The sequence below is a fragment of the Copadichromis virginalis genome, linkage group LG6 (genome assembly GCF_057382275.1).
Source record: "Copadichromis virginalis isolate Kocher_CV1m ecotype Utaka linkage group LG6, C_Virginalis_male_GT1.1, whole genome shotgun sequence".
Taxonomy (NCBI): domain Eukaryota; kingdom Metazoa; phylum Chordata; class Actinopteri; order Cichliformes; family Cichlidae; genus Copadichromis; species Copadichromis virginalis.
Window position 1 is genome coordinate 5,623,056 of NC_140623.1, and position 139,309 is coordinate 5,762,364.

Here is a 139,309-nt window from a genome sequence, read left to right on the forward strand (position 1 = left end):
AGCACCTCCAGCGACTTAGCTGAAAACATCGGAAGATCCATTTTGTCGGCCATCCAAAGGTTCAGCAGTAGTGGACTCTCGGCAGCTGCAGTCTCGACTTCACAATCGCTGCAGCACATGTCCAGCCAAATCGCTGGACATGCTCGTAGGCAAGAAGTGAAGCAGCTCATGGCGGTGAGAAGTGACGATCATTGGAGAGCAGACACAATGTGACCACTACTGGCACACTTTTGCACAGGAGGTTTTCGTAAAGCTTTTATTTTGGTATTTCTGTTGAGCCGTACAATAAATTTGCATATTAGCTAAATATATAATTTCCTGTAACATTTAGATTTAACATTTAGATTTGTAGCACCCTCAAGGATTGACGTAGGCACAATGTAGAGTTATAAAACAGGGTTTATTCTGGTCTTGACAACCCGTGAGAACTGCTCATGGACAAAACAATAAAAGAAAAACATCACATCAAAATGCGCTCTTGTACTTAGTATCAATCAATCAAAAGTCCTTAAATACAGAAAATAAAACATTTAAAATACACAAACCTCGTGAGCTGTCATCCAGGAGGGGCTAAATAGTCCTTTATGGCCTTCTTTCTCACTTATCTCTTCTCTTTGAACAATATTTTCTCCATGTGTGGAGCAGCATGCAGACACCATGTGCACTACCATAAAGTGACAGGGTGGAGACCCAAACTGCAAACAACTGGACCCTCTATACTTCACCACCAGAGGGTGGAAAAGAGCAAACTCTGGACATACAGCTCAACAAACATAAAATGCAAAACACCGTTACACTCCCACCAATCACTTGTGATTTTGAAAAATAAAGTATTGCCTATGAACTAATGAACTGCTTTTGAATGAACTATTATGACTTATCTTTTAAGCAGAGTGCGGTGGAGAATCTTCTTCGGCTTCAATCAGAATGACTGTCTTTTTGAATGGGTCTTTCCAGGTGCACAGGTTTGGACGTACGTTTCCCTGCTCTATCCAGGGTTGGATCACTCAGCAGCAATTTCACCTTCCTTACTCTTCCATCCTTTCCAGGGTACACTTCAATGATCCTTGCCAACTTCCACTGGTTGCGAAGAGTTATCTCATCCTTCAGGAGGACAACATCATTGATCTTAGCATTTCTGTGCTCTTTGGTCCACTTCTGTCTGCCTTGAAGATTTAACAAATACTCCTTTTTCCACCTCGTCCAGAAAGTGTTGGCAAGTAGGTGAACACGACGCCACCTCTTACGAGATAAAGATCTTCTTTCACAAACATTCCTGGAGGTGGAGAGATGATTGTGGACTTCATGGTTAGTATGTGATTCGGTGTTAAAGGTTCTGGGTTTGATGGATCACATACAGGGAGTGCAGAATTATCAGGCAAATGAGTATTTTGTCCACATCATCCTCTTCATGCATGTTGTCTTACTCCAAGCTGTATAGGCTTGAAAGCCTACTACCAATTAAGCATATTAGGTGATGTGCATCTCTGTAATGAGAAGGGGTGTGGTCTAATGACATCAACACCCTATATCAGGTGTGCATAATTATTAGGCAACATCCTTTCCTTTGGCAAAACGGGTCAAAAGAAGGACTTGACAGGCTCAGAAAAGTCAAAAATAGTGAGATATCTTGCAGAGGGATGCAGCAGTCTCAAAATTGTAGTGATGGGCAGATGAAGCCCCATGAAGCACTGAAGCTTTTCATCCAATTGGTTCACCCCAACGCGAAGCTTCTTGAAGCTTCATTTGCTCTAGTAGGACACCTACTGGACGTAAAAATATTAGTTGGCATGAATTTGAAGAGTGTGGCATTTTGCACACCGCCTGTAAATGTCAACAATAAAAGGAGTGTGTAAAACATGTATATTGTAGTCATGGCAGTATGGAAAATGATCATTTGGAAATGCCTAAGATGGAAATGATCATTTACTGGGAGGTGAGGTGTGGACAGTGGTTGTGCTTTTGTAACATTGAGGCAAGGACAGTGATTAGTGTTTAGGGGACACATCATTGGTTTTTATTTAAAAACAACAGTTTCTCCACTGTGGCAGGTCGTAGGCGATTTCTTTTTTTGGACAATATTTCCCCTGCCTTTGAAAACACTCGCTCACAGGGCACAGATGAGGCAGGGGTACACAGGTATGTCAGTGCTAACTTATATAAGTGAGGGTAGACATATTTCTGTCTCTCCCAGTATTTAAGAGGGGTCCTCCAGCCTTCCAATATTTGGCTCCATCATGTACCGTTGGACCTCAATATTTGCGTCTGCTGTCACATTTTGTGTCTGTGTCTGCCTGACACTCTCATCCAGGCGACGCCACAGGTTGTTACCTAAACAAAAAGGAGAGTCTTATGAGATACTACCAATTCAATTTCCAATTCAATGTTATTTCTATAGCGCCAAATAACAACAACAGTCGCCTCAAGGCGCTTTATATTGTACAGTAGATCATACAATAATAGATACAGTGGAAAACCCAACATTCAGTTTATATAAATGCAACTAAAATGCAATAACAATGGTACCGTGGGAAACAGCCTCAACAGATTGTGACGTTGATGGCTGTGGTGGTGGTGGTGCGGAGGAAGAGGTGGTGGAGGCCCTCATTACGGAAGCACATTCTGCTTTCAGTCTTTTTTCTGCTTCGCTAGCTCTTGCAGGGCTGAGAAACCCGAGTTTTCTGAACCTTGGGTCCAGCAGTGTCGCAAGGAACATAATGCTCATGGTCTGTATTTTATCTAGCTTCTCTCTCAATAGCATCCTCAGCTTCTGAGCCAGAGAAGATCCAATGGATGGTGGTTCTACCATTTGTTCATTGAGGCAATGATTCAGCATAGTGAGCAAAGGTATGACCTTTGACCCAGACACCCTTTTTTCCTGAGAGAGCTCAGTGGTTGCATCGTTAAATGGTGCTAGGACAACCAGACACTCTGAAATTATACCAAATTCCTCAGATGACATAGGTGGGATGTCTGTTGTGAGACTTGCCAAAGCAGCACCCAATGGCTCCCTTTGCTCGAAAAGTCTTTCCAGCATATTGTAAGTGCTGTTCCAGCGGGTTTCCACCTCCTGTAGTAGTTTGTGTTGAGGCTTCCTTAGTTGTTCCTGCACGACTGAAAGCCTCTCCTTACAAAATACAATTTGAAAAAGCATACATTAGATTGTCAAGGGAGCAGAACTATACACATAAGTAGAATTAAAGAAACTGTAATTAAGCCACTTAAGAACTTACCTTTGCAGAGGTACTGCTCCTGAAATATCCCACGATCTTCCTGGACTTGGCTCGGATGTCAGAGAGCTCAGGGGTCTGGTCAAGGGCCTTCTTCACCACTAAGTTCAGGGTGTGAGCTATGCATATGGCATGTTTAAGTCTTAGCTCCCTTGCACAAGCCCCCATATTGGCAGCCCCATCTGTTACTAGGCATGTGACTTTGTCAGTAATTGCCCATTCTGCCATGAGTGTGCCTTTCACTTGTGCAATGTTTTCTGCAGTGTGTGCATTAGGAAAATATTGCACTCCTAAAACAACGGTGTTTAATGTGCTGGACTCATCAACAAAATGGCAGGTGACTGCAAGATAGGCCTCTGTGTTGATGGAGGTCCACATATCTGATGTCAGACTCACAGCTGCTGCCTTCTCAATGCTGGCCTTAGCTTTCTCCTTCATCTCCTGGTACCTGGCCTCCACCATGACTTTCAGGGCCTAAAGGAAAGTAAAAACATTTTGTTCACAAGTACGACGTGGCTGTGAAGCAGTGTGTAGTGTAGCTACACACTGAGGCTTTGAGCCTCAGTCCTGCCTGTTCACATTTTACTCTGTAGAAACTAAATGTTCACTGCTTTTATGACCTTTTTAGTGGGGAGAACATAACTAGGATTTAATGATTTAACAAATCTTTTAAATCCGCTGTCCTCCACAATGCTAAATGGCTGGGAGTCCTCAATCACCATGCTAACCAGGTCTTCATCTATTTGAGATTGCTCTGCTGAGGAAAGACAATAAAAACAAAGCACAAATATAAATATCACACACGTCACTTATTGCATTGTATGATATTGTTATATCATTTAGTAACATTACAGCATGTTGGCTCACCTGGTCTTGCTCCACAATCGGTGTTCCCCTTATTCTCATGCAAAGCTCTGTAGTGCCTAAGCATGGATGAGGTGTTGTTGTTATATCCCAGCTCCCTGGCACATAGCAAACACCTCACCTTGTACAAAAGTACAGACAGCTTAACATAGGTTTTATTGCACCATCAGTATTATGAAAATACATCTTCTGTGGAAATTTACATACCTTGTTGGGAGATATGAGCTCAAAATGTTCCCACACAGGGGAGGACATCCTTCTCTTCGTAGCTGGCTCCATTCTCTCCTGTCTTTTTCTCCTCACTCTCCTAAACCTCCAAACTCTCTCCAAACTGTCTCCAACTCTCTCCAAACTGTCTCTAACTCTCTCCAAACTGTCTCTCGCTCTCTCCAAACTGTCTCCAACTCTCTCCAAACTGTCTCTCGCTCTCTCCAAACTGTCTCTATCTCTCTCCAAACTGTCTCTCGCTCTCTCCAAACTGTCTCTATCTCTCTCCAAACTGTCTCTCACTCTCTCCAAACTGTCTCTAACTCTCTCCAAACTGTCTCTCGCTCTCTCCAAACTGTCTCCAACTCTCTCCAAACTGTCTCCAACTCTCTCCAAACTGTCTCTCGCTCTCTCCAAACTGTCTCTCGCTCTCTCCAAACTGTCTCCAACTCTCTCCAAACTGTCTCTAACTCTCTCCAAACTGTCTCTCGCTCTCTCCAAACTGTCTCCAACTCTCTCCAAACTGTCTCCAACTCTCTCCAAACTGTCTCTAACTCTCTCCAAACTGTCTCCAACTCTCTCCAAACTGTCTCCAACTCTCTCCAAACTGTCTCTAACTCTCTCCAAACTGTCTCTCGCTCTCTCCAAACTGTCTCCAACTCTCTCCAAACTGTCTCCAACTCTCTCCAAACTGTCTCTCGCTCTCTCCAAACTGTCTCCAACTCTCTCCAAACTGTCTCTAACTCTCTCCAAACTGTCTCCAACTCTCTCCAAACTGTCTCTAACTCTCTCCAAACTGTCTCTAACTCTCTCCAAACTGTCTCTCGCTCTCTCCAAACTGTCTCCAACTCTCTCCAAACTGTCTCCAGCTCTCTCCAAACTGTCTCTAACTCTCTCCAAACTGTCTCTAACTCTCTCCAAACTGTCTCCAACTCTGTCCAAACTGTCTCTAACTCTCTCCAAACTGTCTCTCGCTCTCTCCAAACTGTCTCCAACTCTCTCAAAACTGTCTCTAACTCTCTCCAAACTGTCTCTCGCTCTCTCCAAACTGTCTCCAACTCTCTCCAAACTGTCTCTAACTCTCTCCAAACTGTCTCCAACTCTCTCCAAACTGTCTCTAACTCTCTCCAAACTGTCTCTAACTCTCTCCAAACTGTCTCTCGCTCTCTCCAAACTGTCTCCAACTCTCTCCAAACTGTCTCTAACTCTCTCCAAACTGTCTCTCGCTCTCTCCAAACTGTCTCTAACTGTCTCCAAACTGTCTCTCGCTCTCTCCAAACTGTCTCCAACTCTCTCCAAACTGTCTCCAACTCTCTCCAAACTGTCTCCAACTCTCTCCAAACTGTCTCTCGCTCTCTCCAAACTGTCTCCAACTCTCTCCAAACTGTCTCCAACTCTCTCCAAACTGTCTCTAACTCTCTCCAAACTGTCTCTAACTCTCTCCAAACTGTCTCTCGCTCTCTCCAAACTGTCTCCAACTCTCTCCAAACTGTCTCCAGCTCTCTCCAAACTGTCTCCAACTCTCTCCAAACTGTCTCTAACTCTCTCCAAACTGTCTATAACTCTCTCCAAACTGTCTCTCGCTCTCTCCAAACTGTCTCCAACTCTCTCCAAACTGTCTCTAACTCTCTCCAAACTGTCTCTCGCTCTCTCCAAACTGTCTCTAACTGTCTCCAAACTGTCTCTCGCTCTCTCCAAACTGTCTCCAACTCTCTCCAAACTGTCTCCAACTCTCTCCAAACTGTCTCTAACTCTCTCCAAACTGTCTCTCGCTCTCTCCAAACTGTCTCCAACTCTCTCCAAACTGTCTCCAACTCTCTCCAAACTGTCTCCAGCTCTCTCCAAACTGTCTCTAACTCTCTCCAAACTGTCTCTAACTCTCTCCAAACTGTCTCTCGCTCTCTCCAAACTGTCTCCAACTCTCTCCAAACTGTCTCTAACTCTCTCCAAACTGTCTCTCGCTCTCTCCAAACTGTCTCTCACTCTCTCCAAACTGTCTCCAACTCTCTCCAAACTGTCTCCAACTCTCTCCAAACTGTCTCCAGCTCTCTCCAAACTGTCTCTAACTCTCTCCAAACTGTCTCCAACTCTCTCCAAACTGTCTCTAACTCTCTCCAAACTGTCTCTCGCTCTCTCCAAACTGTCTCCAACTCTCTCCAAACTGTCTCTAACTCTCTCCAAACTGTCTCTCGCTCTCTCCAAACTGTCTCCAACTCTCTCCAAACTGTCTCCAGCTCTCTCCAAACTGTCTCTAACTCTCTCCAAACTGTCTCTCGCTCTCTCCAAACTGTCTCCAACTCTCTCCAAACTGTCTCTAACTCTCTCCAAACTGTCTCTCGCTCTCTCCAAACTGTCTCTAACTGTCTCCAAACTGTCTCTAACTCTCTCCAAACTGTCTCCAACTCTCTCCAAACTGTCTCTAACTCTCTCCAAACTGTCTCCAACTCTCTCCAAACTGTCTCTAACTCTCTCCAAACTGTCTCCAACTCTCTACAAACTGTCTCCAACTCTCACTAACCGCAACTCTCCATCAAACACCCACATTTTGAATGAAGTCTGAGGGGTTTATATCGCTGTCATAGCTCGCGGCAAAGTTCGAACCGCTTCCTGAACCAGTCACGTGGTACAGCCGGGCAGCGAGGCTTCGGACGTCATCATTTTCAGCTCCTCCCATAAATGAAGCAAGCCTCGATACGCGCTTCGCGGAAACGCCCCCTCCATTACTCGACACACGTTTCGAAGCCTCGATACAGAACGTCACATCACTACAAAATTGCAAAGCTTCTGAAGCGTGATCATCGAACAATCAAGCGTTTCATTCAAAATAGTCAACAGGGCCGCAAGAAGCGTGTGGAAAAACCAAGGTGCAAAATAACTGCCCATGAACTGAGAAAAGTCAAGCGTGCAGCTGCCAAGATGCCACTTGCCACCAGTTTGGCCATATTTCAGAGCTGCAACATCACTGGAGTGCCCAAAAGCACAAGGTGTGCAATACTCAGAGACATGGCCAAGGTAAGAAAGGCTGAAAGACGACCACCACTGAACAAGACGCACAAGCTGAAACGTCAAGACTGGGCCAAGAAATATCTCAAGACTGGTTTTTCTAAGGTTTTATGGACTGATGAAATGAGAGTGAGTCTTGATGGGCCCGTGGCTGGATTGGTAAAGGGCAGAGAGCTCCAGTCCGACTCAGACGCCAGCAAGGTGGAGGTGGAGTACTGGTTTGGGCTGGTATCATCAAAGATGAGCTTGTGGGGCCTTTTCAGGTTGAGGATGGAGTCAAGCTCAACTCCCAGTCCTACTGCCAGTTTCTGGAAGACACCTTCTTCAAGCAGTGGTACAGGAAGAAGTCTGCATCCTTCAAGAAAAACATGATTTTCATGCAGGACAATGCTCCATCACACGCATCCAGTGTTGAGAAGGTTACTTTTAAAATGTATTCCATTACAGAATACAGAATACATGCCCCAAAATGTATTCTGTAACGTATTCCGTTCCGTTACTCAATGACAGTAACGTATTCTGAATACTTTGGATTACTTAATATATTACCATGCTTTTTACAACAACATGAATGTGCTATTGCTGTGTGATTTATTACTATTACTGAAGGTCCGCGACTCTGAACTGTAGTAAAGGGACCTCTGACTAATACGGCGGGGTCCCTGTCGGCTCGTAGCCGAAAAATAGCTTTACTTTGTTGTGTGGGTCAACTTTTCTTGCGAGAGACAGAGAGAGGCGTTGAAAGGCTGCTCCAACGGAACTTATTGTTTTTGGAGGAAAACACGAATACGGTGTACAGTCGAGTCTAAATAGCTTACTTACAACTGGGCTCGTCAGGCTCTCTTCTTGGCTGCAGTGGTTATTATTATATTTACATGCTTCCAGCTCCCGTTTTTCCTCGATGACAACTCGTACCTTTCCACTCCCCTTTTTCTCCCTCCTCGCGCTCACAGACACATAACGTGTATGGCAGTCCATTCTCCCTGCAGCACGGACTACACTGCCCATGATGCTACATTCTTTAGAGCTATGCTTGTAGCAGTCTGCCTGTTAGCTTAGCACAACAACAACAACAAGAGAAAGGCGCTCTCTCACCCAGGAAACACACAGTCGCAGAGAGAGAGAGCGTCGCCCTGTAACCATGGCAACCGTAACGCTGCCGCCTGGAACAACAGAACGTAGCTGTCAAACAAAACCAAACAGTCCTGACCCGCGACAAAATGAAACAGGAAAGTACCGCAGTGTAATCCATTTATTTCAACAAAGTAACTGTATTCTGAATACCACCTTTTTAAACGGTAACTGTAACGGAATACAGTTACTTATATTTTGTATTTTAAATACGTAACGGCGGTACATGTATTCCGTTACTCCCCAACACTGCACGCATCCAAGTACTCCACAGCGTGGCTGGCAAGAAAGGGTATAAAAGAAGAAAAACTAATGACATGGCCTCCTTGTTCACCTGATCTGAACCCCATTGAGAACCTGTGGTCCATCATCAAATGTGAGATTTACAAGGAGGGAAAACAGTACACCTCTCTGAACAGTGTCTGGGAGGCTGTGGTTGCTGCTGCACGCAATGTTGATGGTGAACAGATCAAAACACTGACAGAATCCATGGATGGCAGGCTTTTGAGTGTCCTTGCAAAGAAAGGTGGCTATATTGGTCGCTGATTTGTTTTTGTTTTGTTTTTGAATGTCAGAAATGTATATTTGTGAATGTGGAGATGTTATATTGGTTTCACTGGTAAAAATAAATAATTGAAATGGGTATATATTTGTCTTTTGTTAAGTTGCCTAATAATTATGCACAGTAATAGTCACCTGCACACACAGATATCCCCCTAAAATAGCTAAAACTAAAAACTACTTCCAAAAACATTGTTATGACCCAGTGATGTGTTTGTTGGTGTTGTGCCTCCCACCGGAGGATGGTGGCAGTATTTTCCCTTTTTTCTCTCCTAGGAGGTGGACACCTGGGCGTGGCTGCTAGGTATCTGGGTGGAGTCTCTACACACCTTCCGACTGGATAATTGATGGACCACCTCCAGTACTTAACGTCCGGATGACAGTCACCTGGGAGTGCTGTTTGGAACCCCGTTGACTCGGTCACAGAGTTGTGTGTTGTGTCATTGTAGTGCAGGCTGGAGTATTCACGTGTACCTCTAGCCTTGCCATGTAAATAATTGTAAATAAGTTAACCAGTGGCGGTCACTTTTTTGTTCCTTTGCTGTATAACTTTCACTGTCGCAGCCTAGTAGGCGTGAGAAGCCGTTTTCTTTTGTTGAACAAGTTTTCTCCTGTTTTTCGTTAGATAGGTAGGTAAGTGACTTGTCTTTTGTTTTGGCTTCTTTTTATTTTGGTGTAGGGAAGACTAGGGATTGTTTTATAGGGAGTTTTGTTTATTGTTTTGGCATTGCTCACTGCTGATGAAAATAAATGGCTGCTTAAATATTTAAAAAAGGTGTCGTTGTTGGGGTTTGTGCGTGGGTGGGAAGTGAGTGGGGCAAACTATTTGTTACGTTTATTTACTTGCCGGGACCAGAACGTAACATATTGGGGGCTCGTCTCTTTTGTGTTCTTTTTGTGGCTTGTTTTCTTGGTTGGCGGTTTTTTCTTGTGTGGGGGGGTGTGTGTGTTAGGATGGAGTTTAAGTTGGAGGACTTCACTCTGAGCCCGTCTGCAGAGACGTTGGGTAGGTGTAAAAAGGCTGACCTCTTGCTTATTGCTGATTTCTTTGATGTGACTGTGCCGTTGACTGCAAAGAAGAAAGAGCTTAGGGAGCTCCTATGTGTCCAGTTGACGGACAGGGGGTTGTTTGGTGAGCCGGGTCCTGCAGGGGGAGTTGAGCTGGGGGCTGTTGCTGGTGTTTCTGCCCCACTGAAAAATCTCCCTTTTCCACCTAGCCCTTCTGTGGAGGAGCTGCGGTTAACGCTGCGCATTAAGGAGGTGGAGCTAAAGAAACAGCAGTTGGAGGTGGACGCTATGCACCTGAGGATCAGGGCTCTGGAGGTAGAGAGGGGAGCCTCTGTGTCTGCCAGCCCTCCTGAACCTCGGTTAGCCCCGCAGTCACCATCCCCGCAGGTACCCTCCCCGGAGTCATCATCCCCGCAGTCGCCATCTCCGCAGCCACCGGCCCCGATGCCAGGTGGTGGCTTTGATGTGAGTAAACACATCAAAATGGTGCCGGCGTTTCGGGAAACTGAGGTGGATTCGTATTTCACAGTGTTTGAACGTATCGCAGGTGCGCTGCACTGGCCAAAGGATGTGTGGTCTCTTTTACTCCAATGTAGATTGGTGGGGAAAGCTCAAGAGGTATGCACCGCTCTTTCTCTGGAGGACAGTTTTGACTATGATACGGTGAAGGCTGCTGTCCTGCGCGCTTACGAGCTTGTGCCAGAGGCTTACAGGCAGAGATTTAGGGATGGGAAAAAATCCGCCAACCAGACCTATGTGGAGTTTGCCAGAGAAAAGAAAACTCTGTTTGATAAGTGGTGTCATGCTACAGAAGTAAAAACCTTGGAAGACCTGCGTGAGTTGGTGACGTTAGAAGAGTTTAAAAATCAACTACCAGACACTGTGGTAATCTACTTAAACGAACAGAAGGTTACGACTCTCACCGCTGCTGCTATACGGGCTGATGAGTTTGTGTTGACACACAAAGTGGTGTTTTCGGTTCCTGCTCACAGTTTTCCGTCTTCCAGTAGCCCGCCCAGATGGTCTCCAAGGGGCACCCGCCGTGCCATCCCCTCATCCATTGAGAACCGCGTGTGTTTTTTTTGCCATGAGCAGGGACACCTTATTGCGGTTTGCCCTGCTCTGAAGAGAAAAGAAATGACCAGGGAGGGTACATCTCCTTCCCCAATAAACCTTCTACAGACAAACTCTCCTACTTGGGGGGAGGTGATGGCACCCGAAAATGATAAAGTAGATAAGGAGTTTAAGCCGTTTGTGTCAAACGGCTTTGTTTCCTTGATAGGAGAAGATCGGCGGACTCCTGTCAGTATTTTGCGAGACACTGGTGCGAAACAGTCGCTCATTCGTGAGGGGGTCTTACCGTTTTCAGCTCAATCCTGTTGTGGGGCGGATGTGTTAGCCTGGGGAGTTAGGATGTGTGTAATACGGGTTCCTTTACACTTGGTGCAGCTTTCGTCTCAGTTTTTGTCTGGTGAGGTTAAGCTTGGGGTGCGACCCCAGTTACCGGTTGCAGGTATTGACATCATCTTGGGAAACGATCTAGCTGGCGGCACAGTTTTTCCGTCGCCAGAAGTAGTCGCTATGCCACTTACAGATAACAATGGTTTCGATCGTGCCACATCAAAGGCTGTTCAAACCGTCAGTGTAAAGACATTTAGGCAGAGGAGAGGTGCGAGTGGATCCCAGCAACAGCAGCAGCAGAATCGGAGGCAGCCCAAGGGGACGAGAAGAACAAATATTCAAACCACAAGGGTCGCTGAAGCCACCATGCAATCGGACCCAAGTAGATTCACTTTTCAGGACAGTCAGCAGCAAAATGCTGAAACCAGGCCACCTGCTAGAAAAAGACAAGGACCTCGACGGCATAGGGACCGCAGAAGAGGCCAGCTGATGGTGGCTAATGCTCCATCTCCCACCCTTAAATTTGACACAGACTTTGATTTTGATTCCTCCAACGCGCAATTCATTAAGGAGGCGCTTAAGAAGAAGTTACAGGAGGGGCTGAATCTAAAAGATGGGAATTCTGAGGGAAGGGAAAAAGAGGGGTTGCAGCTGAGTTCAGGGGAGGATCATTTTGGTCCAAAGTGCTACTATGACAAAGCAAAGTTTTTCTTTGACAACATCTCATCTGATAATGGGCTCAGATTGACGTGGGCAGAGGAGCGAAAGCGCAGTCTGGAGACTTTTGGTGTCCCTGGGCGGTTCCTGAGGGGCCAAGGATTCAGAGGTGGACGCCAGTGTTTTGGGGGCGGGTGCAGTGCTCGTGCAGGAGGATGAAAATGGCATTGACCACCCAGCCTGTTTCTTTTCTAGAACATTTCTAAAACAGCAACCAGCGCCTCATGCGTTGGTCCTTACTCCTACAGGATTTCAACATTGAGATCCGATATATAAGAGCTTAGAGAATGTTATGGCTGATGCCCTCTCTAGGTCGTAAATCAAACATCTTTGTGTGGGGTTGGATGTTTGATTTTTTTTGGGTGGGGGAAACTGTTATGACCCAGTGATGTGTTTGTTGGTGTTGTGCCTCCCACCGGAGGATGGTGGCAGTATTTTCCCTTTTTTCTCTCCTAGGAGGTGGACACCTGGGCGTGGCTGCTAGGTATCTGGGTGGAGTCTCTACACACCTTCCGACTGGATAATTGATGGACCACCTCCAGTACTTAACGTCCGGATGACAGTCACCTGGGAGTGCTGTTTGGAACCCCGTTGACTCGGTCACAGGGTTGTGTGTTGTGTCATTGTAGTGCAGGCTGGAGTATTCACGTGTACCTCTAGCCTTGCCATGTAAATAATTGTAAATAAGTTAACCAGTGGCGGTCACTTTTTTGTTCCTTTGCTGTATAACTTTCACTGTCGCAGCCTAGTAGGCGTGAGAAGCCGTTTTCTTTTGTTGAACAAGTTTTCTCCTGTTTTTCGTTAGATAGGTAGGTAAGTAACTTGTCTTTTGTTTTGGCTTCTTTTTATTTTGGTGTAGGGAAGACTAGGGATTGTTTTATAGGGAGTTTTGTTTATTGTTTTGGCATTGCTCACTGCTGATGAAAATAAATGGCTGCTTAAATATTTAAAAAAGGTGTCGTTGTTGGGGTTTGTGCGTGGGTGGGAAGTGAGTGGGGCAAACTATTTGTTACGTTTATTTACTTGCCGGGACCAGAACGTAACAACATTCAGCTTTGATATTAATGAGTTTTTTGGGTTCATTGAGAACATGGTTGTTGTTCAATAATAGAATTATTCCTCAAAAATACAACTTGCCTAATAATTCTGCACTCCCTGTAGATGGTCAGTAGTCAATGGTCTGCTATTAATCACTGCCATGACTTCATACAGGAATGTCCTCAGAGAGGAGCTGTCGAGTTGTTTGGCTGATTGTTCCAGAATGGACGTGAGAACACTTCTTATGGTGCGAATATGTCTTTCCCAGACACCACTCATATGACTAGATGCTGGGGTGTTCATGAGAAACTCGCAGTCCAGTTTCCCTAGCTTGGTTTGATCCATTTCCTTAAATGCTTCAATAAACTCATTTCTAGTGCCGACAGAATTCATGCCTTGATCGCATCTTATCTGGCGAACTGTACCTCTGATAGCTATGAATGCACGCAAGGAGTTGATGAGGGAATCCGTAGAGAGATCGTCAAGCATTTCAAGATGCACTGCTCTAGAGCACATGCAAGTGATTAGCAAGTCATAACGCTTTAGCTCCTTGCGGCCTTCTTTGACATAAAAAGGACCAAAGCAGTCCATCCCACAGTAGGTGTATGGCGGTGTGGTCTCTATCCGATCCTCCGGGAGGTCTGCAATCTTCTGCTGCTCTGTGCGCCTTCTGAACCTTCTGCATTTTACACATTTATAGATGTAAGATGACACAATCTTGCTGCATCCAAGAATCCAGAATCCATTAGCTCGAAGTTCATTCATGGTGATCCCTCATCCTTTATGGTATGTCTTCTCGTGATAATGTTCGGCCAGTAGTGCCGACACGTGACTGTCTCTTGGCAGGATTGCTGGATGCTTGACATTGGGATGCAAAGCTGCATGTGTTAAGCGTCCGCCTACCCGAAGAATGCCTTGGTCATCAAGAAGTGGACATAAGAAGTGGACATAACTTGTGTAACTTGTTAATCTTGTCTTCAATCTGCATCACATTGTGGTGTTGCAAGGTTTTTATTTCCTGAACAAAGGCTGTTTCTTGAACCATCTTTATGATTGTTAACTCTGCTTCCTTTCTCTCTTGTAGACTACTGATGTCGTGTGATCTACTCTTGTGATCCATTGCTTCTTTCACATAGCGCTTGAGTCTAGCAACTGCCTTAATCATTCTCGACCAGGAAGATGGCCTCAACTGACCGAGTGCTCAGTGAATACCTCAGGCAGCAGAAACCCAAGAAAGAGGAGGAAGAGGAAGAACCATCATGGAAGGACAGGCCCCTGCACGGTATGTACCACCGGCAGATAGAGGAGGTGGCTGATATCCAGAAATCCTACCAGTGGCTGGACAAAGCTGGACTGAAAGACAGCACAGAGGCACTAATCATGGCAGCACAAGAACAAGCTCTGAGTACAAGATCCATAGAGGCTGGGGTCTATCACACCAGGCAAGACCCCAGGTGCAGGCTGTGTAAAGATGCCCCAGAGACAATCCAGCACATAACAGCAGGGTGCAAGATGCTAGCAGGCAAGGCATACATGGAACGCCATAACCAAGTGGCCGGCATAGTGTACAGGAACATCTGTGCCGAGTATAACCTGGAAGTCCCGAGGTCAAAATGGGAGATGCCCCCAAGGGTGGTGGAGAATGACCGAGCTAAGATCCTGTGGGACTTCCAGATACAGACGGACAAAATGGTGGTGGCTAACCAACCGGACATAGTGGTGGTAGACAAACAGAAGAAGACGGCCGTAGTGATCGATGTAGCGGTTCCGAATGACAGCAATATCAGGAAGAAGGAACACGAGAAGCTGGAGAAATACCAAGGGCTCAGAGAAGAGCTCGAGAGGATGTGGAGGGTGAAGGTAATGGTGGTCCCCGTGGTAATCGGAGCACTAGGTGCGGTGACTCCCAAGCTAGGCGAGTGGCTCCAGCAGATCCCGGGAACAACAGCGGAGATCTCTGTCCAGAAGAGCGCAGTCCTGGGAACAGCTAAGATACTGCGCAGGACCCTCAAGCTCCCAGGCCTCTGGTAGAGGACCTGAGCTTGAAGGATAAACCGCCCGCAGGGGCGTGCTGGGTGTTTTTTTTTTTTATATCAAATCAAAGCTAAATGTATCACCTCATCAGGAAATGTGGGGACACAGTGGGCAATGATAAGAATGCTGGCTGTTGCTGGGCCACGTGCACCCAATAAACTAACTGTGCTCCCTCAGATGAATTCTGAGTTACACTAATTCATATAATTTTGGTGCTGAAAAAACTCAAACACACTTGTTGCTGAGACATTATTCCAGTGCAAGTTCGGATAATTTTTTGAGTGAGTAGTTTTGTGTTTCTGTAGCACAGTTAGCTGTTCTAGTTAGAAAAGACCACTTCTACATTTGATGAAAGCAGTCAGTTGGAGATAGTTGTCTCACTGGCCCTGGAGTTGGTTGTCACACAACTAAGTCCCTGAGTATAAGAAATGTTTTGCAGTTAGTCATGTAAAGGCTGTGATATTTTTTTTGTTTTGTTTTTGCCAGATTGGTTTGTGCTGAGCCATATAACGATAGCTGGCCCAAGGAACTATGGCATTCCTTGTGTTGTCAAAACTGATGTCACCAAGTACCCTTGGCAATCCATGGGTATACGTTTGTAATGACTGACTTGAGTGGCTGAGTAAGTTTCAGGGTTGCTAGATTAAGACTAAAAACTTTAAAATGGAAATCCCAAAAAGTTTTCATATTTAGATGATCAAGACTTAAAATGGAGAGGAGTTCAGTCACTTTGATATTGATGTGGTTCTTCTTTGTTCTCACATGTTTACACTGAATTGCTTATCATTGCTCGGGTTACCTCTTGGAAAATCTTGGACAAAATGAATTTTGGTAAATGCTAAATGAACTAATTTTGTTATGGCGCTTTTCTACTCTCCTGGAGCACTCATTCACACTCATCCATACAAGCCCTTTTTTATGCTTAAATGCTTTCATTTTAGCATCAGATATAAAAAACATCTGGCATATTTTTATGATATCAGTGATGCATCAATTCAAATTAGAGTCATCGAATGTGGATTCTGTTCTCAGTTGTTTTTATGGATCTAATAAAGCCTGATAAAGCTAACTGCAAAAATGTAAAGGATTCCCACTTTGAGCAAGTACATTAGGTTTTGACTATTGAACGATGAATCAATGATTAACAGTTCATGGAAGAATATGTGTCATAACCAACCTGCTCTACCCTAATTATGGTATCAAGTAAGACTGGGAGGTATGTTATTTGTACTTCACCACCCTTCTCTGTCATTTGTAAAAAAAAAAAAAATGCTTGTTAACATTTTGACAATGTTTTTCAGCAAATGCCATAAAAAAGTTATAAAAATCAGTCCCTCAGCTTCTGATAAAAAAATCAGTGGCACAGCATTTCAAATTATGTGAAGCAAGCCAAATAAAAATTGGTGCTCAAAAGATAAATGAGAGAAGAGAGCAGACTTCAGCAAGGCCTCAAAGAGATGTTCTCATTGATGTCCAAAGGATGATGTTCTCATGGATGAGTAACTTGTCTTTGTGCTTTTGTAAAGGGCTCAAATACTGTTATGTTGAAAATACAGTGGGGCAAAAAAGTATTTAGTCAGCCACCGATTGTGCAAGTTCCCCCACCTAAAATGATGACAGAGGTCAGTAATTTGCACCAGAGGTACACTTCAACTGTGAGAGACAGAATGTGAAAAAAAAATCCATGAATCCACATGGTAGGATTTATAAAGAATTTATTCGTAAATCAGGGTGGAAAATAAGTATTTGGTCAATAACAAAAATACAACTCAATACTTTGTAACATAACCTTTGTTGGCAATAACAGAGGTCAAACGTTTACTATAGGTCTTTACCAGGTTTGCACACACAGTAGCTGGTATTTTGGCCCATTCCTCCATGCAGATCTTCTCGAGAGCAGTGATGTTTTGGGGCTGTCGCCGAGCAACACGGACTTTCAACTCCCGCCACAGATTTTCTATGGGGTTGAGGTCTGGAGACTGGCTAGGCCACTCCAGGACTTTCAAATGCTTCTTACGGAGCCACTCCTTTGTTGCCCGGGCGGTGTGTTTTGGATCATTGTCATGTTGGAAGACCCAGCCTCGTTTCATCTTCAAAGTTCTCACTGATGGAAGGAGGTTTTGGCTCAAAATCTCACGATACATGGCCCCATTCATTCTGTCCTTAACACGGATCAGTCGTCCTGTCCCCTTGGCAGAAAAACAGCCCCATAGCATGATGTTTCCACCCCCATGCTTCACAGTAGGTATGGTGTTCTTGGGATGCAACTCAGTATTCTTCTTCCTCCAAACACGACAAGTTGAGTTTATACCAAAAAGTTCTACTTTGGTTTCATCTGACCACATGACATTCTCCCAATCCTCTGCTGTATCATCCATGTGCTCTCTGGCAAACTTCAGACGGGCCTGGACATGCACTGGCTTCAGCAGCGGAACACGTCTGGCACTGCGGGATTTGATTCCCTGCCGTTGTAGTGTGTTACTGATGGTGACCTTTGTTACTTTGGTCCCAGCTCTCTGCAGGTCATTCACCAGGTCCCCCCGTGTGGTTCTGGGATCTTTGCTCACCGTTCTCATGATCATTTTGACCCCACGGGATGAGATCTTGCGTGGAGCCCCAGATCGAGGGAGATTATCAGTGGTCTTGTATGTCTTCCATTTTCTGATGATTGCTCCCACAGTTGATTTTTTCACACCAAGCTGCTTGCCTATTGTAGATTCACTCTTCCCAGTCTGGTGCAGGTCTACAATACTTTTCCTGGTGTCCTTCGAAAGCTCTTTGGTCTTGGCCATGGCGGAGTTTGGAGTCTGACTGTTTGAGGCTGTGGACAGGTGTCTTTTATACAAATGATGAGTTCAAACAGGTGCCATTCATACAGGTAACGAGTGGGGGACAGAAAAGCTTCTTACAGAAGACGTTACAGGTCTGTGAGAGCCAGAGATTTTCCTTGTTTGAGGTGACCAAATACTTATTTTCCACCCTAATTTACGAATAAATTCTTTACAAATCCTACCATGTGGATTCATGGATTTTTTTTTTCACATTCTGTCTCTCACAGTTGAAGTGTACCTCTGGTGCAAATTACTGACCTCTGTCATCATTTTAGGTGGGGGAACTTGCACAATCGGTGGCTGACTAAATACTTTTTTGCCCCACTGTATGCTCTCATGCTGTAAAATGTGTGTGATATAGAAGCTGGGAATTGTATAAATGAGTGTGCTTCTCTGGTGACTCTGTCTATTCAGTGGACTATACCTGTCTGTCTATACCTGTGGTTCACAGGCTTCTCTCTTGCTTTCCATGTTTACAGACATTTCAGTTTACTTTAAATTACTTTCCCAAAGCTCAATTGCTAAAGGGCTTATGGTAGCCTAATTGAAGAAAAAAGTGTAAGTTTATAGTATAAGTTAATAAACGTACCTTGTCCCCGATCACTGACTGGGGCTGATCAAAAGGTAGAATGATGTTATGTATATCACTGATTACTGCTGTAAGGTTTGGGGTGTTTTTGCACTTCCACAGTGAGCGAGTGAGTTTGCTTCAGTATGACGTTGCAGTAAGGGCCAATATAAAGCTTCAGGCAAAGAAACAAAGAGAGAAGCAATATTCCACCTAACTAAACCAAGGATTTCACATAGGGCAAACAGAGCTTTTGTTCCAACATGTAAAAAAAAAACTTGCCAGCTTTTGTTTGGTTCCCCTCTAAAATTTTATTTTGGACAGCTTATATTTTACAGCTTATATTTAGTGATAGCAGTGAGAACAGGCACTGCAGACATTGGTTTTCTTTTGTTCCACAGCAGGGTCAGTCCTGCTTCACGAAAATCTTGATGTGAAAAGTAGATAAGAGGATTCAGACCACAGTCTAGATATGACAAAATTGTGGACAATGTCCTTAAAAAATCTGGTGCCGGTGACAGGTCCATCTTAGCCAGCAGGATCAACTGAAGCAGAAGAAATATTCTGTCAGTGTTGATTTCAAGAACAACTGCTGTGAAAAAAATGTTTTCCACAAAGAAAATGAAAATAAAGTCACTTAAAGTTGTTTTGTAAGAACTGGAATTAGATAAGACAGTCTTAACCTGGGAATACACCAGGTGCATATAATTGAGCTGGTATCTCTGATACGATTTTGTATAGTCTTTCTCATGGCTTGAAACCACATTCGGAAAGACTACACAAAATCGGGCATTTAGTCTACACTTGTCTTTTAATTTAAAATTTACTGGATTCCCCGTGCTGCTGCAGCCGTTCACAATGTATGGTTAGTTAGGATTCTGTGATTCAGATGATGCAGCAGAACACGTGTACATGAATGCTTACTCCGTTAATTAAACCCCATCATAAATCTCTTTTTTTCAGTAGATATTTCCAGACCCTATTTTATTCCTAAAGTGTTATACTTTAGGAATACTAAAACTATGTAATCTGTATGTGAACAGCTATAGGTCCCAAATTTCAAAATTCGTATGGCCTGGATCTGGCCCACACAGTGTGCTTTCACACAGTGTGAATGACGGCCCTTTGGTGGCCCAGACCTGGTTTCCCTGAGGTAGCCCGCACATGGGCCAGCACAAGGCCAGTTGCAGACACACTGGAGGTCCTTTGCTGGCCCATGTGTTACCTCTGGCAAACCTGACATGTATGACAGCAAAATAATTTCACATCCTTCTGCATGCTAGGCCAATAAAGATGGCGGCTGCATGTCTCCGAAGTACATCCTCACAGGTTTTACTCCTATCAACAGATTGCACATCACTTTTATTTAATAGCGGATCGCAGAGGTCACTTAGAAAGTGGTTCACTTTTCCTTCTGGTTCCACAACTTTTTTGGCCCTAAGTAATCACACATGTCAGGAAAGCTTTAGGAAACTTTTTTATCTCAGGGAAGTCCACTGGGTAATCACTGGCTGACAGAGCAACTTTAAATCCACAAATTTTATTATGGACAATGATGTACCCATGTACACATTATCAAGGTAAAGCTTGTGTACCAGCAGAATCTCATCATCATATTTAAAAAAAAAAACAAAGAATTGCCACTGTACCTCAGACACAAAGAAGGGAGTGTAGCAGATCATACAACAGGACCCCAACAGAGGAGTAACTTTAGACAGATCTTCTGCTTCATTACTGACACGAAGAGAAAAATAAAATGGAGAGTGAAAAATGGTTAACCCATACCATGGGTATACCCCCCAAAAACCATAACAAAAACCAAATGTGTACCAAGGCCTAATCTTAGCTGAGAAGCAACAACATAAAGAAATAGTAGCACTTGTTTTGTTAATGTGCTAAACAATCTGTGGAAAAATTCAGTAAGTAAAATGTAAATTTTATCCTTGGATTTTAAGCTTTGTAATTTTGTAGCAAAAAAACCCCCCCTTCAATATACATTAACAAGTTTCATGCTTAAATGCAAAACGGAATAGATTATGACAAGTACATGAATATCAAATAAAATAAGCTATATTTACAATTTAAAGTATAAAGTATAAAATTAAATAAAAGCATTTTTATATTAGTCAGAGGCCAAAAATGGGTTCTGTCAGTACTGTACTTCCTGTATGAGATAGATTTGATGTTTGTTCATGTGTATCTGACAGGTGTGTTTCTGACTGAGTGAGCATGTGTGTCTGTAAGCCTTTAAAGGACCATGCAGTGGCTGCAGTGAGAAATAGTCAGCATATCAGCACTGTGAAGTTTTCCTTGTCTTTTGATGCAGCAATGGCAGTAATGAGTGGGCAATACTGTGGCCTCACAGCAGGACGGTCTTGGGTTCAAAGCCACCATTTGGGCCAGGCCTTTCTGTGTGCCTGTGTGGAGTTTTCTTGTTCTTCCCATGTCTGGGTGTGTTCTCTCTGGATATCCGGGCTTCCCTCTACAGTCCAAAGACATGCAGTTAGTGGGCCTAGGTCTGAATGTGAGAGTGAATGATTGTATGTCTGTCTGTGTTAGCCGTGCGACAGACCTGTCCAGGGTATATTGCCCTATGGTAGCCGGGATACACCCCCGTCCACACTAGCGTTTTCAGTCGTTTTCACAGAGTTGTGCGTCCAGATTGAAACGGCCGAAAACGCTTACGTTTCAGTACTGCGCATGCGTGAAGCGCAAGAAGATTCGCCCTGCCTCATTTCTGTCAGCCATTTATTTACTTTCCGGGTCGTTGAAATGTTGCGGCAAAATGTTGAAGAAAAGCATTTTTTAAATGGACTAACAATGAGGTGGGGTTGTTGCTGCGAGTAACACAAAAGTACAAAGTTGCCAAAGCAAGTGAGAATTAAATAATTTGAAGAAAAGCTATCTGGAGCATGTACAGACTGATATTAACCTTTAATAGGGCTGTCAGAATTGAGAGCAAACAAAACAACTGCTGCATAATGCCCTCCGCTATCTCTGTTTAATTGGTCACATGACTAAAATGCGTCATCGTTTTCAAGTGTCCACACTGCGACGGGACAGCTCCGTTTTGAAATGTCTGTGTTTTCGAGAGCGTTTTCAAAACGCTGCATTTTTCCTTGGGGAAAACGCCGTCTCAGTGTGGACGGGAGGCCGAAACGGAGAGAAAACGATGCGTTTTCAAATGAATGGTAAATGGCCTGTATTCGTATAGCGCTTTTACTAGTCCCGCCTAGGGACCCCAACGCACTTTACGCACCCAGTCATCCACCTATTCACACACTGGTGGAGGCAGCTACAGTTGTAACCACAGCTGGGGCAGACTGACAGAAGCGAGACTGCCATATCGCGCCATCGGCCCTTCTGGCCAACACCAGTAGGCGGTAGGTGAAGTGTCTTGCCCAAGGACACAACGACCGAGACTGCCCGAGCCGGGGCTCGAACCGGCAACCTTCCGATTACAAGGCGAACTCCCAACTCTTGAGCCACGGTCAATGATGAAAACACATTAGTGTGGACGTAGCCTCAGTCTGTTTTCTCCAGTCTCACATGCCTGCCTCCCTGCCTTCACGGTCTGAAATCAAGGATCATTACTCCACTAGACTCACCCAGGCCTTGTTTCCTCGCTTCCCCCTTCCTGCATTACTCCACCTGCACTCAGTAAAAGGACCAGATGTTACAGTCCCTGATAGTGCATTGCTTTAAAAGGAGATAATCTTGGGGGATGGTTGTTATGTGAAAAGGCAGCCCAGAAACTTTACCAGCAGCACACATTGTTGTGTGGATTTTCTTTTGCACTCAACTTTCTCAGCTAGACACCTGAGGACCTGGCTGTGTCTCCATGTGTATCTGCCCTGAGTAAGGCTAGTCCTACAACCAACCAAGATGTGTTTGAGTGTGGCTGGGACTGTACACAGGGGGCAGGATGGGTCCTTTCAAAACCACAGCTGCAGATTTATTGGGGTAGGTAGCACATTGTATGTCACTCGGATTATGAAACTTAGTCTATTAGACTCCATTCCCCAGATTTCTCTCCATGAGGTTTCTGAGGTTTCCTCTTTTCCACACTCTCCCAATTCATCCAGCGACCCTGCTTGGCCAGCGCTACAGCTCTCAAACAAGTGAGACTGTTCAGACTGCCACTGTGGATTTCCTCTGTCATTACTCACCATCATCCAGTCTTGCACCACTGCCAAGCTCTGCCAGCCACGGTTCATGTTCCATCCCCTCTAGTGTGAAATACCATAGTCCATGTTCATAGCATTTTGCTACCGTAGTTTATGTTCATAGCTTTAAGCTCCTAGTCAGAGGACTCTTAGTTCATATCCATGCATTCCAGCCTTGTTCTTAGTTTTAGCTTTTGCCTCCTCTGTATTTACCTTGTGCATGTAAATAAAGTTCTGTTCACTTCACTTTGAGCCTCCGCTTGAATCTGCTCCTGGGTCCACTTCTTGTTTCTGGGTCATAAGCCGTAACAGTTATTTGAAAAAGCCATGCCACTGCTTCCCTCCTCTCTCACACAGCTCAATCCACATGTACTGTCCATGGCACGTATGGGTCTTTCTGGAATGTGTAAGCAAACCTTGGAGCAGCTGGAGAACACTTCAGCTTACGTGGTTTATTTTTGGCATGGCTGTAAATCTTATACTTGCTACACTGAGGTCTGTAGTCATCAAGTGTTTTGAGTGCCTCAGCATATCAGAGACTGTCTACCCCCCTCCCAGAGCAAATTGGTCCATGAAGGATCACCATCGCCCTCAGAGCGCTGAGCCAAACAAACAAGCCAAACAAAGGCTTAGCACTGTAGGGCTTCGTTAGCATGTAGGACTCCAGAGGCAGCTGATGCACACTGGCAAGCAGAACATGACTCATGCAGTAGCTGAAACAAAGCCTCAAGTGTGGGAGGACTTTGGTGTGACCATGACTGGCAAACCATCATGCAGCTCTATATATCATAGAGATGTATGCCTATATTGCATGCCTTCAATATCATTTGAAGACATATGTAAGGCATTGACTGGAATAAATCACAGGGTGTCGCTGTTGAGCTGCATATACATTGTAGATTTAAGCTATTTTGACCATTTGTCCTCTACAGGGGAAAGCTGCTGTCACGGCCAGGCGGATCAGCTGCACGCTGATCAGCTCTTTCTCTCGCCGGGGTGGAACTCATTGTGGGTTCATGCCCTCGACAGATGAGACACCTGGGTCTCATTAAGACGATCAGCATTTAAACCAGGAGGCGACTGCTGTTCATCACTGGATCGTTGTCTACCGCGCGTTAGTGAAGCTACAGCAAGTCTAGTTAAGAGTATTTTCCTTTGTGCGTCGTACTTAACCCTGTCTACAGAGCTTCCTGGATTTTCCCCCGTGTGATTCCCGTGTGGCAGTGTCCCCATGGACTTCCCTGGAGACCCCTTCTTCCCTCACTCAGCTGTATATAGCACCCCCCCCCCCCCCCGCACCTTCTTGTATATACACCTGGTGAATTGTAAATAAATCCTTCTTGTGAGCATCAGAACCGGAGTCCTGTGCTTGAGTCCTCCTCCAAACCGTAACAGCTGCATCCCGCTGAGATGCCTTCTGCACAAGAAGCAGTCTGGGGGACGAGGAATAACTGGCCCATCACTAGGGTAATGCCACTGAGGTAGCTAAACAGCTTCTTGTTGGCTGGAGCCCTGGGGTAAGCGAAGTTTTCCCTGAGTTCCTAAAGGCTTTAGATGTTGTAGGGCTATCTTGAATGACACATCTCTGCAACATTGCATGGAGATCTGGGGCAGTGCCTCTGGACCGGCAGACTGAGGTGGTGGTTCCCATCTTTAAGAAGGGAGAGAGGTGGATGTACACAAGAGGATCACACTCCTCAGTCTACCTGGGTAGGTAGGTCTATTCCACAGTACTGGTTGTTAAACTTCGGACACAGAGGAGCAATGGGGTTTCTGTCCTGGTCGTGGAACACTGGATCTGATCTTTATCCTCTCAAATATATTTGAGGGAGTGTGGGAGTTTGACCGACCAATCTACATCTGTTTTGCATTAAACAGCATCCCTCGGAGTGCCCTATGGAGGGGTGCTTCAGAAGTGTAGAGTGTCTGGTGTCCCATTTTCGTTGGGTTTTGGATTTCACCAGGACTGCCCTTTCTCACTGATTATGTTCATCATTTTTGTGGACAGAATTACTGGGATTAGCCAGGTGGCAGCAAGCTCCTACTTTGCTGGCCTCAGAATTTTATCTGTGCTTTTTTGCAGATGATGTGATTTTCTTGGCTTCATCACGTGGTGGCCTCCAGCTCGCATTAGAGCAGTTAACAGCAGAGTGTGAAGTGGCAGGAATGAAAATCAGCACCTCCAAATCTGTGGCCATGATTGTCAACCAGCAAAGGGTGGAGTGCCACCCTCGGTCAGAGAAGAGTTGTTACCACAAGTGGAGAAGTGGAGGTATCTCAGATTCTTGTTCACGAGTTAGGGGAGAGATTAAATAAAACCTTGATAGATGAAATGGTGGCCACAGCTGCAGTTATGCGGATAGTGTACCAGTCCATTGGGGTGACGAGAGAGCTAAGTGTAAAAGTGAAGCTCTCAATTTACCATTCAATCCATGTCCCTACCTTCATCTATGGTCTTAAGCTATGGGTTGTGACTCAAAGAGTAAGCTGGAGGATGTGGCTAGGGAAAAGGGGGGTCTGGGTTTCTCGGCTTAGGCTGCTGCCCCCGCAACCCAGCCGTGAATAAGTGGAAGACAATGGATGGGTGGATGGACAATTGTATTATTATTTATATCCGTACAATATTTTTTGGTAATGATGTAATAATGCAGCTTGATTTTTATCTTAAGGTGTGAAGAAAACGTTTTAAGAAGAGCAAATAGAAGAAGAACCAGGACAGTTGTGTCCTCCATCACAGATCGTGTGCCGACTGTGGTGAGTTAAGGGGTTTACCTGCAGGTTCAAGGTCACTGCATTCATAGAAGACTGTTCAAAGAAGTCCTACAATTAGTTAATGCTTCAATATTAAATATCTATCTATCTTAAAGATCAATCTGTCTCTATTAATTAGCTATATAACTCAGGCTTTTAAGGTGGCAGTAATTAGACTATTACTTAAAAAGTCATCCCCTGACCCAGCTGTCAGTCCATCTTAATTTCCCATCCCATTCCTATTTTATTGTCTATAATAAATGCGTAAGTCCATTTGGGTCCTCTCTCCATTTTTCCACAGACCTGATGTGACAGAAAGACCGGACCTGTGCCGCTATAATGGACCCAGTGGACCTCAAACTATACAAGCAGGAGCAAGCAGCGGTTTCCCTTCTGGAGGGGAAGCTGAGGTAGAAACCGTTGCTCAAACCCGAGTAGAAGCACATTTTCAACAGGACTTGTCTGGCTCTGGGGTCCCTCAAAAGCTGCACTCCACCCCTGCCGCCCCACCTGCACCTGAGCCTCAGTAGTGGAAAGTGGGTGTCGCTCGCCAATCTTTGGCTGCCCCACTGCCTCCTCATCAACAAGGTCTTTCACCTTGACATGGCTCAGCAACTCTGCCTCCTGTCTTGGCATAACGGATGCTCCATAACTCAGCATCTCTTCTCTCTCCACGAGGCTCCTGCTGTCACTGCTGCTCTTCTCGTGCGGAGCAGTACCCGGTGGTGAGTGAGACAGACTTTTTTCCTCTCTATCACCATAGGTCAACGGCTCCTGTTCGCGCTGCTAAATAGCTAACGACTGTTTATGAACAACCTAAAGAACTGTTTTGCCCTCTGAGTGTATCACCAAGGACATTTACATCTTCAATCACTTCTCTCTTCCTGTGAACATGCCAGAACCTTTCTCTCCACCTCAGCTCCTGCATGACTACTGGGCATGCTGCCGCCATCCAGAACTGTTTCGTCTCTATATATCATAGAGATGTATGCCTATATTGTATGCCTTCAATATCACTTGAAGACATATGTAAGGCAGTGACTGGAATAAGTCACAGGGTGTCGCTGTTGAGCTGCATCCTCTGCAGGACACCGTAGTTCAGGTTTCTCATTTCCGCCGGTGCCATCTTGGTTCAGTGTTCACTGTGGTTTGCAAAGGTAAGCACTGCCAGTGGCATACCACATTGGTTTTGTAGTGTTCTACTGTATGACATAGCATTTTTTAATTAAACTAAGCATATAATGTGTTTATTAAGAGGTTCATGCACTTTCCGATTAGAGTGTGAGGAGTTTGTGTTTATGTTTCGTTTGGAAATATCTGCCACAATTTTGGGCTACATTTCTGCTTGTTAGCAGTGCACCTGCAAAGTAATGCAAGAAGGAGCACAGCTACTATTTGCTAGTTGTCCCGCTATGTTAATTTACCTGAACCCAAGGAAAGTTGTAAAGGTGCCTTCATCACATGAATACTTTTATGTAATGTGTTTTTTGTTGTTGTTGTTAGCTTTTGCTATGTGTTAATACTCACTGAGTGTTTACTGTGGTTTGCAAAGGGCCAGCAGCAGAGTTGGACTGGTTGAATGAATTTATTAATCTAGGCTGGACTACTGTAATTCATTATTATCTGGCTGTCCAAAGAACTCCCTGAAAAGCCTTCAGTTAATCCAAAACGCAGCCGTGAGAGTACTGACAGGGACTAAAAAAAGACAGCATTTTTCCACATTGGTAAATCTAGAATCAAATGGGTAAATCCTTCCATTCACATAAAAGGTCTTGATTTCACTATTTATGTGCTTATAGATACACCACTCTTTAGTTCTCAGAATCAGAATCAGAGAGACTTTATTTATCTCCAAGGGGCAATTAAGATAACACACAGCCGCATGATGTTAAAGATAAGGACAACAAGAACAGGCAATAAGAGTGAGATAATAAATACACAGATAATCCAGTATATACAGTTTTAAAATTAAAGTGACTGAATAAGTGAATAAGTAACTGTAAGTGAATAAAGTGAATAAAGCGTCAGCAGTTTAAAAAAAGAGTATAGAGTAGTTTATGTTTATGGATGTGGGAAATGGTCTGGAGTTAAAAAGCAGAGTGGCTTTGGCGATAAAGGTGGCTCTTCTCCTCTCGGTCCTGCATTTCCTGCAGGACTGAGCATTGACCAATGATTTTAGAGCACACTGATGCAGTGCGCTGCAGTCTGTTCCTGTATGAAGGCTGAGGGAGTGGAACCAGCAGGTGATGGAGGTCATGATGCTTTCCAGGAAGGCATAGTAAAAAGTCATCATGATGGGGGTGCTGACTCCAAAGCAGTTGAGTTATAAGGAGGTGTAGCCGTTGGTGGCACCTCCTGAGAATCTCCTCTGTGTTGGCAGAGAATTTCAGGTTGTCAAAGATGGTTCCCAGGTATTTGTACTCCTCAGCTACCTCCACTGGCTTCCCGTGGATGGTGGTGGTGACTGAAGCAGCCAGATCCCTCTGCCTACTGGAGAAGGTCACCACCATCTCTTTGGTTTTCCTCATGTTCAGTTCAAGTTTGGAGCTGTCACACCACTCTACAAACTCCTGCAGAGCGGGCCCGTGGTGCTGTGAGGGGCCTGACAGCAGTGACAGGAGAACTGTGTCGTCAGCATATTTCACCAGGTGACAGTCAGGCTGTGTGGATTTGCAGTCATCGGTGTAGAGGATGAAGAGCAGGGGGGAGAGCATACAGCCCTGGGGGGAGCCAGTGGAGGTGGATCGGAGACCGGAAAGAGAGCTGTTGACCCGCAGTCCTGTTGGTCAAAAAGTCCAATATCCACAGGATTAGCTGATCATCCAGGAAAAATCGGGAGGAAAGTTTAGTGGCCAGGATGTGAGGCTGCAGAGTGATGCACGCTGATGAGAAATCAGCAAACAGAAGTCTGGCAGAGTCAGGGAGCTCCAGATGTTTGTGGATGGAGTCCAAGATGAAGATTTTTGCATCATCGACACCTCTGCGTGCACGGTAAGCAAACTGGAGTGGGTCCATCAGGGGGTCAGTTGCTCTTACGATGTGCTGTTTTATGATCTTCTCCATGGCCTTCATCACCAGGGAGGTGAGGGCCACGGGACGAAGATCATTCAGAGACTTTGGGTTGTTTCTTTTGGGGATGAGGATGACTGTGGAGTGTTTCCACAGCTGGGGGACGGTGTGACTGTCGACTGAGGGTTGAAATAGAGTCCAGAACACACTTCCTAGGTGCCCTGCACAGTGGCTCAGAGCTCGACTGCTGATGTTGTCAGGGCCGGGTGAGCTCCTCTCCCTGGTCCTTCTGAGGGCTCTCACCACGTCCTCAGTGCTGAAGGTGAGTGCAGAGCTGCCAGGTTTGACTGAGGATCTGGACTCCTCAAGCTGGGTGATATTGTCCATCTCAAACCTGGTGTAGAAAGCGTTGAGGTCATCAGGGAGGGAGGAGGGGTTGCTGCCCTCCACCTGGATGGTTCTGGGGGTGGTGACCACAGTATCCACAGAGGCCATGGTTTTGAGGCCCTGCCAGGCTGAGCAGAGGTCCCATGTGGGGAATTTGTTTTTCAACAGTGTTTTTGTACTCCATGACTTGTTCGTTGATGTCATCAGAGGGAGAAAGAAGGCTGTCCCAGTCAGTGGCTTCGAAACATCCTTGTAGGATGAGGATACTTTCCGCTGTCCACTGCTTGATGTTTTTGGTGACCTTTTTAATCCTCTTGATGACTGGGGTGTAAGCAGGGGCCAGCAGCACGGTGTGGTGGTCTGCTGAGCCGAGAGGGCGGAGGAGTGGGGCTTTAAATGCATCTGGTACAGAGCCGTAGCATTTATCCAGAGTCTTCCCCTGATGTGTGCTGCATGTAACATACTGTTGGTATCCTTTAAGCGACTTGTCAGGGGAACAGTGGTTGAAATCACCCAGGATGAACTTGGGAGAGTCCGGTGATAGTTGTTCCAGTTTGTACATATCCATGTGTTAGAACGGCCCAGTCAAAGTCCAGATCTAAATCCAATCGAGAATCTGTGGCAAGATCTGACAACTGCTGTTCACAAACGCTGCCCATCTGATCTGACTGAGCTGGAGCTGTTTTTCAAAGAAGAATGGGCAAAGATTTCAGGCTGTAGATGTGCAAAGCTGGTAGAGACAGACCCTAAAAGACTGGCAGCCGGAACTGCAGCAAAAGCTGGTTCTACAAAGTATTGACTCAGGGGGCTGAATAATTACGCACACCCCACTTTGCAGTTATTTATTTGTAAAAAATGTTTGGAATCATGTCTGATTTTCGTTTCACTTCTCACGTGTGCACCACTTTGTGTTGGTCTTTCATGTGGAAGTCCAATAAAATTTATTCATGTTCGTGGCTGTAATGTGACAAAATGTAGAAAAGTTCAAGGGGGACGAATACTTTTGTAAGCCACTGTATATAGTCAGTCTCAGCTGACTGTCAGTTCACCTTAACTTAGTCTAGCCCAGGGGTCGGCAACCTGTGGCTCTGGAGCCGCATGTGGCTCTTTTGTCCTTATACTGCGGCTCTGGGTGGTTTGGGAAAATAAATTAGAAGTATTTAGCTGAAGTGTATTTTATTTGTGTTTAGTTCTGTTTTTTAACTTGTAGTTCTAAATTGGAAGATTATTGTGATTTTGAAATATAAAAATAAAATTATATCTTATTATTTTTTCATCGTCAAAATAAGCGTCACACTCGCAGAAGCCGGTGTACCCGTCGAAACGCCATGCATTTATCGAGACTTTCGACCCCAGGTAGGCCAATCGTGGATCTTCGGATCCACATTATGTCGGCAGCTGTTCTCCACCGTGAACTATGTTAAAAATAAACACCGCTCACGCCTCACAGACGACAGCTTACAGTCCTGCGTAAAGATGAAAGCCCCAATTTGCAGACGCTGTGCGCAGAGGTTCGGGACCACAAGTCTCATTGTAAACATATCACGGCAGACCCGACGATGTTTCCACGAACACGCTTTTCAACATCTCTTTATTGACCACTTTTCACACACGGTTGCTGTACGCACACAGCCGGCTGTAGCTTTGCAGCTCACAGCCCGACACACACCAACACAACCAAGGTGCGTCCGCCTCCCCTTCAGCGGCGCCACACACATTAACCAGGCAAAATACATATTTAGGCAGAATTTTGCAAATATCTATTTTTTTTCAGCAGCATAGTGCTTTTTTTCCAATTATTTTTTAAAAGTCAGGTCAAGGCTCCAAAAGCCCAAAGGCGATATGAGGAGGGCTCACAACAGTTTTTGTTTGCTGGATCATTTTAGTTCAGCTGGGTGTCTTTCCTTTTGTTATATTTCTTTAAGAGTTCAAAATGTGTTAATTACATAAATAAAATGTAATTTTCTCTGCAACTTCATGGATTTAAGCAACACACCTTAGTTGCTCTGTGGATTCTTTTAAAAAGCAGTTAAAAACGTTTCTGTTCAAACAAGCCTTTTGTTGATCCACGTATTTTATATTCTTTACATTCTTTACATTTGATCTTTTACATTCTGTATAATGTCTATTGATTGTATTGTTTATTTTAATATTTGTGTACAGCGCTTTGTGACTGCCTGTCTGTGAAAAGCACTTAATAAATAAACTTTACTTACTTTAGTTGTTCACACAAAGTATAAAGGTAAAAAACAATATGTACAGTGTTATCTTCATTTTAGATTTCAAAAAGTATTTGCGGCTCCCAGTGTTTTCTCTTGCATGGAAACCGGGTCCAAGTGGCTCTTTGGGTGTTAAAGGTTGCTGACCCCTGGTCTAGCCAGTACCACTAGCTTAAGATGAAATCTTAAACTCAACACAGATAGCTAAGAATCACATAAACCTCAGAACCCTCCTGATTAACTCATTTACACAGCTAAATGTCTCTACATAAGAAAGATATTCTCAACAAATCATTACATAGTCCTGAAACAAACAAAAGAAAACATTCCTATTGAAAAAACCCTTCTCTTAGTTTAGCCTGGTGATGTCAGACATGACATCATCAGCACTTTAAAAGTCAGGAAATGCTGGGCAGGCCCTTTCCAACACCTGAGCTACATGGAGACTCAGAACAAAGAAACAATGGTAAGAATGAACAAATAAGTTAAATGTGCAACATAATGAAAAAATAAAATAACTTGTGGCTATTTGAGGATTTCACAGCATGAAACCCAGAGGATTTATTGTTCCCAACTCACTGTAGATCACAAATAAAATTTCCTAGTTTTGCTCACTGCCATTGGATCGGAACTTAGATGAATTTTTGGGAACTTTGTAAGGAGGTTTGCCTCCTCAAAATGGATTATATCCTGCATGGGAGAAGAATTAAGCTATGACCAGGGTGTTCTCCACGTCCACAAAAATAAGCAAGCAAAACTGGTAGTAGATAAATAGCAACAGTTTAGATTTGATTATCTTAAGCTTTTAGTTTTTTCCTAAATTTTTTAAGAATTTGATTCTGTGATTATTTATTACTGACTGAGCTGTTTGTATGGGTATTAACATCCCCTCTTTTGAATTTCTTATAGGTTACATTAACCTTTAAAATAAACAGATTCCTACTTTCCAGGCCACTAAAGTAAATCCTAGCAAATTTCCAAGTGCTATAGATCATTAAGGAATTAATGAATGTGGCTGTTGACTGTAAGCAAGCTTATTTATTTATTTATTTATTTATTTATTTAGCACTTTTCACAGATAAAAATGACAAAGTGCTTCACAATAAAACCAGAAATAAAAATAAAATAATAACATCCATCCATCCATTCGCTTCCGCTTATCCTTTTCAGGGTCGCGGGGGGCGCTGGAGCCTATCCCAGCTGTCATAGGGCGAGAGGCGGGGTACACCCTGGACAGGTCGCCAGTCTGTCGCAGGGCCAACACACAGAGACAGACAACCATTCGCACTCACATTCACACCTAGTGACAATTTGTATTATCCAATTAACCTATCCCCTCAAGCTGCATGTCTTTGGATGGTGGGAGGAAGCCGGAGTACCCGGAGAGAACCCACGCAAACACGGGGAGAACATGCAAACTCCACACAGAAAGACCCCGGCCTGATGTTGGAATTGAACTCAGGATCTTCTTGCTGTGCGGCAACAGTGCTAACCACCGTGCCACCGTGCTGCCTAGAATAATAATATAAAACAATAAATTGAAAACATAAAACAACAAATGGATTAAAAACGTGTCTGTGTAGAAATATCTTCAGCTGCTTTTCAAAAGAGTCAGTGGAGAATGTACAGCGTAAAGACAATGGAAGAGAATCCCCACATGTTTGGATCCTAGTACATGGGGCCAACAGCAATCCCTGACCTGAAGACCCAAGAGCTGTAGAAGAAGCATGAGGTTATATCTGAGGTAATATCTTAGAAATTACCACATATCATGTTTCTATTTTCTGCCTTTTTACCCTACTGTTACCTTTTTATTACCAAGTTGTAATAGAAAGTGTTACCAAAGACTGTTACAGTAAACCACAAAAGAAGCAGTAAAAGCACGAATAATCATCTGAAGTTCCACCTGTGACACCAGTAGTCTGAGTTTAGAAATTTCTTAGGTCATCAAAACTATTCAGAACAAGTTGTTTGTGGTGGTTCGCAAAACGACCTTACCTGTCAAATATGACGCCCAAATTTCTGAGACTTTATTGAACAGAAGAGTCTAAGAAGCTGATTAATTCCTGAGATTATATGGCCAGGAGCAATAATCAAACGTTCTGTTTTATTTGTATCTAACTGGAGGAGGATGTCATTTAACCCTTGCTTGATTTCTGTCAGACAATTAATAAACTAGGCTTTGAAAGAATAGTATAACAGTATAACTGACAGTCATCAACGTCTGATAAGCAGTTGCTACTATTCAACATTGCCTCAAACTGTTTTTGCACTTCTTTCAGCTGGTTTACCTGTCACTGAAGTGGCAGCCAGTAGCCATTATTACAGAGCAGCCAAAGATGAGCAGTAAGGGGAAGAAGATGCAAATGGAGAAAGCACAGAGATTGTAGACCAGCATGTCTGAGGAGCTGCTCTCCCAGAACACAGTACAGAGAGTCTCAGCAGGATCGTACCTGGAAATCAAAGACGGTAAGACTGACATGGATATAAGAACAGAGAACTGCAAAGCACATGTGAAGGCTTTCAGTTAGCTACATACCTGATCCAAGCATAGACAACAGGGATGCTCCCAAAAACTACCCCTGTAACCCAAGAAGCCAAACATGCTGTCACCATGACAACAAAGATGGCGCCATCTATCGAATTGATGCCAATTGATCTCTGCACACATAGGACTGCTGTAAGATAAATAAAGTATATCTTAATTTACCTTAAAATGTTGTTACAATGGCCCAAACATGAAAAACAACCTAGATTCATGAAATAAAACAATACAAAGTCATTCTTATTGTGTTTTAAATGTTTTGCTAGCTCTGGTTTATTTGTATTAAAGCTTGTGTAAATTCAGAACTGTTTTAGCTTCACGAGTTTCAGAATATTCTGCCAGATTATGTTTCCCAAACCAAAAGATTGACTAATTGACCTAATTAAGTATCCTGACAAAAGGCTGTATAGGGCCAACTGGCCGTCATGGTGTGGTGTGGTGTGTGGCAGGAGCTTCAACTAGCAAGGCCTGTACGAAACGTGCAGGGTGTGTCAGAGATTGAAAGGGCAGGAGGGCGCTGGAGAGGAAGGTCTGGGAGCAGAGTCAGTGAGACTTGAGTGTGGGCTGGTAAAGTCTGGAGCTTGAGCTAAAAGCTGGAGCAATGCACCACAGCCTGTTGGATCCCTGTGTTGTGTCAAGTCAATATACACTGTGAGATCGGCATACGTGTAGCACAAACACAGCTGACGCTGTTAGTGATGCTGTTCCTTTCTCTTCAAAATCACAAGGGTCCAATGAGTAGTGTAAGTCAACTACTGGTAAGGACATAATAGAATGGGGGGCACATAGACCAATCACTGTATTGGACCGGGACTATAAAATGTATACTACCATTTGGCAAAAAGACTGGAAGTGATGTATTTTTTAATCAATGACCAGTCTGGAATCACCCAGTATAGGAAGACTCATGATAATATAGGAAGAGCTTTTCATCCCACTGAATGTGTAAACAGAGAAGAAGTGGGGGCTATGTTTGAGTCTGGCTGTAGAAAAGCAGCATTTGATTCAGTTGGATGGGAATTTCTTTATAAAGTTATGGAAAAGTTTGGTTTTCACAAGACGTTCACACACAATACAGCAAGCTTGCATGTTCGTTTGTGTATGTTTTGTTTTGTTTTTTTGTTTGTTTGCTTTTCATGTGTGTGTGGTTACAGGTTGTTGACCTGTTTTATTTTACTTCTGCTCTGTCATTTTAGTTTTTACCTTTTCTTCTTGTTTCTCTTTAAAAAACCTCATTTAGATTTATTTATTATTATTACTACCTACAAATAGGTACTGTGTATTGATTTCAAAGGACAAACGTTATTTTTTATTAAATTAAAATTATTTTTTTTACTGGTTTAGTCTTAAAAGGGTAGACATTTGTACACAGCACTGAATGAAATAAAGCATGAAATAAAACTCAGTAAAAGTTTTCAGTTAAGTAGTTGTCTGGTTCAGTTATTTACCTCATAACATTTGAATGGAACATCTACCTTACATTAAACTCAGTGCCCATTATGTTTAGCCAAGCTCCATTTTCAAGGGTTTAAACACAGAACAGAGCCCTGTTGTCCTATGTGTATGAAGCTGTGTAGTACCTGTACTCCCTATAGATGAGCTGACAAGCACAAACTTTAGCAGGGTGACCACCTCACACCACGGGGACGTTTGACCTCCTGTGAGTATGGTCAGCATGGAGGACGAGATGAGGAGGAGGCAGGAGCCTTGACAACACAGTTCATTATCAGAAATGAGTTAGTTATCATGACACTGAGAAACCAACAAACAAAGAAAAGTATAAAAATGATTATAAATATTATTATTATTATTATTATTAATTAATCAGTAGTATTATTTATATTTATTTAGAACACCCTTTAAAAACGGCCAAAGCCAGCATACAATAAATGAACAAATGAAATAATGGATAGCCATTGGTGTTGGTGCATTTTTACCCAAGTCTGAGAGGGTTAGACTCATAAAAGGAAACCAGCAACGACAGCAGAACTTTCCTCGGCACTTAGAATCAATGACACAAGAGGAGGAGTGAACATACAGTCATCTTTAAAAAAGTGCTTACCAAATTAGAAGCTTATTAAAGAAAAACACACTGGTTGACATGTAAGTTAAACCAGTTGTTTTGATGCATAAACCACCTTGATTTTATATCAATATTTTTAAACAAGCTGTGGACATGGACATTTATTCAGCTGACAAACACCCTGATTATGCAACAGCACCACCTACAACTGCAAAGCTCTCCAGCGAGTAGTGCGGTGCTCTGAACGGATAATTGGAGGTGAGCTTCCCTCCCTCCAAGACATCTACAGGAAGCGCTGCCTGAGGAAAGCGGGGAGGATCATCAAGGACTCCAGTCACCCCAGCCATAAACTGTTCAGACTGCTTCCATCAGGAAGGAGGTTCTGCAGCATCCGGTCCTGTACCAGCAGACTGAGAGACAGCTTCTTCCACCAGGCCATCAGACTGCTGAACACGTCATAGACACCTCAGCTTCACTACTGGAACTTTAACATTATGCACTCCACACTGTACAGTAATGCCACTGTTTTGCACATGTCTCACTCTGTATATTTTATATATTTTATTTATTGTTTACTCTATTTAATTTGTAAAATATGTGTACACACACACACACACGTAGAAAAATATTTAGTATACACATCCAGAAATGCATACACTATTATATATTGTACATATATTTATTAGTTTCAGATGTAGCCATTCTTGTATTTGCTTGTTTACATTATTGTATTTTGCACAACTCTGTTGCTTGTGAAGCTCGCACACAAGAATTTCACTCACATGTGCTGTACCAATGTACCTGCACATGTGATGTGACAATAAAAGTGATTTGATTTGATTTAAAAGGATTATGCTGCCTCTTCATTTGTACATTGAAATGTTTTTTAGTCCCATTGCCACAGGTGCATAAAAGTAAGGGCCTAGCTCACTGAATTGAACTGAAGAGTTACAACTCTACAGACCTTAGTTAGCATGTTAAATGTAAAAGTTAATGACAGTGTCAGGATGAGGTCGTGGACGAAAGAAGGAGGACCCAAACGCTGGACTCACAGGTAGGTGAAGATTGGTGTTTTATTGTCAACGGAGTGAACAAACAGAACAGAAGTAGGAAACGGCTGGACGACTGACTGAATGGATGAATGAAAGACTGACTGACAACTGACCGGCTGACCTGACGGAACTGAACAGAGGACAACCTAACAGCGGCGAGAACAACATCACAATAACATCAATGACACGACATTGGACTGGTTGAACTGAGGGACATAAATACACAGGCTGAGTGATGAGAGATTAGAACCTGGTGAGTACACAGCTGAACATAATGACCTAATGATAAACGGGAAGAGGACGGAACATAATGCACATGGACCAAGGCTAACACAATAAAACAGGAGGTGAAGCAGACAGAATATAAACAGTGAACATGAACTAAGAATACTGGGTCAAAGACCCAGAAACCCTGACAGTACCCCCCCCCCCCCGCAAAGGCCGGCACCCGACGGCCAAAAGAACGAAAAACCAGAACAGGGCGGGCGGAGGGGGCCCAGGACGGAGGGACGGAGTCCACACAGAGACAGTTCAGGAGGGCGGCCACGTGGAAGGCAGCAGTGACCACTGAGCCGGTCCGGTGGGCGGCTGCGGCGGTCGAGACGAGACAGTTCAGGGGGCCGACCGCGCGGACGGCAACGGCGGCGACGTGGACACAGTTCGGGAGGCCGACCGTGCGGACGGCGACGGCGACGATGACAGCAGTTCGGGGGGCCGGCCGTGCGGAAGGCGACGGCGGCGACGTGGACGCAGTTCGGGGGGCCGGCCGTGCGGAAGGCGACGGCGGCCACTCAGGCGAAGAGGGTCCGGGGGCCGGCCGTGCGGAAGGCGACGGCGGCCACCCAGGCGAAGGCGGTCCGGGGGCCGGCCGTGCGGAAGGCGACGGCGGCCACTCAGGCGAAGAGGGTCTGTGGGCCGCCCACGACGGCGATGGCGCCCGGCCAGTGGCCTAGCCAGCGGTCTAGAAAATGGCCGTTTAGCTCCAGACCCAAACGAGGCTGGGCCAGGTGAGGCTGAAGGCTCTGAGGCTGAAGGCTCTGAGGCTGGAGCTGGACCAGGCGGAGCAGAAGCAGAGGCCGACGCCAGACCGGGCGTGGGTGCAGCTGAGGCAGAGGCCGGGCCGGGCGTGGGTGCAGCTGAGGCAGAGGCCGGGCCGGGCATGGCTGAAGCGGAGGCAGAGGCCGGGCCGGGCATGGCTGAAGCGGAGGCCTCTGGCTGGAGACAGGCAGGGCCAGTAGGCGCGGACGCCTCTGGCTGAGGAGCGGCCGGGCCAGCGGGTGCGGAAACCCCTGGCTGAGGAGCAGGAGAGCTCACAGCTGGCTCTGGGTGCTGTGGCTGCAGGTCCGGGAACTGGACGGGATGGTGGACAGGCGACTGGGAAACAGGAGGCAACTGGACTACAGGGCACTGGGCGGCAGACTGGACTACAGAAGAGTGGAGGACAGGTGGAGACTGGACTACAGGTGACTGGAGGACAGGTGGAGACTGAGCTACAGGTGACTGAACTGACTGGACTGGAAGCTGAACAGCAGGTGAGTGAACTGATTGGACTAAGGAGACTGATGGATAAACAGAGGCCGGTGAGGCTAATGGCTGAGCTAAAGAGTGAGCTAGTGAAGGGGACAAAAGTGCAGCCTGGGCTAATAAAGCTGGGGCCTGAGCAGGGGACACCTCAGCTAGCCTAACCAGTGATAGTGCGAGGGCATGAAAAGCTGGATCAGGAGGTGGATGAAGAGGTGAAGTGGCAGGTGGACCGGTTAGCTCTTCCAAGCCTCCAGGGGGGTCAAGCTGGGTTCTGGTTGCCCTCAACCTGGGCGCTGGGACGGGCACGGAAGGTGGCTGGACACCAGTCACCCCCACCTGAGAAACAGAAGCAGGTGTGGAGGCAGACCGGGTCACAGCTGCCCTCCTCCTGGGGGCTGGCACTGGTGTGGGCGTAGGCTGGGCCCCCATGCTGGTGGGAAATGGCTGAATAATGGGTGTGGAAATAACGACTGGGTGAGTGATACTGACGGGTTTATTGGGGAGTGTTCTGGTCTTCCTGCCACCGCTATTTACAGTCTTTAACTGAGCTGTCTTTGGGGAAACAGAGCAGAAAAAGTCTACCCAGTCCACATTGTCGTCCAAGAGGGACGTTCCCCATGAATCGGAGAGGCGTCTATTATTTATCTTATGTGAAGAGTCAACTGGCAAACAGTCACTGGGACTCACCGCCGGGAGTGGCTGGAAATAGTCCATGTTACGGTGGCGTGTGTGCCGCTTTCTCCGGGTAGAGGAAGCGGGCGGGGTAAACAGATGAGCCTCTGGCACGGGAGCCTCCATTGAGCCGAGGTGGTAGGCGGAGCCGCTGTGCCATGGCGAGGTTGAAGGTCCGGTGAGTAGAACAGCTGGCGGGCGAGCGAGGAGCGGAGCAGCGGGAGAGCGAGCGGCCGAAGCTTGGCCTGTGACGCCCACTCTCCGCGGCGAATGCTCCGCTGCAGGTGAGGCAGCAGGTGGAGGACCGCCCGTCTCCGAGGCCCGCCCAGAGCCAGACGAGTCCCCTCGAAGACGTGCTCCCTCTCTGAGAAGAGCCGCTGTTTCCACCTGAGCTTCTCCGCCCAAATGGAGAGCGCTGCGTCCTGCCGCTCGAAGAGGTCCGAGTCCGCTGGGTCCACATCGTGTCTTCGTGGCACGGGTCGTGTCATTCTGTCAGGATGAGGTCGTGGACGAAAGAAGGAGGACCCAAACGCTGGACTCACAGGTAGGTGAAGATTGGTGTTTTATTGTCAACGGAGTGAACAAACAGAACAGAAGTAGGAAACGGCTGGCCGGCTGGACGACTGACTGAATGGATGAATGAAAGACTGACTGACAACTGACCGGCTGACCTGACGGAACTGAACAGAGGACAACCTAACGGCGGCGAGAACAATAACATCAATGACACGACATTGGACTGGTTGAACTGAGGGACATAAATACACAGGCTGAGTGATGAGAGATTAGAACCTGGTGAGTACACAGCTGAACATAATGACCTAATGATAAACGGGAAGAGGACGGAACATAATGCACATGGACCAAGGCTAACACAATAAAACAGGAGGTGAAGCAGACAGAATATAAACAGTGAACATGAACTAAGAATACTGGGTCAAAGACCCAGAAACCCTGACAGACAGTTCTATTAGAAAAAGACAGAACTGGTATGACTTGTTTGTCAGAAGAAAGCCTCTCCTCTTTAAAAGAGCATGGCAGCAGGTATTAGCTTTGCAAAGTTTCATCTTAACAAACCTCAAGATTTCTGGAACAGGAAAACATTTCTTGTTGATTAAGAACTTAATTTAAAATATTTAAATTAAAATCTGCTAATAATAGACAAGGTTTTACTAGCAGAAGGGTGTTTTCATAATGAGGCATTGCTTTTGATATAATAACACAAGTGAATAACAATTAAACCACTGGTAATTGTCAGTTAATGGTAAATATTGATTTCTATAAGAATAACATTGATAAAACTTCCTCTAGTGGTTTGGTTTTCTACACACAAAGATATCTAAGATGAAACATCAGTGTGAGGAACAATCAAACCTCCTTACCAGAACTTTGACAAGCAGAGCTAAACTGTTTCCCATAACACCCATGGTCATCTCCAAGCCCAACACAGTCACCAGAACCCACTTTTCTGGATTTGACCATGGAGAGTCAATGAATGCAGTCCCATTAAGCAACCCAGTCACTGTCACACAAGAAATACACAATACAGCAGAGTTTGTTATAACATTCGTGCTTTTGCAGGAAAAAGTCAAGTTTACCTTTTGTTTTCTTTTGTTTTCTTTTGTGGTTGTTTTGTCTCAAGCAAGCAACTGGTTACCTTTATGGCACTAATGGACCAATTATTATAGTTATATATTGATAATTATAATAATTGAATTAATTATAATTGTTATAGTTACATTTACTATTATTACTTTGAAAAGGAAGGTTTAGATTTAACTTAGAAAGTAAATGTTTTGAAAGTATATTTTTCTAATATACAACGTTTATATTTAAGGGTTTATATCAAAACTCTTTCAAATTTTGACAGCAAATAGGCTGCACTTACTTGTATGATGAGTCCTGTGTCCACAGCCTTCAACACTGGTTACTGGGTAGTTTGTAATAAGTCAGCACTAGCGCTCAGATAAAAGTGTCATCAAAACCATTTTCAATTAAAATTCACATGCTTCATTAAGCTCATAGAGAATGGCTCTGATGCACTTTCTGTGTGTGCTTTAAATGATCTTCTACGAACACTAATATTACTACTAGTTAACACCATCATCACATAAGTGAAAACAACACAGTGGTAAAATGTTATGCCATAAAATAAATGTGGAATTTTTCCAAATGAACAGGGAATAAACATCACTGTAATAGCAAATGCAGACACTATATTCCCAAAAGTATTCACTCACCATCCAAATCATTTATTTCAGGTGTTCCAGTCACTTCCATGTTGTTTAAAATCAAGCATTAGACTGCTTCTGCACAAACATTGTGTAGAAGTGAATTCCAGCATGGCACTGTGATAGGAGGACACTTTTGAAACAAGTCCAGTCATAACATTTTCCCACTACTAAATATTCCACAGTCAAATGTTAGTGGTATGAAAACAACGTAGAAACAAATGGGAAGAGCAACTCAACGATGACGTTTTCAGCCATGTAAAATCAAAGAGTTCGGTCAGCAGGTGCTAAGATGCATAGTGTGCAGAGGTCTTTCTTTCTGCAGAGTCAAACGGTACAGACCCCAAACTTCATGTGGCCTTCACATTAACTCAAGAATAGTGCGTAGAGACATTCATGGAATGAGTTTCTAAGGCCGAGCAGCTGCATCCAATTCTCACATCACCAAGCACAATGCAAAGCATTGCCAATGGATTTGATAACCGTGGAGACGTGCTCTCTGGAGTGCTGGCTCACATGTGTCTGTCTGGGTATGATGGTTGCCAAGAGAATGGCACTTATTGTGCCAAGTATAACGTCTGGTGAATTATGGTGTGAGGTTGTTTCAAGAGTTGGGCTCTGTCCCTTGGTTCCATGAAAAGAACATTTCATGATTTAACATGCAAAGACATGCTTCTGACTTTGTGGCAAGATTTTGGTCACCACCCTCACAGTGACATGTGACGACTCTGTGCCAGGGTCTTTGTGTAGCCCAATTATCTGCAGATGTTTCATCTGTGGTGAAATGACTATAGCCAACTAAGCTTGTAGAAGATGAAGATGTTTGTGGGGATGGCCCCTAACTGTGCATATTCCTGATCCTAACCCGGTAGAACGGCTTTGGGATGAACTTCTGTGAGCAGACCTCATCCAATACCAGTATGTGATCTCACAAACGCTGATCTGGAAGAATGGTAAAAAAAAAAAATCCCATAAACATACTCCTCAACTCAAACCTTCCCAAAAGAGTTGAAGCTGTTATAGGGAATGTCGACATCATATTAAACCCTATCAATTATTAATGGGATTGCACTAAAGTTCATGTGCTTGTGGAGGCAGATGAGAAAATACTTTATGGAATACGTAACAATGATCCTTGAAAATAAATCTTATATCACTGCAAAGCCTGTTTATTTTCCCTTAAATGGTGCAGCATTTGTAAACTTGGCCTTCAGTCTGGACATGGTAATGCACTATAGCTGGGTCCATGCTCACTGTGCTGCTAATCAGGCACCTGATGTGGGCTGGCATAAGCCTCCTTGGTGCGAGGAGAAAAATTGACTGACTGCCTGCAGTTAGCTGAGCTGAGCTCAGCAGTAACGCAAGGTCGTCGACTCTGTGGAGGAGGAAACGGCTTTCATGGGAGACTCCAGCAATTCAATCCACAGAAGATTTTACACTAGAACAACTTGTGACAACACTGATCAAAATCGTTGGTCACATGGATGCAGTGTTCACATTGCCATACTTTGTGATGATTAGGGACAATTTGCAACGATTTTATGTGCACGGCGCTCGAAAATCTGTCAAATGTTTCAGTACGACTTTGCTGAGCTACGAAGCCGCACCGCTTGATGGATTGTGGGAGCGTTACGGCTATCGTAGGCGGAGCCTCGCGGAGTGATACGTACTGTGCTTCAACATAATGTTACCGTATTGTGTGTGTTTAACCTCTTTTTAAGTTTTGTGGATGTTATACATGGTTGTGCTGAGGATGTGTCGGCCAGTTTCCACTGGAAATACCTTTTGGTTAAACTGTCAGCGAGGAGTTTGCACTGTTACGTTTTTATATAACTTTAATGCAGATAAAAAACAGCTGCTTGTTTCAGTGAAAATACATTGATGGGTTTTTGCACTAACAGTTGTGGAGTTGTAAAGTATTTTGTCTCGTGTCAGTTATATCTTTATCGCAAATTTTCAAATGTACATCGTGATAAATATTTTTGGTCATATCGCCCTGCTCTAGAGACAACTGTTTATAAAATTTATAGTCATACTCAAAAGGTCTCATCAAGTCCATATTCGATGTATGCTGTTATCAGTGTTTGAATGATAGCATGGCTGTGGTGTCATATCAGTGTATGCTCTCGATGTTTGCTGATATCAAACGGTGGTATGAGGACCACTGTAGGTAATCTTTGTAGTGATACTCAGAAGGTTTATCTTATAAAGTCCTTCTTTTGTTTTATTTAGACCTGGTTTAATTCTGGTATAGAACCAGTTGAATATTTGTATATAATCCCTGCAGCTGACTCTATAACAGTCACCAGGCTTTTTAAAACTGAGAGCTAGATCTGTGAACAGTCTGGTTCATCTTTAGTTATATGATAATAACAATTCTATCTTGATATGCTGTCTTATCACAGGTTCATTTTCAAAACAGGCCTGGGTCGTGTAGCAGCCAACAACTCCACAGAGGCTGTCCTGGTGAGGGCGATGGCCCACTTCTCGGCGGAGGGAGCAGCGTCTTGGCAGCCAAAAGAGCAGCCCATTTGAAGTCCCAGCGACTTCCCCACAACGGCTCTGAGCCACCCACAAACCTCTGAAGAGCTTTCCTGCCTTTTTAAAATAATTCTTAATAAATGGAGCTTGCCTCCAAAATAACCTAACCTCTCTTTATTCTCTTAAATAACTGGCCTTCACTGTGTTCCTAGTATATTTTTTCATTAGTATAATATGAAATCAATTCTACATGTCAAGTTGTGTGCCAGTATTTGCGGTGTAGTAGAACTGAGACATTAGTCATTACAAAAATGTATTTGAAATAATATTAAACTTCTCAAACATTAAACATAAATATATCAAATATAACTATTTACAGAGAGACAGGAATAAGAATGGGGGGAGAATGATTTTAAATTTAAACATTTTAAAGACAAAGCCCAGCTTTAAACCCAGCTGTATTCATTCAAGAAGTCAGATGACACAAACTAGTTAAAATAAATATATGTATTAAAGAGATGAAGAGTTGAATAATTTCCTGCTGCTCTCCTGTGGAACCAGCTGCTGGGGACTTGGACACCACTATTTTGACACTGGTGTTTAATTATGTAATTAATTATTAAATAATTAGACAAATAATAATTCATTAATCACTAATAAGTGTGTAATGATTAATCTTTGGCCCTCTCTATCAGAGTGTGTCCTGTCTCCCTCTGCTCTCTTTCCCCTCACCCCCACCCGGCCACAGCAGCTGGCTGCCCCTCCCTGAGCCTGGCTCTGCAGGAGGTTTCTTCCTGGGTCCATTTCCACCCTGGCAGTCAGCCGACTGACTATATTTATTTATTGCTAATGCTCATATTCTCAGGGTGTTCCCTCCTGCTCACTCCCAGTATACACACTACTTTTGCTTTCTTCTCACGTGTCGCTCTGTTTTCATCGTTCCAGGTCGTCTGTCTTCTCACCGTCCTCCTGCATTTTCCTCCTCTGAATCAGTGCTTCGGTGTAACTGGAGACTCAAGCTTTGACTTGTGACCCAGTACTTCCTGCCATCCTGCAAGAGAGGGATATCCCTGGAAGCTGCCACACTGACTGTCTACAAAGAAATTTTCCAGATAGTTAAATACCAGTTAAATTATGCAGACATGAAAACTGGAAATGCCAGATGTTTTATTTACCGTCATTGGAAAGCTGAGGCATATGTCTCAGTTTTATCCTGTTAGTTCTGTGTCATGGTTTTTTTTTAACCCTTTTTACCTTAGTGGGAGAAACGAGGGAGGAATATATTTGGTCCTCTGGGTATGGATGTCTGAGTGAGGTAATAAAAGTTAATGTTGTGTGTGTGTGTGTGTGCGTGTGTGCGTGTGTGCGTGTGTGTCTGTGTCTGGGAGGGAGTGAAAAGGAGACAGAGCAGGGTCATAACTCTTCAAACTGTGCTGCCTGCGAAGGGAAGAGTGTTCACTATTCACAGTTTAACTCCCTTGCTGTGAAATGTTTCAAGGTTAAATGTTTTGGACTTATTAGCTCTTCTACACTTTAGCTTTGGTCTGTCTTCCCTTACTTTAAACACCTCTAAGACTCTTTACCAGACTGTGACTCAGACAGAGTGCTCAGGAGATGCAGAAGACCGGCGGGAAGAAGCGAGTTCCAAGGACCAGCAGCAACCTCACAAAATCAGGTCCTCAGTGAGTAACAGACAAGAGTATCATGGATACTCAGGGATATTCTTATTAGTAAAATATAACAATTATACAGAAGGAAAAAGAAAATTTAATAGGGTGTAACTTAAACTTAAGAGGGGAATCTGGTTTAACAGCGTTGGGTGATTTATTCTTTATTTACAAAATGTTTCCATCTGGTGAAATACCTAGCGTTGTGTAGACTGTGTAGAAGGTTATTTCCCTTTTTTACCCAATACTACACGCATGTAAGCATGTATGCCTATTATATTTATATTATTGTTATATTTTTGTAAGTGATAATGTGATAATAGGAAACTCATACCTTCCAAGATGGTAGTGTACTAGTGATTCTGCCTGATCATATACACACATATGTCTCATATGCATCTCAGTCGGGTTTAGTTCAGCATCAGAGCACTTCCTCCAGTTTATAGGGCCTGTTCTGTCTTTTTGTCCTGCTATGTTCAAATCAAACAGGATGTTACGTCAGAGAACAATGTTGTGGTTAAAATGTGTCTTCTGAATGAATGCTTGTCTACATGTGTCATGGTGTGAACAAAAAACATTTTGGGGCCTTTTTTGGAGCTTAAAACAAAAAAATTACATTTGGCATCAGACCAAAGTCAGAGCTTCACTGTCCTAATGTCTGTTCCTCGTTTTTCTTACTTTCCATCAGTAGTTGTTTCAGACCTCATTTCAGATTGTGAGGCTCTGACATCATCCTGTGTACATGAGAAAGTGAGATTTCTCTTTATTTAGCTGGGGACGTTTTGTCATATGGATTACTGCAGTAGTTGACTTACGCTACTTTGTTTTTGTTGTACAGCAATATTACCTTACCACAAGAAAACTGTTGATTTAAACATTAAGTAAGAGGCACTACTAACGCATTAGGATTTTTCTCTGTTTTGCTTTGACCATAGGAAGAACCACGCGTAATTATTGGATCATAAGCTGTTCTGTCCACTAACAACATCTTATAAAGAAAAGAAGACAAAGATGTTGGTATATAAAGACCGAAGTGTCAGAGCAGCGCCTTCATGAGTTTATTTTTGCTGTAAGAATTCACCCCTGTCTCTGGAGGTGTTTTGATACCAGCATCAGTTAGACATATGCATCAATTTTAACTTCATATAAAGATAAAGCTCATTGTTAGCTGGAGATAAATAAACTGGTACGCTCACGTTAAGGTGAGGAAGGAAGTTGACAGCACGCTCTCCTAGTGATGCTGTTTAAAATGTAAATGGATGAATAACATGAGCCAACAAGAAAAGATGTCGAAACTTTGAAATGTTGTTAGAAAACAGAGTCTCTGCTCTTTCTGCCATTGTTGGTGAGATTTCTTAAACTGTGATAAAAATGCTGTATTCAGACAAGACTGGCTCACTTTATGTTTGCTTCGATTAGTGGCCGAGATTTGAACAACATCTGCACATGAAATGGATGATAACTAAAGGAATATGTTTCAGGTGTGAGGGTGTAACTAACTGCTGGCGAACTTGTGGATATGTTGGGTTTGTATTTGGACTTGATCCTCTTGAAGGAACACCAGATTTCAGCACAAGACTTTGCTTCATGTCATGATGCATGTTCAGTCATCCGGGTAAGGAAATCCCAAAAGCTGATCCTGTTCATCTGGACGTTTTCAGTGGGAGAAATGTTTCATCACTCATCTAGGTGACTTCCTTAGTCTCAGCTGACTTCTAAACAGTACATCTGCACAATGACTGAAGCTATCGCAGTGATCGCAGCCACTCGTGGTCTTTTCAGTTCTCCCACTGAAAACGTCCAGATGAACAGAATCCATCTTTTGAATTTGCTTCACATTATTATGAAATATGGAGAAAGGTTTATTATACATACTTACTAATCTTATACTAGATTGTTTCGTGGTTCTGTAATCTTAAATAAGCTGCATTACTCCTGTTTCGTAAAGACATAGGCTTTGTGTTGGTGTCCACTTTGGAATAGCATGCCTAAAAAAACTACGACTGATCGGTATGTATATTTCACAACTACTAAAGCACGATAATCCAAGAGATAAAAAGTACACGTCTCTAATGTTTTTCTGTTAGCTGTCATCCAACGACTTCTGTAATTATATTTCAGACATGTGTGAAACACGATGTGCGATCCAACCCCTTCACTGGCTCGCAGTGATGACACGGTCTAGTGTTACATATCTTTTACTTCATCGCTGCCATCATTTCTATTTTTGGGTCGGGCATGTGCATTTGTACTGGGATACACTGGCTACAATATGGTGAATGCAGCCTTTCTACACTCTTTTTTCCAGAGACACTTTATGTGATAGTTTGTGCATGTAACATGTAACTTCCCTGTCTTTTGCAACACTGCTGAACACTTTTATTATCAGAGTAATGCCCATATGGTAGCTACGGCAGCTTCTGCTCAGGTCAAGCCTCAGTGCAGCCCAGTCCAGTTTAGATACCCTGAAGAGCCTTAATGACAAGTTTTTAACTGCTTGTGAAATTGTTAAGACTAGGGACAATAAATAAATAATAATACATAAAGTAATATATTTATAATAGCACACATATTCTGATATATAGGTTGATATGTTCTACTTGCAAAACATACAGAATCTGGCAATTTATGTGCAGTGATGGGAATAACGGCGTTACAAGTAACGGCGTTACTAACAGCGTTACGTTTTTCAGTAACGAGTAATCGAATTACTATTCCTATCGTTACAACGCCGTTTCCGTTACTAACAAGAAACTGCGGCGCGGTCGCGTTACTATTTTACAGCAAACAGACGGTTGAAGCTGTCTGTAGTTTACAGCATCTTATATCAGCTGCACAGAAGTAGCTGTAAGTAATCTGGGCGCTGCAGCTTTAAGCAGCTGCGCTCCCGCGGACAGCGATCACTTTCTGCCCGACGATCACTTTTTGGCACAACACCTGGAGCTCAGGGGGCAAAACAATGGCATGAGTGCTGCTGTTTGACTGAGGAAGAATAAAGTAGTCGTGGTAAGCCGATCACATGACCACTTCAAGATGACAAAGCAACAAGGTGCCAGTTTTTAAATTGTGCTGATAGGCCACGTAAAACCAGAGTCATGATAAACAATATATACGTGTGTTTACTGTCTGAGGACAGCGCAGCGAGACCTCTCTGCTAATGAGCAAAAAAGAAAAATCAAACCAAAATCAGCCCGTTCATGTTGGTGCAAAAATGCACCATGTTGATATGGCAACATGACATTTGGTTGTTTAGGAAGATTTAGGAGTGACGGCGAGAGAGAGAGCGAGTTTTGAGATGTGAGAGATGTTTGGAGTGTGTAGTTAATGTGTTGTCTTGTGTAGTTAGTGTGTAGTGTTGTGGATAGTGTTGTGTTGTGTGTCAGAACAATGAGGCGACTGCTGTCTCCAGGTAGAAACAGCAGTGACACACCTGCTGCTGTCAGACCTGCAGGTATCAGGCTGTGATGTTTCCTTTATAGTGGACAGAAATTATGTTTTTGAAGTGACACAAATAATTTGTGTGGCATCTTATTGAATTTTGTCTGATTTTAGATCAGTTGTGTTAACACAGTAGTCAAAATGAAAACATAACTGTAAATTCAGACACGTGAGGTTGTGCTGAAAAGAATGACACCAAACAAGGCAAAGTAACTAGTGAAGGTGAAATGTAGAGGAAACATCAGAAGTAGTTAAAATCTCTCACATCTCAAAACTCTCTCTCTCTCTCGCCGTCACTCCTAAATCTTCCTAAACAACCAAATGTTATACCCTGGACCCCAGAGGGTTAAACACTTTTTTAAAGTAACACAATAGTAAACGCGTATGGCTGCATTCATGGGTGTAGATGTCCAAAAAGCCTATGGCCCATAATAATAATAATAATAATAATGGATTGGATTTATATAGCACTTTACAATACCACTATTCATTCACTCTCACATTCACACACTGGTGGAAGCAGCTACAGTTGTAGCCACAGCTGCCCTGGGGCAGACTGACAGAAGCGAGGCTGCCATATCGCGCCATCGGCCCCTCTGGCCAACACCAGTAGGCAAGTAGGGTAAAGTGTCTTGCCCAGGGACACAACGACCAGGACAGAGAGCCCAGGGATCGAACCGGCGACCTTCCGGTTACAGATGCGATTCCCAACCCCCTGAACCACGGTCGCCCCCGATAACAATAATAAATCTGACTCGTCCTATATATTACACAAACACAGTGGACGTTGTTCAAAGTGCCATCACTTTCACTGAAGCCAATGTTGTTACTTCTCGCAGGTCTTAAGACAGTAATGCTGCTGTCAACACCACCTGAGACATGCATCGTGTGAGATCAGACACGTGTGTGTAGCACTTTTATTTAACTTTAAAAACAAATGTTCTTGGCACTATCAAATAATCAGGCATCGGTAAAGTTTCCTGCTGCTTGTTGCGTCTTATATAAAAGTCAAAGGCTACAGCAGACGCAGTTTGGCATTTAGAGTCCACAAGAGAGGAGCGGGCACCTTGTGATCCCCCTGCTGCTGCAATCACAGACAGCTTTACGACGAGCAGCCGCTTTGGTCCGTCCTGTCCAGACAGCTCTCGGACGCCGGTCACAAGACAGACAATATGGGAGCCATTTCCCTGGACACACAGACAGGGAGGGAGGGAGCACTTGAGCACATCCTTTCACGGTTTCTTGGACGGTCACGTACATGGAGACAATCACATCCAGTCTCAGCCTTTTTTGAATTACAGTTATTTTAGTGATGGCGTTTGAAGCTTCGCCATCTCTGACTAACTGCTTAATCTAATTTTTACAGACAGACAGACTCACACCACCCATATCAAAAATGATTTGTCCGTGATCATCAACCGTATCTAAACAGTGGACATGCACAGCTTCCAGTTCTGAAATGTGAAGCCAGCGCAAAAGCATCATAAACCTGCTGTCACAGTCTGGCAGAGGCAGACTGAATGGGGTGACAAAGAGGACTCTAAACGCACACACCAAGGAACGTGGAACAAAACTTGAATGTTAACAAAAAGCGAGCCGTTTAATAAGGCTGAAAAAATAAAAAATAAAAACATTGCAAACCAAAAGGCACACGGACACCGGGGGGAAACTAACTCGAACTAAACTTGGAAAACTGAATGCTGATCAAAAATTACAAAGAGCAAAACCATAAACATGGAAAATCCTGGAAACATGGAAACATGACGAAGAAAAGCTGACGACCTGACAATGAATGAACAGACTAAATTCACACAAGGGTGGTTAGGGGAAATGGAAACAAATGGGGAAACAGCTGACACTAATCTGACATAACGAGACAAAGGAAGCAAAGCTGACTACACTGACATAGGACAAAGACTTTCAAAATAAATCAGGAGACATGACAACACAACTTCACGACATGGACAAGAAGATAAGAAACATGACAGACTAACACAGAAGATCTAAGAGAAACATAACTAATACCAAACTAGAAGCAGCCAAAAGACAATCCACACCTGCATTCTGTCTAAAGACCATCAGAAAGTGACTGCTGTCATTGCTTTGGGCCCATTGTTACATAACTTGTGCCATTTAAGCATGCTTTGAAGTCATGTCTAATCAATTTAACAATCAGTGGAACCATAACAGCTGAATGGGCTTATCAAAATGATCCATTCCTGTGAGTCTCTACAGTGAAACGGCACCTGAGGCCCACACAGGTCTGGATAGATGGTCGAGTTGAATTATCCCTAATCCTCACCGTGACTACATAAGTCATAAAAGTTAAAGACACACAGACAGACACTATTTGACCTTCAGACATCAAGGAAACTGACAACCATTTAAAGTAGAGAGTCATGGTTCTGCTGTCCAGCTCATGTGGTCCACAACTTTGTTCTTGTTTAGACAGACTCTTAAAATAGTTGTACTAGACTCACAGCTGTCACTGTAAAGTCAATACAGAGTGGAACATACCAGCCAAAGTCAAACTTGCAGTAAATTCATGAATTCAGTTCAATTCAATTCAATTTTATCTATATAGCACCAAATCACAACAAAAAAGGGAGGGGCGGGGCCAACTGGTTGGGGATGATGGGAGGAAAACAGAAAGACATGCTGGGGAAGGGAGCTAGAGGTTAATAATAACTATTAATTAAATGCAGATGGGTGTATAAACACATAGAAAAAGGTGATAGAAAAAATAACACCCAGTGCATCATGGGAATCCCCGGCAGCCTACACCTACTGCAGCATAACTAAGGGAGGATTCAGCGTCACCTGGTCCAGCCCTAACTATATGCTTTAGCAAAAAGGAAAGTTTGAAGCCTAATCTTGAAAGTAGAGATAGTGTCTGTCTCCTGAATCCAAACTGGAAGCTGGTTCCACAGAAGAGGGGCCTGAAAACTGAAGGCTCTGCCTCCCATTCTACTTTTAAATACTCTAGGAACAACAAGTAGGCCTGCAGAGCGAGAGCGAAGTGCTCTAATAGGGTGATATGGTACTACAAGGTCATTAAGATAAAACAGGCCCCACTGCAGCGCAGTACCTGTAATACCTACAGCATGTTCTAATCGCTCTAATAGGATATTATGGTCGACAGTATCGAACGCTGCACTGAGGTCTAGCAGGACAAGCACAGAGATGAGTCCACTGTCAGAGGCCATAAGAAGATCATTTGTAACCTTCACTAAAGCTGTTTCTGTGCTGTGATGAGCTCTGAAACCTGACTGAAACTCTTCAAATAAACCTCTGCAGATGATCTGTTAGCTGTTTGACAACTACTCTTTCAAGGATGTTTGATATAAAGGAAGGTTGGAGATTGGCCTATAATTAGCTAAGACTGCTGGGTCTAGAGATGCTTTTTGAGTAAAGGTTTAACTACAGCCAGCTTGTCTTATTAAAGACTCACTCATTTAAAAAATTTAGTGACCACTGTTTGTTGTGGTGTATAGACTTTCTAATTAGGCTCTTTTAAACACACACACTTTTTATAAATACTTTATATGAACAAATGAGAGCAAACACAACACCAATGATTCAGTTAAATTCAGATAAACCCACCGTTAACTGCAGTCCAAAAAGGGAAACCCTAACCCTTCACTATAATGTAAAAAACTATAATATAAAATTACAAAGACTTTGAAGATCACTTTAAAAAAGATTCCAAGAATCTGGAGGAATCTCAAGGCTGAAAATCAACAGTGGGCCTCCGTGATCTTCAGGCTCTGCATTTAGAAACAAGCATGATTCTGTCGTGGGAACCACTGCATGGGCTCAGGAACAGCTCCACAAATCATTGCCTGTGAATACAGTACTGTGCCTTCCTGCAGGTTAAGATAAGATAAGATAGAACTTTATTAATCCCTCGGGTGGGTTCCTCTGGGAAATTCGACTTCCAAAAAGCACAGCAACGACCGAAGTTACAGTTACAGAACTGTTATATATATATATACACACACACACACACACACACACACACACACACACACACACATATATAAATACAGAGACAAATATAAATAAAATATACAAAGGGGATAAATAGAATAAATAGGAATAAAAAATAAAAATACAAGTGAATTGCACATTTCAAGTATTGAGTCTATTGCACTGTTGACTATTTACAAAAAGTATTGCACAAGGTATTGTACAGTGAGGTGCAGAGGCACTACAGCTTAGTTGTTCCCCCCTCCTTTGTCCTCCTGTCTCCCCTCCCTCTCCCCTCCAGAGAGGAGTTAAACAGTTTGATGGCGTGTGGGACAAAGGAGTTTTTAAGTCTGTTAGTTCTTGTCTTTGGGAAAAGCAACCTGTCACTGAACAGACTCTTCTGGTTGTTAATGGCCGTGTGCAGAGGATGCCCAGCATTGTTCATAATGTCCATCAGTTTCTTTAATGTCCTTTTCTCTGCCACTGTCACCAGAGTGTCCAGCTTCATGCCGACCACAGAGCTAGTCCTCCTGATCAGTTTCTCCAGCCTGGATGAGTCCTTCTTTGCTGTGCTGCTCCCCCAGCACACCACAGCATAGAAAAGTACTCCAGCAACCACCGACTGGTAAAACATCCTCAGGAGCTTCCTGCAGATGTTAAAAGACCTCAGCCTCCTGAGGAAGTACAGTCGGCGTTGGGCTTTTTTATACAGGTGCTCTGTGTTGCATGACCAGTCCAGTTTATTGTCCACCCACAGCCCGAGGTACTTGTACTTGTTGACCACCTCCACCTCCTCCCCCTCTATCTGAACCGGCAGTGGACCTTCTCTGGACCTCCCGAAGTCCACAACCAGTTCCTTAGTCTTTGAGGTGTTGAGTTGCAGGTGGTTTGTGTGACTCCATGCGACAAAGTTCCTTACCAGACTTCTGTACTCCTCTTCCTGATCATCCCAGATACACCCCATGATGGCCGTGTCATCTGCAAACTTCTGAATATGGCATAATTCAGAGTTGTAGCAGAAGTCAGAGGTGTACAGGGTGAAGAGAAGAGGGGACAGCACAGTTCCCTGTGGGGCTCCTGTGCTGCTGACCACTGTGTCAGACGTGATGTCCTTCAGCCTGACGTACTGTGGTCTGTCGGTGAGGTAGTCGGAGATCCAAGCCACCAGGCAGGGGTCCACCTCCATCCTGTTCAGTTTTTCCTGAAGCATACAGGGCCGGATGGTATTAAAGGCACTGGAAAAGTCAAGAAACAGTATCCTGACCGTGCCTTTTCCCCCATCCAGGTGTGAGTGGGCTCTGTGTAGGAGGTACAGGATGGCATCCTCCACTCCGACACCCGCCTTGTATGCAAACTGTAGTGGGTCCTGGGCATGTTGTACCTGTGGTCGGAGGAAGTTGAGGAAGAGCCCTCAAAGCTAAAGGTTAAAGCTGCAGTGTGAAAAGAAGAAGCCACATGTGAACATTGCCGTCTGCGTCTCTGCACCAAAGCCCATTTAAAATGGACTGAATGTTCTGTGGACATGGAAGCTGCAGAGTATCGTCAGAACCAACTGACTGCAGCTAGAATCAGTCACTATGTCAGACCACAACTGAGCCATGTTGCTTTCCCAAAGTTAAGCAGCTACTGCTGTGAGATAGTGGATGTGTGTAAATACTGTGACTAGAGGAAAAGCTGGGAATATCCTGAATATTGCAGAGACAGAGTGACAACCCTTCTTGCTCACATTCACTGCTACAATCAGCTTAGATAAACACGCTTACATGCATGTTGTGACTGTGGGGAAAAGACTCTGTGGTACCACCAACTCAGAGAAACTGCACCACGCTTCCAGCCTGTTCTGCTCCATTCAGGTGACCTAAACAGTGGTTGTTATTCCTGACAGCATATTAATCTACTCTCTACGCAAACACTCGATATGGATGCGCTAATTAAGTCATCTGGATGACTCAAGGCAGGAATCGTATCTGGGTGTAGATACAGGTATCGAGTTGAGTGGGAACATGAGGTCTAACTCCACAGCATGTGGCTCATCCTGAACAAGACTCCATGTGTCCAAGTATTCTCAGTGGTAGTGTTATTTAAGTCAGCAACTCAAATTCATCAAACTAATGGGAGTTATGTTGAAAGCTATACACTGTAAAAAAATATTCCGTAGAAAAACAGAAAATGTCCTGGTAATTTTCTGCCAGTACATTTTCTGTTTTTTTACGGAGGTTTGACGGACCTTTCTGTAAATGATAAAACGGAAAATTCTGTAGATTTACAGTATACTCTCTGTACTATTTACGGACATTTCCTTCAGCTATAAAACAGAAAATTCCGTTTATTCACAGTATATTTTCTGTATCATTAACTGATATTTTCCGTTAATAGAAAAATTGAAATTTCTGTTTATATTACTATTTCCAAGCACTTCTTTTCACTGTAACTCATTAAATATAGTTCTTTATATCCTTAAACGTACATTTCTATGCAATTACAACCTAGTACACCATGTACTCAAAAATTCATAAATTAAAACTTAAATTAATTTGTGCTTCGTACACAACAACATTGGTACAATTAATGTTAAATATTCTTTTATTCTCCTTAACTCAAACACTATACTTAAATATAATGACAGCATCCATCTTGTCATAAAACTACTAAACAGCTGATACATGAACAAAATAACTCACAAGCTTTCAAATTTGAGCATTTTTATTACCTTGAAATCAGGTTGCCCTCATGTAAATGTGTTTATTTACATTCATTCAAGTGGCTACCAAGTGTTTTCTTCAAACAGGACACCTGACAAACAAAAAATGTCATATTTAACGACATGTTCACATTTAATAATATCCAGAGTACCTTTTAGTTAGAATCACTGCCTTGTGGTAGTTTTGCCTCAGCCAAATGGTTAAGGTGTGGTTTACATCCATCTCTGTCCACTTATGATACAGTATACACATGTAGTCAGTTATAGCCAAACACCTTTGATTACTGAATTACATTCACTTCATTAATGAAGTGAATGTAATTCACATTTGTGTGAACATTTGTCTGAGATTAACTCTTTGGGCTCTTTACCTTACAATATAACATACTTGAGTCAAAATTTGTTGACTGTTTAAGTGGTGCCACATGAATACAACTGAACAGATCTAAAGAAGATGTTCCTGAACTTTGGGTTTATTCGAACAGGACTGATGGATAACCACAGGACTTTTCCCCATATGATAACTACAACACATAATAAATTAAGACAGATTACTGTCCCAAACTTAAAGATAAAAGTGTATTTACGGGACTTGTTTTGTCAGTGAGGAGCAAAGTATAATTAGAAGTGCTTGTTCTGATGAAAAGTTAAACTGTAAACAGCAGCATAGTGAATAAGGATCTGTGTCCACGAATCCTCAGCAGTGACAACACTTAAACATCATAGTTCAAAATCCTTAATGCACACCTTTTTCTCCACGGTGTTCAAATTCTCTAAGCTGGTTAAGTAGAGGAAAAAGTCTGACATATTTCATGACCATTAAATGTTAGACAAGGCTCTGAAAACGAGGTTACAGTTACAAACAAAAACCTCTGCTTGTGCGCACAGACCCTAAATCACAACAAATAAGACAATAGTAAGACAAATTACTACAAAGTCTTGTTACCGCTCTTCATATAACAGTGTGACAAAGTCCTGAATGCAGCCTGCATGTTAGTACATCAAGGTCCATCTGAGCTTTAAGTAAAATACACTCAGCTTTTCCTTGGATTTTAAGAGTTGCTCAGTTCATACAGGAACTGCAGCAGTCGGAGTTAACGTGTCGCTGTGTTGCTCCTCCGTGTCAGCCATTGAGACTAGTCGCAATTTATTCTGAGAAAAAAAAGAGAAACAACAAGTCATTTTTAAAAAGTTTGTATTTTTATAATTTTTTTTAACCTAGAGCATAAACAACATAAACAAAAAAAGGATTAGGGCTGTGCGATATGACGATATATATCAGATTACGATATAAAAATGTCTATCGTTTCATATTATACACTATTCTTTGTTTTGTGGTGTTGCAAAATAAACTGTTTACGGCAATATTTTTTTCATGGTTTTGATGGTCACTGTAGTTGCTATATTATTTCTTAAAGTTCTCTCCTTCTCTTATACTTAAAATAACCACACTATGGACGGACAAGTGACTGTTTTTACGCGTACTTTCGTTACCAACAATGAGGATAAAACCATCGTGTGGCTCCGCCGTCCGCTTGTTTATTTTCCACATAAACCTTTCACAATAAAGCTCAAGTTTCTGTTGAGACTTTTCAAACTAAACTGAAATGATATACATTATTCTCAAACATAAAATTTCAGAATATGCATCAAACAAATGACCTCAAATAAAAACATCAAGTAACTATAAATGGCGCTTACAGTCACCACGCAGATGAAGGCACAGAGAATACCAGCATGGCCAGCAAGGATGAGGCAGAACTAGAAGGACCAGTCAAAAGAAATCGAGGACCTTATTGTTAAATGAGGGGCTACCTCTGTAGCATGGACATGGTTTGGTTATGAAAAGTCTGACACGCCCCAGAAAACTGTACTATGCAAATTATGCCACAAACTGGTCCCCACCACCACTCGAACACGACAAACCTCTTTAACCACCTACACAAGAATCACATGAAAGAGTTTCGAGAGAGTTTACGAATGAAAAGCAAAAAAGAGTCGTCAGGTGCTCAAAATAATCCTTAGACTCAAACGTTAGAACAGGCTTTTCCTTGCAGCACGCCATCTAATAAATACTCAGAAAGAAAATGGCGGCCATTTAAACTCATGTCTAAAAATGTATAGTTTCATGCATCGGTCAAAACACTCGACTCCAGGTACACGACGCCCAACTGAAAACATTTCACATAAGTCGAGTTGCCCGAGAATCACAGAATTTACAGAAAATGCACTATTTTGTGATATATATCGTTATCAGGAGAGATACGTCTTATATTGGGATATGAGATTTTGGTCATATCACGCAGCCCTACAAAGGATTATAATTCACGTAGAGTTGCATACACATAACACCATTCTGTTGCAACAAAAGCAGTTTATAATTAAAGTAACATACATACCTTGAAAAACTAAATCAACCACAACATTAAACTCACCTTGTGTTTGTAGAGAAGGTGATCAGGGTTTTTCTTCATTTCCTGAGACCAGCTGCTCTGGATCATCACCAGCTTGTATCTTCATCTTTTTTTTCACTCGGGGAAGTCTTTCCTTTTCTTGGCCATTGCTCTGCACTGGAAAACCAAAGTGTGTGATCAAAGGTGAAATAAGGGATATTTTTCCACTGCAGGACTTAAAGTGCTTCAAGTAGTGATAGCTGTTGATCCATTTCTCAAATAATCTGTAAGGATCTGGATTTTTAAGAAAGATACAAATATCTCTGCTTATATTTGGCTAAAAGCTTGATATAGACAAGGCATAGAGCCCCTGCACACCAGCACTGCGCTTACATTATAGTTCAATCAAGAAATAGTTATTATTGATTTATTATTGAATTTTTTTTAGTAATAATTTTTAGTATTTAATCACATTAGCACAGTGGGGTGACAAAAATATTCCACATACAAGAAATGCTGCTCAGCATTTCATAAATTACATTTTCAACAAATGTTGGAGTAAAAACACAGTTACAGGGAAAATGTGTCTGTCTGTAAATATTAACTAAACATTTCTATGTGCTACAAAATAGACATACTGTAATTGTAAATGTGCTGAGGTGAAACTATACTTTCAATAATTTTACCACTACAGTCTGTTAACCACCGAAATAATCTATGCTGGTCAGCTAGCTAAAAGTCTTTACTTTAGCAGCCCAAATCAGAGGCTAACATTAGCATTTGCTAGCGTCAGCCAGGAAGGTCTGAGGCTTAAACTAGGGTTAGTGTAACTTTGCCTGAAACCCTTTAAAGTGTACAGTAGAGCCAACTGTAAAACACAGGTATTGATACAGTACTTATTAGAGTCCTAGAATAATTTCTAGAACCATGAAGTTCTCACTTTCCCAGTTATCCACATCGCTGATTTTCGCTAATTAGCTAGTTAGCAGTCACAGCTGTGTAATACCCAGAGAGACACAGACAGCTAACTATAATATTTATGAAAACTGGTTCAGCCACTGAAGGGCAAAACTGGTGGTATCACAGTAAAAATTATTTTAACATTAATTAAAATAAAGCTTAAGTCATGTTAAACCTAAATAACAATTATTTTAAAAAATGAGTCAGCAAAATATTCCTGACTTGTCTGGAGACAGCCGAAACCAGTTAACAAATAAATTAACAATTCTTTCTAAATAAAAACGCGGAGTCTTTTGAAAAACATTATTTTAATAAAACGAAACATGAGTTTTAATACTTACCACAGAAATTTGAAGGCAGTTTCTCCAACTTCAGAATCCAAAATCCAGATGAAGCCTGAAAGAAGCCTAATGGCTGCTCTTGCGCTTACTTTTCCCTCCTTTTCAGGTTCTTTTTCCCACAATGCACTGCAGTAGTTGAGAAATACAGAAAAATACCTGTAAATGACTAATACGGAAAATTCCTTCACGTTTATACAGTAGATTGTACTGTATTTTTACGGATTTTTTTTACAGTGTAGTAAAATAGACAGAGCCCTGACGAGCTCGATTCAACCTCAAAACAAAGTGTGAGAGACATGACAGACAGAAACCTCAGTCACAGCAGACAAGAAGCCATAACGCATCGCCACAAGGCTAAAACACACACACACTCAGTGAACAGTTGCTGATAAAGTTCAACCCCTGACATTCAGTTTAAAATGAGCCAGCAGTGCAAACTCATTGCAGAAACAGATGACCACATTGCAGCCATTAGACTTGAGTCTCTCACATAACACATACGTTGCATAGTTGAACTTGAGAGAGTTGTTTTGCTTTATTTTTAATGTCTGACTGCTCGACAAAGACTGCAGTCTATATACTCTATAGTGGTAAGATTCTAAATCAGCAAGAAGGCCTATTAATCATAGTGGCACTAACCAACAAGTCATCTATGAAATGTAGCTAGAGGGGAGTTTGCTACTCTGACATTTGAGTCAAATATTATCCAGAGGTGTGCTGGACACTCTAGTTTACAACTTCAAACTGCGCCTCAGAATTTGAAGTAAGAAAGAAATAGAACTTCTTAACACTAGGTGTCACGGTTCTGGGTCCGTTGGACCCAGTATTTTGAGTTCATTATGTTTTGGTACTTTTGCGTCATGGATTTTCCTTTATGTTTCTCTGGTACTTGGTGTTTCAGTTATCTTGGTGTTTTTCTATATTATGATTTATGATCTGATACTGTTGTGATTATGATTATCATTTAGTAGCCTTTGGTCAGTGTCAAGTCTGTCTCTGTCTAGTCTGTGTCTTAGTAAAGTGTGTTTTGTTTCCTGTTTTACTTTGAAGGTTCTTGTTCCTGTCTGATGTTAGTATGTGCAGCTTTGTTCCCCCTGTCTCGTTAGCCCTGATCTCTCCCAGCTGTGTCTCCCTCCTGTTGCCGATTTCCCCGTTACTACCCTGTGTATATACAGTGGGGCAAAAAAGTATTTAGTCAGCCACTGCTTGTGCAAGTTCCCCCACTTAAAATGATGACAGAGGTCAGTAATTTGCACCAGAGGTACACTTCAACTGTGAGAGACAGAATGTGAAAAAAAAATCCATGAATCCACATGGTAGGATTTGTAAAGAATTTATTCGTAAATTAGGGTGGAAAATAAGTATTTGGTCACCTCAAACAAGGAAAATCTCTGGCTCTCACAGACCTGTAACGTCTTCTGTAAGAAGCTTTTCTGTCCCCCACTCGTTACCTGTATGAATGGCACCTGTTTGAACTCATCATCTGTATAAAAGACACCTGTCCACAGCCTCAAACAGTCAGACTCCAAACTCCGCCATGGCCAAGACCAAAGAGCTTTCGAAGGACACCAGGAAAAGTATTGTAGACCTGCACCAGACTGGGAAGAGTGAATCTACAATAGGCAAGCAGCTTGGTGTGAAAAAATCAACTGTGGGAGCAATCATCAGAAAATGGAAGACATACAAGACCACTGATAATCTCCCTCGATCTGGGGCTCCACGCAAGATCTCATCCCGTGGGGTCAAAATGATCATGAGAACGGTGAGCAAAGATCCCAGAACCACACGGGGGGACCTGGTGAATGACCTGCAGAGAGCTGGGACCAAAGTAACAAAGGTCACCATCAGTAACACACTACAACGGCAGGGAATCAAATCCCGCAGTGCCAGACGTGTTCCGCTGCTGAAGCCAGTGCATGTCCAGGCCCGTCTGAAGTTTGCCAGAGAGCACATGGATGATACAGCAGAGGATTGGGAGAATGTCATGTGGTCAGATGAAACCAAAGTAGAACTTTTTGGTATAAACTCAACTCGTCGTGTTTGGAGGAAGAAGAATACTGAGTTGCATCCCAAGAACACCATACCTACTGTGAAGCATGGGGGTGGAAACATCATGCTATGGGGCTGTTTTTCTGCCAAGGGGACAGGACGACTGATCCGTGTTAAGGACAGAATGAATGGGGCCATGTATCGTGAGATTTTGAGCCAAAACCTCCTTCCATCAGTGAGAACTTTGAAGATGAAACGAGGCTGGGTCTTCCAACATGACAATGATCTAAAACACACCGCCCGGGCAACAAAGGAGTGGCTCCGTAAGAAGCATTTGAAAGTCCTGGAGTGGCCTAGCCAGTCTCCAGACCTCAACCCCATAGAAAATCTGTGGCGGGAGTTGAAAGTCCGTGTTGCTCGGCGACAGCCCCAAAACATCACTGCTCTCGAGAAGATCTGCATGGAGGAATGGGCCAAAATACCAGCTACTGTGTGTGCAAACCTGGTAAAGACCTATAGTAAACGTTTGACCTCTGTTATTGCCAACAAAGGCTATGTTACAAAGTATTGAGTTGTATTTTTGTTATTGACCAAATACTTATTTTCCACCCTGATTTACCAATAAATTCTTTACAAATCCTACCATGTGAATTCATGGATTTTTTTTCACATTCTGTCTCTCACAGTTGAAGTGTACCTCTGGTGCAAATTACTGACCTCTGTCATCATTTTAGGTGGGGGAACTTGCACAATCGGTGGCTGACTAAATACTTTTTTGCCCCACTGTAAGCCCTGTGTTTTCCCATGCTCAGTGTCGCGTCGTACCATCAGTTTATGCCTGTGTGTTCTTGGTCTCAGTGTTCCGTCCTCACTTTATGTTTGTTTTCCTGCCAGCAATAAAGCTGAGGTTTTTTGAGTTACATTCCATTTTCCGAGTCCTGCATTTGGATCCTCATCTCTGCCTGCCCGCACACAGAGCCTTGACACTAGGTCTTTGAGTTTGGACTTTTTCATTCTTTGTAATCTAGATTTTCATTTGCTCTTGATCTGTTATCATGCCTCCTGTTTCAGGTGCTCTCCGACCTGTTGCTTGTTTTCTCCCTCGCTGTTCGATCCCTCTCAAAAGTTCAATTAACCATTATCTACACGGTGGCCCTCCTCAACTGAGTAACGAGTTCCACCACAGGAAATGGGATAGTGTTTTCTTTTCTGAAGAAGTGTGTGTGTCGGTCCGCAGTCATCCAGGCCATGGTAGTCTAAGGAGCTTGGAAAGAAAGCGACTGGACTTTTTTAAGTTGCTTGAAGACGTTTCACCTCTAATCCGAGAGGCTTCTTCAGGTCTAAAACCGAATGCTGGAGATTCCCAGGTATTTAAACCCTAGTGGGAGTTCCATTAGTATCTACTCGGATCGACTAGGTTCATTGACCCGCTATTGATCATCAACCGCACCACATGAGCCAAGGTGTGAAAATCAGCAGAGGTTTCGTGTGACACCTCCTGTGAGAGCTTGCCTAACCCAGTCATGTGACCTAGTGAGGTCACCTGACCCAAGATGTGCGTGGGAGGCTGTGGCACCTGGGAAGTCATCTCAAAACTGCATCATAAGTTGCAGACAGTTGTCGCAAGCCACACCCTATATTCAAAGATGGTCGTTTACGGCGTACATAAAGGACCTCTCTCAAACCGTCATGTCTGTCCAAAATGTGAACTATGGTGTTAGGTTTATGTTGGCACAAACCTATTGCTGGAACAGCCGAGACAATTCTACTACAATGGCAAAAGCAAGACACAAGTCACCAGAGCTCTTCGTGTGATCTCGTGCACGAGGGAGATGACGGAGACTGGGACAACTCCCACTAGGGTTTAAATACCTGTAAATCTCTACCACTTGGTTTTAAAACTAAGGAAACCTCTCGGATTAGAGCTGAAACGTCTTTAAGAAACTTAAAGAATTTAAATCGCTTTATTTCCAAGCTCCTTAGACTTTTTTTGATGAAGCTTTGTTCATTAAAGTTCCACTAAAGCTTGGGGGCGACCGTGGCTCAGGGGGTTGGGAAGCACATCTGTAACCAGAAGGTGGCCGGTTCGATCCCGGGCTCGTTGTGTCCTTGGGCAAGACACTTTACCCTACTGGTGTTGGCCAGAGGGGCTGATGGCGCGATATGGCAGCCTCGCCTCTGTCAGTCTGCCCCAGGTATGGCTACAACCGTAGCTGCCTCCACCAGTGTGTGAATGTGAGAGTGAATGAATAGTGGGATTGTAAAGCACTTTGGGTGCCTTGAAAAGCGCTATATAAATCCAATCCATTATTATTATTAAAGTGCACACTTTGCCTCTCAGTAGCTGCAAATTGCATCTAGTCATTAAAGTACACTGTTTTTTTTTCTGCCTGTCCCATTTGGTTCTTTAGCCATCAGAATTGTTGTCTGAAGACCAACAAGGAGACCCAATGGATTTACTTGATATTTTGCCAAATGGATCATCGTGGCATTGCCGTATTGGTCCATTTGATCAACCTTTGTTTTTATTATTTATTTTATTTTATTTTCAGTTGTTACAGACGGGACAGATATGAGTGAGGGATAGGAAAGGGAGAGAGAAAGAGGAAGGAAAAGAAAAACAGAAGGGGAGAGGGACAGTGAGAAAGGGGAAACAAATCTCCTGGATCACCTGTTGAGAGAAAAAGAATAGAAAACAAGCAAAAAAAAACAGAGCAACATACTAAACACAACACCATCGCATTAATCTAGCTAAGTGTAAAGAGCAGTAAATACTAAATATTGAATGTTGTTGTGCAGCACGCAGGACAGACAGCGCACAATGTGCTTTGAAGTAGCAGCCAAGAAAGGTATAATTTAAGTCTATGAACAGTGAACACGCGTGTGCACACCTGTGTGGGTCAGCGCGCTTGTATTCAAAAGGTTTCCCCGTGTAATGGTCTGCTAGAGGGTCTAGAGAGCCATAGCCCCATCCCCCAGGGCACGAAGCAGGCATGGAGGAGATCCAGGACCCAGACATCCAGAGGCCCCAGAGTGCGAGAGCTCAAGGAGGACCACCGGAGGGGCATCCGTGCCACCCTCATGGGAAGGGCTGAGGATCCCCAGACGAGGGATCACCCAGTAGCCACCGAGCAGAGGCTAGAGGGGGCCTGCACCGGCGTGCTGTTAAAAAAAATCTTTGAAAAACGGTCATATTCCAGCAGGGCGCCAAAATACTACCGTAAACTAACAGAAAATAACTTCCTCATGAAAATGCGGTTATTTTCAGTAATGTAAATAGGGTTTGTTGCGCTAATTTTACATGGGATTCTGCCTTTTCCAAGTGCTTTTAGACATTAAATTAGGAACATTTTAACGTGATCAAACAATGAAATTACCTGTAAACAAGGTCACTGAATGTGGCAATATGAACCATAATACGTAAATGTACAGAAATATACAGTTAACGTAAATAATAATGGATTGCATGCCCTGGGACAGACCGACAGAGGCGAGGCCTCTTTATTGTGGTTTATTTATTTACAAAACTGTAAAATGCAGTAAAATACTTTCACATTAGGATTTTCCTACAGCGCAGCCATACCTGCAACCTTGTGGTTGTTAGTTCACATTCATTGGCCGATGCTTAGTGTCATGTTATTATGTGTCCCAACATCCAATGGCATGTCACATTGTTTTCATGGCCACACCCTCACCCCAGGTGCAGAGGCCTCTTTCTGTTCAGGAATGTTGGGAATACTTTGAGATTCATATTAATTGCAATTCCTACCTCTACATCCATCCATCCATTCGCTTCCGCTTATCCTTTTTCAGGGTCGCGGGGGGCGCTGGAGCCTATCCCCCCGCGACCCTGAAAAAGGTCCTCTACATTTATTTTTTAAAATATATAATTAGCACAGCGTGGCCGTGCAATGTTTTATGTTTTTATTCCTATTAATTATATTTTCACTTGTTACCTCTGAATTATTGAATCAGACCTGGATGACATGAACTTTTCAGCAAACTTACAATTCAAATGCTCCTTTAATTATTGATTATTCTCATTAATTTTCGATCATTTTATATATTTTTCCATAGTATTACATTTGAATTTAACAGATCATTCTCTCACATAACAGACAAATATTTGTGAGATTATGATACATTTCTGAATGTATCTTTACAATCTAAATATGCACATGTACAAAAAATATATTTAAAAAACAAGTAAATTGTGTTTTACTATATTTACAGTGATGCTATTTTACCTTTGACATGTAAAGTCACAGTCTACTTATGTAAATGTAATGATATTCTAGAAAGACAAAACTGTAAAATATACAGTAAGATGCTGTGACATTACTATTTTTTGGAACAGTGTAGCTACCAACATATTGTAATAAGTAGCCAGATAACAATGTAAATAGATGTAGTTTAATATTTTTCTACCATGTCAAGTTGAAATCCTCCCACAAAATTGTGGCAGCAGTATAAATGTATTAGGATCAGTTGTGAGGTAGAGATTATTATCTATAAGGATTAACTTGGTGAAGCAGATTTACTAAATTAAGGTTAACTTAGTAAATTGGATCGGCGTCTTTCAGTGTGTTTAATGATGTCTGAACATTTTCTAATAATTTTTAAAAAATACAACTGTTCTGGAGTCCCAAGGAGCAGCCTATGTAAATGAAACTTCAATTATTATTTTCTATTCGTGCTAAATTGAAATGTCACAGAGTATCCAGGGGGACAGGCCCACTCTGTCGGTCGTTTTTAAGAAGGAAAACGTAGATGCAGTTGCTGCATTCATCAAACTGATGCTGAACTTTGATGTGACGACTGAAAGCCTTTTTCCTTCAATGCTCAAACAGTGGTAACAGTGTAAATTCAAACACAGTAAATTATTGTACATTAACTGTGTTTCCCTGATCATGAGAAGTATACATTTACTACATTAGAAAGTTAAAAAAAAATCTTTTCAACATAAACTCCGCTGTGTAAAGTAAGAAATCCCGAGCTATATCACTGCATCTGTCACATTACGGGACGAGCATGACTTGTGTTGCTGTCAACATCTATGATTCAGACATTTAAAACTGTGCTGACCGTCTCGCTCCAACAGTTACCAGGACTGGTTCTTTCATTTACTGTTTTTGACTGTTGTGCTTAAGTTAAATAAAGGATGGTACTAAGTGCACATACTAATATCAGTTTGACAATATAATACTAATGATTATAGTTACAACAGTAAAAACACACATTAGTGAGTCCTGAGGAACAACAACAAATAATAAGAAGGGTGTAGCTACAGAAAGGTCATCTCGAAACCAGACAAGGAGTCTGAACCCAAACACGGAGGGTCTGCCGCCCTACTCTTAGAAACTATAGGAACCAAATGTGCACTGTGAGAGTGAAGTGCTTCACTGGGATATTATACTATGAGGACTTTCATATTTCACGAGCATCATGTGACAAGAACATTTAAAGTTAATAGACATACTACGTAGAAAGTGTACGGCCATATTCCTCACAGTAACCCTTTCTGTCATGAGTTAAGGCAAACTAATCAGACTTTAAAAAGAAGTGTAAATGAAGACACTGCTGAGCAGGTTATCTTCTGCAGTTACTTAACTGTCCCACACGAAAGAGATCATTGGGTTTACAACAGTCCAAACATAAATTGCAAAGCTGATTTGTACAGAGGTTCATGAAGTCATTAGTGCTGAGAATTAAATGAATACGAGGCTCGACACTACGCTGTACAGTGTTTACAGGACTGAAAAGTAACCTGGGATTGTTTCCCTCTATAAATGATGAAAATATAGCTGCTTGTTCAGGGCACGTAGAAGAAAATGATAACAGAATGTATGTCCTATCTGAGCTTAGTGCATTTCCACAGCCTCGTGCATTTTGCATGATAACGTATTTAGATTCACGTTCTCCAGTGGCAACAACCCAGGAACTGTCGTCTCACACTTTTCACATACCTAGACTGTGCTAGTTGTTATTTCCATCCAGCCATTCTGTAGGTTTCTGTTTTCTTGTGTAAGGCCAACAGGCAAGTACCTGTGACAGGTGCTCCGTCTTTGCCTCAATTAATTAAAAAACACGTAATTCAAACTGTAGTATGAAAGAGGCTGTCCGGTTTGTGTTTATGAAGAAGAAAAGTAAATGGAGTCCAGTTTATGACTGACAAATGTTTCTCACACCTCTTTCATCACACCAGCTGAAAGCAAAGAGTGCTTTAACAGATGTGTGTGTGGGGGGACTTTACTGTCCCTACTGGTCTGAATGCGGCATTGCAGTTTATCAGCAACAATATTTTTGAGAAACACACTCGGTTTTGTTGCTTTTGGTGAGATACAGATTTAACACAATGCACCCAAATTACTATTATGAATATTTTTTGAAATATGGTTAGAGGTAAGGGTCAGGTTGCTTTTATTTTGAAAAACTACGGCGGAAGCGTTTCCCGTTGCAGCCGATGGCGGAACACGGGCAAACACCAACTGGCTGAAGAGGATTCACGGTTTTCGACAAAAACAAAGACTAACGTCAACTCACAGTGAAAGGTATTTATTCAGATGCAGGGGCGTGTTCTGGAAATTGTATCGGTGGTTGTTCGTGTGACGGAACTGCTAGCATGCTTTCCAGTAGCAGACGTTAGCAGGTCTGCTAGCTAAAAACCAGTTAAAGCCAAAATGGCTGGTATGTAGCGAGACTCAGTGTTTTCCCGATTTTCGTTAGCACAAATATAGTATTCCGTTTACTCCAGCGCAGCCTGTTGTATTCCATTTAGGGACTCGATTGATTGTACGTCTGCACCGGTGTGTAAGCGGTAACGCTAAGGGTAAATAAGGTAGCTGTTCCCGGTTCAGAACACCAGCACCTCCCTGTGTAGGCCCTGCAGCGCGAGCGGATTTCTGCGCACCGTGCAGAAAATTCACGAAGTCTCTGTGGGGTTGTGAAAACCAGAAACATTAGACTACAAGACAGACATAAGAAAATATGCTCACCCTGTGCATTCTGCATGTGCGCAGTGCAAAGGCCACATTGTCGCACTTGAAGCTCTGACTGGACGTGTCCGGAGGATTGTGCGCTTTCAGTCCATCTGCACCTGAAATTGCGGATAGTTTCACTTTTAGATGGTCAGAAAAGAGTGCTGCGTGAAATGACGAGGCGTGGCTCCTGTCCGAAATATCAAGCTGAGATGTCGATTTCTCCCAAAATCTACATTTGTGGAATCAGCAGCAGCAGCTGTAAAAATCCTTATAACATATCTGCTGTGGGTCCCACAGGATCTTAGCTCGGTGGTGGTGTCTCCGTACTCGGCACAGGTGTTTCTGTATACTATGACAACCACTTGGTTATGGCTTTCCATGTATGTCCTGCATGCTAGCATCTTGCACCCTGCTGTTATAAAGGATGAACACCCTACAATAATGCAAAGAAAGTATAGAAATCCCAACAATCATCATAGTTTATTTATATAGCACTTAAAAAACACACAAGACCAAAGTGCTGAACAATAGAAGTATCAGAGATGCAATAAGAATAATAAATACGATAAAATAATAAACACAGTAAAAACACTAAAATATGTAAAAGCAGTACCCTGCCTCTCGCCCTATGACAGCTGGGATAGGCTCCAGCGCCCCCCGCGACCCTGAAAAGGATAAGCGGAAGCAAATGGATGGATGGATGTAAAAACAGTAGAATATAATAATCATATGACCCCCTGTGAGCAAGCGCTTTAGCAATAGTGGGAAGGAAAAAATGATTTTAACAGGAAGAAGCCTCCAGCAGAACCAGGCTCAGGATGAAATGTGTGGCTCGTTCTCTCCACGGACAGCACCCTGTAGCACAGAGGGTACCTTTTCATTATCTGGATTCATTTACACTGACAATGTTGATCACATGAATGAAGTGCTCCAGGCACATCTAACCAATCTGGGTGTTTCATAGATCACATGACTCTTCTTCCACAGAAGATTGGTCATATCTACTTCAGAGACAATATCAAAGGTTGATGAGAAGTCTGTAAAGACTTCAATTGAGTTTTATTCATATTGTGCCGAATCACAACTTGTAGTTATATGTGTAAAGTAAGACCATACAGTAACTGAGAGAAAACAGAGACAACCCCAACAGTCAGATATCCCCCTATGAGCAAGTGCGTTGGCAATAGTGGGAAGGAAAAACTCTTTATACAGGAACAAGCCTCTGGCAGAACCAGGCTCAGGCAGACTCTGCTGCAGCCGGTTGGCTCCCAGCAAAGTGAAAAGATTTGATGGTAGAGCAGGGCGATATGGCCAAAAATATTTATCACGATATATATTTGAAAATTTGTGATAACGATATAACCGACGATATAATTGATGCGAGACAAAATACAACTCCACAACATTACTAGCGCAAAAAGACAACCTTCCATTTATTTTCACTTAAACAAGAAGCTGGTTTTTATGTACATTAAAGCGTCATAAAAATGTAACAGTGCAAATGCAAATTCCTTGCTGAAAGTTTAACCAAAAGGCATTTCCAGTAGAAATGGGCTGACATATCCTGAGCATAACCATGTATAATATCCACTGAAGTTAAAAAGAGGTGCTTTGCAACATTAAACTGCAGTGTGCAGTACGCATTTTTCGGACCATAAGGTGCACGGGATTATAAGGCACATTAAGCGAAACAAAGCAGTCAGATAAATCAAACTTTATTAAACTCATTCTTCTTGCTTCCTCCACTTCTGTACCATTGATTCATTGATGTTGAATTCTCTGGCAGCTGAGCTATTCCCATGTTGTTGCAGTATATTAATGACTAACCTCGTATAGTGGATGGATTATCTCAGTTGTTCTCCTGACTGAAGTTTGGTCCGTTTACAGCATCCTGCCATGCGATTGCATTTGTCTCTAACCATGAAGAACCTTCACGTTAACTTTTATAAGTGGAAAAGTGTTAGTGTTCGTCCTCCAGCTTCACTGTTTATGTTATGCTAACATAGCTGTGTCGCTAACGATCACGTAGCACATCATTATATACCAGCTAGCCCAACTTCAGTAACCCTACAAACGTCACTGCTGTTTAGTTTCCTGTCTTCATTTATGTTGGAAATGATAGCAGAGCTGTACGTTTGATTTTTTTCAGAAATCTCTCAGTCAGAACGTGCTATATCATGCTTAGGTAACTAGCGAAACTAGCGAGCTAACTTCCGCTAGCTTCCTGCTAACTTCTAACTCCGTTAAATGTAATAACTTTTGTTTTCATGGATGCCTGGAAGTTAAACTTTATAGTTACACCTGGTAAAGCAGCAATGCTGATCGTTTTATTAAAGATGACAGAATTTAGACAGTTTTTAACTCTCAGTGATGCTGCAGTGTTGTTTGACCTGAAGTATACGGAGTTTAGGACCCAGATTACTCCCAGATTTAAGAGCATCTTAGTCCGACAAATACGACAATAACAACGGCCGCTTGCATGTTCTGCAAAAAAATGTGCTTTGTTGTGTATCTGACGGACAAACACCAAACCAGTTCCACATCACTGAAGTTGCACCATTTGTACAAACCAATTCTGGTTCATCTGTTTCACTCAACAATCGGCCATGTGCGTATGAAAACAAAGGCACTGCGCATGCGCGTTTTACTCCCATTCTATCGCGATATTTCATTTTCCTATCGTTGCCTAACATTATACCGGTATTACCGTGAACGGTATAATATGGCCCAGCCCTAGTTGATGGATTGAACAGGTGTATTTCATCCTGTGTGAAAAACACTCATCGGCAGACTGGAGTCAAGTAGAACAATACTTTATCAATTGCTACACAAGTTAATGCACAGATATTTCCTGGAGAATGTGATACACAGTTTGTGTTTCACTCATTGGCTTCAGTAAGGTACAACACATCATATCTGTGTTTTTCATGTGAGAAGGGGTCCCCTTCACCAAAGGCGTGAAAACACAAAGGAAAGAGACAGTGCTACCTGTATCTGGATGTCATCCTTTTCCTCCTTAAGTCAGGGCTCTAACACACAAAATGGGCTTAAAAGGCTGATTTATTTACAGTATTGTTGTAGTTACTGTCAGCAGATAATACAGACCCTCCCGTCTCCAGACAGTGGACAACAAGCTGGCTAAACAACAACAGCCGATATTATGTCAGCTAATGTTAGGCTTGAGGGTCCTAAAACCCACATTTTGCTCTGATAAACAGTTTGATTACATTCTCACGTTGAGTTTATTTCCTAAGTGCCCAAGTCCATGATGCCACTAATGCTGGATAACAGCAGCTAATAGTGTGCTTCATGGAGTGTGTAGCACTTTATTGTGTCGGCACTGTTAGACAGACACTGTGTTGGTGTGCTGCTTAACAGTGACTACATGACACAGCAGCTGTATCGGTCACATGATTTCTCTTGCACTGGTGCAGGCTTGATACATATGGTACATATCAACTTTGATTCCATAATTTTATTTTTTAACTTGAGTATCTCAGGGTCGGTCTGATGCTTTTTACATTTTATTTTAAGCAGTCATCAATTCCACGGAAACGCCTTGGATTACTGCACCTCTTCTAGCTTTAGGGCATGTTTCATAAATCTAACGGTAACTTTGTGTGCAAACTAATTTTTTTGTGCAGGGTAAGAATATTTCCATGCAAATATGAGAAAATACAGACCCGTTACAAAAATTAGAGTATCATGGAAACATTCATTTATTTCTGTAATTCCATTCAAAATGTTAAACTTTCATAGATTATAGATTTAGGGCCCACAACTTAAATGATTTTAAGTACTTGGTTGTTTATTGGTACATAATTTGGGCTTCCAGGTCATAAAACCCACGAAAACAGAATTAAAAAAAAATTCCGTTGAGTTTGCTGGCCAGTCAAGCACTGTGATGGCATGGCCATCAAACCAGGTTTTGGTGCTTCTGGTGTTATGGGCCGGGTCCTGCTGGAAGATAAAATCTGCATCTCCATACAGATCCTCAGCAGACGGAATCATGAAGTCATCTAAAACACTCTGGTAGACTGTTGTGGTGACCTTGGATTTAAGAAAGCAGACTTTACCAACACCTGTACCGGACATTACACCCCAAATCAAGACTGACTGTGGATATTTCACACTGGACCTCAAGCAGCTTGGGTTGTAATCCTCACCCGTCTTCCTCCAAACCCTTGGACCTTGATTCCCGAATGAAAAGCACACTTTACCCGAGGAACCCAACAGTTGTAGCCCATCTCCTGCATGCGTCTGAATGTGGTGGTTTTCGAAGCTGTGACTCCAGCCTCGTTCCCCTCTCTCTGGATCTCTGCCAGATTCATGAATCTTCTCTGTTTGAATTAAAACATTCATGCCCTGTAAAATTTGCGTTGATGTCTTCACAGTGTTCTAATTTTTTGAATTCCTGTTTTCGTGGGTTTTATAAGCTGGAAGCCCAAATCATGTACAAATAAACAACAAGTACTTGAAATTGTTTAAGTTGTGGGCCCTGAATCTATAATCTATGAAAGTTTAACATATTGAATGGAATTAGAGAAATAAATCAACTTTTCCATGATACTCTATCTTTTTGGAAAGGGTCTGTATTTGGTCTAATGTCATACTGAAAAATGGAGTCTTGTTCCAGATAGATCTAATGGCACTTTTCTTCTTTCATAATTCCATCAGTTTTGATGAGATCCCCAATACCACTGGCTAAAGGGTTGTAGGCTCCCAATTTTTCTTTTGTTATTTACTTTTTTTGACTATTTCAAAATATGCTGCACATCAGCCGAGATACACCTTGTTGTGTAAAACTTATTTTATGCCTATTAAACTATGTTACATTTAGCATTTTTATAGATTCAATTTGAGAAAATGGAACCAAGTTATGGGTTTTGTGGCAGCGTTCTAGTAAAAAAGTGCAGTAAATTAAAATTAGGTTCTTTGTTGTTTATATGTAGGCACAACACTGGTTTGTTCCACTAGTTAAGAGCCTTTTTTTATATTTGTGTGATTCATGTCAGCATCACGTGGATTAACAAAGAAGATAACATTTCTCTGAAAATAGTCAGGTACAAGAATTGGACTGAAAATAAATGAAAAAGCAGCCAGTGTCCAAAGAAGGACTTTGAAAGACCGACGTCAAGGTAGTCAGTAGGGCTGTTCGATATAACGATATATATCGGATGACGATATAAAAACATCTATCGTTTCATTTTATGCTATCGTTTGCTTCGTGGTGTCACAAAATAAACTGTTTACAGCAATATTTTTTCATGGTTTTGATGGTCACTGCAGTGGCTACATTAATTTCTTAAAGTTCTCTCTTTCTCTTATATTTAATATAACCACATTACGGACGGACAAGCACCTGTTTTTATGCGTTGTCGTTAGCAATAGGGCTGCTCGATTATGGCAAAAATGATAATCACGATTATTTTCACTGAAATTGAGATCACGATTATTTGACGATATTTATTTAACCCTTTAAGACCTACTATAGAACCAAGTCCACCAGAGCTTATATTATTTTTATTTATTTTTTTTACATGCTGTAGTGCCATTTGTGGGAGCATTTCAAGTTGCTATACATCAATACAACTGTTATAGCCCATATTTTAATAATATGTATGCATTAAGTCCATAGTAATTACATAAATTGCAAAAAAGTGCAATAAACTACAAAAAAAATTGAAAATCGCTTTTGTTTTGTTTACATATATTTCTACTTGGAGAAGTTTAAGAGGTTTATCCCTCAAAACTTTAAATACAATAAAGTTGCAAAAAATAGTTTCCCACCACAGGAAATTTATTTTGAGTGTCTTCATAGTTTTATTTTGGAGATACAGCAATTTTTATATATACTGCAGGAAAAACAAAAAACAATCCTATGATGCAAATTTGCAAAGAAAACAGCATGTGCATCATTTCACTGTGGGAAGTGTTACGAACAGCTGATAGGAACGGCAAAGCATGTTTCTGGAATATTATGTTTTTGTTCCTGCAAGCGCTTTTTATGCAGTTTTTGCAAAGCTATATGTGGAACGAAACCGTGACCGAGGACAAGCTGATGGCATCAGATGTAAGTACAACTCCTCCGGTTTCATATGCAAAACAAATTATTGCGCTAGCTTACACGGTTCAGGTTCTACAGGGATTTAAAAATAGTTACGCAAAACGGAGCGTGCTGCTCTGACCGGCTTTAAAGGGTTAACAATGACTTTAAAAAAATAATATAAAATAGTGTGCAACACCACTGAAGTTTTTTTTTTTTTTAAACTCTTTTCAACCAACGGCAGTCACTCTCCAAATAACTTCTGCTTAGCTTTCCGAGCTTCCCTCGGGTCCTCTTAATCAGCGGTCTCCAACCTTTTTTGCGCCACGGACGGTTTATGCCCGACAATATTTTCACGGACCGGCCTTTAAGGTGTCGCGGATAAATGAGGGAGGGGCTAATAATCGGCTCAGTCATTTTTAATGATCGTTGAAAGCCCAGATCGTAATCGTGATTAAAATTCGATTAATTGAGCAGCCCTAGTTATTAACAACGGCGGTAACACCATCGCGTGTTCGCTTGTTTATGTTCCACATAAACTTTCACAATAAAACTCAAGATCCTGTTGAGACTTTTCAAAATAAGTCTGCATCCATGCTGTGTCATGTTTTGTGTCAGGGTGTCAGTGATGTTGCAAATGTGTCCAATCCAGCAGTAAGCTTTACTGTCACTTGATATCGGTGTATCCATTTTGTTTTGTTTGTTTGTTTTGACAACTCAAGTCTCTGTTAGAGATGGAAAAATGTTGCGTTTGAAGAGCCTAGATTAGGGCTGTTCGATATAACGATATATATCGGATGACGATATAAAAATGTCTATCGTTCCATTTTACGCTGTTGTTTGTTTCGTGGTGTCGCAAAATAAACTGTCTATCTTAATTTCTTCAAGTTCTCTCTTTCTCTTATATTTAATATAACCACACTACAGACGGACAAGCACCTGTTTTTATGCGTTGTCGTTAGCAACAACGATGGTAAAACCATCGCGTGTCCGCTTGTTTATGTTCCACATAAACCTTTCACAATAAAGCTCAAGATCCTGTTGAGACTTTTCAAAATAAACTGAATCAAGTGAAAAAGTATGCAGAGTGTTTATGGATGAGAAGCAAAAAAGAGCCGTCAGGTGCTAAAAAATAAACCTTAGACTCAAACGTTAGATCAGGCTTTTCCCTGCAGCACGTCGTGTAATAAATACTCACAAAGAAAACGGCGGCCGTTACATTGTACGTCTAAAAATGTATCGTTTCATGCATCGGTTAAAACACTCGACTCCAGCTACACGACGCCCAGCTGGAAATACTTCAGCTACCCAAGATTCACAGGATTTACGGAAAATGTTAAATGTTTGTGATTTATATCGTTATCGGGACGATAGATGTCTTATATCGGGATAAGAGATTTTGGTCATATCGCACAGCCCTAGCCTAGATTACCTTTTAGTTTAAAAACTGCATTGCTTTTAAATAACAAATGCTCTCTCTGTCCCTCTCTCACACACACAATTTGGTTAAAGGTTCTTAAGATTCATTCAAAAACATTGACCTCAGACGCAGAAAATTTGGTCATGCTATTTACTATAAGGATCATTAAAGAACGCAATGCTTACTCATGCTGTTTAAAAATCCATTCAACCCGACTAGTCCATCTTGTTAAAGGAAGCATATTTAGTTTATTAGCTTTAATATATCGTGTTTGGATTTCTATAGTGCTTTTTCTAATCATACAGACTAATCAAAATGCTATACAAGTACGTTGTTGTTTCTGCTTGATCATGTTGACTCTTTCAGCAAATGGTAAGTGTTAATCCTAATTTCTAAATATTAGAATGGTGGGAGGTAAAACTGCATTATGCACTTGTAGGGTGATTTTGTTCTGTACATTTTACCCAGGAGATGACTGTCATTATAGCCACATTGCATTGTGTTTAATATATATATATAGGAGGGTAATGATTGGTGCTTTGGATGAAATGTTCAGGTTTTTACCTGTCAGGTTAGATTAACATGTGTAGTGTTTAATTTGGTTGTTTCGTTAGTATTTGCTGTTTGGGGCCATCATTCTCACTGTTAGTTGTTTGTGCATAATGTTGCTTTGCTTTTCCATGACAAAGGAAAAGCAGGATGGGCGACACGCTCCACTACTAGACTTAAAGCTGACCAAATTTCTTAAAGTTTTCAAGAAGGCACCGCAAACACAGCGAGGACTGGTAAACTTTTTCAAGTGCCTGGAAGATAAAACAGAGACTTTATTTAAAAGCTGCTGTTGAAATGAAAAATGAACTCTCGTTTATTTGTAATAGTATATTTCTGCTTTTCACCTCAGCCTCGCTGTCCGTACAGACAGTAATTCACATCTTACTCCTGTCCTTAATTTGGAGCCCAGTGCAACATTCAACATCGCCGACACTACCAGAGGGACCCATTTCATATTTGGGCCTACGGCTGGTCTTGCTGGAGTGATAGCTCTCCGATTGGCGCAGGTTGAGACCGAGGCACAGATTGCTCTTCGGCAGCTTGCTGCTTTAGCCACCATCACTTTCGGCAGCCAGTGTCACAGCAACTGGTTTACAGCAGCGCTACCTCCTCACCTGGCCCTCCTGACTCTTTTCAATCGACCTCAGGCTGTGGGGTACACAAGCTATAAAACCTACAGAAACACACGGCCTTGTCTGTCTGCTGCCATGTATCACCAACACCCACAGGGCTCACAGCCATTTTCTAATGGGGGCAGACCACCACCTCGTCAGCCACCTCCGAATCAACATCAGACTCGCTCTAATATGCAGGTGATGGGTTTCCAGTTTCCTCGTCCGACCCAACTACCTGATGAGCTTGAGTCTGCACTGGCAATCCGGGGTGCCAGGGACATGGACCACCGCCAGATTGATCACATGACCCAACCAGATCCACACCAGAACCAAGGTTCTGGGACCAGTCAGCATGGAAACTTTGGCTCTAACCCAGTATCCCTCCCCACTGACAGTCAGTCTGAACACCACCAGAGAGTAGATTGGTCAAGCTACCAACCTCCAGCTAAACTGTTTGCTGCTCCTCCACCTTCTTCAAGTCATCAGTCACAACAAGGGGCCCAACAGCCTCAGAACACCCAAGCAGGACCAAGACTCTCAATTTGGACTCCATCTGTATGTGAATCTCTTTCGAACCAAGTTCGGCATGTCCATGGTGCCAGTGGGGAGGGTCCGAGTTTATACACACCAGAGAGCGCAGGAAGTATCTTGGCTAGCTTTGGACTTTCAAATGAGGACTTGGAAGTCCTGAGTCACTACCCTGATGATCAGTTAACCCCAGACACCTTGCCGTTCATACTCCGTGATATCCAAATCAACAAGTCAGGGAAACAGAAGACTTCGGCTTCCACTAGCTCATCCTCATTTTCACACAGCGCCCATGACATGCCATTGCCTCCTTCCCACTCGTCTGCATTGGCATGTTCTCATTCTCCAGAAGTGCCCAGCCTCCTTACTGTTACACAGACAGCTGGTAAAGTCATTGACTATGGGCATGCCAGTCGCACCAAGGACGAAAGCACTAACATGGGGAACTTCAAAAGAGAACTACTGTCTAGTGAACGGACAGTTAAAATGTTCCCAGCCTTGTCCTCTTCATCAGCTACAAAAGTAGATAAAAGTGAAAGACGGCAGGTTCATTTGGAACACACTGAACCAAGCAAGCATGGAGACAGTGACTATCGCAGGACGAGCAGCCTCCAGCGCGAGAGCAGTCATTCACCAGGGAAAGAACTTTCTCTATCTCCTAGATCCCGTGATCTAGACAGAGACTACAGGCGTGATGGAACCAAACAAAGACTGCCATCCGAAACGAGGAGTGACGTTTCTTCGAAAAGGTCCCTGTCCTCTTCGTGTGGGTCAAAACCACACAGCAGCGGCAAGAAGTTACCTACACCCACCATGATAAGTGATTTCTCAGCTGTGTCTCCAAAGGTGTATCCCCATACCTGCTCCCTATGCCACATAGTGTGTGACCAGGAAAAGGTGAGTGCCCTCGTGAATGCCCATTTAACAATGTCCAACAGTTTTCCTAAAAGAGTACCTCTGAGTAATAAATTGTAGTCCGCAATCTTCACCAGACAATTGTCGAGATGTTGTCTTTTATATATTTTTGCATGGATGATGTTTCCTATACACAAAAAAGGCAGAAATCATCAATAATTAAGCCAGATATTTGTACTTCTGACAGCTACACGTGGCCGTCACTGTCTTGGATATAAGCTGTTGTCACAGCTGAAGTTCCCTTAAGTGTTGCTAACATACCCTACCACAGGGATAAAAAGAGAACTGTGGAGGTACAAGCATCAGTAGGTAGGACTTAACAAGCTTTAAATAAAATTCATTGGGACTTCATGTGTTTCCCCACTTTAAAGAAAGCAATCCCACACTTTCAAATTACTCCGTTATATTTAATTACTCTTAAATATCAATGGAGTGCAGTAAATGGTTATTTGAAAACATAATTTCCTTCCTTAGGGATGATTAAAGTATTCTAAATGTTGCCACATCCTGTGAACTTTGACTAAGATGCCTCTCACTGACCAACTTTTAGTCAACTATTTGGGGACAGGTAAAAAAAAAACATTGGTGATGGCAAAGCCTCATGGAGAATCCATGATGCTAAATCACAATAGTAATTAAATCGAGGTTTGTTTGTTTTTTTTGTTTTTTGCTTGTTTGGTTCTTTGACTGTTTGGGAAATCAACTTGCTAAGATGGCAACAACTTAAAGACCTATTTTTCTTTACTTCCTTTTGTCTCGTAATGATTTCATTGATACTTTAGAACAACCATTAGAGGTGGGGGTTGATGTGTAGTCATCCGACAGCATCTGCGTATCCTCGCCCAAATTAGGAGGTGCTTCCACAAACAGAAGAGTCAGACGTTTGGTTTTTCCTCTTCAGAAACCTCAGGGTCTTGTCACTACCAGGTTTTCTTCAAGAGAAGAGGCAACTGTCTGGTGAAGTTAAATGATTTGAAAGCGTTGCCACTATGGCAGGAGAAATCGGCTGTTTCTTAACTGTGAAACATGTTACTCCGCAAACTTATCAAAAGGTTAAACCTGGAACTGCTTTTTCAAAAAGTACTCTCCCGATTAGCTGTTTTATATAAAACTCCATCGAGTTATTGCTTAAACAGGATACTACTTCTTGGTTTTTTAATAGCTGTAGTAATAAGCGTGTGTACTGAATAAATCCTTTTAAAAAGTTGTTAAAACTCAGGAAAATCAAGGATAATGAAATAATTCTTAAAATTACTACTGTTAAATAAACTCTTTTACTCAGTGCTTTAGTTTTTGGTTTTGTGGTGGGTATCCCTGTAGATTGTGTTTTCATTGAGACATCAAAGTTTGAAAATTGTTTGTACTCTGTCTTTCAAGCACCTCGAGGCAACTGTTGACATGATTTGGCGCTATATAAATAAAGTTGAATTGTCTGTAATCACCTATGTTTAGGCTTATAATTAATATAACTTTAAGAACCTGTATAGTTGCGAGACACAAAAACATTTCCCATATTTGACAGTTGGTTTAGCTTTTCTTAAAAAAAACACACAAAAAGACAGAATAAGTAAGGTGGAGACCATCTAATCACTTGGCATAATGACCTTTTTAAATGGTTGAATATATTCATTTTCATACATCCCAGGATCTAACAGGGATTCCACAGCATAGGAAAGTGATTGGTACATAAATAATGCTGTTCAGACCAATCCAGTGTCCGAAAAAGACATTGGATTGGTCTGAACAGCATTTGCCTTTTTCTCTGGCAGCGAGGAAACTTCTGTTAGTTTGAAGATGAGTAACTACACTTCAGATGATGGAAATAGAAGAGTGCAACCAGATAAACAAATGATGTCACTTCTGCCAGCATCTGTAACATGATGTGAGCAGAAAGACCAAATCACAGACACGGGCCTTTGCACACCATGCTGCCAGCTGACACAAAGATCCATTACGCAGAATTTACATTAAATTTCTTTGACTTTCTGTCTTTGATGAAGATTTGATGATTTTTTTTTTTTCTTTTCCAGGACTGGGTTAAACATGTTAACACTGTCAACCACACAGCTGCCTGCAGAGATCTGCGCAACAAGTGAGGAATCTTTAATGTGTTCCTGAAACCTTCTACCTGCAGTGTAGCAGGATAAACAGTGATGACTGGCTCTCTGTTGTGCTTTTTTAGGTGTCAGAAAGTAAGAAATGCATGCAAAGTTACACACATATTGTTTGTGAATTACTTTGTGACAGATGAATACCGGGGCAATAAGTTAAATGCTCTGTCATGTAAGCTCTATTGGTGCTGGTGGTCAGGACAAAAAGAGCTGATACTATTAGAAAGGAAAGGCCAACAATCAGACGCTCCCCTATGACAGAGCATGTGGCAACAGCGGGAAGGAAAACTCCCTTTTAACAGGAAGTAACCTCTGACGGAACTAGGCTCCGGGAGGGGCGGGGCCATGTGCAGCGATCAGTTGGGGTGAGCACCAGTAGTGACCTTTCAGGGGAGAATACAGTTAGAGAGGGGAAGGGATGAGGCCAACAATGATTCAGCTGTCAAAATAATAATAATGATAATAATGGAGTGGATTTATATAGCACTTTTCAAGGCACCCAAAGCGCTTCACAATGCCACTATTCATTCACTCTCACATTCACACACTGGTGGAGGCAGCTACAGTTGTAGCCACAGCTGCCCTGGGGCAGACTGACAGAAGCGAGGCTGCCATATCACACCATCGGCCCCTCTGGCCAACACCAGTAGGCAAGTAGGGTAAATTGTCTTGCCCAAGGACACAATGACCAGGACAGAGAGGCCAGGGATCGAACCGGCGACCTTCCGGTTACAGATGCGATTCCCAACCCCCTGAGCCACGATCAGGACAATGACCTTTTAAACAAGGTCATATACCAAGGGAAAAGACCTAGAGTCTTGTATTTGATAGGTTCCTGACTCTCTTGATAATCTCATCTTCTTGTTTTTCTCTAAAGGTACCCTGGCTGGAAACCAAATCTGCCAAGGTCAGTCAGACCTGTCCTCTAATGGTTCTGTTTTTAGCTGCACAACCGGTGGAAGTCACTTTAATCAGATGGCTTGAAAAGGTTTCACATAACTTGCTAGTGTTTAAAAAAGGAGAAATTACTTAGAAATCGTGTTGCTTATACATTTGAAGGTGGTTCTGAATTGTCTTGTTCCATAAATGAGTCCATATGTGATGGATGAGTAAAAGTAATCTTCACTACAGTTTGCTTCCTTGCATAGAATGTGCTTTATTGGTATTAACAGCTTTATCAAATTGTTATTGTTCAGTATGGGCACTTGAACACTCTGTAGGGTTAACTATACACAACAGTGGAACCAGTTATAAAAAATCACATGTCTGTGCAGTATTGGCTGCTGTTAACAAATTGAGGACAAATAGAAAGAAACAGCAAACAGAATTTCATGAAGCTCCTCCTGCATCGCTCTCCTGATCCAGATATGTGTCCCATCATAGAGCCAAAGCCCCCTGCAGTCAGAAACAGGAGCCTGACCTTTGATTGGGTCTCTCCATAGTGTGAGACCTGGCTAAAACGAAGGGTCATTACAACTTAATGTCTTTTTTTTCTTTCTGTTTCTAGTCGGAGTGGACGATATGGCAGCCGTGCTCTGTGGGATCCCAAGGATGGCTCTCCATCCCGTTCCATGTCTCACTCCCTGTCTCGTTCTCCAAGTCCTCCTTCAAAAAAACGTCGGGTGGACAGCCACCCATTCAGGCCACAGAGGAGGCGTAATTCCCCTCAGCGTTACCCACAGCAGACGCATGACACAGGTACATCTCATGCCAGAAGGGAACATGATGTACACAGTTCACAATGTGTAACCACGCTGCACTCCTCTGAAATATAATTTTGTGCCATTTCAATTCAGTTTTTGTTATATACAGTGTTGGGACTAACGCGTTATTAAGTAACGCGTTACAGTAACTACGTTATTATTGTGGTAACGAGCACGGTAACTAGTTATTATGCCAAAATCAGGAACGCGTTACTCGTTACTGGGATTTAGATAGGCTCGTTACTCGTTACTTCGAGTGGTGGCTATCACGGAGCTTCCACAGATTCAGTAACGTTAGCAAGTGGTGGAGGCCAGCAGGTGGATGAAGGAAAGGGGACCCGAGGCGGCCGCCGGTCCAAGTGTGAACTGAACCTCAGGTAAGAAGTTATGACCTGCAGTCTCTCTGGGTCAGATATGAACCAAGTTTAGGTGGAGTTTATTTTCGTTATTCTGACTTTTTCCGTACTGCGTGCTAGCTAGCATGACGGAGTTTCTATACAGCTGGGTGGTGCTATGAAGTTAATGATGTTTAACTTTATTTTGTTCATAAGTTATTAGAGTTGCCAACCGTCCCGTCTGGTATTCAGAGAAAATATTACGCGTTTCTTATTGAGGTGAAAAGGAACAGTTTGTCCCGTAATTCAGCTGCAATGAAAAAGACACAAAGCTGGAGTTACTCTGTGTCTTTGCTGCACAGCTGCCTCTTCTTTCATTCTCCCCCCTCCCTCTCCTGTTTCTACTTCAATCATGAAACTGATCAATGATCAGCTGATCGTCTCTCTTGTTTGTTTATCGCCCACTTTGTGCCAGAAACAGGAAACCAGCAGATGTCGCGCTAAACAACAGCAGCACGTTTAAGCTTGATCAGCTGTTGTTAGAATTTATTTAATATTAATTTCTAGTATCAGCTGATGTTTGCTGGAGCCACAGCTGTAAAAGCTGCTGGTCATGATGGTTTGGTTATGTGGTGAGAGGGAAACATGAAGATGAAACCAGGAGATGTCCTTACTGAACCATCAGAGCTGTGATGGAGAAACAGGTTTACCTTTTAGGTGACATGAATGAGTTGAAGGGAAGTTATGAGCTGTTTCTGAGAGACAAATAACACCAGGATCCTTTTCTAAGCAGCTGACAGCTGGTGACTGTGCAGGGGCGGGTCTAGCAAAGTGTTGCCAGGGGGCAGGTAGGGCATTAACAGGGAGAGGGGGGCACAAAGAAATACTTTCTTATTCTCATTTAAAATGTCTCGCTTTTAAAAAATAATTATCTGAATCTTACAACAAACGATTGATAGATTGATGCATATATACCATCAGAACAGTGAACATCACTGTCACAACAGTGTTTATTTTCATTCAAAGGCTTTATGATTTTTCCTATAATGGCGGCCGGTCTCTAGTCAAAATGTCCGGGCCAATTTTCTGTCCCAGTCCAGCCCTGTATGCAGCTCATCTGCAGTCTGGTGTTACCTACATCTTCCTATTCAGAAGGCAGAATTTCCGAGTTCTGAGTACAATCGAAAGCACCACGACTGCAGTTTTTGTGTTGGATGTAAAAGGTGCACATGACTCTGTGACGTAGGCTAGAATCATGGCAGCAGTCAATGACGGTCCAGGCGTGGGATTTCTCTCGTGGAAATATGCACATTATCTTTTTCTTTCTATTGGTAGGTGGCACAGTGCACTGTGGCAAGTAAACAAGCTAGAAGACTGGCAACGTTATGGAAGCAACACATTAACAAGAGAATTCTGAGTAAAACCAAAGTTACTTTCCCTAGTAACTAGTTACTTTGAAAGTAACGAGTAACTTGAAGTAACTGAGTTACTTTTGAGAGAAGTAACTAGTAATGTAACTAAGTTACTATTTTAAAGTAACTTACCCAACACTGGTTATATAGCCCAAAATCACAACAGCAGTCACCTTTTAACAGCTCCCAAACTGAGTTCAGCTGTTCACTAATCAGTTTTTAGGTTTGGTTTTAAAGATGACTTTTGTTGCATTGAGCCGTAGTTTAAATGCATAGGCTCTAATTATATTGTATGGAGGCTTGGGGTGTTTATTTCCCACTAACAGGCAGCTTTTTATTTATCATGAGACCACTGAAGCACGGCCAAATGAAGAGAGGTGTAGTCTGTCTTAATTAGTGGATATATTTGGACTTGTTAGCCGCATAGTTAAACAAGTCAAATCTTTAATCACTTTTTAACTTTCTGGTAACAGTTAACAGGACCAGTAGCCTAATGAAATCCATTTACATAGATCAGATATGATGCAACCTGTGGCTTTTAAATAAGGTGTGCACTATGCTTTTGTTATGTATGAGGTGCTGTGCTGGAAAACCACTGACTTCACTCATCTTCATTTTTTGCATTTAGAACACAGGGATCGGTTGAAGTACCGCCACACTGGCTCACGCAGTCCTTCTAATATGAACCGAACATTCAGACAGTACTGGAGCGCCAGGAGGGACAGGGTTTCAACAGGTTAGTACCCCTGTTTTTTTTAAAAAGATAACAATGTTAGCCTTTTCTGCAGCTATGGGTCATATATGGTATCACTCTTGGCTGGAAGCAGTGCTTAAACAATGGAAAAAACACAAACTTTGTCCAAAAACCTCTCATGTTTAACTGTTTTCCACTTTTTCTTTGGTCATTTTAGCCTTTTTGGCCAGGGTGAAGGGAGTATCTGCCATCAAACAAGAGGACAGCCACATGTAGCTATGATGATGTTTGCTAGTTCACCTTACATGCATTAATGTAATAACGTGGTTAGCCTACTCAACGTAAATTATACACGTGCAACATTAAGCTACTCACGCAGAGAAGAACGGCTGCTGCTGCATCATCATCCTCATCATTTCTGCTACACTGGCAGGGCTAGGGGCCAGGACTCTCCTCTTCGTGTTTTTGGAGATGTTGCTAACTCCGGGTCGATAACAGGCACCACACCCGCAGTAGATGTGCACGGTGTGAGGTCTCGCAGCAAGCTATCAAATACGGAGCATTTCTCGGCTTTTAAAAAAACGCTATGCATCACCAGGTGTTTCATCAGATTCGAGGTGTTACCTCCTTTGACAGTATCACAGTATCAGCTTAAAGCACTTGTTGCTGCTGAGTTTGCATCTTTTGCTGTGAAGTACAGCCAGACTTTGACCGCTTCGCCTTGGTCATTTTTAATCTGTAGCTCTGCTCTAAAAGAACGTACGTACCTGGACCTGCCTACTACGCTTGCAAAGGTAAAATGATTGGCTGGAATCCAAAGTGTGTGACATCTCAGGAAAATAAAGCACCGAAATGTGCATCTCTAATATATACACTGGTGTAACTGTGTGTGTTTGCACATGAGAAACATCCTGGTTTGGTTCTGGTGTCCGTCCCACGTTTTCTACATTTACAGATCCTGACAGAACAGTTTGATATTATTATACATGCACTAGCTTGTAGTAATGAAACAAATACACGGTACAACATGCTGTCCTTTTGTTTTCCCGGCATATCCGTTTCAGCGAGTTTCTCTCGCGTTGCTGTGAAGCGTCCACGCGGTGACTCAACCAAGCACTACACTGACACTAGCCGAGATCGAGCCTCACGCTTGGGGGGTCACGGCTCCAAGCATGGGTCATCACAGCCCTCCACCAAAGGCCTTAAGGCTCTGAGCAAGCATGGACCTAAGACGGCTAAGATAGTAAGTGACAAAACTAACATCACCTTTAATATAGTTTATTTTAGTCTTGACAAAAGCCACAGTTCAGACACACCTCAGTCCACATTTTCAGTTTTAACTTGGTAACACTTGTTGGGTAAATGTTTAACTGATAAAAAGCAGAACAGATGGAGATGTTCTAGAAAACATTTAGATCATGTAATCCTTACGCTTACACTGCATCTCTGTAGCGTAATGTAGTGTCAGGCATGCGGTGCTGCCTACCCGGTTGTTCAGTCTGACGTTACTAGCCGTGTCTGGGTCTAAACTCCGCTGCAGGTCCATATATCAAACGATCACTATGGCATTACTGAGAGTTGAAAAACTGTCTAAAGTCTTTCATCTTTAATAAAATGATCAGCGTTCTGCTCTACCAGGTGTAACAATTGAGTTTAACATCCAGGCATCCATGAAAACGGAATTTATGACATTTAACGGAGTTAGAAGTTAGCAGGGAGTTAGCTCGCTAGCTTCTATCTAAATACAATATAGCATGTCCTGACTGCGGGGTTTTGGAAACAAATTAAAACGTACAGCTCTGTTATCACTTCCAGCATAAATGAAGACAGAAAACTAAACAGCAGTGACGTTTGTAGGGTTACTGAAGTTTGGCTAGCTGGTATATAATGATGTGCTACGTGACCGCTAGCGACACAGCTATGTTAGCATAATATAAACAAGCTAACTTTTTTCCACTCGATAAAAGTTAACGTGAGTGTTCTCGGTGGTCAGGAACAAATGTAATCGCATGGCAGGATGCTGTAAAAGGACCAAACTTCAGCCAGGAGAACAACTGAGATAATCCATCCACAATACGAGGTTAGTCATTCATATACTGCTGCATGGGCTGGGCTGTAGTTACATCCTAAGGTTTTAAAAACTGAGCTTAAATAAATGATTAGTGGTAATAAAAGCCGAGGGAGGTCAACAGTGATCACTGACTGTTTTAGGAGCTTTTTGAGATTAAATAGAAGAAAATACAAAACATTAAATATGTTAACAACACAAATGCCATATTAAACGCAGACTACTTTAGGCCCGGAAGTAGGATTCGTCGCGTCATCACTGAACAACCGGACAGTGGCAGCCGCTGGAAGAGCAAGGACTGGATTATTTAATTTGAGACAACACAATAAAAAAAGTTACCTTGGCAAAAAAGGTAACTAAGGCAGTAAAGGTGTGCTACAGGTTTCCCTCCTCACCTGTGTAATTTCATCCAGATCTTGTTCAACTGGCAACTATATTTCCAACTTAAACCTGTGTTCTTTAACCCATATTGACTGTCATGCTCATGTTTATCACAAACTGAGGTTAAACATGTGCTGTTGCTTTCTCTTTGGCAAGTCTGCCAAGCCTCCACCGGCCAAGAAGAAGAAGAAAACTGTGACTCCAGCCTCACAGGACTCTCAGTCTGTTGCCAATCGTCTGGTGTATCTGACGGGCATCCCAGAGGACGCCTCTGAACAGGAGGTCACCGATTTGGTCGGGGCCTTTGGAAAGATCAATAATGTCATCCTCATGCCGTGTTCAGAGGAGAGCGAGAAGGGCCAAGGACAGAAGGTGCGGTTGAAGTGTCAGATGTGGGTCAGTGGGCGGGGTGTTTCTGATAAGTAAAAATAAAAAGTGCAGTTGGTTTTTGTGTCATCTATCCTTTCTGTAAATGTGGTAATCTGTTAGTTTGCTGCATGTGTTCCTTCTTTCTGGCTCGTCTAATCTCTTTGCTGGTGTTTCAGGCCTCTGTATGTATGGTGAAGGCTGAAGACGCCCAGGCTCTGGCCACCTCCACAAACCTCTCCATCAGAGAGCAGCACATCACAGCTTCAGTAGCTAAGGTGTGAGAAATGTTTTTCCTGTTTTGAATCATGTCCGTGTAATAATCCAGACAATGCCGGCTTTCTGGCCTTGAGATGGTTCCAGAGCAAGATGATAATCTAGAACTTTCCTCAGTGAGGCTTAAAGCTGGAAAACAAGTGTTGTGACAGCTACAGAAGGTGTTCTGTGCCTCCCTCCTGTAGCCTGCTGATGCAAAGATGAAGAAGTGTTAATACACACCTGTTTTTCACTGCTCCGCCCTCTTTCTTACAGAAACCTGAAGGAGAACAGTCTGCTGATGCTAACAGGTTTGTCACAGTTATTGGCTCAACACTAGAACTACCAAACTTCATGTAATGTGTTTCTGTTTGCAGTCAGCTGTAGGCCCGGTGTTAGAATGTAGCCAGTCAGCTGTTCAGTCTGTCTCATCTTTATAACGAATGCCACACGTTGTCCAAAACTTCAGTGTTCTTCCTCTGTAATAATGACATTATTTAAATCTCTTATTTATTGAACCCTTTATTAGTTTCTTCTAATCTCTATTTTAACTTTATGAGAGGTAAAAAAAAAACCCTCCAAACATGTACCTAAATACTTGTTTTGTCTTAATTAAAATGTAAAGAAGAATATGATTAAAAAATGAAAAACGTGACTGGACAGGGTCAGAATGACCCCTCCTGATGGTTCTTTTGAAATCCTGTTTTTCTTTAATCTTCATATCATTGGTCGCTGCTTTCATTCACAGCAAACCGTCCGTAGAACAGAACAAAGATGCAGCTGGAACGGACACAGGTAGGAAACATCTGCAGTACCGCCAAAGACATGAGTCATGGTTTACTTAACTACCAGCTACTGCCATAAATGTTAGTTTGTGTTTTTAAAAATTCAATTCAGTTTATTTACATTTTTATTTATACAGACCCAAATCACAGCAGGCACTTTATATTGTAAGGTAGGCCCTACAAATCATGTGACCCCCTATGAACAAGCACTTTGGCGACAGTGGGAAGGAAAAACTCCCTTTTAACAGGAAGAAACCTCCAGCTGAACCAGGCTCAGGGAGGGGCGGGGCCATCTGCTGTGATTGGTTAGGGTGAGAGAAGGAAGACAGGATAAAGACATGCTGTGGAAGAGAGACAGAGGTTAATAACAGATATGATTCAATGCAGAGAGGTCTGTTAACACATAGTGAGTGAGAAAGGTGACTGGAAAGGAAAAACTCAATGCATCATGGGAATCCCCGGCAGCCTACGTCTATTGCAGCATAACTAAGGGAGGATTCAGGGTCACCTGGTCCAGCCCTAACTATATGCTTTAGAAAAAAGGAAAGTTTTAAGCCTAATCTTAAAAGTAGAGATAGTGTCTGTCTCCTGAATCCAAACTGGAGGAGAGAGACCTAATATTTAATAATCCACATTTCACTGTTTTACTCTTTGGTTCAGATGTGGATACTGTGTTGTTCTTTCTTAGGAGAGAAGCTGCAGAGAGGCGTGTAAGACTGCAACTCTGCTTCCTGGTCCCAACTCTGGTCATATTTTGGGGGGTTTAATAAATTCGTCCATATTTCTAGAAATGAGAGCTGCTCCATCCACATTGTTTTGGCAAACTTTTAATGTAGTCATAGTAACAGAAGATAAGACTCAGTCATCACTACATGATCCAAATACCTCACTTCAACAAAATCCAAACATCATGACTTCCACTGTCTGTCTTAGATGAATTAAACACCCAGCTGATGTGCAGATGTGTATTTCATGGCTGCTGCCTTTGTATCTGGAAGCTCTGTTTAACTCATGTTGTCGCCCTCTCACCTCAGCTGCAGAAGGCAACACTGACCAGAAGACATCTAGTGAGGTACATAATCTGTATACTGAAGCTTAGTTAGTGTAACATATTCCACTATGTCTGTCTGGGAAAAGTAGTAACGAGAAAGACATCGGTTAATACAAACAAGCCTGTCTCATACAGAAAGGCAGGCTGCTGATCACAGGACTTCCTGAGAGCGGCTGGTCAGAATGTGACATCATTAACTTGATCCAGCCCTTTGGGACTCCCTCTGACATCATCCTGGCAACACAAATGGGAAAGGTTAGTAATTAAACTTTGTTGTTTCTAATAGATGAGGAAGTGCTTTGACACAGCTGCACAGCGACGTGAGACAGACATCCTCACCTGAAAAGTCTCAGGTTAAGAGAAGTGTCGTCTCTCCCATCAGTTTGCTTTAGATAGTACATCTGTGCATATGACTGATGACGTCGAGGATGTCACGTTTCATCACCAAGCAGCAACTCACAAGTTTGTTTTATGCAGCTAGCAGCAGTGAGTCATGTGACCTGCTCTTATTAGTGACCATGCATGCACAGATTTCAACCAACTGAAAGCAGAGCTGACAGTTTCAGGTTCTTTTTTTACCTTTGTTGACTAAACCAACTCTTCCAGGCTAATGTTACACATACATGGGTTTGGCTTCTGTAGGTTAACTCTTAGACTAGCCTCAACTGTCTCTGTGGTTAGTTTCTCAATAAATGTCATAAATACAAAATGATATTTCTGCCTGGCTGCGGATCAGCTCGCACTAGGATGGTTAAAGCCAGTACCTGGAACTGGATCAGTGGGATTTCCCCCTTCGTCTTTTTGCATTAGTAAACACATTTCGTAAGAGTGTGTTTTCACTTTTAATAGTGTCCATAAGCAATATGTCTGCAGACTGTTTCCTGTATAGATTCCTTTTATATTGTTCAGTGTCCTTGTTCAGAAATGTTGAAAGTGGAAAATGATGATGCTGTTTGTGTAACAAATGACTTTCCTTTGGTGTGTTAGGCACTTGTGTCAGTGCCAGACATGGACGTTGTTCAGGAGATGGTAAAGGTCCACACGTTTGTGCCTGCCAAGGTGAAAGACTGTGAGGTTAAATTGACCCCCCTGAAACAACACATCAGCTTCAACACACCGGTACGACTGTGCTGTGGATTGTCTTTACTCCTCTGTTACTTCTAGTTTTCTGTGTCATGCATCTTAAGTTTGAAAGAAGTGATCTGGTTTCCTTAAACAACGATTGATTTAAACACAACACTCTTCACGCAGGTGGCGCTCTACAATCTTCTGATGGGACCAGTGGATCCATTAGTGAGTACATCTTCATGTCCTTCATTCCAACATTATGAGGTCTTTTGAGTTTTCCCCCTGAGTCATGAAAGGCTGGTGGTGGTTTGTAAATCAGATAGCTCGAGAGTGAAGTGACGTAGGAGTTTAAATTAATACCAGAAGTGTGTCTACAAAAATCACAGTGACCTCCAGAGCAAAGGTCAGGCTTCCCGAAAGTCACCTGTTAACACCAGAGCTCTGTGTACTGTAAAAAGGACCATTTTGAATCTCAGTGACCTTGACTTCAAGGTCAGAGCAGGGGCGCATCTAGAGACCAAATCAGAGCCATTTATTTTACACTCATATGCAGGTGTTAGCTCTGTAATGTGCATTCAGTGTGGTTCAAATGCAGTAAGTACACACGTTCATATACATATAGTCTATAGCTTCATTTTCTGTAGCCCATATCTTTGGTGCCTATGTGGTATATTTAAGGTTTGTTGTAGCCATGCTAAAAGTGTTACTGTCGGCTTGCTTTAATAAACTGCACTGTCTGCACTGGAGTAGCTGTAGGGGGGGCACCCCTGTAGATCCCCGCTGAGTGACAGGTCATGTTTCTGAACATTGTGTGAATGCAGGAAGTTGAGAAAAAGGCGAAGGTGGATTTTGAAATTTTGAACACATTTTTTTCCATGTTCCATATATTTATTCATTATTTACTCGACCTAAATAAAATCTAATGACAAAAATACAGTTGAAGGAAATGAAGCAACAACCATATCCGGTGCTAGTTTGCAAGTCATTAAATGTTGCTGTGTGTTACAGAGTCGAGCTCCAGTCGCCTGGAACAGCCTGCTGGTTATTGGGAATGTTCCCGACACACCAAGCGGGTCCTCTGAAGTCGAGAAATTGGTGCGACGCTTTGGAACAGTCATCAAGACCCTCGTGCTCAGCAGCATGGTGAGAGCTATGCGTCTGTGCAGCTGTGCACCACTTTGTTCTCCAGGACTCGCACTCAGCTGCTCGGCTTTAAAAACCTGCGAGTCCATTCACCTCGAGGAATGTTGTAAAGACTGACATAGGACTCAACTTTATAGCATTAAACAGGTGTTTGCCCGTGTGTTGCAGACATACACTTTATGGATGCAGTTTGCTAACAAGCTTGTTTGTCTTTGTGGTTGAGAGTAAGCATTTAAAATGCAGTGGGTGACGTCCACATGAACCCCTCACAGTCCCGACAAATAAATCTCATGTGCTTAACGTCACGTTTTCTTTTCCTGCTCAGGTGATTTGTGAGATGGCCACTGCAGCCATGGCCCTGTCCGTGTACAAGCGCTTTCAGGCGTTTCCGTGTATAATCCAGAACAACCCGCTGTTCTTCTCCCGCAAGCCTGACCCCAAAGCCAGCACGCAGACCAAAGCCATCACTGCCCCTCACGATTCACCTGAGGTCACTACCACTGATATTTGGTTATAGTTAAGAGGGTCCATGTACATTTACTCATTTCTGGAGATTCAGCTTTTCTTAAATGCTTGTGTGTGTGTGTGCGTGCGTGTGCGTGTGTGTGTGCGTGTGTGTGTGCGTGTGTGTGTGCGTGTGTGTGTGCGTGCGTGTGCGTGTGTGCGTGCGTGTGCGTGTGTGTGTGCGTGTGTGCGTGCGTGTGTGTGTGTGCGTGCGTGTGTGTGTGCGTGTGTGCGCGTGTGTGTGTGCGTGTGTGTGCGTGCGTGTGCGTGTGTGTGTGTGTGCGTGCGCGCATCTGCAGGATACACCTGCGAATGGCCAAGCAAAGCAGACGTCTGCAGACAGAGAGGAAGCAGCACACCAAGACAGTTCAGAGTCTCCCGAGGAGAGGATTGAAAAACACTGTGATGGAGATGCTAATAAGATGACGGGCAGGGAGGAAACAGTTGAAGAGGTTTTAGAAGCGTGCAAAGACGGTAACGTGGAAAAAGACGAGCTCACGGTTTGTGACTCTGCACCGGAGAATCAATTAGAAGCAGACACAACGGGAACGTCAGGCATTGACATCAAGACGACAGAGGAGAGTAAAGTCAGTGCATCTGAAGCAGAACGTGAACAAACTCCTGCAGAAGAGTCACAGCCACCTCGCCTGGATGGCAAAGCAGATTCTGAGGAAGCAGCCGAGCTGCCCAAGGTGTGTACGCACAAAACGTGTGATTACATGCATACAAAATGATCTTTGACAATTAAAACAGTGTTTCTGCTGTAACGTCACCAGGTAACTCAAGCCATGGTTAATGCGCTGCTTGTGGAGTGCAGAACAGGACCCACCGGCCACTCCAGCAGCAGAGCAGCACCCCCCAGTGGAGAAAAGGGGGAAAACCAGACAGAGACTAAGCTGGGCCAAAAAACAACAGAGACTAAAGAGATGACCAAAAAACAGATGGGTGTGGAAGGTGAGGTGAAAAGGCAGGAGAAGGAGAAAAAGGACGCAAGAAAGGAGAAGGAGGTGAGGGAGAGAATGAAGAGGCAGCGGGAGAGGGACAGAAGGGGCTGGGAGAAGGAGGAGAGAGCTAAGAGGGAGTGGACTGAAAAATCCAGGAGGGAGAGGAGGGAGGAGGAACGAAGGGAGTGGGAGAGGAAGGAAAGGGAAAGAAGGGAGAGGAAGAGGGCCCACGGCAACGGTTTATCGGGGTCGAGGTTGTCCTCCAGGTCGGAGGGATCCAGGCAAAGCTACGGGAGGGATGAGCGCCACAGTATGGAGGCTGAAACCAAAGCGGTGAGGAGACGCAAAGGCTGAAGTTTAAAGCGTGTGGAGGGCATCGTTTTATTCGCAATTCTGTTTCTTTGTCCTTCCCTGAACGTAGGAGGAGGAGCTGGATGAGTTCCCGTTCGACATGAGTGACTTTGTCACAGTGGACGAAGTCGGAGATGTGGCCGAGCTTCCACTCGAAAGATCAGAAGAAGGGGAGACCCCGCCCACATGTGTCCCACAGGACACTCCACAGGTAGCTTCACCGTGGCTGTGTGCACATAGAGCTTGAAATCGACAGGTAGGGACTTTTTATTCTCCTGCGGTTATCACTTGTGATTAAGGACGTTTCAGCCGATGCTCTGTTCTCCTATTAGCCACTGGTGTTTTTATACTCGGTGAATTCTGAAGTCCAACCTGTCACTAGGTGTGGCAGTTCATTTAACCTTGAAATGACATGGAGGCTCTCGGGGATTATAAAGAAGAAATACCCAGAATATGTTTTTACCCCTCAGCTGTAAAGGCTGATGGGGTGCTTCCATCACCCTGCCAGGCGGGTGGCACGGACACCTGTGTGAATTAGGGCTGCCACGATTAGTCCACTAGTCACGATTACGTCGACTATCAAAATCATCGACGACTGATTTAATAGTCGACGCGTCGTTTGAAGCTTTGTAAGATCACAAAAGACGCAGGAATAAGTAGCAGGATTTAAGAGTGTAATAACGGACTGAAACAGAAGATGGCAGCACTGCATGTACAAGGATGTCAGCTGCCGTTAAACCCCGAAGAAGAAGAAGCAGCTGTGTCCCAGAATTCATAGCGCAGCCCAGCTCTGTTGTCAACAATGGCGGCAGCTAGTTAGTTTTAATATTACTCTTATTATTCTTTCTGGGTCACAAAATAAACGTTTAACATATTTTCAGGCGAGAATGTAGCTGTGTAAACCTCAAATATTTGCTCAGTTTATCAAGACACCACATATTTTCAAAAGCGCTCCGACGTTTTCGGAGACGTCTGTTACCCACTAGCTCGATAGCTAGCCGGGGGCTAGGCTCACTAGAGCCGTGAGAACACCGGACTCCCGGCAAATCGTTTTCAAACCCACCGCCGTCACTTAGCTTAAAATGTTATTGTTTGGCTTTTTTTAGTATTTTATTTGTTCCTGAGTAAATCGGTTTGGCTGAGATTAAAGTTATAGTTTTTACACAGCTGAATAAACGTCAAGCAGACAGCTGATTATCAGAAGTGTGAGAATTTACTCCTGTGTGCTGTTATATTTTAGATAGCAAGGAGTTTATTAAACTTCACCAAAACAATCTGCAAACTTCATTAAACTTTAATAAACTATCATCTTGTCTTTATTTTTAATTAGCACTTAACTTAAACACTTCAAGCTGTAAGCTAATGATAGTTATATAAGAGCAGATGCTGCTGGTGCAATAAGCTGTACGTTTTACATCCAATGGATGATGATGTGATTAGTCGACTAATCGCAAAAATAATTGGTGACTAGTCGACTATCAAAATAATCGTTTGTGGCAGCCCTAGTGTGAATGCAGTAACCAGAGAACGAGCTTTAGGAGCTTCCAATAGATACCACGGGTGTTTCTACTAGGAGGGTGACCGGTAACACCGCCATTATTTATTTATGGGTCTGTTTGGTTTCTTGTCACCACAGACCCTCCTGGTTTTAGCTGTCCACAGGCTGGTTGCCTGTCTCCATCACTCTATCCATGTTTACACTTTAAGTCTCCTAATCTTCATGACTCCACTGCTTCATCTGCACCCACAGACATCCAATAATAATAATGGATTGGATTTATATAGCGCTTTTCAAGGCACCCAAAGCGCTTTACAATCCCACTATTCATTCACTCTCACACACTGGTGGAGGCAGCTACAGTCGTAGCCACAGCTGCCCTGGGGCAGACTGACAGAAGCGAGGCTGCCATATCGCACCATCGGCCCCTCTGGCCAACACCAGTAGGCAAGTAGGGTAAAGTGTCTTGTCCAAGGACACAACGACCAGGACAGAGAGCCCGGGGATCGAACCGGCGACCTTCCGGTTACAGATGTGCGTCCCCTGAGCCACGGTCGCCCCAGAATGGATGCTGCAGGCTTGTGGTAAAAACAAAGATCCTGTGTTTCAGTTCTTTAGTCAAACTGAAACTAAATCTACACCAGAGCTCAAAGAAGACTTTAAAAGCCTGATATGAAGCTGGAGTAAGGGCTGCTACAAATCTGGGAATTATTAAGCAGGCCATTCTTTCGGTCAGTAATTGCGATCTTAATGACTTTTTAATTATTCATACATATTTGATAAGAAGAAATCAAAAAGATCTGTTGGGGAGTCTTAGAACAACAGCTGCTAGTCTCTGGACTGCAGCCTGTTGTGTAGCAGCACAAGTGTTGTGTTATAGAGAGTCACAGAGAGCCAGCATGTCTAATCCACTCAGAGGCTCTCAACACTGAAGGAGTTTTATTTTTACAGAACTAAATTACAGAGACAGTCGCCTCACTGCATTTTTGTATTATAGGCTGGGACAATAATACAGAGAAACCCCACAGTGGGAAGCAAAAACTCCTTTATAACAGGAAAAGCCTCTGAAACTGGCTCCGCCTCCCAGTCTACTAACAGCAGGTAAACAGCAGTGTGAGAGCTCTGTGGGGCTGATGCAGCACCGTCTAGAAGATGAAATGGAGCCTGAAGATTCACTTGTATGTGAGGAGAAGGATTTTAAATTCAGTTCTGGATTTACTGTCACTGTGGGAGAAATAGTTCCTGCTGCAGTATTTTGGATCAGCTGAAGAGAGTTTTTAGGACTTCCTGATAATAATGAATTACAGTCGTCCAGCCTGGAAGTAATAAATGCAGGAACTAGTTTTTCAGCGTCACTCTGAGACAGGATATTTCTAACTTTAGAGATACTGAGAAAGTGATTTTAATGTGGGTTTGGTGTGTGCATTATTGATCCTTGTGTCATTGGTACATGAGGTGGACCTGAGTGTGAGTGAGAAACTTTACAGCAGCATGTGCCGCCTCTTGTTTTCTACTTCTAGGACGCAGCCATTGATGTCACAGCAGCTCCAGCGAAGTGTGAGCTCACACCTGAGGGGGATGTAACAGCTGATCTGCTTCCCAGTGCTGCTGTGTCCCCACCGCCAGCTTCACAAGCCAAGCCTGCACACAGCCCAGTGCATAAACCATCCGAGGCTGACATCACACCTCAGCCAGGTACTCTGAATAAACCATGTTTTTTTTCAGCCCTTTTGTATGTGGCATACTTGAACCTGAAGTCTGTCATTGCCCTTCAGATACCTCATTAACTGCTGAGTTCACCCCAGAGGACCAAAGTGTTCCCATCCCTGTCCCTGCAGCAGCTTCCTCCTTAGCAGCAGAAAGAAGCCAAGATGGCGATGAGGAGAATCCTCTGAAACCTCGTGAGTCTGTTGAAGAAGAGAAGATGGGATTGGTCAAACAGGAGGAACACTTGAAGGTGCAGGATCAGGAGAACAAGGACAGGAGAGAGACAGCTGCAGAAACTGGTGAGGTGGATTCATTTAGCCTCTTACATTTAGCACCTTAAGAAGAAGAAGTGGTTGGCTGATGGTGCCATACACAGATTTGCCCCCCGAAGAAATCACTGGACTCTGTTTGAACAAACAGCACTGGTCACCTGGGATAAGATCGAGGGGTTGAGTTAAGCCCTGTTTTTGTCCGGTCTGTTGCAGGGAAACGGGAGCAATCTGAAAGAAACTCCAATGCTGAAGAGGAGAGCGAGAAGCCCAAATTAGAAATGGAAATTCCCAGAAAAACAGAACATTCCCTCCCTCCTTTTGACCCCAGCAACCCAGTTGGTAAGAAACTGTATTGTCTGTATTTGTTTAGCATGGCTCATTCACAGCTGTTTGGATGTCCTGACATCTGAATTTAAACTCTGAGTCAGCAGGATTTATGCATTACTGCTAAAATGCACCCCACAGTTAGACCAAGAGTCATTCTGTGTGTCCATCCACAGGTATGGAGTTCCTGGTCCCAAAGACGGGTTTTTTCTGTAAGGTGTGCGCTCGGTTCTTCAGCGGCTCCAAGGAGGCTGAAATCAGCCACTGCAAAACCCGCAAACACTACGAGACCCTGCAGGTAGCAACACGCAGTTATTAGTCTGGATGTATGACGATGGAGCTCAGTCTGGTTTTTGTTTCCTACTTATTACCAGTCTGAGTGCACCTTTAAATAAGCAGGACTTAAGTAGGCAAGAAGTTTGCTAACGTGACCAAAATAAAAGCCTTACAGGTAAAACACACCTGGCGTAGGTTAGATTCATCATATAGTTTAGGCTCTGATTGTAACAGACCATTTTACATGTCCACACATTTGTTTGATCACAAAGAACTTGTTCTGCTCTAATCGGTTTCTTATGGATTCTGTCCACGTTCTCCTAGAAATACTTGAAGACGTCCAAAACAACGAGCGAGACTGCCAAGCCCGACTCCAGCTGAATGTGCTCCTGATACTTTGGGTCCAGATTCTCATGTCGATGTAGATTTAGTTTGTGTCACATTTTAAACTTGAACGGTTAAGTTTTTTTTGTAATGTTTGAGGTTTCATTGATCACTTTAACTACTCGAGCTAATTCTAAAGACAGTGGCTGTTTGCTTCACGGCGGTCGCCACATCCAAATCTGATGTTTATTTTGGTTCTTGATGGGTGGGGGATGCTGAATTTTGATTGCATCTGATAGATAACATTAATGATGGAAACTGTGCGGCTGAAGATGAACTCCATCAGGAATCGTACACAATCGAAATGTTTTTAGTGAACTGTTGTTTTCCTCCTGAGTCTCATTTCAGTTGTGAAATAAAGATATCAATATTCTGAGCACCCACATCTGTAATATTTGATTGGCCAGATGTGTCCATCACAAGCTGTTATCTAATAAGCATGCAGCGTTTAGGTTTCACAGTCAGGGTAAAAAGTGTAAAAATGTTCTGCACACTGACTGGCGAGCGTTTGGAGCATCTACGTACATCTGAAGAGAGAAGGAGAACTCGCATTATAGAATAAGGGGAAATGCACAGTACAGCTGCTGATCAGTGCTGAGTAACAGAGTCATGGAATACTAGAAGCTCAGTTACCAAAACAAACTTGTTGGTCAGGCTGTACAGCTGTTACTGATCAGAGATTTCCATAACACAGCCTAGCATCACACACAGTCTGTGTTTGCAGGAATTGTTTGCCATGTTTGCAAACAATTCCCTTATCGATTCCAGTCGATTATCGATTCCAGAACGACGTCACCACGTTGCGGAGCGTCATTTACCTGGCAGGAAACATGGCGGCTCAAACGCTCAAAAGTTTGGTTATACTTCACGAGAACGGATGACAACAGGGCAACTTGCAATATTTGAAAAGTAGATATTTCATTTAAGGGAGGAAACACTACGAATATGCAAAAGCATTTGCTCACAAAACACACGATGACCTTAAATGAATGTCGTGTTTTTAATTCAGTAACGTTTGCACGTCCTCTCCCGTTAATGCGGCAGGTAAATAATCAACTAACAGTGCATATTATGTTAGCGCGATCTGCCTTATTACAAACCTGCCATTACTGTGCGTTTAGTGACCATGATGAGACAGAGTCTGGCTCAGATGCTGGCAGTTCTCGCTGCAGTCTGCCGGTAGCGTCTCCTTTCAGGCAGGATAGACGAATGTCACCGAGCAGTGACTGTTTGTGGTCAAAGGCTTGCACCCGTTTGCCACAGCAGATGATTTTCAGTAAGTGAATGTGTTTAATTGTATGCAGGGACATTACTGGATATTCTTGTGTAATTGCTACTGAAGAATATTCATTTTATTATTTTACATTTACAATGTTTTTCCTGGGGATCCTGTGACACCCCATTGAAGAGCCGCAGGCTGGATCTCTTAAGATCTCACTGTTGGGTTTGTAAGGCCATGTTACTCCTAAATGTCTATCCTGTTCAAAGAGAAGATATAAAACAAAGTTCTAAGCTAATCGACCTTAGTGTTCTCCTTTTTTAAAAAGAATCGATAAAGAATCGAATCGTTAAACAGAATCGAAAATGGAATCGGAATCGTGAAAATCTTATCAATACCCATCCCTAGCAGCAAGAGTGAAACCAGTACAGTCTACAATAAACACAGTTAAATAAAAGTGCCTTATACTCTGAGATAATACAGAAATGTAAATATATAAAAAAGTGATAAAAGTTCAAATGAAGTTGGTTAAAAACAGTAAAATTAAGACTGATGTGTAGGAGAGAAGTGCAAATTGCTTTAAAGTCTTTTGCCTGACAGGCGTGTAAACCTGTCCCAGAATGAAGTTATTGTACAGCTTTATAGAGAGAGGTTTTCTAAAGTGTTCTTTATGGCAGCGAGGCTGAATCACTCTGCTGCCTCAGAGGTGTGGAGTGGGTGTGATGGGCTGTCTGTGATGGAGAGGGTAGGTTCAGTGACCTCCTGGCCCAAATTCTGACCAATGATGCTTCCGGCCTCGCAGAGTAGTTTGTTCATCCTGCTGGCATTTCTGGCACTGACGCTGCCCCCCAGCAGACAGCAGCAAACTAGATGGTACTCACTACCACAGAAGAAGATCTCCATCATCAAAGGATATGAGCTTCATTAGAAAGTACAGTGTGCTCATCCCCTTCTTGCTTGTATGAATGGGTGAGTAAGGCAATTGTATCAAGTACTTTGAGTGCTCAGGAAGAGTAGAAAAGCGTTGTAGATGAACATTTGCCATCAGCCACCTGGGAAATGATTTACTAACGGCTTTTTTGGCACCAATAACTGGTTGTGCTCTTCCTGTGAGTGAGTGTCGATAAAGTCCGTCCCTAATCATTTTTTAAAATGGGAAGCGCTACATCAGGGCGCAGCAAGACATTGACAGGTTGGTGAAAGTTAGGAGGTTTAAGAAACAGTGGAAGAAGGCATCAGAAATGGAAAGGAGAAAACTTGAAGCACTTCAGTGTGAGGTGGAGAACATAGTGAACTGTGCAGGCCTAAATGGGCATTCCTTATAGTCTCTGCAAGCTAAAAAAAGTTGGCTTGGAGAAAGAAATCATACCAGGACTTGTGGAACGGCAGTAGAGATCCTAATTCATCACACAGTTCAGTTAATCAGTCTTAGCTACACCCAGGTGCATGTAATGAAGCATCTCAAACAGACTTTATCTCTTTATTGCTTCAACTCCCAGAACAAACACGCATTATGACAGTGTGCAAAACTCTGATGTGGGCATCAAGTGTCCTGTATGATTTAACAGACAATGTGGAGATACAGAAATTCTTATATTGCTGCCATATAACCTGCATCATTATAACTGCATTGATAACATTCTTTACAGCATTATTCCATCTAATAATATTTCTCACAGTATTGATACTGCATTACAGCTGTTTATTGAAGATGTCCATTTGAGGATCCTTCCATTATGTTAACTTTTATTACAGGTACGGTTAGAAGTATTTTATACACATTGCATATCTGTGCTTATTTTGAGTTGATGTTCGGTTCATTAAGGGTCTTAAGCTTCACTGGCGTGACTGTCCAGGTGATCCATGCTGAGGGAAACTAGAACATAGAAGGATAACTGCAATGCATGCTTACAATACATATAATCTAGGAATGTGTCAGACCTGAGGCCTTAACTCATTTGGTGTCTCACTATATTTTATTCTACTTGGTAACAGACGATCAGAGTCAATAATTAGCCTCAGAGACCCTGAGGGCTTGAAGTTTATTACCTTGTATGGAAGGTGTTATAGAAAAGAGAAGTTCTATGTCTGCTTATAGCTATTAAAGATGTACGATTGACTGTGACTAATGTCTGGAACCTATTTTAATCTGTCATTGACGCCATGGGGGGGCGTGTACCCCACTGCTTTATAAGTATCCACAACATGTATGTTGGTCAGAAGACATATGTTGATGTTTTCTCCGGGCTGTTACAAACTCATCGTTTGATTGCACTTTTCTGGGGCCTCCGTGGTTTGTGACACTGCTCTACATTGATTGATTTCGCGACAGTTTCTTGAAATAAAAAGCATGTGCATTATCTAATTAGAGCTGTGTTTGCTAAAGAGCTGTGAGACAGAGTTGATCTAAAACAGCATACCTCTGCAGCTGCACCTGTCGAGCAGGTCTGTTTGGATAAATGTCGTGGGTGGGGTGGGGGGGGTTAAGAGGAGGGATCAACAAAACAATGAAGGAAAAATGACACGAATGAGAAAAGTGAAATCCAGACTGACAGGAGCAAGAGAAGGAGAGGAACGAGCTACAGGGAACATCTCGTACAAACACTCAAATACAACCTCTCTGCTGAAACTGCAGGTAAGACATGTTCACTAACATGTGAACTGTGGACTCTGTTCCTGTTGTTAGTTGGTGTCTGAATAGGATCAGTTCACCCAGCAGCCTGTAGAGCGTCAGCTGTCTGTGCACATGTCAAAGGAAGCTCTGTATATGCCTATATGTAACACAAGTACTGATATTTAATGTTATCATGCAGTGTGTGAAAGTGTGTAAAAACATGCAACAACACACGCTACCTGTTTATACTGCAGCTTTACAGCTTTAATATCAAAGCTAAATGATGTAACTTCAGGAAATGGTTGTGCAGGCAGGTGTTATCGAGCTGTGTGCCTGTACGGTCTGATACTCCAAATCTGTTTCATGACGACGTGAAAGAAATCAGCAGAGAAAGGCAGCCGTGGGTGTGGGTCGCTACGCCACATGAAACTTTATATAAGCCTTTGACACCAGTGTGCTCAACAGTTATACAGTCTGTTGTTGACATGTGTGCGCCGTCACGATACTTTTACCAAAGCTGGATTTATAAACCAAAAACATTAACAGAATCACAACGACAGTGATGGGTCATTGTCGGTCACACTGACTGTTGATCAGGTTCAAATTCAGCCTTTTGGTTTTATACCAGTGTTTCCCCCAAAGTCTCGTCAAAATGGTCAAAGTTCACATGGTCTTTGTGTTCTTATTGGTCAACAGTGATTCTCTGTCATGATGGCCATTTTGGCACTTTTTCACATAGGACTGGGTAGGCGTGGCTAAATCACTATTTAAAAACCACGTTTTGTATTCAGTTCATCTTTGTCTGATTAAAAAAAGTGATCATTAATCTCACACGTTTAATTGTGACCTATACTTTTTCTTAGCACTGAGGTTGTGAGAACAACACAAAACCTCACCTCCATCATAGGTTCACCAGTGTTAATATAAAGCACTGGTATAAAGTGTTACACACAGATTTTACACATTACTTTTCATAAATGTTATCATCTTCTCTGAGGAAGCTTTCGGATACACGACAGCTCTGTGATGTCTTGCATATTTCAGTAATGACCACTGTCTTCGGATTGTTTACCACATGACTGAGTAATGGCTCAACAATGCTGGTGGTGCTTCCTGTACGGTGGCTGCTCGCACGTTTTCATGAGCCAGTAAATCTGTCTGTTATTTATTTTATTTTGCTTCTTTACTTTCCTAAAGCACTCATATATTGTGTTCCATCATTTTTTCCAGTGCTGTACAAAAAGCAGCTGATGTTTGGATTAGTGAAGCTTCCACTCTGCTAATTTCACACGACAGCACATTTCTGCCTGGTATGAAGAAACTAACAGAAAGATCGCTCTCATGAGGTCACTGTGACAGAAGCAGGCTTCCTTTCACTTCTCTTATTCATGAAATAACAGTTTATTGTTGAATGCTGGAGCGAGGTGCTTATACGACATAAATACATATGATCCTGCCAGTCAGAGTCAGCTGATCTCAGTACAGCACACACTAAAGAAACACGAATGACTTGCAGTATTTTTTCCTCATTGCCTCGTTTAACTCGGTAATGATGACGTCCTGGCCGAGAATATTCCAGCCGAGCCTGAATTTCTTGATCTTGCGCAACTACTCCTTTGTATATTTTCACTGTGTGTTTTAGCTTTAGTGTGTTTAAGTTAAGGAAGTGCACACTCACACTGAGAGTCTCATGCTGCCAGCAGCTCCAAAGAGCTTCTGAATCAGTTGATGGATTAGGCGAACAATGAATGTTTTAGAGTACACTTAGGTTACATGTTACCCAGCAAAAAGGGGCATGAATCCTCTCGGTACCTGTTTGTCCTTCACTTTTGGTTCTTGATGGATATTGCTGAAGTCGAGCTTTAGACCGGTGATAATGAGATCATTTTAATGATAGTAATATATGAGCTAAGACTGGGGCTGTTAGGCTGTATCAGAGTGCAGATATCCAGGCTGGACGAGTGAAACCAGCCTATCAGTCCAGCTCGTCCAGGTTTCAGGATGAAGCGAGTGTTTGCAGCACTACTGTCACTGTTCTGTATATTATTGTGTAACAGTGACTGTTCCTCGTCTGCGGTCATGAATTTTGAGTACGTTAGCTGGGCCAGGACTTGCTGAATGGAATATGGCTCCCATCTTTCATAGCAGTGACCAACAGGTGCTTCGACAGGAAATGAAGGAAGCTGGTCAGAGGGCGTGGCTTGGGTGTGTCAGACACTTGAAGAACAGGTGGATGGATAGACAAAAACATCTAATAATTCAAAGTTTATCACTTCAGCTTGTATTGGAGAGGTGGATGTTGCCCAAGATAATACCTCCATCCACTCCATCACTCACTGGCCAATCACAGGAGCAGAATGAGATTACCCATAATGCACCACTAAATGACAGGATATCATTCCTGTCTCTGGATATCTCTGTACAACTCCTCCATTTCATTCACAGCACACAGTGCAGTAGTTCCAGCATTACTACTGCATCCTCTACAGAGAAAATAACAAAGTACGGGATCTTAACCATACATATCCATGTATATATATTTAATATTCTCTGCTATTAGTATCTCTTAGAGCTATTTTGTTTCTATTTTGTAACTTTGTAACATATTGTATTAATTAGTCGGTTACTGTTCTCACTGCCTCGAGTAACTGGGAACACATATTTTCAGGGATAATTAAAGAGTTCTGGTTCTGATTCAGCGTAGTTTGGAGTTCCCATGAACAAGCTCCAGACCAGTTCTGTATAAACTCAGTCTTTTCCTGTGGCAACGAGAATTAGATGAGATCTGAACAGTAAAGCTTTTGAAAGTCATGTCTGCTGATGCACACGGTTTAATATTTTTCTAATCTTCTGTCTGTCTCTATATGCAGCTTAAAACTAAATGGCTATGTCACTACCTGCTGCCTTCCTGTCTGAAGAACAGTTCACCTGCCCTATATGTCTGGAAGTATTTACCAAACCGGTCACAACACCATGTGGACACAGTTTCTGCCAAACCTGCATTTCCTCCTACTGGGACGGAAACAGTACAAAAATGTACCAGTGCCCTCTCTGCAAAGAGTCCTTCCTCAAGAGACCAGCTCTCCATATCAACCTGACCCTGAAGGAAATAACTGAACAATTCAAGCAGATGGCCGGCTCTCCTGTGGCTGACAGACTTGGAGGAACGGAGCCTTCCAGGTCCCCTTCCCATCATAATCAACCACTGCCACCCAGATTCCAGAGGCAGGGGGAGATGCCCGAGAACATCTTTGCAGAAATGATGTCACGTTTTCAGCGCCCGCCAGACCCCGGGCTGCCTCACGCTGCACTCCCCCAAAGCCAGAGTCGAGATGGTGCTCCCTTTGTCAGGACGGAGCATCACGACCCCCCACCACCTTACCCCAGGTACCGAAATATACTGAAATATTGCATTACAATATATTTGACTGAACCACATTAATAGTAAATGGACTGGATCTTATGTTTTCCAAGTGCTTTATACATGCCTCATTCACCCGTTCATGCAGCCACCTTTTTCTACACTTCAGTGCTTCCCATGTAGCAGTCACACATTCACACTCTGATGGATGCGTCAGCAGCTTGGAGTTACTGTCTTCACTGAGGACATTTGGCACGCAGACTGGTGCAGCCAGGGATTAAACCACTAACACTGTAGCTAGTAGATGACCTGCTCTACTGTTCAGTTTTATTCATATATCTCCAAATCACAGCAGCAGTCACCTGAGGGCCACAAAAAGTCTGTAAAGTTGGACTCAGTAAATGACTTCACATTTGTAAAGAGACGTTCACGAAGTTACCAAATAGTACCAAACAATCATCCAGATTTCTCTGGATGATTGTTTGTCATTAGTGTGTCAGCGGGATGTTTGTGAGAGTAGTGCCACAACAAAGCATAAATTATTTAATTTTTTTTTTATTTGTTCCAAATTTGACTTTATAACTTTTCAGGTCTATGCCTGTAGTGGTGAGGTATGTGGGGGGACATTTTCATATCCTCTACACAGAGTCATGTGAATGTTTGGGCACCCCTGATAATCCTCATATTTTTCCTTCATAAATCATTATTTGTTTGGATCAGCAATTTCATTTCAATGTGTCATATAGGAGACACACGCAATGATATTTGAGAAGTGAAATGAAGTTTATAGGATTTACAGAAAGTGTGCAATAGTTACTTCAACTAAATTAGGCAGGTGCATAAATTCGGGCACCCTTGTTGTTTTATTGACTTGAATACCTTTAGCACTAATTATTGAAACATAAAATGTGTTTGGTAAGCTCATTGACCCTTGACCTACATACACAGGTGAATCCAATCATGAGAACGGGTATTTAAGGTGGCCAATTGCAAGTTTTTCTCCTCTTTGCATCTTCTCTTGAGAGTGGCTACAAGGGAGCCTCAAAACAGCTCTCAAATGACCTGAAAACAAAGATTGTTCACATCATGGTTTAAGGGAAGGATACAAAAAGCTGTCGCAGAGATTTCAGCTGTCAGTTTCCACTGTGAGGAAAATAGTGAGGAAATGGAAAACCACAGACACAGTCCTGGTTAAGGCCGGAAGTGACAGGTCGAGGAAAATCTTAGATAAGCAGAGACGAAGGATGGTGAGAACAGTTAGAGTCGACCCACACACCAGCACCACCGGCGCCAGTGTCTGGCAGCCTCGCCTCTGTCAGTGCGCCCCAGGGTGGCTGTGGCTACACAGTAGCTTACCGTCACCAGTGTGTGAATGGGTGGATGACTGGATGTGTAAAGCGCTTTGGGGTCCTTAGGGACTAGTAAAGCGCTATACAAATACAGGCCATTTACCATTGTTCAACTATTCTGCACACTTTACACAAAGAGATGCTGTATGAGAGAGTGATGCAGAGGAAGCCTTTCTGTGCACCTGCCACAAACAGAGTCGCTTGAGGTTTGCTAAAGCACATTTGGACAAGCCGGCTTCATTCTGGAATAAGGTGCTGTGGACTGATGAAGCTAAAACTGAGTTATTTAGACATAACAAGAGGTGGTATGGAAACAGAACACAGCACTCCAAGAGGAACACTTGCTGCCCACAGTAAAATGTGGTGGCACTTCCGTCATGCTGTGGGGCTGTGTGGCCAGTGCAGGTACTGGGAAATGAAACTGCTGATCCAAACAACCAGTGATTTATGAAGGAAAATCATGAAAATGATCAAGGGTGCCCAAACTTTTGCATACCACTGTAAATGCTACAAGGCTCCCACAGAGAGGACCAGATTTACTAAGTGGACACATTAGCTTGATGCCACAACAGCAGAAACGCTTTGATGGGAGGATTCAGCAGCAGCAGTGGACAAGCAGACCCGATGAGGGAGCGAGAAATCGGAAAATGAAAAAAACAATCAAATACATGCTCAGAGATTTTACGTGAATAAACATCCATCTCACACAAATCAATTAGTTAAACTACAGACACGTCTTAAAAACATATAGGCCTAGACAACCTGCTAATACTTTTCATTCCTCGTGGGTTTGTAAACTAATAACAGTGTTATATGACGTTTGGCTGCTCTGTGCTCTGCTGTATGGAGAGATCAGCACCTCGTGGCTGTTTGGTAGTTTAAATGCTTCAGATAGTCTCCGACCCCTGCTCTCAGGGAGTCCTTACCACGCCGACTGTTTACAACACTTTACAACAAAACTACTTTCCAGTATTAAGCACATTTTATGTTTATGCCTGTTTGATAAACAGTCCAAAGCCACAGAGATTCCCTTTGTTACGATGAATAGCACGAGCCGTCATTTGCGTTGGAACGACCTGAGCCCCTCCACTCCTCTTCTTTGGAAAAAAAGAAAAAGGTTCAAATGTTTCATCACTTATTGAAATATACATGTTATTAAACCAACTCAGCAGTTTCAAACGATTGAAGAGAAGGCGAGTGGGCTTCTTTAGGTTTGTGAAGACATCCGGCCTGGCATCCACGAGGCTTCTTCACTTTTAAAACAACAGACGCAGACTCTAGTAATGGTTGTCCTCTTGGAAGGAGTACTGAGACTTCTTAACCATTACTAATGGTATTAGTCCTCAAGTGAGACAAGGTTTTAGCACTGATGTTTACAACAGAAACATTTGTATGGTGCACGTTTCTGGCCTCCCATTCTCATTTTTAGACCACTGGAGTATTTTTGCATTACTCACAGCTCAAAAGCATCTTTTGTTTTATACTGGGTGTTGCTCAGGTCACCCACTGCCTAAAACAAGTGTTTCTTGACTGGTTGGCCATTGCAAACAGGAGGTTTGAACAGGAGGTGAGTGGTTGTGCTGTGTTCACAAAGATATCTCGTCAGTATGACATCATGAACGGACGGGAAAAAAACTGTGTGAAACAGATTGTTTAGAGGAGTGTTTGCATGTAGTATCAGTGTACATATGACAGGAAATAAGAAAAGCAGAGTAAGGAAACCTTTTGTGTTAACAGCTAAATGTAACCATACACGTGTCAAACTGTAAACAACTGAATAATATGTCCTGGAAACCAGACGACAGGTTAATCAGTCACTTACATGTTACGGCTTTATTCAAATGTTGACATGTCCAGTGACTCGGATTTGCCGCCGTGCCCCATCCACCTGAGAGGTCTGGAATTCTTCTGTCGCACTGATAACGTGTGCGTGTGCAGCACGTGTGTGGGGACGCCAGATCACCTAGGACACAACATCACCCCCGCCAAACGAGAGTGGCACTTGAAGAAGGTTTGTGCATGTGGTGGTTGGCTCACAGCTAACTGGGCCTCACTGACTGGTTTAGTAAAAGTTCTCTTTGAGAAGATTAAACCATCATGCTGCGGGGATTTGTTGCAACTTTGTTGTAGGGTTGGGAATTCTTACAGTTATTGTGATGTTGATATGTATTTCTTTAATTTTCAGAATGTTGAAGGTTTTTTTCCTCACAGGCTCCTGATATGCTGTCATGGCATGATTCTAATTTTCACAACAGAATAACTGGAACGATGGATTCCAGTTTGGGCTGGCATGTCCAAAGGTCAGAGTATCAGGTGGAGCTGTGAACATCCTCACTGCTAAACTCTGGGCTGGACCACACAGCTGTGCTATCATGCACAGTCTGTTAGAACTATGTCTCTAGGTTTGTGTCTGTGCAGAACCACAGTGGATTGAGATGAATCCAGATGTGACTGCAGGCTTTCAGCTTTGATTCAGCAGCTTTAGCAAAACTCCTGCACTCACTGTTCAGGAATTAGAAGCTTTTCTACACAGTCTCCCTTTTTCAGAGGCTCAAGGTGAACGAGAGTATTTTCAACATTTTAATTTTTAAAAGTTGAATTATGTATTAATACACACACATTTAAATATAACACTTGTATTTAATATTTTAATGAAAAACGGCTCCCTGATGTTTCGAACCCTAAACTGTAACCATCTCCAGCTGCTGCTTGTTCGTGCGTCTCTGAGCCTTCAGTTTTGTATTCAATAAGCTGCTCTATAGAGTTCAGTTAGGGTGACTGACTTTGTTATAATATCCCATTTCTTTATCTTGATAAACTCTTCGGCAGAGATGGGCAGTAACGCGTTACTTGTAACGCGTTACTGTAATCTGATTACTTTTTTCAAGTAACGAGTAAAGTAAGGGATTACTATTGCAAAAACGGTAATTAGATTACGTTACTTTCCCGTAGGAACGCTGCGTTATTGCGTTACTAAAACCGTGATTTTTTTGGGAGAATGTCTCACGACAGTGACGTAAGCGAGCGTGTCGTTCGTGACAACAGCTGTGTGCAGATCAACAGTGGATCATATATCGATTGTGGGAGAGAGTATGAGCGTGCAGCGTTTAAAGCGTGGAAGTACTGACCTTACTTTGAGTTTGATTCCATAAAAAGTGACAAAAACATTAGTGTCCGCTGTGCGTGGGAAGAAAACTTCTCTTTACGGCGAAAAAACCCCTAAACTTCTGAGCAAGCACCGAGTAGCTACGAGGTAATGGGAAACTCACAGAGAAACTCGCGGATTCTTCCACTGACTGCTGCGGCTCACCTGCACCAGGGTAAACCTCCGCCTACCCCACTCCTGCTTTACAGGTGTCAGCCGGGGATCAGCTGATCACGGGGTCGGGGTGTTGTCCTCGGGTCAGAAATGACCCCTAGGTGAATGGCAAACAGGTATATGGGAATCCCGAGGACAACACAAGGGTTAAAAGAGAGACACCACCCACCTGTTCGCCGCTCAGACATCATTCTCTTCATGTCAGGAGCTCCGAAACTCTGCCGACGTCAGTCTCCGCCTGATTCAGCAACCGTGAGTGTTTTTCCCTTCGATCCTCTTTTTCATCCCGGCTCCGCTAGCTCTCTGTCTGTAACGACAGTTCCGAAGCCACGCTTCGTACACTGATCGTTACTAGAATAACTGCGTGTCTGTTCCAACCCACCGCTAGCCTTCGCCGCGTTTGGGTCTAGCCAGCACACCACACGGGCACACCGTCCTACTGTGTGTAATTCGCCCGATCGTGACAGGATGTCTGAGCCGCATATAGACCCAGCGGAATTCGAACGGCTGAAAGCCGAAGTTCTATATCTTCGCGGTGTGGTAGATCGGATGTGCACAAAAATGGAGTCCCTCACCGAAACCGTCCTCCAACTTTCCACTTCCGTCACTTCGCTGCAACGTCAGCCAGTGCCGGTGAGCGCGGAGCCCCGGATCGGACTGCCAGACAAGTGGAACGGAGTTGATGGCCGGCCTGATGGTTTGCTCACCACTTTAGACATGCTGTTTGAGTGTCAGCCCACTAAATACACCACCGCCCGTGCAAAGGTCGCACTACTAACCTCTCTCTTGTCTGGCCAGGCTCAGGAATGGGGCGTGGCTCTCTACAACAATAAATCTGCAGCTTGCAATGACTATGCCCTGTTTGTGGAGGAATTAAAAAAGACGTTTGTTCCCCCTAGCAGCGAAGTGGAAGTGGAGTCACAGCTGCTTCATCTACGCCAGGGCAGTCGACCCGTCTGCCACTTTGCTTCTCAATTCCGTACCCTGGCCGCTAAGCTACAGTGGGGAGATGCTTCTCTGCGCTCTATTTTTCTGGAGGGACTGGCTGATTACATCCGGGAGGAGATGACCGGCCGTGAGGCTCCTAAAACCCTGGACGAGGCCGTGGACCTCGCCCTGAAGATCGACCAACGAGTGATGTCGCGGCCTCACCACACCCCTCGGGCCTTCAAACCCTTCCAGCCTCAGAGGACCACGTCCTTGCGGTCACCTCCCCCCTCTGATGGAGCCACTGCTAGCCCAAGCAGCACATCCAGCGAGGAGCGCATGCAGCTGGGTGGACTCCCCAAAGAGGAGAGAGAGAGACGCTGGTGTGAGGGTCTCTGCGCCTACTGTGGATCAGCTCGACACCGTCGTCCCCAGTGCCCGCTACGTCCGGGAAACGACGACGCCAGGTAGACTGCGGGGGAGTCCCACCTGGCCCTTCCCACTCCTCTGACCCCTCTCGTTTCCTGTTACCAGTAATATTTCTCCTGACACACCAACAGTTCTCATCTGAAGCCCTCCTGGACACCGGAGCCGCTGAGAACTTCATCGATCAAAAACTAGCCACTCGACTTCGCATTCCGTTAACTTCCGTCGATCGATTTCTCCCGGTGACCTCAGTGGATGGGTGACCACTCCAACCCTACCCGATCCAGTTCCAGACCCAGCCGGTTCGCATGTCTATTGGGGATCATCAGGAGGAGATCCGGTTTCTAGTAGTCTCGGCCACGTCCTCTCCTCTCATCCTCGGATACCCCTGGTTCCGTCAACATGACCCCCACGTCTCCTGGTCTTCCTGCCAGATCCTGGACTGGGGTCCCCGGTGTCCACGCCGCTGCCTTCTCTTCCGGACTGAAAAGGACTCTAAGTCAGAAGAGGCGTCACCCCCGGAGCCCATTGATCTGGATAAGATCCCTCCGGCTTACCATGACCCAGCTGAGGTCTTCAGTAAGAGGCGAGTCTCTACTCTCCCTCCTCATCACTCCTACGACATGGCCATCGAGCTCCTCCCGGGAGCGGTCCCTCCTCGTGGTCGCCTGTTCTCGCTGTCACCCGCAAAGAACAAAGCCATGGAGGAGTACGTTGCTGAGGCTCTCCAACAGGGCTTCATTCGCCCTTCTACCTCCCCTGCAGCTGCGGGATTCTTCTTTGTCAAAAAGAAAGACGGCGGGCTCCGCCCCTGTATAGACTACCGGGGCTTGAATAAAGTCACTGTCAAGAACCGCCATCCTCTCCCTCTGCTATCCACCGCACTCGATTCCCTCTCCCAGGCCTGCATCTTCACCAAACTAGACCTACGCAGCGCCTACAATTTGGTGCGGATTAGGGAAGGGGACGAATGGAAGACAGCCTTCATCATCCCCAACGGGCACTGGGAGTACCTGGTGATGCCCTTCGGCCTCTGCAACAGCCCTGCTGTCTTCCAACATCTGATCAACGATGTCTTGCGGGATATGCTAGGCCGGTGGGTGTTTGCTTATCTGGATGACATCTTGATCTACTCCCGCACCGAAGTGGACCATATTCGCCACGTGCGGACCGTGCTGAGCAGGCTGCTCGAGTACCAGCTGTTCTGCAAACTGGAGAAGTGTGCTTTCCATCAGCGGTCCACCACCTTCCTGGGCTTCACCATCTCCTCCAATGGCCTGACCATGGACCCGCAAAAGGTCCAAGCCGTGACCCAGTGGCCTCAGCCCTCCAGCCTTAAGCAGCTACAGAGCTTCCTGGGCTTTGCCAATTTCTATCGGCGCTTTATCCGCAATTTCAGCACCATTGTCGCCCCACTGACATCCCTCACCAAACCAGCTAACCTGCCCAAGCCCTTCTGCCTCTCCCCAGGTGCGAAACAGGCATTCAGAGACCTTATCCGCCAGTTCACTACGGCTCCCGTCCTGCTCCACCCTGATCCTGCCAGAGATTTTGTGGTGGAGGTGGATGTCTCCAATGTTGGCGCGGGCGCCGTCCTTTCTCAACACGGCCCGGATGGAAAACTTCACCCGTGCTGCTATTTCTCGAGGAAATTCTCTGACACACAGCGACGGTACGGTGTCGGAGACCGAGAACTCCTGGCCATCATGTGGGCCTTAGAAGAGTGGCGGCAGTGGCTCCTGGGAGCGAAAGAACCGTTTCTGATCTGGACTGATCATCAGAATCTGATCCATATTTGTTCTGCCAAGCAGCTTAACCCGAGGCAGGCCCGTTGGGCCTTATTCTTTGAGCCGTACAACTTCCACCTCGCCTACCGCCCTGGTTCCAAGAACACCAAGGCAGACGCTCTCTCCAGGCAGTTCGCCCAGGGCGGCCTCACGTCGGACCCTGCACCTATCCTACCAGCTCATTGTTTCGCTGCCCCCCTTCGGTGGCCCTTGGAGGACTCTATCCGGGATGCCCTGACCGCCGAACCACCTCCGCCTGACACCCCGGCTGGGAGGCTCTCTGTACCATCCCGATGCCGTCAGGAGGCCTTGCTCTGGGCTCACTCCTCCCCGCTCTCTGGTCACCCGGGGCCCGACAGGACCCTCCAACTCCTCCGTCGTGCCTTCTGGTGGCCCTCCATGACCCGGGATGTCCGTGACTTCGTTTCCGCCTGCGACACCTGTGCTCGGGCCAAGTCCTCCACTCAGCCGCCCGCTGGCGACCTTCGCCCTCTCCCTGTGCTGAGACGTCCCTGGTCCCATGTCGGCCTTGACTTTGTTACCGGCCTCCCATCCGTGGACGGTCTTGACACCATCCTCACCTTTGTGGACCGGTTTTCTAAGGCGGTGCACCTGGTCGCTCTGGCCAGCCTCCCTTCCGCCAAATGGACGGCCGAGCTCCTCCTGGACCATGTCGTCCGGCTTCACGGATTCCCCAAGGACATAGTCTCCGATCGGGAGCCCCAGTTCACCGCCAGGTTCTGGAAAGCCTTTTGCCGCCTGATTGGAGCTTCTCCCAGCCCGTCTCCGGCTTCCGCCCGCCATGAAGGTCCATCCGGTTTTCCACGTCTCGCAGCTTAAACGGCGCGTCACTTCCTCGCTGGCGCCCCCCTCCCGGGCCCCGCCCCCGCCCAGGTTCGTCGATGGGGGTCCTGTCTACACTGTCCGGCAGATTTTGGACTCCCGTCCCCGGGGTCGGGGGGTCCAGTATTTGGTGGACTGGGCTGGCTACGGTCCTGATGAGCGCTCCTGGGTGCCGTCCCGCTTCATCTTGGACCCTTCCCTGATCTCGGATTTCCGTCGCCGTCGTCCTGGCCCGTCGGGTGCCGGTCCTCGGGGGGGGGGGGGGGGGGGGGTCCTGTCAGCCGGTGATCAGCTGATCACGGGGTCGGGTTTAAAAGAGAGACACCACCCACCTGTTCGCCGCTCAGACATCATTCTCTTCATGTCAGAAGCTCCAAAACTCTGCCGACGTCAGTCTCCGCCTGATTCAGCAACCGTGAGTGTTTTTCCCTTCGATCCTCTTTTTCATCCCGGCTCCGCTTGCTCTCTGTCTGTAACGACAGTTCCGAAGCCACGCTTCGTGCACTGATCGTTACTAGAATAACTGCGTGTCTGTTCCAACCCACCGCTAGCCTAGCCGCGTTTGGGTCTAGCCAGCACACCACACGGGCACACCGTCCTACTGTGTGTAGCTCGCCCCGCTGTGACAACAGGTGAAAATAGAGCAACAGGACCGCTGAGTCTTTGACTTTATTTATTTTCTGCTGTGTTTTACTTGCATCTATTTGAAAGACTGAGTGTAAACACAAAAAAAAAAATTTATGTGCTGGAATGTGCAGAAAATAGGTTTAAATGTTAAACAAATTTCTTCAAGTCAGAGAATGGTGCATATAATTACATTTTTGCTTGATGCATAAAGTTAAAAGATTAAAACTGATAAAACAAGTTTTAAAAAGAGACTTTTCCATTTGATTAAATTTTGTATGATGGATTATGCAGAAAAAGTAGAATTGGGCTGAAAGATCGATCACTTTATCACCTCTTCAGGTTGTAAATCGTGTTTTTAAAAAGTAACTAAGTAACTAAGTAATTAATTACTTTTGAAAAAAGGAATCAGTAAAGTAACAGGATTAATTTTTTGGGGAAGTAATTGGTAATTAGTTACTGATTACTTTTTTTCAAGTAACTTGACCAACACTGCTCTTGGGTTGCTTTTGCTTTGGCCCATTATCCAATCATGTTTGCTCTCACTCATCAGAATTCATACTACTTCTATCAGCAGTAACACCTGGCTCCACCGTTTTTGTGAAACACCTGAATTAAAGCTGAAGATCTGCACTTCAATCATATTTTCAGTGTTTGTCAGTTGACACAGTTGATTTTAAATCAAAGTCAACTGTCATTGACAAACAAACTGTGCATCTAATTGTATATAAACATGCAACTGCAGCAGAGCATGTTTAATGCGTTGGTTGTTAGACACACTGTGTGTTTTCTGTCTCATTCAGGCTAAGTTAGGTGTTACTGAGGCGGAGCTAAAGGAGCTCATCAGTGAGAGAGAGAGAAAAGTGGAGGAGGTACACAGCTCCCTGCGAGAGATAAAGGTGAGTGATGTGGTGTCAACACGACTGCAGGAAGAAGCTTCGCTTATGGATCGTATGTATTTATTCTCTCACACGTGCACTTTGTTTGTTTGTTTGTTTTGTTAAGATAGCATGCTACATTGTTCCAGGAGCCAATCAGAGAGCAGAGATCTTTAGCTGACACTTGTCCTTAAAAACTGTTCATGTGGCCGAGCTGTTCATGTCTAATGAAATATCTCAGAAAAGAAAATGACAGAATAGATACCAAAAGTGAGCACACTTTAGTTTGTCACATTTTGCATTTATGGTTGTCTCTGAATTCTTCTTTTCTACTTTTCCGCTGGTTGCTGTTCGTGCTTTAATCAGGATAGTGCAGAGAGAGAGACGGATGAAGCCGTCTGTGCTTTTTCCAAGCTGATCTCCAGCGTGGAGCACTGCCAAGCTGAAGTCTTGGAGGTGACCAACTACAGAGACAATCATACTGCACACACTATTTTTGTCTCAAAGTAGACGACACATTTGTCGGCATATTCATGAACACACCCTTTCTGTGGCACCCAGGTGATAGAGGTGACTCTTCGAGCGGCAGAGCGCAGAGCTCAGAGCGTGCTGAGAGAGCTGGAAGAAGAAATAGCTGAGCTTAAACGGAGGAGCTCAGCACTGAGTCAGCTGGCTCTGTCTGAGGACTACATATTCTTTCTCAAGGTATGAATAAATAATGAAATGAGGCACCAGATAAAATAATACAGACGTAATACATTTGCAGTGCTCCACTAGTTACTCCCAGTAACAGATCCAGAAAGTAGCTATAAGTCCAGTTAAGGAATATACTGAGAATTGAGATGCAGAGATGTGAAACCCTGGATCAGGATTACTCATCTTGCTAGAGGCACTAGCTGCTGGGAGACATGAAAATGTCTTCTCCACTCACTTTTTTTTACTCCTGATGCTTTTATGTTATTGTTTGCATAAAACTACCAAATGATTGTCAGAGAATTGTGAGAGCCACGGTTATAGTACTAAAAGCTGGGGCGCCCCAGTCACGCTCACAGAACAGTTCGGTACAAGCAGCGTTTGTTAGGGTGCAGACACGTGACCAGGGAGGAGAGGGTTGTAGAGGTGCTCGTGGTGGCAACAGGAACGAGTGAATGAAGCTGATGAGTGTCGCCCATTCAGTTGCTAGAGGTTGCTGTTAGTCAGTGGGAAATTTCTTCCTCAAGCCTTGGACCAGTCATTAGAAAAGAAGCCTTCCCCAACCAGCTGGCAAAAAGTTTGTGATTCATTTGGTCAGCAGCATATTGTAGCACTGTGGTTTACTGGAATCGACAGATTCTCTGACCTGAAGCGAAACAAGAAAAAGAGAAGATTAGGCTTAAACGAAATGCTGTGTCTTTTGAAACACATCGGCTGTGGCTGAGGCACGACTTCTACTTTGTAGGCATTTCTGGTTTGTGCCACACCTTATACTCCTGCTCAGCCAGTAGGTAGTCAGTAGCAATCTGCTAGCAACCAAAGCATTTACTGGGAGGTTTTTGGTGCAAACTCCAGGAACCACTGCCAACTACCTTTCCAGCAGAAACTACTGATGTTTCCAGATGTAATCTGCAGTGAGGGGAGGGAGTGCATGGACGAGAGTCTGAAAACAAGCAGATATGTTCTGGAGAGAAGAGAGAATGAAGGTTAGTAGAACCTGGACAGAGTTCAATGAGAGGGAGACAGGTGAACATGTAAGGAGTACATGGATGAGTTTGAAGGACAGTGCATGAGAGAGGTGCAGAAGAGAGTGCAGCCAGACCTTTTCCTAAACCGCCGATGAAAATGAAATCGGTGATTATTGGAATTTGTTATTTGGCCCTAAGTAACTGGAATTTGGCTACTTTGAGCATATAGTATGATTAACATGATATGTAACATAGACTGTATGTCTTTATGACATTCCTATCTCCCTGCAGACGTTCCCTTCCCTGTCTGCACCTTGGCAGGCTAAGAACTGGTCCGGAGTCTCTGTGTCATCTCAGCTGACGGCAGGTGTGATTCTCAGGTCTGTCAATCAGATGATGGAGCAGTTTCACAAAGAGCTGCGAATACTGCCAGAAATCTGTAAGTCTTCATTCCCACCTCAAGTTAAACTGGGCAGTAAAGTCACGTTGAAAATTCAAAAGAGCAAATAGTGTCTCTAAACCTTTGCAACTCAATGGAACGTCTGTACAATAGCAACGTAGCCAAAAACAGACCATCCTAGCATTATGTAATTCTAAGTTCAAACTCTGCATGATCGTGTTTTCATTAACAAACATCAAATATTAACTCAACATTACAAAAATGTGTCTCTCCATACTGGTAGGTCAGCAATCGTCATCAAACCAGTCTTTATCTAGACCCAACCCGAGTAAGTGTTTTAATGACAGCACACAATTCTTTACATGTTAATATTCTTCTTCAAATAAATGACTTGAAGAAAATGTCGAGAAGTCAATTTATCACATTTTCTTTGCAGAGGTTAAGAGGGTTCAAGAATATGCAGGTATGGACTTAAATCCTTTTAGCGTTTACTTTTGTTTGAGCCCCGAGCTAAACTGGCGGGTTTTTAGAAACTCCATTTCAAAGACGTTTTGGCATTTACAGTTTTCTGTCCAACTTGTGTACCGGACATCATTCATCTTTAACCCGAACTCAAGTCAGCAGTGTTACAGGGTGGAGGAACTAACCATTGCTCTATCACTGTATCTGTCAGTTGACATCACTTTGGATCCCACCACAGCCCACCCACGTCTCACCGTCTCAGCAGATGGGAAGAGGGTTTACTGCGGAGATCGCCATCAGGTGGTACCAGACAACCCGAAACGCTTTGACCGGGTAGTGTGTCTGCTGGCCAACCAGGGCTTCAACTCAGGGCGCCATTACTGGGAGGTAAGCAATATGGAAACAAGCTCTTTTAGTTTAAACTCTCAGTCTCTGTGTACAAACAAAGCAGTCCATCTGATGGGTACGTGGAGACATGAGCGAGGGGAGCTTTATGACATCTTGAGTTTAGTGAGAAGATTTTATGTGTTTCTTTTTGCTAAATTACTGATTAATTAGTGTTTTTTATTTCTTTTTTTAACATATGGGGGATCTCCCATCATAACTGGAAAAACTATGGCATCCACATTAAAGATCAAAGCGCACTGCAAATTCGGTGTCGAATGTCTAAATTAATCATTACCATAATGTCCTCTTACAGGTGGAGGTAGGGGGGAAGACTGATTGGGACCTCGGCGTGGCCAGTCGGTCCATCAACCGTAAGGGTAAAATCACCGTGAGCCCCGCCCATGGATACTGGTTTCTCAGCCTTCGGGATCAGTCCGAGTTCGCCTTCAGAACAGAACCATCGACCAACTTGACGGTTCACATCAGACCATCTCGGGTGGGAATCTATGTTGACTATGACAAGGGACTGTTGTCCTTCTACAACGTAGATGCCAAAGTGCTAATGTTTACATTCACAGATAGTTTTTCTGATACCATCCATCCATTCTTCAGCCCCTGTACAAATAAATCGGGACGGAATGAGGCTCCACTAATCATCTGTCCTGTTGCAATGACAGAATGATCAACTATATCAAGTGCTTTAAAGTACTGCTTCAAGACTTGGATACAGAAACATCTGCAACTAATAACTGATCATTTTATTCTTTGCAGCACAATAAAGAAGAATATGGCCTTTGGTTAGCATATGCTAAAGCTGCCATTGTGATTAATATTGGCAGAAAATGTGAAATTCTTTCAGGAAAATACGGACTCTGCATCCGTCAAACTAAAGATGAGCGATGAGCCTCAGCTCAACGGCCTGCATTACCGATGGCATGGAGTCGCATGTGGATTTGGCAGTTTACACTTCTGGAAAGGCACACTTACTACATCATGAAACAAAAATTACACCAAAGAAGAGCCAGGACTGTTCAGAAAGTGCTCTCCTTGGCCGTCAGACGTTTGAGACTGCTGCAGAGAATCCTGAAAGCTGCGTCCTCAAAAAGAAACACTTCATTGTGTTGCTGTCATCACATTAAAAATGAGAAAATATTTTCCTTAAAACATTTACAGTGGCCATATTTTGATCATGAATCAGTGTGTGTTGGTATGTCTGGACTACATTTTTTATGTGTGCTCTGTGCCTTTAAGAGTCTCTGCAGTCTCTCCTTTTTCTGATTGGCTGCCGCTGTCTCCGGCAGACCTGTCCTCAGCTGCCCAAGTCATAGGCTGTATCCCAATTCAGGGTCTGCAGCCTTAAAGTACGCAGCCTTAACGATCCACAAGGGCCGCGTACTCAAAGACCGCTAAGGCCGGAAGTGCGAGGCTTGTGAAATCGGACAGTCTAGCCTCCGTCGCGCTGCCCAGGTTGCCTAGCAACCATGATACTAACAGCTGGAAACGTGTCATACAGCTGTGTTTGACAGAAATGAAGGAGAAAATCTTTTGTTCATTTGTTTGTTTCTACATGAGCTTTGATCATTCTCTGTGAGATTAAGCTCAGCTATTGAACGACGTATATTTTAAAGTAAAGGCTTTAAAACCAAGTTAGTGCAAACGTCACTAATGTCACATGACTTTGCCGACATGTGGCCAACAGTAATGTTTTAATGTTCTTTGTTATTAAACATTCGCACATAAATAAGTGACATAATATTCAGTACTTACTTTTAAAAGTTTACTCTTCGGGCGCCCCTCATCCGCTGTTTTTTTCTGCAAATTTATCCACACCCACCGCCGCGCTATGCATTCTGGGATATGTTGGGCCACGAAGTCTACACTGCCACAGCCTTAAAATTCAGGGACATGAAGGACGCATTTGAGGACCGCATTTCGAGCAGCCTTTGAATTGGGACAGCTTTCGTTGCGTCGCTGTGACGTAATCGGCCTTAAAATGTGGCCTTTAAGGCTGCAGACCCTGAATTGGGATACAGCCCTAGTATTTAATCCCTCTGTGTGTCCTGACAACAGCTAGGACAGTGTATAGTACTGTAAATAGCTTTGTCCACTTATAAACAGCACTGAAGCCCACTTCCTCTTGTATGTTTTCTCTTGTTTATTAAATTTGGGAGTTTGGGGTAGCGCTTGTCCTCGTCTAGTTTAAGTAGCACTTCTTTGGAAAAGCTTGTTTCTTTTGTTACTTTAGCTGATTTTGGTTCACCCTGGAGTTTCTGCTTTCAGTTTTGGTATGACTGATGTAGCAATAAACCTCACCTTCATCTGTGACTTGGCTGTTTCTGACTTTGGGGACCAAGGCTCCTTTTTTTAACCCTTGTTGCGCTCCTGTACCCCCAGAGCGGGGCGTGACAGTATGTTCTCTGTGTTAATGTCCTATTCTGTGTTCTACTGATGAATCATCTAGAGGTAGAATCAGTGGAGTTTTTGAATGAGGGTTTTACACATATGTGATTCGGAGCACGGCAGCACTGATGCCACCTCTGTCACTGTTCGTGATTATTATTTTGTCTTTATAAATTCTTAGATTAATTAAATAAGTATACTTGATGTGATTTGATCATTATTATGTGATTATGAATATAATTTGATTCTGCTTTTGCTTTTCTTCTTTAAAATACTTAAAAAAAACTCCAGCAACTAAAAGACTAAATTGTGGACATTCCCTTTTTAACCCTTTGTGAAGGTAAGAATTTGAGCATTAACCAGTTTTAGTGTGAATAGCTCTTACTGGTTACAGGCCCATGTGACCTACTGTCCAGAACCCAAAAATGAACCCGGTTAATTACAATTACAAAGCTGCCATAATGAATGTGGCTGACGGAGGCTCGGCTTTCTTTTATCAGACAAAAGCACTCGGACAGTGGGGCAGTGAGAGCCGAGCGAGTCCCCTCACCCACATCTGCTCCATCTGAACTCTGCACTGGCTGCTGGGTAATACTCGTAGGATCAGGCATTAGGACTCTGGGAACAGAGATCCAGTCCAGACTTCCTGTACAGGGGCGCTGGTCAGAGGTCGATGTACTGTGGGAATGCACCCTCTCTGTGGGTCTCTCTGTCGTAGTTATCTTAGTGACTTCAAACATGTCTTTGTCATTTCCTTGTTCCTTTCTGTGACATGTGACAAGCATGGTTTGAATGTTTGGAATTATTTCCATGGATGACTTTTAGACGGTCACAGAGCAAAATGTTGATGCTATCTGAGACAGAGACAGGTTGTTTCAGGTTAAAGACTTTAAGGTGCTTAAATTTGGTGCTACACACGTACACACACACACACACACACACACACACACACACACACACACACACACACACACGTACACACACACACACACACACACACGTACACACACACACACACACACACACACACACACACGTACACACACACACACACACACACACGTACACACACACACACACACACACACACGCACACACACACACGCACACACACACACGCGCACACACACACACACACACACACACACACGCGCACACACACGCGCACACACACACACACGCACACACACACACACACGCGCACACACACACGCACACACACACACACGCGCACACACACACACACACACACACACACACACACACACAGATACTGAGAAGAAGGCTGCGAGTTTTTGAATCTCAGCACAGATGTACAGTAGGTCTGTGATGTATTACCACTGGATGTGAGTTGTGATGTGATTAGAGCAGAGTGTAGAGGGCGATAGCAGCCTGCAGGGAGCTGCTGGTGAAATTCTTCCTGATTTTTAGATTTTACAGGTGAACGTGTGGATGTGATGCTTATGGCAGTCATGTGTATGTATGGCAGAGAAATGACTAAATATTCCCTCTAATATTATAAACTTTGTTTAGAAACACTCATCACTGAAACAGTTGATAGAATAATTACAATGATTAAATCGTTTATTGATGAATGGAAATAAAAAAGCCTTTAGCTTAGTTTCATAGATTTCAAAATGAATTCATTGCTCCTTCTTGTATTCAGCAGATTCTTCTTCCCATATTTTCAAAGTTTCTCCAGGATGATTTAGGTGGACCATGTTCTGTTCTGACAGGAGCAATATGATCAATAACTCAAGAAGGTGCATTAGAGAAATCATTTTATAATAACAGTACAGGTAACGTGTAGCTTTAAAATGTACTAATTATTAATCCTTTATTTATCCAGGTAAAAATCTCATTGAGATTAAAAATCTCATTTCCAAGAGAGACCTGGCATCATAGCAACAAAAGTCACATACCACATAGGTATATAACATTTAAAACAAATACAATATCCCATACAAACATGTGTAAAATATACAATAACAGATCAAATTAAGAGTACATTAAAAACAATCACACTGAGTAAAAGAGCTGTTCTCTCGTTCCTTTAAGACAGACTTAAACTCTCCCAAGGTAACCAATTCTGATAATTTCAGTTCCTTCTGCAGATTATTCCAGGAAGCAGGGGCAGCGTATTTAAAAGCCCTTTTCCCCAATTCTGTTCTGATTTTTGGGACAATCAATTGTATGATTTTGTTCGAACGAAGGTTGTATTGGTTGTGGTTTTCACACATATAAACACATAAATAAGATGGAACCAGCCCAAGGAGAGATTTATAGATAAAGATCAACCAATGGGAGAGTCTGCGAATATGCAAAGATGGACATTTAGCAGCAGCATACAAAGAACAATGATGTACATGATTAACTAATGAGTGTTTAGATGGATGAACAATAAGCTTCTGAGAAAATGCTGTAATGATAAGAAATGGCAACATTTGTGATGTGATACTGATACATCTGGAAGATCAAGGCTGTTGTTTTGTAAAAGGCCACTCCTGATTGGTTATTTGAGTTTATAGGCAGAGGATGTCAGCCGGTGATCAGCTGATCACGGGGCCGGGTTTAAAAGAGATGCCACCCACCTGTTCGCCGCTCAGACATTGTTCTCTTCATGTCAGGAGCTCCGAAACTTTGCCGACGTCAGTCTCCGCCTGATTCAGCAACCGTGAGTGTTTTTCCCTTCGATCCTTTTTCTCATCCCGGCTCCGCTCGCTCTCCGTCTGTAACGGCAGTTCCGAAGCCACGCTTCGTGCACTGATCGTTACTAGAATAACTGCGTGTCTGTTCCAACCCACCGCGAGCCTTCGCCGCGTTTGGGTCTAGCCAGCACGCCACACGGGCACGCCGAACTACTGTGTGTAATTCGCCCGATCGTGACAGAGGATTTTAGTTCTGGGACATTATGAACCTTTTCTGGAGTCATTTCCATCAGTAATAATGTTTGGACAGAATATGCAGCGTTACACGATGTGGATGAGGGCCGTGGTTCAATTCTTTCTTCTTAAATTCCTTTACTGTGATTCACTCATAATCCCCTGCTGCATGTAAATGTCCTGCTGTGATTCTTACCAACATTTATATGAATTTCATGTTTGTTTTCAGAACTACACCCACTACAACAGACTGTAACAATGAAGAAATCATTGAAATGTCATTTTAATGACATGTGAGCAGTGCTTTATTCACATAAACAGACACATGATCAAGTCACCAAGGCAAAGAAAGACATGATGTTAGTGACACCACAGAGCATCATAGTGTGCACACCAGAGGCCACACATTCACAACCAACATGTTTATACAGATCACACATGTATGTGAGCCACGAGTATCATCATATTTAAGACGTTAAGAAGACCGACCTGTTCAGTCAAATAATATCAGCAGCACTTTCTATTCCTACTCATCGTCTGCTTCCAATATTGTCCAATGTTACTATGAAATGTAGTAATAGTAATTTTGTATTTTGCAGACCTGATTCAAAGTTATTACACATACTTTACCACACATATTTCCAAGTAATCATTACACTTCTTGAACTCTGGTTTAATAACTTATTAAACTGAAATTAGATTTAATAATGAAGTTACTGAACATTTCCAGGTAATTCCAGGCGCTTCCCTCCGACGTCTGTGCTCGTGCTCCCCGCTGTTGCGTTTCCGCACACCCCGTGCGTGCTGCCTTTCTGGACCACTCCTCCTCCTGCAGGGAAACCATAGACGCAGCCATCAACACTAACCCTCAGCGGGCATATACGAACAGCACAGACATATGCTGACACACACTGACTTGGTACGATAACTCAATGATCCCGCGCCGGTGGGAGCTCCAGCTCTCTCCTAAGTAGCTCCCCCGACGAGCCCTGATCACCAACAGGTGTGGCAGGAACTTCAGGTGTGGCCAGTCCTTCCGCAGGGCCACACCCATCAGGCCTGCAGGTGGCTGTGCTCCATCCTCCAGCCACACCCGCAGACATACACGGGTACACACCCACACCCTGCCTATAGATACGAGTGGGACACAGACTAACACAGCATTGTGCAGAAAAACACACACATCACCAAATAATGATAATAATAATAATAATAACAACAACAACAACAGTCAAAACTGCTCATGGACCCCCGAGTCCTCCAGAGCCGGGTCCGTGACAGTACCCCCCCTCTAAGGGTCGGCTCCCGACGACCCTAAAACAGTTCAGGTGGCCTACCTCTAGTCCATTGGTGGAAGAGCAGGATCTCCGGCGGGCGGCCACGGGTCCAGCAGCAGCAACGAAACAGTTCTGGGGGCCTGCCACTGATCCAGTGGCGGCGGTGCTGCATCTCTGGTGGCCTGCCACGGATTGGGTGGCGCCAGCGTTGCAGCTCCGGCGGGCGGCAGAGTTGAAAGGCTCAAGATCCCCGACGTGCTGGACGCGGACGGCGTGGTGGGCGCGCTGGACGCGGACGGCGTGGTGGGCGCGCTGGACGCGGACGGCGTGGTGGGCGCGCTGGACGCGGACGGCGTGGTGGGCGCGCTGGACGCGCTGGACGTGGACGGCGTGGTGGGCGCGCTGCACGCACTGGACGTGGACGGCGTGGTGGGCGCACTGGACGTGGACGGCGTGGAGATGCATCCTGCACGCCGACCTCCGGCTCTGGCCGAGCGGGTCCCTCCGGCCTGCCGAGCCCCTCTCTCGATAGTGGCCACTCCTCCGGCAGCAGCGCTGGCTCCACCGGCTCGCCGAGCTCCTCCGGCAGCGCCTCCGGCAGCGCCTCCGGCTGCGCTACAGCTACTGATGGTCGATCCGGAGGTGAAGATGGTGATGCAGTATCTGCAGGTGGGGAAGGTGAAGGTAGAGTAGGTGATGCGGATGGTGAAGTCGAGAGTGCTGCGGTTGCTGAAGTCTGATGGGACGCTGGTGGAGAAGTAGCTGCAGAGGGCGGAGGTGATGATGGTGTGGCAGCTACTCCCGGTAGACTGGACAGCGATGCAGGGACAGACGGGTGAAATGATGGCAGAGGTGGTCCAGCAGGCATATCAACCTCCAACTGAGGATGAAGGTGAGAGGCTGACTGGACTGAAGACTCAGTTACCAGCTGGGCAGCAGACTCCGTTACTAGCTGGGCAGCGGACTGAGTTGAGGGTGATATTGCTATGATGGAGGGTGGAGAGGATGAGAATGTTACAGCTGGCTCAACAAATTCCAGGGGTCCAGAGGCAACTGAGGCCTCCAGTTCGGCCTCTGGGGAAGCCCTGGGGAGAACTTCTGTCTCCATATGGCCAGACTGAGCCAAAAAGTCATCTGGGTCTGTATGCTGTGAACTCCCTAGCTCCCAGCTCACAGTCTCAGAGTGAACATCTTCTGAGTTTTTGGAGGTAAAGCAAACAGTTTCTGACCCCACCGACTCTGAGCTAACTACCTCAGGGCTGTCTAGGCAAAATTCTGCCCCAGCATTAGCACTCAGGCCACATTCGTCCGTCGGTGGTCCAAAAATCCCCACTGGGAGTTCAGTTACACCTCTTACAGTTTCTCCATTGTTAATTGCCGTAGTGGCTATAGTCTCTATGTCCATGTTCACAGGAAGGGAATTTACGACACCGGCAGAGTCCATTTTACTCACTGTGGCGTCCAGAGCCGCTGGTCCTGAGTCTTCGACCAGCACAGGAGTGAGTGTAGATGTGGCTGAACGCTGCTTGCGAGGACGCCTTCTCCTCCGTGAAGGCGGGGCCGGGTGTAAGGAAACCGTCCTCTGCTGTTCATCTGTGTTTTGATTTTCAATGACAGGATTAATAGACACAAATGAGTCGGGTTTACTCACTGCGGTAATGAATGCTGTTGGTCTGTTGCCAGCTGACCGGGCTGAAACTGGGCATATATACCCTCAGCGGGCATATACGAACAGCACAGACATATGCTGACACACACTGACTTGGTACGATAACTCAATGATCCCGCGCCGGTGGGAGCTCCAGCTCTCTCCTAAGTAGCTCCCCCAACGAGCCCTGGGCCCTATTTCAGGAAGCCGGTTTAGAAAACCCCGAGTGAAAAACGATACTCACGGTTGAGTAACCCCGAACTGTCCAACTCGGAATATTCCGTTTCAGAAAGGCTGATAACAATTAGTTCAATCAACGCGGAGTTGCTACAACCCCAAGTCAAGCGCGCGCACGAGGATACATAAAGCCCCGATTAGTGGAGCACAGATTAAGCGAGTCACCATGGAGACGGAGGGAAAGAAGGCGCGGTCGACATATTTCACAGCGCTTGAGGCCGAAATTCTGATGGCAGCATATGCCGACAGCATGCACATCATGCAGAAAAAAAGTAACACAGCCGCAGCTGCAAAGGAAAGGGAGCATGCATGGCAAAACATAACCGACAGAGTCAATGCGTGAGTGTTAATCTAAACATTGATCTAGGGATCACCACCCATTTAACACGTCATCTCAGTATATGTCATTTCATTGCCTATGTCATACATTTTATTTTGTGACGTGATGTGAGCGCAGGTGCAACCCAACAGGCCCCAAACGTGCCTGGCAGCAAGTAAAAATGAAATATAAAAATATAGTCCAAACAGGTAAGGTGTAATTGTATTATGAGCCATAGTGCTTGGTCTGTGTGTCCGATGTAAATCAATTGCAGTTAGAGGCTACAGTAATATACCTCCTGTAAGCACATATTGAAATTATCTGAGCACATCACAAGTACACATTTGCCTACTCTGTATGCCCAAATGTGTGCCGTCACAGCCAACAGAAAAAAAGCGGAGGCCCGACAAACAGGTGGGGGTCCTCCACCACCACCACTCACAGAGGCTGAGCAGTTGGCCCTCAGCCAAAACAGTGGGCGCCCTGTGGCTGAAGGCATCTCTGCGGGGACATCCTCTGAGTCAATAACCCCGCAAGACACAAGTGCCTACATAAGGGGTAAATCCAAAACAATACATGGCGTGCATACATCCATTCTGCACAGTCACCTTGACCAAAATGAACTATGTCGTAGTGAAGTTATTGTCCTACTGTCAGAGAATGAGAGTTATCAAACAGTCAGGTGAATAAACAACACTGAGACACTTGGAAACTGTTAACGTGCTGCACGGGTGAGGGCCCAGGGAGAGACTCACACACACCGAGCTGCAGTGGTACGTCTTTATTATGAGCATAGCAGTGTCCTTTAATTTTGCATACATGTGTGTGTGTGTGTTAACCTCCCACAGGGTGAGCTCCCTGTTCCCAGAGACAGAGCGAGTAGTACATTTCGTACTTTTCCCAATAAGAGTAACATATGAACATATACCTTAATGCAACATAAAGCTCATAAAAGCGTTTCCACCCTGACACCTACTGATTTTGCCTTCCCTCAGTGTCGGTTGTCTCTGAGAGCATACTGACAATGAGGTGTATGGTGATTGGTATGTCTGGTAATTGCCATTTGCGCCCACATAAGTCATGAGTGACCTGTATGAACCCCATATACTTCCAGTTGACGGTGATGGTGTACTGCATCTGGTGCAGCCCCCTGTTGAGCCAGACTGACATGCAGTCGTGAGTACTCGTAATACTCCACAGACTACATGTGTCAACAGTAGAACAGCAATGTTGTTAAATGTCTCCACCACAGGCACATGATGACGAAACAGTGACAGCTGCTACAGAGGAGGCCGCAACAGAGCCACACTATGAGGTATACAGCGTACAGTGGAAAATATAACAACTGACTACAATGTGGTACTATGATGACACCATGGACTTACTATGTCCCTGGCAGAGTGATGCTGGAAATGAAGAGGAAGAGGGTCCAGCCACTCCTACAACAAACCTTACCACAGTGGGTTGTCCAGCACTGATTTACAACCAACCTAAGTAGGCATGTACTATGGATGCCAATGCTATGTCCTTTGTTGCAATAGCTCCCTGTAAAGCAGCTGTATAAGACATATCTGGCCAGGAAGATACAGAAGTGCGACATGGAAATGGTGCACCTCCAGCTGCAGATCCAAAAGTCGAAGCTGGAGATTGTACTGCTGGAACAACAGTTAAGGGTGGGTGGAGTGATCACAGATGGACGAATCATGTCAGTGTTTGTACAACATACTAATATACGCATTTATTCTTTGTGTACAGGACATACAGGGTGACCAATAAAGGCAGTTGACCACAGTATCTGTGTATTTGTCATGTAACATGTTGGGTTGACGGGTCACAGGAAATGGTTGTGGCATATGGTGTCTCTGACTGCTCTTCCATCCTGTACGTTCGTGGGTGGGTCAGGATGTTCATCGTGTGGATCACTGCTGTTGTCTGGTTCAGCTGGACACTGTTCACCTCTAATCGTGGCAATGTTGTGTAGGATCACACATGCCACAATGATGTCACATGCCCTTTCTGGGGTGACCCTGAGTCTACGAAGGCACTGGAACCGGGCCTTGAGCATTCCGATGGTCATTTCAACTCTGGCCCGTGTCCTGCAATGGGCCAGATTATATCGCTGCTGTGGGCCCGGTTCAGGGTCAGGGTAAGGGGTGAGCAAATAGGGTAGACATGGGTACCCCCTATCACCAAGCAAGTAGCCAGTGAACTCTCCTAGGACAGAAGAATACATGTCAGTGCAAACGTCCCTGTGGCAATTGGTCTCTGTATATTTCACAGTTACTTCGACCCACCATGTCCAAATTTGGTGCTCAGTGTACATTCCCGGAAGATTCGTGAGTCATGTACAGAGCCTGGCCACTTGGCTTCCACATTTATGATAATGTTGGCAGCATCACATATGATCTACACAGTGCAGAGAACACATATTGGCATCCATTACCATGATGCCATCACTTGTTGGTGTGAAATGCTACAGGGAACTATGTACCTGTACATTGATGCTGTGGAAAGACTTCCTGTTCACATAGTCTCCTTCATTTACTGAAGGAGCAATGATTGGGATGTGGGTGCCATCTATACAGCCAATCACGCCTGGGAACCCTGGAAATTTTTGTACCATTTGAGTGGTAGTTCACGTATCACCACATCATGCATTGAGTTTTGTTCATCCTGATACCTGCAATTTTGTGGAATCCCTCTTTGATAAATCTTGTGGGTCTATGACCGGGGAACACCACAGACGAGTACAGGAGACGTTTCAGTGCAACTGTAACATTCCTGACTGCCCGACAGACGGTAGCCTTGGAAACGTGCTCAGCGTCACCAATATTGTACAGAAAGCTCCCGTTTGCAAAGAAACGGAGTGCAATACAAATAATATGCAATGAACTGAGCGCATGTCCGCGATGTGTCACATGTGCAATATTAGGCCTGAGGATGTTATTCAAATAACTTATAGATTGTGCTGAGAAACGGTAACGTTCGCACAGGAAATCATCAGGTAATGATAAAATGTCCAAACGCGCTCTGATCACTCTCTCCCGGCGGAGAGCTCTGCGGAGTATTTGGGCTTCAAGATCTACTGGCTCTTCAAGGAAGTGGCACGCCATGTCTGAAACTTCCTACTGTCAGGTTTCCGACAAAGAGGCGGGGACAGTCAGGGTTAGTTGTAGTAAACCTGCTAGGGGGCAGGTTAGCTTCACGGAGTGTGTCGTCATAGTGACTCACTCAGGCTTCAGCTGAACTCGCTTTGTGAAACCGAAAAACCAGAGTTTTCGTTAACTCAGGGTATACTTACTCAGACTTTGCACTAAACCGGCTTCCTGAAATAGGGCCCTGATCACCAACAGGTGTGGCAGGAACTTCAGGTGTGGCCAGTCCTTCCGCAGGGCCACACCCATCAGGCCTGCAGGTGGCTGTACTCCATCCTCCAGCCACACCCGCAGACATACACAGGTACACACCCACACCCTGCCTATACATACGAGTGGGACACAGACTAACACAGCATTGTGCAGAAAAACACACACATCACCAAATAATGATAATAATAATAATAATAACAACAACAACAGTCAAAACTGCTCACGGACCCCCGAGTCCTCCAGAGCCGGGTCTGTGACAACAGAAGAAAATACAGTCAGATGATCCTGACTTCTCAGCAAAGGTTCACATCATTCATAAACTCATTAAGACAGTGCACCATTTAAAGAATGTTTCGGGGGACGTTCCTCCTCCCTCTCTGAACAAGATAGCTCACAATCTAATGACTGTGATTAAGCCAGCTATCCCCAATAGAGAAGTGCAGACTCTAATTGAGGGCAATGCTAAGAACTGGGCTCATACAACCATGATAATCCTTTGGGATCATTATAATGAATGCATGGAGGAGGCAGTTAAGACTCTTTTTGAGTTTCCTGAACAGGACTGGAGAGGCCCGTTTGAGATAGCAGCATCCTGGGCCAAAAGGAATCTGGGCCGCCGTCTTCAGCCTGAATCTTTGGAGCAAACTGAGGCTGTAATTGTGGCGAAGCTGGCAGACGTGTAGGCAACTATTGGATCGACGGAGCGGAGCAACGCCATCAATGAACCAGATCATCAGCCACAAGTAAATGGAGAGGTGGACATGATTGCACCCCTGATTGAAGCATCACAATCAGCTTCTCTGCACACACAACCCGCAGCACTGCAGGCCACTACTGGCCGGATCGTTTCTGTCACAGCACAAGTTCAGGCTCCACCCACAGCTAACACCGCACCCAAAACTACGACTGCTACGACGTCTGACCCGATTGGAGGTGAACTGTCACTCTCCAGTAAGACGGAGGAGGGAAGAGACGGCGATCTGAGACCTGCCACTCCTCCTGTGCATCTACAGGAACCAGGGCCCAATCAAGTGGCACCGAGAGACCAGAGGGTGAGGAGAATCCCTACAGCACTTCATGGGGCTTCTTCTGAGGGGAAATCTTCTCCCGCCATTCAGCTACAACGGAACATGGAGGCGATGGACCTCATACAGGGGGAATCCACCCCCAAGAAGACCAACACAGCTTCAGTTGGACAACAGGTATGCACCCCGACGAGACATCCAAGCACAAAGAAAAAGCTCAGAGAGTGGAGACTGCACACAAAGGAAGCATCGTGATCACTGGAGACACCAATGTGAGCTTGATTCCTCCTAATGTTGCGGAGGGAGTCCAAATTGACAGAATGTGGCCATGCAGAGATCCTTGTGGATAAAGCAGACAGTGACACATCGGTGGAGAAGCTGGTTCTCTCCTTCAGCCTGAATAACAGGTGTCAGAGGGATAAAAATGTACCAATAAGGGAGCTGAGAAGAACGCTGACAAGAAAAATTCCCCCAAGCTGACATTTATATTCCAGTGATTAACTTTTCTTCTGCCCTTCCCAAAACAGAACAAGACACATTATTACACATAAACAATTTTATTGCAGGTTTAAAGGAGCACATACCTGCTCTACCTGCTGATAAGTTCAGCACAGAATCGGACAATCTTCGCTGGACGGACAAGACTGCAGAGCACATGTTGGATCATTGGAATGATCATGTTAATGGAGCATCTCCATGAAACCAATTTGAGTGACTGATTTTATGTACTTCTGTGCTTGAGGGAGGCTTCAGATGCCATTTTGTGAGAGTTTAACCCCAATATAACCCACTAGAGGGTGCTGTAACTCCATTTAAGGGAATTTTCCCCTCCTCTTTACTTTTCTCCTTGTTTCTTCATTTTTTATTTGTATAGGCCCTTTTATGGCCATCCCATTATAAACTCCTGGCCCTGAAGCCTTCCCTAACCTTAACCTTTTTTAACCCCATGCAGGGATTTCATTCCGGCCCTAAACCTAACCGTTAGGGCCCAATTGAACATTGGGCCCTAACTTCAACCCCTATCTTCCGGCCCTAAACCTAACCTCTGGGTTCCCTAAGCCCACTTTCAAACCCCTTTATTTGGTATAAGAGAGGACACTTCCCTCCTGGAGAGCAATCTGTGGGTGACGTGGGGGCCCGGGATGGGAACAGGTGTGGTCTGTGCATGGAATTTGGCCACCTTCGGTGGCCAACCTCCCAACTTGAGCTCCCCCTAACCCGCCCGTGCCGCCTGGCCCCCCACTCGGGTTACCCTATGTCCTCACATTGCAACAACTGAGAGGAAAAGAGGTCCAGTTCAGCCGATGCCCCTTACTGGGGACCTCTTTTCCTCTCAGTTGTTGCAATGTGAGGACATAGGGTAACCCGAGTGGGGGGCCAGGCGGCACGGGCGGGTTAGGGGGAGCTCAAGCCGAGAGATGTAATCTCTCCACCGTGTCCTGGGTCTGCCCCGGGGCCTCCTCCCGGTGGGACATGCCTGGAACACCTCACCCAGGAGGCGCCCAGGGGGCATCCTTGTCAGATGCCCGAACCACCTCAGCTGGCTCCTTTCGATGTGGAGCAGCAGCAGCTCTACTCTGAGCCCCTCCCGGATGGCCGAACTTCTCACCCTATCTCTTTTTTTTTTTTTTTTTTTTTTTCTTAAATGACATCAGAAACAGCAGTATGCGACATTACGTGATGGCAGAGCTTCAGTTCATCCTTTGTCTTTTTTTTTTTTTTTTTTTTTTAATAAATAGGACAGGGGGAATGAATGAGAGAAAGAGGGGGAGAGAAAGAAAGAAAACCAAAGGGGAGAAGAGACGGTGAGAAGGGGGGGGAAGAGAGAGAAAAAAAAAAGAACTCCTGGGTCACCTGTATGGAGAAAAAAAAAAAACAAACAAACAAAAAAAACAAACAGAGGAGACAGCAAACAACAAAGAGCAACATAATAATAGAGAAAACAAAGCACCATCACAATAAACTAGCTAGTCATAGATATCAATATTTACTAAATAATAAACGATATTGTGCAGCACGCAAGATAGACAGCGCACAGTGTGCTTTGAGGCAGCAGCCAAGAAAGCTTTAGTCCGCGTCTGTGAATACCCATGTGTGCATACCTGTGTGGATCAGCATGCTTGCATTCCAAAGGTTTCTCCATGTAATGATCTGCTAGGGAGTGTGGGGGGGCCACAGCCCCGTCCTCCAGGGTGTGAAGCGGGTATGGAGGAGATCAAAACTCCAGACATCCAGAGGCCCCCAGAACACAAGAGACCATGGAAGACCAACAGAGGGGCAGCCGCGCCACTGTTCCAGTAAGAGCTGACTCACCCTATCTCTAAGGGAGAGGCCAGCCACCCTTCGGAGGAAGCTCATTTCTGCCGCTTGTATCCGTGATCTCGTTCTTTCGGTCACTACCCACAGCTCGTGGCCATAGGTGAGGGTAGGGACGTAGATCGACCGGTAAATTGAGAGCTTTGCTTTTACACTCAGCTCCCTCTTCACCACGACGGACCGGTGCAGCGTCCGCATTACTGCAGCTGCAGCCCCAATCCGTCTGTCGATCTCTGGCTCCCTTCTCCCATCACTCGCGAACAAGACCCCGAGATACTTGAACTCCTCCACTTGGGGCAGGAACTCATCTCCGACCCGGAGTGGGCACTCCACCCTTTTCCGGCTGAGAACCATGGCCTCAGATTTGGAGGTGCTGATCCTCATTCCTGCTGCTTCACACTCAGCTGCGAACCGTTCCAGTGCGAGCTGGAGGCCCTCACCCGATGAAGCCAACAGAACCACATCATCCGCAAAAATCAGAGACGAGATTCTAAGCCCACCAAAGTGAAAACCCTCCGCCACTTGGCCGCCACTACTAGAAATCCTGTCCATAAAAATGATGAACAGAACCGGAGACAAAGGGCAGCCCTGGCGAAGCCCATCACCCACCGGGAACAAGTCCGACTTATTGCCGGCAATGCGAACCAAGCTCTTGCAATGGTTGTATAGGGATCGAATGGCCAGTAGCAATGGGCCAGACACCCCATACTCCCGCAACACCTCCCACAGGACACCCCGAGGGACACGGTCGAATGCCTTCTCCAAGTCCACAAAACACATGTAGACTGGTTGGGCAAACTCCCATGCACCCTCAAGTATCCTCGAGAGGATAAAGAGCTGGTCCAGTGTTCCGTGACCAGGACGAGCGATGCAAACAGTGCTCTTTATTTACAGTGAAAAGCTGTAAACACAATAACTCCCCGTTGCTCCCTTGAACCCCGTGTGAAGCGCCTTGAGGCGACTTTTGTTGTGATTTGGCGCTATATAAATAAAATTGAATTGAATTGAAATTGAATTGAATTAATAAGCCACAGCATTAAACATAATAGTTAGATTATTACCTTCACACAAAGAAGAATCCTGGGGACACAAATCAGGGCTCCAGCACTGAAATACAGTAACTGTAATACAGTAATGTTAATGCATTGACCTTATAATGATGAGGTTACCACCACAAGTCAATAAACAAAAAAGTCCACAGCACAGATTTTTTTTTTGCTAACAGGTTACAAATATGTAAGACTGCGTTCTTCCATTTGTGCAACATCTCTAAAGTTAGAAATATCCTGTCTCAGAGTGACGCTGAAAAACTAGTTCATGCATTTATTACTTCCAGGCTGGACGACTGTAATTCATTATTATCAGGAAGTCCTAAAAACTCCCTGAAAAGCCTTCAGCTGATCCACAATGCTGCAGCAAGAGTCCTGACAGGGACTAGAAAGAGAGAGCAGATTTCTCCTGTTTTGGCTTCCTGTTAAATCCAGGATTCAAAATCCTGCTCCTCACATACAAGGTCTTAAATAATCAGACCCCATCTTATCTTAATGACCTTGTAGTACCATATCAGCCTATTAGAGCACTTCGCTCTCGCTCTGCAGGCCTACTTGTTGTTCCTAGAGTATTTAAAAGTAGAATGGGAGGCAGAGCCTTCAGTTTTCAGGCCCCTCTTCTGTGGAACCAGCTTCCAGTTTGGATTCAGGAGACAGACACTATCTCTACTTTCAAGATTAGGCTTCAAACTTTCCTTTTTGCTAAAGCATATAGTTAGGGCTGGACCAGGTGACCCTGAATCCTCCCTTAGTTATGCTGCAGTAGGTGTAGGCTGCCGGGGGATTCCCATGATGCATTGAACGTTGCCCTCTCTCACTTGTAGAGTCTACCTTACAATATTAGCTCCTTGACGTCACTGTTGTTGTGATTTGATGCTATAAAAATAAAACTGAATTGAATTGAACTGAATTATAATATATAACCAATATATTGCTATAATATTATCATCACTTGGTGTCACAGTCACATGTATTTCCACATTATTACACTCAATCTCTGGTCTGTTAGAACTCAGTTATATGAATTTCAGTGTAATGTTACGCAGCTACATTCACTGTTCATACAGGCTTATTACTTGGCTGTTATTGAAATGTTACTCTGTGAGTAGGAATAACTCACACTTCCATATGATTACCTTGTTTCTACCTTATTACACAATTATTAGCATATTATTACTGAGCTGGAATAGCAAGTGTTAGCCTACATTAATAAATCATTGCTCCAGCATTCAACACAGCATTTCAGTTTACAGTATGATTAAATGGAGAGACAGAATATCACCCAAACAAAACAAACAGATCACATCAAAGTTATAAATAGACGTGCTTGTCACTGCGTGAATTAAGTATTTGAGCAAATTATGTCGTAGTGCATATCTGGAGAAACCTTGTTGACACAGCAGCAGTTAGACATCTGTAGCTGGTCCCCAGGTTTGCACAGATCGCTCTCCTCTTTAAAGAAACTCTCTTAATCTTTCAGGTTTCTTGGCTGCCACCTGGAAACTAGAAGCTCCAGTTCACGCCACAAATGTTCTGTATGAATACTGAGGCCTGAAGACATCAATGTGCTTCTTCTGTAACCACTTGATTGTGGCCTTGGTGGTATGTTTTGTGTCACAGTATCCACCCACAAACACAAACTGTGTTCAGGCTGATGGAAGGAGGCTCCTGCCCAAGATGTGATGGTTTAATGTCCAGGTGAAGTTGCTTTAGCAGAAAACCAGCCCAAAGAATAAATTTTCCACCTCCGTGTCTGTGGGGTTGTTTGGTTTCATCTGAACTAAAAACCTCTGAATCATTACTGTTCACTGGAAACGTTAAAAAACATGGCTTCTTCAGCAGAGAAATCCATGAAACGGTAAATGGCCTTTTTTATACAGCACGTGCTGAGCACTACAAGCATCATTCACCCATTTGACCGCCGGTATGCACAACATTCATTTAGGACCTTAGTGCTCTGGTTACAAAGGATCAAACTATTTCACTCAATGACATGCAAATCAATTTATAACATTTATGTAAGGATTTTTGGTTGATACTCTTCATTAAAATAAAACTACCATGAAAATGAAGAGACTGTTCATTTCTTTCTGTGATCGTTTGAGTTCAGAGAAGAAAACGTCAAACTTGAGATTCAAACTTGTTCAGTATGTTTAGTAGATGCAGCTGTGGTGTCATTGTCATCCAGGGAAGGACGGATGTTGTTTTGCTGTGCTGTATTTTAATGTGAAGTGTACTTATTTATTTTTTATATTGCATGTATTGGTTATATTTTGTGCAGGGTTTTATTTAGGTTGCATGTTTTAGTTACCGTCAAATTGTCCTGGAGAGACTCCGCCCTTTCCCCCGTTTTTACTAATTGGACACACCTGAGAGGAAAGGCAAGGTAATTTACAGAGAGCTCAATGACACATAAGAGGGTTGGAGTTGGCGTTTGACAGGAGGTGACCAGCGACTGGGGACGCGCCACCACCAGCGACTAGGGACGCGCAGCGGGCAGTCAGACGGCAATAACGACAAGAGCCAGCTTGTGCACTGCGGGAGAGCAGAAGCAGTGAGACAGCTGGTGCCGATTGCAGTTTTAAAGAAGCGGCGGGCGGAGTTGAGAGCTCTGCCCACCCGGGGTAAGTCTTTGACTTATCCCTTTTATTAAAGTAAAACTGTCGAAAGGAATAGTGACTGCCGCTCCCTCCCTTCCTTCAGTGCACCGGGACGTGGAATGCGGGGAGGAAGGTGAGGACTCCGCTGGGTTTCCCTCTTTTACTACTACGCTGGATTTCTTAGTTTTTTTGTGACTTTTATGCCGGGGTGGATCCCACTGGACTTTTAATGTTGTGTTTTATTGATTTTTATTGTGTTATCCCTTGGCCAAGGTTATTTTAATTCATTTTACATTTTTAACTATTTAAATATAATAAATTATATTTTTAATCTTACAGTTTACATTGTGTGCTTCCCTTGGCGGCTCCACTGCTCTGCCCGTTTTTAGGAAGGTTTCCTTCCTTTTCAAAACACAAAACATCTTGGAAATAAAATCAGCCTTTCCGCTCCGTTACATAATTGGCGTTGTCGACATAGGATACGGAGCCAAGAGCAGTTGGGTTAGCCAGGGGAATAGCAAATATGATGATGCCTGTATATCCCGGAGCCCCGTGGCTGCCAAAGTTTAAAGGGCCTGATCAGGATGTGCAATATCAGGAGTGGAAGGAGCAGATGCGGGGGCTGCTGGGATCTCAGGACTTGCCTGAAGTGAGGAAAGTTGCTATTGTGTTGGGAGCGCTAGCAGGTGAGGCTAAACGTCAGGTCAGTGTTCTTGAAACCAGTGAAAGAGACCAAGTACAAAAAATCTTTTCTTTTTTAGACTCTTTATATGGTGATAGTGTCCCCACCCCAGTTCTTAGGTCACAGTTTTTTAGTTGCACTCAGAACTCAAGTGAAACTGTATCTTCATTTATTTTGCGGTTGAGAGAATTATACTGTAGGTTGCAAAAGCATGATCCAGATAATGTCCCCTCTTATGCAGCCCTGCGAGATCAATTGTTGCTAGGATTGCGGGAGGGCCCTGTAAGTCAGGCACTGAAGGTCTATGTGCGGCGTAATCCAGACCAAGATTTTGCTGCCATACGCCAGGAGGCACTGCTCCTAGACTCAGAACATGTACAGCCCCAGTCTGAGGTAACCTGCCTGTCTGTAAATAAGTCTCATGCTCCTTTTAAGGTTGAACAGAAAGAAGATTGGAGGCAGGTGTTAAAACAGGAGATACTGGAGGATGTTAAGGCACAAATTAAAGGATTGGCACAAGAGCTAGTAAGGGAAATTAGAGGCTCCACTCAGCCAGCTGTAGCTACTCTTCCGCCTGCACCTCAGTTTAGGAGAAGACCGCGACAATCAAATGCTAGCTGGGATGCACAAGGTCGGCCTATCTGTCGGAGGTGTAAACAAGCAGGACATATAGCTAGGTTTTGCCAGACCTCCATGTCTTCCCAGCCAAGTTTAAACTAGATGACCCTGCTGCTGAGGTCCGAGGGGCGGGGTTTTTAGTTCACCTAAGGAATTAAGGGCCACAGAAACATTTATTGGGCAGTGTCCAACAGTGAAGATAGTGATAGAAGGGGTGGAGCTTCAAGGCTTGTTGGATACCAGGTCACAAGTGACTTTGATACAGGAGAGTCTGTTTAATGAGTATTTTTCCCAGGCTAGGCTTGAGAAAACTCCAACCGCCTTTAGGCTGAGAGCCGCCAATGGTCTGGAAATTCCCTATACCACCTATGCTGTCCTGGACATGGAAATAGAAGGTGTTAAGGTTCCTGGACGCGGGGTTGTGGTGGTAAAAGATGACCATTGCACTCACCCACTGATTATTGGTATGAATGTTGTGACTGCCTGTTGGAATGTATTTAAGTGGCCGGAAAAGACTACTCCTGCCCCACAGCAGTTAACGAATCAACAGGCCTGGAGGAATGCCTTCGCAACATGCAGACGGATAGAAGCAAGTACAGTGGAGGACGGAATGGTGGGGTATGTACGGCTAGCTGGCCGACGCAAAATTAAAGTTCCCCCGAGGAGTGAAATAATGGTGTGGGGCCGGACTCAGACGGGTCCGCAAGGAACAGATTATTGTGCCCTGGTGGAGGCACTGCCTGAAACCCCTGATGTGGGGGTGGCGAGAACCCTTGTCATGGTAAGGGCCGGGAGAGTGCCAGTGAGGATTTGTAACCCACACCCCTATCCTC

At 43.9% G+C, this 139,309-nt stretch overlaps 5 protein-coding genes, 2 long non-coding RNA genes and 1 pseudogene across 15 annotated transcripts; 3 read left to right on the top strand and 5 right to left on the bottom strand.

The window, feature by feature from the left end:
• Positions 1 to 2,053: 2,053 nt before the first annotated feature.
• Positions 2,054 to 4,194, bottom strand: LOC146707020 (E3 SUMO-protein ligase ZBED1-like). 2 transcript variants are annotated; one of them, XM_085460826.1, is made up of 4 exons: positions 4,098 to 4,194; positions 3,234 to 3,987; positions 2,527 to 3,127; positions 2,054 to 2,331 (listed from the first exon to the last, which is right to left on the bottom strand). In XM_085460826.1, exons 2-4 carry the CDS (start codon positions 3,690 to 3,692, stop codon positions 2,198 to 2,200), a joined length of 1,194 nt encoding a protein of 397 aa, XP_085316952.1. In that variant the 5' UTR covers positions 3,693 to 3,987; positions 4,098 to 4,194; the 3' UTR covers positions 2,054 to 2,197. The 2 variants fall into 2 exon arrangements, with proteins under 2 accessions (XP_085316952.1, XP_085316951.1); XM_085460825.1 differs by having other exon boundaries at positions 3,234 to 4,194.
• Positions 4,195 to 18,891: 14,697 nt separating this feature from the next.
• Positions 18,892 to 68,397, bottom strand: LOC146707021 (uncharacterized). 3 transcript variants are annotated; one of them, XM_085458342.1, is made up of 6 exons: positions 68,107 to 68,397; positions 35,251 to 35,376; positions 33,665 to 33,803; positions 33,417 to 33,578; positions 20,243 to 20,327; positions 18,892 to 19,138 (listed from the first exon to the last, which is right to left on the bottom strand). In XM_085458342.1, exons 1-6 carry the CDS (start codon positions 68,120 to 68,122, stop codon positions 18,926 to 18,928), a joined length of 741 nt encoding a protein of 246 aa, XP_085314468.1. In that variant the 5' UTR covers positions 68,123 to 68,397; the 3' UTR covers positions 18,892 to 18,925. The 3 variants fall into 3 exon arrangements, 1 of the variants encoding a protein (XP_085314468.1); XR_014920734.1 differs by lacking the exons at positions 33,417 to 33,578; positions 33,665 to 33,803; positions 35,251 to 35,376; positions 68,107 to 68,397 and adding exons at positions 22,763 to 22,822; positions 22,973 to 23,136; XR_014920733.1 differs by lacking the exons at positions 33,417 to 33,578; positions 33,665 to 33,803; positions 35,251 to 35,376; positions 68,107 to 68,397 and adding an exon at positions 22,763 to 23,136.
• Positions 28,143 to 29,459, bottom strand: LOC146707022 (uncharacterized; annotated as a pseudogene).
• LOC146707023 (uncharacterized) lies at positions 45,073 to 98,181 on the top strand. 3 transcript variants are annotated; one of them, XM_085458340.1, is made up of 25 exons: positions 45,073 to 45,335; positions 76,459 to 78,148; positions 80,197 to 80,258; positions 81,155 to 81,184; positions 81,785 to 81,975; positions 84,356 to 84,463; positions 85,486 to 85,664; positions 87,027 to 87,242; positions 87,416 to 87,514; positions 87,768 to 87,802; positions 88,240 to 88,286; positions 89,311 to 89,348; positions 89,463 to 89,582; positions 90,315 to 90,446; positions 90,579 to 90,620; positions 91,404 to 91,538; positions 91,864 to 92,028; positions 92,342 to 92,734; positions 92,819 to 93,319; positions 93,408 to 93,548; positions 96,356 to 96,530; positions 96,674 to 96,841; positions 97,028 to 97,153; positions 97,315 to 97,436; positions 97,739 to 98,181. In XM_085458340.1, the coding sequence occupies exons 1-25, from the start codon at positions 45,268 to 45,270 to the stop codon at positions 97,793 to 97,795; spliced, it is 5,040 nt and encodes a 1,679-aa protein (XP_085314466.1). In that variant the 5' UTR covers positions 45,073 to 45,267; the 3' UTR covers positions 97,796 to 98,181. The 3 variants fall into 3 exon arrangements, with proteins under 3 accessions (XP_085314466.1, XP_085314465.1, XP_085314467.1); XM_085458339.1 differs by having other exon boundaries at positions 45,074 to 45,335; positions 96,611 to 96,841; XM_085458341.1 differs by lacking the exon at positions 45,073 to 45,335 and adding an exon at positions 67,551 to 67,662 and having other exon boundaries at positions 96,611 to 96,841.
• Positions 54,941 to 59,250, bottom strand: LOC146707024 (uncharacterized). Its single transcript, XR_014920732.1, has 3 exons — positions 59,123 to 59,250; positions 57,864 to 57,998; positions 54,941 to 56,580 (listed from the first exon to the last, which is right to left on the bottom strand). It is a non-coding gene; the product is annotated as an uncharacterized LOC146707024 (long non-coding RNA).
• Positions 98,182 to 101,559: 3,378 nt separating the features above from the next.
• Positions 101,560 to 120,659, top strand: LOC146707025 (E3 ubiquitin-protein ligase TRIM39-like). Of its 3 annotated transcripts, XM_085458345.1 has the most exons (11): positions 101,560 to 101,652; positions 104,502 to 105,018; positions 108,199 to 108,352; positions 115,071 to 115,166; positions 115,512 to 115,601; positions 115,707 to 115,850; positions 117,098 to 117,245; positions 117,490 to 117,534; positions 117,643 to 117,669; positions 117,880 to 118,055; positions 118,369 to 120,659. In XM_085458345.1, the coding sequence occupies exons 2-11, from the start codon at positions 104,513 to 104,515 to the stop codon at positions 118,735 to 118,737; spliced, it is 1,755 nt and encodes a 584-aa protein (XP_085314471.1). In that variant the 5' UTR covers positions 101,560 to 101,652; positions 104,502 to 104,512; the 3' UTR covers positions 118,738 to 120,659. The 3 variants fall into 3 exon arrangements, with proteins under 3 accessions (XP_085314471.1, XP_085314470.1, XP_085314472.1); XM_085458344.1 differs by having other exon boundaries at positions 117,643 to 118,055; XM_085458346.1 differs by lacking the exons at positions 117,490 to 117,534; positions 117,643 to 117,669.
• A 2,960-nt stretch (positions 120,660 to 123,619) lies between these two features.
• LOC146707026 (uncharacterized) lies at positions 123,620 to 128,011 on the bottom strand. Of its 2 annotated transcripts, XM_085458348.1 has the most exons (3): positions 124,675 to 128,011; positions 124,254 to 124,465; positions 123,620 to 124,166 (listed from the first exon to the last, which is right to left on the bottom strand). In XM_085458348.1, exon 1 carries the CDS (start codon positions 126,056 to 126,058, stop codon positions 124,856 to 124,858), a length of 1,203 nt encoding a protein of 400 aa, XP_085314474.1. In that variant the 5' UTR covers positions 126,059 to 128,011; the 3' UTR covers positions 123,620 to 124,166; positions 124,254 to 124,465; positions 124,675 to 124,855. The 2 variants fall into 2 exon arrangements, with proteins under 2 accessions (XP_085314474.1, XP_085314473.1); XM_085458347.1 differs by having other exon boundaries at positions 124,254 to 128,011.
• A 44-nt stretch (positions 128,012 to 128,055) lies between these two features.
• Positions 128,056 to 128,614, top strand: LOC146707027 (uncharacterized). The gene is made up of 4 exons (XR_014920735.1): positions 128,056 to 128,133; positions 128,218 to 128,277; positions 128,360 to 128,491; positions 128,574 to 128,614. It is a non-coding gene; the product is annotated as an uncharacterized LOC146707027 (long non-coding RNA).
• Positions 128,615 to 139,309: the final 10,695 nt, after the last annotated feature.

Bases quoted from the DNA above. Each gene is read 5' to 3' on its own strand.
- LOC146707021 (XM_085458342.1), bottom strand. The intron at 33,579-33,664 runs GTATGTAGCTAA...TTTGATTTCCAG, and splicing joins GTTGTCTATGCTTGGATCAG to GTACGATCCTGCTGAGACTC. The intron at 19,139-20,242 runs GTACAGTGGCAA...CTTCTGCTTCAG, and splicing joins CTCCCTTCTTTGTGTCTGAG to TTGATCCTGCTGGCTAAGAT.
- LOC146707026 (XM_085458348.1), bottom strand. From the start codon at position 126,058: ATGGACTCTGCCGGTGTCGTAAATTCCCTTCCTGTGAACATGGACATA.
- LOC146707020 (XM_085460826.1), bottom strand. From the start codon at position 3,692: ATGGTGGAGGCCAGGTACCAGGAGATGAAGGAGAAAGCTAAGGCCAGC. The intron at 3,128-3,233 runs GTAAGTTCTTAA...GTATTTTGTAAG, and splicing joins GGAGCAGTACCTCTGCAAAG to GAGAGGCTTTCAGTCGTGCA. The intron at 2,332-2,526 runs GTACCATTGTTA...CTTTTTGTTTAG, and splicing joins TGTTGAGGCTGTTTCCCACG to GTAACAACCTGTGGCGTCGC.
- LOC146707025 (XM_085458344.1), top strand. From the start codon at position 104,513: ATGGCTATGTCACTACCTGCTGCCTTCCTGTCTGAAGAACAGTTCACC. The intron at 105,019-108,198 runs GTACCGAAATAT...TGACATGTCCAG, and splicing joins CCCCCACCACCTTACCCCAG to TGACTCGGATTTGCCGCCGT. The intron at 115,851-117,097 runs GTATGAATAAAT...ATCTCCCTGCAG, and splicing joins ACTACATATTCTTTCTCAAG to ACGTTCCCTTCCCTGTCTGC.
- LOC146707023 (XM_085458339.1), top strand. From the start codon at position 45,268: ATGCAGAAGACCGGCGGGAAGAAGCGAGTTCCAAGGACCAGCAGCAAC. The intron at 81,976-84,355 runs GTACATCTCATG...TTTTGCATTTAG, and splicing joins ACAGCAGACGCATGACACAG to AACACAGGGATCGGTTGAAG. The intron at 88,287-89,310 runs GTAGGAAACATC...CTCTCACCTCAG, and splicing joins TGCAGCTGGAACGGACACAG to CTGCAGAAGGCAACACTGAC.